Source organism: Narcine bancroftii, chromosome 2 (genome assembly GCF_036971445.1).
Source record: "Narcine bancroftii isolate sNarBan1 chromosome 2, sNarBan1.hap1, whole genome shotgun sequence".
In the NCBI taxonomy this organism is placed as follows: Eukaryota; Metazoa; Chordata; class Chondrichthyes; order Torpediniformes; family Narcinidae; genus Narcine; species Narcine bancroftii.
This window is the reverse complement of record NC_091470.1, coordinates 327,803,118-327,935,044: the sequence shown is the minus strand read 5'-3', so window position 1 is coordinate 327,935,044 and position 131,927 is coordinate 327,803,118. Positions and strand designations below refer to the sequence as shown.

The following is a 131,927-nucleotide window of genomic DNA, read 5'->3' as shown; positions in this document are numbered from 1 at the left end:
ACAAGAGTGAGCTATTCCCTTTTAATCCTTCCGTGCCTATTTACAATAATATCCTGTTTAAGGTAGTTAATAATTTTTTTAATGAATTTAGGTGTTAAAGTTATGAAGAATCACAAGAATTTATATAAGGAAAGTTTTATCCCCTTGATTAGATGGGTAAAAGGACGCCTCTTGCTATGACATTAGTTGGTTGAATTAATGCCATTAAAATGAATGTTCTTCCCAAGTTACTTTATTTTTTTCAGGCATTCCTGACTTTTACCCCTAAATCCTTTTTTGACACTTTGGATTCCATTATTTCATCTTGTATCAGGTAAAATAAGATTCCAGGATTGAATAAAATCTTACAAAAAAACACCAAAAGGGATGGAGAGTCGGCTTTGCATAATTTTAGATTTTATTATTGGACTATTAATCTTTGCCATGTTACTTTTTAGATTCAATATTTTGATATGTTAGATTCCCCCTTCAGAGTAACTTTGGAATTTAAATCAATTAAGAAATTTTCTTTAGCATCATTGCTTGGAGCTGAACTTCCTTTTTCTTTAACCATGGTTAATGGTATCAATTTCACAGATTTTTTTGAACTGAAGAATTTCTCTTTGTCCAGTTTTATACCATTTAATTTTTTTTCTTCTTCTTCTTGGATTGATCAGGCTTTTTCTAACTGGAAAGAGAAAGATATTGGTTGCTTTCGAGATCTGTTTGATGACAGTTGTCTCATGTCTTTTGAGCAACTATCTACTAAATTTAATCTTCCAAATTTACAATTTTTTAGATATTTGCAGATTAGGAATTTTTTTAATAACTTTTCCTTATGCTCAGTACATAGATGTGGTCATTGTACTTTTTATTTTACATCCTTCCAGGCTTAATTGCTCACCTTTATGAAATATATCGAAATTACAACAGGTTCCCCTGACTTTAGGAAGAACTTAGGGAAACACAATCCAGTCCTCACTGAGGCTCGGTAATGGAGAGGGTCAATATCTTCAAATTCCTGGGTGTTAACATCTCCAAAGATCTGTCCTGGAGTCTCTCCATTGATGCAATCACAAAGAAGACTTGCCATTGGCTATACTTTTTGAGGTGTCTGAGGTAGTTTGCTATGTCACTGAAGACTCCCGTAAACTTCTACAGGTGTATCAAGGAGAGCATTCTGGGTGGTTGTGTCACTGCCTGGCATGGAGGCACCAACTCTCAGGACAAGAATAAACTCCAGAGGGTTGTTAACTTGGCCTGCGACATCACAGGCACCAGATTTCACTCCATCAAGGACATGAGGCGGTGTCTTAAAAAAGCAGCCTCTATCCTCAAAGACAACCCACTACCCAGGCCATGCCCTCTTCACTCTGCTACCATCGGGAAAAAGAAATAGGAGTCTAAAGACAAGTACAAGGACAGCTTCTTCCCTGCTGCCATCAGATTCCTGAATAATCAATGAACCAAAGGCACTGTCTTACTTTTTGTGGACTATTATTATTATTATTTTATATTTTATATAGTAACATCATAAGATGGTTATAATATGTATGTTTGCTCTATGGCGTTGCTGCAAAGCACGGAATTTCATGACTTGTCATGACAATAAATTCTGATTCTGAGGTTCCAATTGATAAGATTAAAAGAGCATGGGAACAAGATTTACAATTATCGATTTCTGACGATTTGTGGGAAAGGATTTTTAAACTTGTTAATACATCCTCAAACTGCGCCCATCACTCACTCATCTGATTTAAGGTTGTATGCTGGGCACATATATTTTCAGATATCAATCCCCATTGTGACAGGTGTAGCAATGGGGTGGCATCATTAGTTCACTTATTTTGGTTTTGCTTGGCGTTGGAATCTTATTGGAAAAAAATTTTCAATGCTCTATCAACAATTTTAGCTGTTAACTTACAGCCAGGTCCAATTATGGAACTATTTGAAGTGCTAATGGAAGATGTCCATCTGTTGCCATCCAATCACCATGGCTAGAAGATCTATTTTGCTTAAGTGGAAAGATTCAATTCTGCCTACTCATGTCCAGTGGATGTGCCATCCTTCAGCTTGTTTAAATTTAGAGAAGATTAAATGTGCTATAATTGATACTGATATTAAGCTTGATAGAATGAGGCACCCACTTAGGAATTTTTTATGATTTGTTATGAGCCCAAAGGACCCCAAAACCCAATACCAATAGATATTCACCACGACAAATAGTTACTTAAACAAAAGTTGCTTTTAATGAACTTTAAACATGAAAACAGAATCAATCTTTAACTTAATTCTATTTTTAACTTAACCTAAAATAACACCCTTCTAATTCTAAGTGCATGTGTATGTAATGTGTGAGTAAATTTAGAAAAGTTCTTTGGTTCACAGTCAAAACTCACTTCTCATTCTTCCAAGTTCACTGGTTGCACGCAAAGAATTTAACATGTATAAAGTTCACCAGGCTTTGGTGCACGCAGAGAATTTAACATGTATAAAGTTCACCAGGCTTTGGTGCTCGAAAGGTAAATGGTTACTGCTCAGGAAGGTTCTTGTAGGTTTTGTAGAGGGAGATGTGTTGTTCCAGGATTTCCACAACTGAGGTGCCTCATTAGTCACCTCAGTGTCTTGCTGATGAAACTTGCCCCATCAGGGTCTCTAGATGATAACCTCTTTCTTTCAGGTTACCACAGAGTTCCTTTCTGTTCCCTTTATTCTAAGTGAAACATCAGACAGCCAGTACTTTCAGCCATCCTCCACTCTGGAGCTTCTGTTTCAGTTCCAACAGCTTCCTGCTTCATTTTTAGCAAGCTTCTCTGTCTCACCCTCACTGGCTGAGACAACTTTTTTCACTCCTCTCTTTCTCTCTCTCACTCACCCAGAGACTGTTTGCAGAAAAAAACACCTGACCTTCTCCATCAAACAATAGAAATCTTCTAGTTCATCTGTTGTTTTTAGGTAAACAAGAACCCAACAGTGACCTCTGTGTGAGCACTCTTCAAAAACTCTGCAAAGAGGTATCAGGAGACAGTATGTCTCTTGCTGTTGCTTTAAAGACAATAGCCCATTATTCAATTCAATTAACACCTACTTGTGAAGTCTCCATAGGCATTCTTCACAATTTCTGGAAAGGCACTGTGGATATGAATTCTCCAGTATTTCAAATAAGATCTGTTTTAAAGTGTATGTATGTAACCTACTTTAACTTTTCCCAGTTTATCTCCCAAAAATATTTCTATAAATTCTGTCACAGATTCTTAAACCTGCTTTAATACAATATGTTTTATTTTTGTTTTCCCCTTGATATTAACTATTTTCATTTGTATAACAGAATATTTTCTTGTTTATTATTGAATGCTATTGTTTTAAGGCATCTAATTTCTAATTTCAACTATTAGGTTAGGGGATCAGGCAGTTTTATTTAGAAATAGTTTGATAGATTAGATTGTAAACATTTCTACTGTTTTTATTATTTGAACAATAGTGCGGCGAGGAATCAATTACTGTTTGTTTATAATGTATATTCATTTGATTTATAATCTGTAACCTCACTTACTATATATTATGATTTTCTGTGTGTGTTAAACTTAATAAAAAGATTGGAAAAGAGAGAAAGAAAAGATACTAACCATTTACCATATTATGCCCTGACAATTTTATATACCTCAGTGACTAGTGGATAAGGACCCCTGCTCTTTCTGATTTTTTTATAAATTCCTAGATGAAGAAGCGGAAGAATGAGTCAGTAAGTTTGAAGATGATACGAAGATTGGAGGAGCTGTGGATGGTACTGAAGGTTGTCATAAGTTACAAAAGGATATAGACGGGATCCAGAGTTGGGCAGAAAAGTGGCAGATGGAGTTCAATCCGGATAAGTGTGAGGAGATGCAGTTTGGAAGGTCAAACCTGAAGGCTGAGTACAGGGTTAATGCTTGGATACTTAACAGTGTGGAGGAACAGAGGGACTTTGGGGTCTAAATCCATATTGTCTGATACTTAACAGTGTGGAGGAACAAAGTCGCCTTGGACTCCAAATCCATACATCTCTTATGGTCTCTGTGGATGTTGATATAATAGTTAAGAAGACCTATGGAATGTTGGGCTTCATTAGTTGGGAGTTTGAGTTCAAGAGTTGAGAGATCATATTGCAACTCTACAAGTCTCTGGTGAGGACACACAGAGTATTGTGTTCAGTTCTGGTCTCCTCATTATAAGAAGGATGTGTAATCTTAAGAGAGGATGCTGAAGAGATTTACCAGGATGTTGCCTGGATTGGAATATAAGTCCTATGAAGCAAAATTAGCAGAACTAGGACTTTTCTCTTTGGAGCAAAAAAGGATGAAAGGTGACTTGATAGAAGTCTGTAAGATTTTGAGGCATAGATAAGGTTGACAGCCAGCACCTTTTTCCCAGGACAGGAAAAGCAAACACCAGAGATCGTGTGTACAAAGTGAAGGGAGGAAAATTTAGGGGAGACATCAGGGGTACGTTTTTTTTACTCAGGGAATCGTGGGTGCCTGGAATGCCTTGCCAGTGGTGGTGGTGGAGACTGAAACATTTCGGACTGGAGCCCTTCATCAAGACATGGACAAAATGTGGGAATGTGCCCGAACAAAATGATGGGGGAGAGGAGCACAGTCTTAGAGCCAGAAGGTGATAGATGGATATGGGAGGGAGAGTATTTTTTTTTGGTATGAATATGTAGGTCATCACAACATTGAGGGTTCAGGGGCCTAACTGTACTGTAATGTTCTTTCAGCTTCCTTCTCTCCAGGGCAAAAATTCCCAGCCTCTCCATGTTTTTCCTCCAGCATTTTGTGAATCTATTCTCCAGCTTTTTCAGCTTAATTACATCCTATAGTTGGGGAACCACACCTGCATACTGAAGTGCCAGTTGATGAAGTAGACAAAGATGATGTGGTCAAACAATAATCATGGCTTTTAGTAGCAGAAACTCAAGGTACAATAATGAAAGACAATAGGGGAGTGTCCTTAACAGTAGAGATAATGCAGAGCCAATGTTAGTACAGCAAGGCTCGCCAGAGGGGAGACAGACAGCTTGACAGACATTCACCACATTCTTCCCCCCCCCCACCCCCACCCCAGCAGAAGAAGGATTAAATTCAAAAGGACAGCTGCTAGGAAAGACTGAAGCAAGCGATACATGGATACCATGTTTGGCCTTGAGAATACTCTAACCGCCAAAATACGCCAGTATCTAGCAAGCAATTGAAATATAATGAGATGCTTTATGAATATGTCAGCCTATCAGGTTGTTTACAAATTCTGGTGCTTCTTCTTAAAACAGGTGGCTCCTTTGCAACCTTGGGAACTGGTACAGTCCCTGGGTCTGTGGTGTGGGAAGGACTGACTTCTGGACCCACTCCAGAATTGCCAGCTTGAGGCAGTGGAGCCTCAGCATGGCCACCTGAAAGCTGACTAGGGGTCACAGGCTGGGGGGAGTGAGCCTGAGAGATTTCTTCTTCATTCTACTTTGGATTCCTTAATTTTTTCAAATGTTAGTACACTACTAACTGTTACTGTCTTAAGATTATTCTACATTAATTAAAAACTTCTACTCATGCCCAAAATGCATCTAAAATGGGCAAAATGGCCACTGCGTCCATCTGATGACATTAGTGAAACACAAACTAATTTTGGGCCAGTTATCAGCATTACTCATGAACTACCTTCCATTAGGAAGCAATTTCTGGTGTTATGTTAAGGAAGTAATTTTTGGCCATTCTGCAAATACACTGAGTTGTTTTGGGCAGCAAAATGGAAGTTACTTTACCGGAGGTCATCAGTAGGACATGGGACAATACGTATCGATAGCATTCAGAGAGTTAGGAAGAGCTGAGTACATGCCGCATAGGACCTTGCAATATTGTCAAAACAATATTCAAAGATCAGGTTAGAGCTGCTAAGTCACTCCTCTACTGCTTATTCTTGAACTCCACTGCTATTTCTGAACCAATTAACTGACACGTAATGATTATCTCCTTTCTCTCTTCGCAGATCCTCTGTGACCTGCTTATTTATAGCATTTATCTATTTTTATTTCAGATTCCCAGCATTTGCTAGGTTTTTTTTTGCTTTTTGAGGATGCCATTATTGCTATGGCCAGGTCAAAAGCATCACAATCTGTGAGGCTGTGGAATATACTTGCCAAAGTTTATATCTTCCCACATTTCTCCATGGATAACGACCTGATGTTGTTTTGAGCCATCATTCATCTCATTCAAATTTACCGTCAGAGTATATACATGACATCATATGCAATACTAAGATTTTTTTTCCCTGCGGGCCAGGCAGAATTTCTAAATTACTGTAAACTGTACTCAAGAAGGAAGAAATGTATACAAAAACCATGTGAACAAAAGAAAGAAATTTAAAAAAAATTGACTGTGCAAATACAGAAATATAAATACAGTATTCAGTAATACATAATGGGCAAAGTAAGAGTCCTTAAATGAGTCTCTTAATGAGTGTTGTTGTCTGATGGTTGAGGGATAGCAACAGTTCCTGAAGATGGAGATACGAGTCTTGTGGCACCTATACCTCTTGTGGCATGTCCTGAGTTGTGTGGATCTGTGATGATTGCTGCTGCTCTCTTTCTGCAGCATTCCATATCAACTTTATTGATAGTAGACAGAGTTTTGGCTGTGATGTACTGGGCTGTGTCCACTACCTTTTGCAGGGCTTTACGCTTGAGGGTACTGGTGCCCCCTTACCAGCTGGTTAGCACACTATTGCATATCTGTAGAAGTTTGCAAAGGTTTCCGATGACATGGCAAACCTCTGCAAACTTCTGAGGAAGTAGAGGCACTGAGGTGCTTTCTTCATGATGGCATTAATACGATTGGTCCAGGAAAAGTACTCAAGATGGTGATTCCCAGGAATTTAATGTTGCTCACCTTCTCCACCTCTGATCCCCAATGATCACTGAATCATACACCTCTAGGTTTCCTCTCCTAAGTTCTACAATCAACTCATTGGTCTTAGTGACATTGAGTGAGGAGGAGCAGTTGTTAGTACTCCATTCAGTCAAGTTTTCAATTTCCCTTCTGTAAGCTGAATCATCACCCCATTTTATATACACCATTATCCAACCACACAGATGTTGGTGTAAAGCAAGTAGAGAAGAGGACTAAGTACGTACTCCAGTCCTGATAGAGATTGTGGGGGAGATGTTCTTGCTAATCCTCACTAACTGGGGTCTGGTGGTGAGGAAATCAAGGATCCGATTGAAGCCCAGGCTGTTTGCAGATCAGTTTTGAAGGGATGATCGTGTTGAATGCCAAAAATGTAGTTAATAAAAAGCCAGTGAGATGGCATCTGCCATAGACCAGTTGCTGTAGTAGGCAAATTGGAACAGATCCATGTCACCACTCAGACAGGAGCTGATATGCTTCAACACCAGCCTCTCAAAACACCTCATCACTGTGGAGGTGAGGGCCACAGGCCGATAGTCATTTAGGGATATGCTCTTCCTGGTCACCAGTAAAATTGAAGTCTGAAACAGTTTGGTACTGTGCCCTGTCTGAGTGAGATATTGAAGATATCCATGAATACACTAGCCAGTTGGTCAGCACAGGTTTTTAGTACTCAGCTGGGTACTCTGTCTGGACCAGATGCTTTCCTTGGATTCATTCTCCTGAAGGCAGCCTGCATGTCATCTTAGGATCCTGACATTATCTATTTCTGCTGAATAAATTTCATGGTTCTAAATGTCATAATGAGGCAATTCTATACCATTTAATTCATCCCATTCCCCTACTTATGTCCATGCCACATCTATCTATTTAATCTTTCTGATTCTCCTACAAATGTTAAAGGTAACTTATAGTGGCCTCTCATTGTCATATAGTGATACATCAATGGAAATAAGCCCATCAGCCAACTAAGTGTGTACGAAACATCTAACTTTAACCTATTTCCCCATGCATTCTCATCATCATCATCCCAGCAGCTCGCCTCCCCCCACCACCCCCTCCCATGATCTACCACTCACTTCAACTAGGTGCAACCTGAATTGGTCAACATGCACATCTTTGCAATGTGGGAGGAAACTGCATCCCCCGGGGAAAACCCATGCAGTCACAGAGAGAAAATGTAAATTCCACATAGACAGCACTGGAAATCAGGATTGAATCCTGGTCCCATAGCGAGGTCAAGTAATGATTCTACCTTCTGTGCCACCCTTGTCGCTAACTCTAAAACCTGTCAGAGCCAACTCAAGTTTAATATAGAGGAAAAGTGGTCAATTTGTAGATCAGTTCAATTTATCCTTGTAAACATTATTTCATAAACTGAATTAAAATTTAGAAGATCATTAAGGAATTAGTACTCAGATATTCACAGTGCATTAGAGGCCAGGAGCTAAACCATCAAGGTCATATATCGTCCTGGTATGAAGGGCAATGAAGAAATCTCCAGGGTTCACTAATGAAAGATGGCCTTGCATCGTAACTTCAGTATAATAGAATACTGAATGTAACATTAATAAATTACTAATATATGGCACCTTACACTACAACCTTTCTTTGAAGATTGTAGCCTTGTTTCTGTTTGTGTGAGTTATGCACAAGTCAGCAAGTTGGCCTGATCTCAGCAGGGTATTGCCAGGGAGAATTTGGATAACTGTGAATCCAGAAACAACTAACCAGCATCAGATTCAAAAGGAAGTGTTCCCAGCTGGTAGCTGACTCCTTCTTCCACTAGTTTCACTTGATAAATAACAACAATTATTACCATTCTATGATTAGAGTACCACATTCATTGAAAGAAGGAACTGTTGGGTGTACTAAAGTTAAGGAGGGCAGGTAAAAATATAAGCTCATGGGAGAAAGGCAGGATATTGATTGTTATCTCCCACATTTACTGAATACCTATCTGGATTTTACAATTAGTGTACGTTGAAATGATCTATTGTGCAACATTTTAATGCTTGACTTGCAAACTTTTACAATTGCATGGCATGCAATCCACACGTCAGGCATGTGTATAAAATCGCATGGAATTCTAGATGAGGTGTAATACAATGTTTGTCTACTTTAGAAAACTAATAAAGCTCATGGATTTACTTCGGTAATCACTCATTTTATTCTGCCAATTTTTAAGATTGCACAAATATGGAACACTTATGCATTTATTGCCCGCATCTTGTTTTGCTCGATGTTTCAGAATCATCAGCTGTTACAAATTAATAAATGAAAAAGAAATATTGGAGTACTTTCCAGGTTAGAGAGCCACTTGAAAGTTAATGCTTCTTTGATCTTAAAAGATTGAAAATCGTGAATAATTTACATTATAGGCCATTTATCAGGTATTGTTTGATGCAAAGCTTTCCAACCTAATTTAACCTACCAGCATCTGATTGATAATATGACAAATCAAGGTTTATTTATTATCAGAGTACATATAACCCTGAGATTCTTTATCCGGTGGGCCAGGCAGAATTTCTACTTATCGGTAGTGCAAAATAAAGTTCTCAAGACGGTGGGACTGGGGAAAGTGTAGACGGTGGGACTGGGGAAAGTGTAGACGGTGGGAATAAAAGAAAATAAAATAAAATTAGTGTTTAAGATTTTAAAAGGGACAGACAGAGTCAATGTGGATATGGAATTAAGAAAGGGGGAGATTCAAACTAGAGGACATGGTTTAAGATTGAAGGGGGAAAATTATAAGGGGAACATGAGGGGAAATTTCTTTACGCAGAGGGTGGTGGGGATGTGGAATGAGCTTCCGGCAGACGTGGTCGAGGCGGGATCATTGGTTACATTTAAGGAAAGACTGGATCGTTACATGGATAGGAGGGGACTAGAGGGGTATGGACCAGGTGCTGGTCAGTGGGACTAGGAGGGTGGGGATTTGCTACGGCATGGACTAGTAGGGCCGAACTGGCCTGTTCTGTGCTGTAAGTGGTTATATGGTTAAAAGATATGCATGCAAAATAGGTAAATGTAAACAAAGAAAGACGTAAATAAACATACTGCAATACATTAAAAAATAAATATTTAGTAATAAATACTGCACAAAGTAAGAGTCCTTAAATGCGACTCTGATTGAGTTTGTTGTTTAGGAGGCTGATGATGGAGGGGTAACAACAGTCCCTGAACCTGGTGGTGCACGTCCTGTGGTACCTATACCTCTTTCTTGACAGCAGCTGAGAGAACATAGCATGTCCTGGGTGGTGTGGTTCCTTGTTGATTGCTCCTGCTCTCCAACAGCAGTGTTGGTGTAGATTTTCTCGATGGTGGGGGAAGTTTTGCCAGTATCTTTTGGGCTGTGTCCACTTCCTTTAGTAGGGCTTTATGCTCAGTGGTATTGGTGTCCAAATACCAGGCCGTGGTATAACCGGTCAGTACACTTTCCAAATCATGGGTCCTCTACCGGCACCACCTACGGCTCCTAGAACGCTTCTACCAGCGTTGTCTCCGCTCCATCCTCAACATCCATTGGAGCGCTTACACCCCTAACGTCGAAGTACTCGAGATGGCAGAGGTCGACAGCACCGAGTCCACGCTGCTGAAGATCCAGCTGCGCTGGATGGGTCACGTCTCCAGAATGGAGGACCATCGCCTTCCCAAGATCGTGTTATATGGCGAGCTCTCCACTGGCCACCGTGACAGAGGTGCACCAAAGAAAAGGTACAAGGACTGCCTAAAGAAATCTCTTGGTGCCTGCCACATTGACCACCGCCAGTGGGCTGATAACGCCTCAAACCGTGCATCTTGGCGCCTCACAGTTTGGCGGGCAGCAACCTCCTTTGAAGAAGACCGCAGAGCCCACCTCACTGACAAAAGGCAAAGGAGGAAAAACCCAACAACCATCCCCAACCAACCAATTTTCCCTTGCAACCGCTGCAGTCGTGTCTGCCTGTCCCGCATCGGACTTGTCAGCCACAAACGAGCCTGCAGCTGACGTGGACTTTTTACCCCCTCCATAAATCTTCGTCCGCGAAGCCAAGCCAAAGAAAGAGAAAAAGAAGACACTTTCCATTACACATCTTTAGAAGTTTGCCATGGTTTTCAATGTCATACCAAACCTCCACAAACTCCTGACAAAGTAAAGGTGCTGACAAGTTTTCTTCATGATGACATTAGTTTGTTGGGTCCAGGAAAGATTGCTGAGTTTCTCCAGCATTGAGTTTTTATTTTTTCTCTGAGATAGTGACTCCCAGGAATTTAAAGTTATTCCCCCTCTTCACCTTTAATCCCCCAATAATCGCTGGATTGTACACCTCTGGTTTTCCTTCCTAATGTCCACAATCAGTTCCTTGATTCTGATGACATTTAGTGCGAGGTTTTTGTTAGTACACCATTCAACCAAGTTTTCTATCTCCCTCCTCAATCCCGACTCAACATGGTGGTGTTGTCATTGTGAGCCACACCATCATAGATAAAAAGTGAGTAGAACAAGAGCCTAAGAACACAGTCTTGTGGTGCCCCAGTACTGATGGAGATTGTGGAGCAGATGTTCTTACCAATCCTTATTGATTGGATTGGGCTCCTCCTCCAGAGAAGGTGAGGGAATCCAGGATCCAATTACACCGTGGGGTATTGAGTCCCAGGCAATTTTTAAACATGATGAATCTAAATTCAAAGTTGGAGTTTGATGATCAGTTTTGAGGAAATGATGGTGTTGGATGCCAAACAGGAGTCAATAAAAAAGCATCCTGATGTATGCATCTTTGCTGTCCAGGTGTTCAAGGGCTTTGTGTAGAGCAAGTGAGATGGCATCTGTTGCTGTGGTAGGAAAATTGGAATGGATCCATGTTGCAGCTCAGACAGGAGCTGATATGCTTCAACACCAGCCTTTCAAAACACATTATCACTATGAATGTGAGTGCAACTGGTCAATATTCATTTAGGCAGGTTACCACGCTCTTCTTGGGCACCTGTACAATTGACACCTCTTGGAAACAGGTGGATACCATGCCTTGCCAAAGTGAGATGTTCAAGATATCCCTGAATACATTGTCAACGAGGCTTTGTACAGTTTAGGTCATGGTTAACCAATTTTATGGAGTTTTTCACGGAGGTTACCAGGAAAGTTGATGAAGGAAAGGCTGTGAATGTTGTCTACATGGAGTTTAGAAAGGCTTTTGACAAGGTTCAAGGTGGGAGGATAGTCAGGAAGGTTCATGACACTTGGTATTCAAGGTAAGATATTCAACATTGGCTGTACAGGAGAAGCCAGAGGGTGGTAAAGAATGATTGCTTCTTTGACTCAAAGCCTGTGACGGGTGATGTGCCTCTCAGGGATCGATGCTGGGACTATTGCAGTTATCATCTATATAAATGATCTGGATTATAATGTAGTAAATTGGATCAGCAAGTTTGCAGATGGCACTATGTGTTGCGCTGTTAGCCAGAATCAGATACACACAAGGTAAAAGACTTTACAACAGGCTTTAATCCACAAAGTCTTCCACCTGTAGCTGCAGTAACTCTGAGTGAGGCTTCGGGAGGCTGGCGCAGGCTTATATCCCAGAGGGTGATTGACACCCAACTGGGTGGGGCTTGATCCATTCAGGCCGACTGATTGACAGCTGGCCAGGTGTTGTCCTGTCCCCTTACACTCCTGCAGGTACAGATGTTGCCTCCTGCAGTAGGCCGGTGGTGTACCACCTCATTCACCCCCTTCTTTAAAATTGTCCCGGGGGGGCAGTAACAAGGAATCGTACCCACTATAAAACATAAAATATTTACAGATTGAGATGATCTGGCAGCCGCCGGGGTCTCTGTGACCGTCATAGGACTGGCTCTTGATCACTGGTTGGAGGGGAAGTGGGGGGGCTGGCGGCAGGGGTCTGTGTGACTGGTGTGGTGCCGCGTAGAGGGGTGGCCAAGGGAGCCAGGGTCGAAGTATGAGAGTCGTATTGGATGGGTGGGGGAGGCAGGTTCGTCCCCCAGGGCTGAAGCGGGCCCCTAGTGGTCAAGGAGGTCCTGCGTGCCCCATGGCTGCCTGGGGACGGGGATGTATGCCCGGTCAGCATCGTCCTGGGCTGAAGGATGCCGTGGGATGGTGGATGCTCCTGCTGGTGCCAGGTTGCTGGTTGAGACAGTGTCCTCCCTGCCACTGCCAAACCTAACGTAGGCATAGTTGTGGTTTGTATGTAGGAGGAAGACCTTGTGTGTCCATACGAGCTTACGCAGGATCACTGGTCCCAGGGACGTGAGCCATGCTAGGAGGAACGTTCCAGTCGCCGACTTCCTGGAGAATGAGAACAGACGTTCATGAGGGGTCTTGTTGGTAGCCGTACACAGCAGCGACCGAACGGCATGGAGAGCCTTGGGCAGGGTGTCCTGCCAATACTCAACGGATCACCCTTTTGACTTGAAAGCCAGGAGGACTGCCTTCCAGACCACCCCGTTTTCGTGTTCCACTTGCCCATTGCCTCTCGGGTTATAACTTGTCATGCGACTGGTCGCGATGCCCCTCGCTGTCAGGTACTGCCGCAACTCGTCACTCATGAAACTAGACCCACGGACACTGTGGATGAAAGCGCGGTACCCAAACATGGTGAAGATCTGCCCCAGGGCCCTGATGATGGTGGCTGTCAAGGGATAGCGAAAGGGAAGCGTGAGTACTCGTCTTCTACCGTGAGGAAGTAGACGTTTCGGTTCATGGAAGGCAGGGGCCCTTTAAAGTCCTTGCCAAGATGCTTGAAGGGCCAAGTGGCCTTTACAACATGGGCCTGGGGCGGGCAGAAGAAATGGGGTTTACACTCCGTGCAGACCCGGCAGGCCTCGGTCATGTCCCTGGTGTCCCTGATGGTATACGGCAGGTTCCAGGACTTAATGAAGTGGTACAACCTGTTGACACCCGGATGGCAAAGGGACTCATGCAATGCCTGCACCCTGTCGTCGTGTATAGACGTGCAGGTCTGAGAGACAGCATCAGGAAAGTCATTAAATTTTCCGGGGCGGTACTGGATGTCGTAGCTGTAGGTTGCCAGCTCGACTATCCAGTGCTTGATCTTGCTCTTGTGGGTAGTGTTAAACGTGAACGCCACGGCCCACTGGTCCGTGAGGAGGGTGAATCTCCTGCCAGCCAGGTAGTGGCGCCAGTGCTGGACCGCTTCCACAATCACCTGGGCCTCCTTTTCAATGCCGGAATGTCCGAGCTCAGAGCCATGGAGTGTCCAAGAGAAGAAAGCGACGGGGTGTCCCCCTTGGTTGAGGGTTGCATCAATGGCTACCTCGGAGGCATTGCTCTCCACCTGGAAGGGGGAGTCCTCATCCACAGCCTCCATCGTGTTGTCCGTGATGTCCTGCCTGATGCAGATGAAGGCTGCCTGCGCCTCAGGTGGGAGGGGAAAAGTTGTAGCTTGGGCCAGTGGGCGGACCTTGTCCGAGAAGCGAGGGACCCACTGCGAGTAATAGGAGAATAGGCCAAGGCACCTGCGGAGGGTCTTTAGCGTGTGGGGGAGAGATAGCTCCATTAATGGGTCCTTTCTGGATCTGGACCGACGACCCCATGGGCCACGATGTACCCCAGAATGGCAAGGCGGGTGGTGCTAAACACACACTTCTCCTTGTTGTAAGTGAGGTTCAGCTCCCCGGCAGTCTGGAGGAATTTTTCCAGGTTAGCATCGTGGTCCTGACGTTATCCAGATATGGGAACGTCGCCTTTAGCTTGTGCCAGTCTTCCATGCGATCCATCTCCTGCTAGAAGACAGAGACCCCGTTCGTGACCCCAAAGGGAACTCGGCGGAACTGGTACAGGCACCCGTCTGCCTTGAAGGCAGTGTAGAGCTTGTCCGTCGGGTGGATGGGGATTTGGTGATACGCCGACTTCAGGTCAATCGTGGAGAAAACCTGGTAGCGGGCTATTTCATTGACCATGTTGGTGATCCTCGGCAGGGGGTAGATGTCCAGTTGGGTGTACCGGTTAATGGTCTGGCTGTAATCCATGACTATCCTCGGCTTACTTCCCCCTTTGACCACCAGGACTTGGGCTCTCCGAGGGCTGTTTCTGGGTTCTATGACACCTTACGCCAGGAGTCACTGCACCTCCGCCTTGATGAAGTCTCTGTCTGAGATGCAATAGGACCTACTTCTGGTGGCGATCAGCTTGCAGCCTAGCGTAAGATGTGGGAAGAGCGCTGGTGGGGTGATGCATAGTGTGGAGAGGCTGCAGGTTTTCCGGGGCTGGTAGGTTGGCATACTGTGTAACGTGAGTAGAGGTTGGGCCCCCCGAAGGCAAGGGTGACACTCTGCATGTGGCACTGGAAATCTAGGCCCAGGAGGCTTGGGGTACAGAGTTTGGGCATGACCAAGAGCCTGAACCCTGTGTATTTCTCCCCTCCCACAGTTATATCGGCTGAGCAGCGCCCAAGGGAGCCAACAGTCTTATCCTGGATCGAGCAGGTGGTGGAGTGGACTATTAATCTTAGGGAGTGGGCCACGATCAGATGAATGAAGCTCTCGGTGCTGCCACTGTCGAACAGGCACTTTGTTACCTGCCTATTTACTTGCACGTCCATCATAGAGCGCCCAAAGTCGTGAGGAATGTCCCTGGTCAGTGTGGTGGCAGACTCCGTCTCGGGGTCGGAGTCATCGCTCTCAGGTTGTGCGCAGCGATTTATGGCGTCCGGAGGCATGGGGAGTGTTGGTAGGGCAGCCTGGTCATCGCCCGTGTTGACCACGTCGACGTCTGTCGTGGGGTGCCTGTTGTAAAGTCTTTTACCTTGTGTATGTCTGATTCTGGCTAACAGTGCATCACAATTTAATCTACAAAGACTTCCACAGAGAGAGGCTGGCTGTAGCTACAGTAACTCTGAGTGAGGCTTTGGGAGGCTGGCGCAGGCTTATATCCCGGAGAGTAATTGACACCTGACCGGGTGGGGCTTGATCCCTTCAGGCTGATTGATTGACAGTTGGCCAGGTGTTGTCCTGTCCCCTTACACTCCTGCAGGTACAGAGGTTGCCCCCTGCAGTAGGCCAGCGGTACACTCCTGCAGGTACAGTCTTGCCCCCTGCAGTAGGCCGGTGGTGTACCACCACACACTAAGATTGGAGGCATTGTGGACAGCAAAGAAAGTTTTCAAAGCTTTCAGAGGGATCTGGAATAATGAGCTGAAAAATAGCAGATAGAATTTAATTCAGACGAGTGTGAGGTGCTGCATTTTGGAAGGACAAACCAAGATAGGACATGCATGGTAAATGATAGGGCACTGAGGAGAGGGGTAAATTTGAAGGATCTGGGAATACAGATACACAGTTCCCTGAAACTTGCATCACAGGTGGATAGGGTGCTAAAGAGAGCTTTTAACATTTTGGCCTTCATAAATCAAAATATTGAATATAGGAGTTGGGATGTAAAATTGTATTAGACATTAGTAAGGCTAAATTTGGAGTATTGTGTGCAGTTTTGGTCACCTAACTACAGGAAAGTTATCAATAAGATTGAAGGAGTGCAGAGTAGATTTACAAAGGTGTTGGCTGGCTTCAAGAACTCAGTTACAGGGAAAGGTTGATCAGGTTAGGACTTTATTCCTTGTAGCATAGAAGAATGAGTTGAGATTTGATAGAGGCATTTAAAATTATGAGGGGTATAGACAGTAAATGTAGGTAGACTTTTTCCACTGAGGGTAGGTGTGATACAAAACAGAGAACATGGTTAAAAGTGAAAGGGGAAAAGTTCAAGGGGAACATTAGAAGCAACTTCTTCGCACAGAGAATAGTGGGAGTATGGAACAAGCCGCCAGCTGAAGTTGTGAATGTGGACTCAATTTTAACTTTTAAGAAGAATTTGCACAGGTACATGGATAGGAGGGGTATGGAGGTGCAGGTCAGTGGGACTAAGCAGAAAAATAGTTTGTCAGACTAGAAAGGCCAAAGGGCCTTTCTAAGTTCGTCAGCACAGGTTTTCACTTTTTGGCCATGTTTTCTGTCCTGAATGGATGGACTCCTTTGATACATACTCCTTTGATATACTCTCTTGAAGGCAGTCCACACATCATCCTCTGGTCTTATCAGTAGATAATCATCAGGGGAGATAGGATACAGTGGCTCTTCCTTGTCCTGGTGGTCAAATCAGACACATTGTGTCCATCTGGGAATTACGCTTTGTTGCCTCTGACGGCAATGGATTTGATTTTGTAGCAGATTATGTCATTTAGGCCCTCCCACAGGTGTCAATCCTTTATTGTTTCCATTTTCGTCCAGAATCTCCCGGGAGATAGCTTTTCACAGATCATACTTGCTCCTTCTGTATGGATCTGAATCTCTGGACTAAAATGTCTGTGATCTTGCTCTCAGCAGGTTCCAGATTTCATTGTTCATCCAGGGCTACTGGTTGGGGAAAACCCTGAATGATTTGACGGGGACACACTCATTCACAGCTGCTGTAATAAAGTCTATAACCACCCTGGTGCAATTATTCAGAGCCTCAGCTGGGTTCTTGAACTTCTCCCAATCCACTGACTGTCCGATAACAGGAGGGAGATTGAAAACTTATATACTCTGACAATAAATCTGAATCTAACTATTCTTCAGCCTCCTATGACCACCTTCTGGCAATCCTGATCTCTGGACCCATTTCATCTTTCATCAGAATCAAGGAGGGTCATTAATGCTACGTGGGAGGGTTTAAACTACATTGTCAGGATGATGGGAGTAGGAACAACATTTCAACAACTAAAGCATCATCAAAAGTGTAGAGTATATCATTACAGTGAAAGTTCAGTTACAAATATGCAGGCAGGATTCAAGAGATTGGGAGATCATCTTTTACTAATGAGAGTTCCATTTCAGGTAAGAAACTGTCCTTGAATCTGGTGAAGTGTGTTTTAAAACTGTGTATCCTTTAGGAAAGAAGTGGTTAGGCCAAGAAAGTATATTAGGAATGGCAGTCAAGGCCATGTTAATGTACACAGTGAAAATGTTGGGCTAAAGTGTTTATATTTAATTGCAAGGTTTATGACCAAGGAGGATAGACTTGGATCTGGATTTGTTCATGGAACTATGATGTTCTGACCATCACAAAAACCTGGTTGAGAGAGGAGCATGACCAGCAGCTCAATGTTCCTGGGTTTAAATGTTTCCGATGTAATAGAGAAGGATTTAAAAGAGGTGGTGGAGTTATAATGATGAGGGAGAATATCACAGCTGCACTAATGGAAGACATACTGTAGGGCTCATCCACTGACGCAATATGGGTACAGTTCAAATGTAAGTAAGTTGCTATTACCAGTATGGGGTTTGTTACAGAATAACAATAAAATTATGATAAAATATATCTTAAAAGGGTAAGATTGTGAGGTTTAGTTATCAGGTCACATTTCACAAACAAACATCTCATTTGCCATGCAAAAGCTATACAAGGGTAGACTTCGTGTCTGCATTTGGCTTTGCAGAAACAATGGGACGTGCTTCTGAGAGTTTCACAAGTAGGTGTTAATGGACCAGCATGTTTGAACAGTGTCCAGGCCCAAGAACTAAGTCTTTTGCTGTTAAACTGGTGCCAGAGTTTTAAATTTTTGGTTGAAATTTGTTATCCTAAGAGGGGTCACAAGGTTTTGCAAATGGAGGGAAAACATCCATTGTTTGGGAGAGAAAGAGACTGAGGAGTATTCTGTAGCAATTTGTGGTGAAGTCTGCAGGTTGGCAGACCTACTGCACGATCCCATTTCAAGACGGGTTTTGCGTTCTGAGTTCAGCCTATTTTAAATCTCTGTAGTCAATTACAGAGGTTGTGGCTGGTTATTGTGTTTCTCCTGGAATAGGGTGAGAAGAAGAACTCCTTGTGGTAACCTGTAATAAGGTTATTTTTTGGAAAAACTCAAGAGGGGTCAAGTTTCTTCAGCGAGACACTTTAGTTTCTGATTGAAGGGGATCACTTGTGTGTCCAAAGAACAAGGAATATCTCTCTGAATCCAACAAAGACCTTCCTGAGCAGTAACAACTTAAAGCACTAATATATGTTAATAATATATGTTAATTTCTGCGCCCAGTATGGAAGATTTCCTGATACCAGTGAACTTGGAGAAGTGAAAAGTGAATGAATGGACAGTGAAAAAGAACTTTCCTGAACATATACACATTACATACATGTGCACTTAGAATTAGAAGGGAATTAAGTTAAGTTAATAGTAATAAGTTAAGCAGTGATATTATTATGTATTAGGAAAATAAAACCAGTTTTTAAAAAATTGACATTGCCTTGGTGAATTTCTTTTGCTGCTGGCTTTTGAGTTCTTGGGCTCATAATAGTTTACACTATTCTTCTTTGGCTTGGCTTTGCGGATGAAGATTAATGGAGGGGTAATGTCCACGTCAGCTGCAGGCTCGTTTGTGGCTGACAAGTCCGATGCAGGACAGGCAGACACAGTTGCAGTGGTTGCAAGGGAAATTTGGTTGGTTGGGGTTGGGTGTTGGATTTTTCCTCCTTTGTCTTTTGTCAGTGAGGTGGGCTTACACTAAACCCTGCATTATAACCTACAAGAATCAGTGGAACAAATATGTAGGCAAATTATGGAAAAATATAAATGCAATAGATTATCGACTTTAAAATTTCCCATTTATTCTCTGTGACCTTTTTCGTGCAAGAGGCTTAGAAGGGGTAGAATTTTTTAGGTGTATCCAAGCGGGTTTCCTGAAACAGTATGTGGACGATCCAATCACGGACGGGACCATACCAGATCTTGTATTTAGGAAATGAGCTTGGCTGGGTGATTGTGGCTTCAGTGTAAGTATTTTGGGGACTGTGATCACAACTCTTTAAATGCTAAGATAGCTATGGAAAAGGTTAAGTTCAAATCTTGAGGAAAGGACTAAATTTGGAGAAGGCAAATTATAACATTATTAAGTAGGACCCAGTGAATGTTGATTATGAGCAGCTGTTATTTGGTAAGTCTGTATATGACATGTGGGAGTCACTTAAAAACCAGCTGGTTAAAATATAACGTTGACCTATTCCAATGAGGAATGAAGACAAGGATTGGGGGTGGGGGGGGGGGGGGTGGGGGGAGAACTTGAATGATAAGAGATGTTGTAAATTTACTCAAGAAGAGATAAAAAGTTTTATTTACACCAAACAATTCATTAATAATCTCAATTGGGCAGCCTTATAATAATTCTTAATGTAGGGAAGTTGTAAACCTCCCATTTCGAACTTCCAAGTCCATTTTTCCATAGAACCCCTTGCCATTTTCCCTTTCAGTAAAAACTTTCTCACACTCATTCAAATCCTTGAAAAACTTTTGAGGAATTGAGATGGGGATCGACTAAAAAATATATTGAACTCTAGCAAAAATATAATTTGCTCCACCTATGAAAGTTATAGGTAAGTTATTCCTCTTATTCAAATCCTCAATAATTTTATTAAGTAATGGTAAATAATTTATATAAATTATTCAAATCATTATCAATCCGAACACCTAAATATTTAATTCCAGCATCTGGCCACCTAAATTGAGTGGCCTTTCTACATTGAGTATAGTCACCCTTGACTAAAGGCAAACTTTCACTTTTGTCCTAATTAATTTTATACCATATTCTTCTTCTTCTTTGGCTTGGCTTCGTGGATGAAGGTTAATGGAGGGGTAATGTCCACGTCAGCTGCAGGCTCGTTTGTGGCTGACAAGTCCGATGCGGGACAGGCAGACACGGTTGCAGCGGTTGCAAGGGAAAATTGGTTGGTTGGGGTTGGGTGTTGGGTTTTTCCTCCTTTGTCTTTTGTCAGAGGTGGGCTCTGGGGTCTTCTTCAAAGGAGGTTGCTGCCCACCGAACTGTGAGGCGCCAAGATGCACGGTTTGAGGCGATATCAGCCCACTGGGGCTTGTATGTAATTGACACAAGGAATTCATAGGGTCTGTCAGACAAACCAAAACATCATAACCAAACAGATCTATTTTGTATGCTTCTTGATTGACCTTTATACCGCTAATCTTAGAATCTTGTCTTATTATCGCCACTAAAGGCTCTATTACCAAAATAAATAAAGATGGTGATAAAGGACAACCCTGTCTACTCAATCCAATTAATTGGAAAGAACTAGAAATTTGTCCGTTGTCACCACTTTTGCAGACGGATTTTTATATAAGGTCTTAACTCAGTTTATAAATGTTGGTCCAAAGCCAAACCTTTCTAATACTTTAAATAAAAAATCTAATCCTAGCCTATCAAAGGCCTTCTCTGCATCTAAAGCTACTGCCACACTTAAGTCACCCTTCTTCTAAGCTAAATGAATTAAGCTAATCAATCTAGCAACATTATCAGCAGATTGTCTCTTTCAATAAACACTGTTCGATCCTTATGAATTAAATTTGGTAAATATTTGCTAAAATTTTAGCTATAATTTTTTAATCTGCATTCAATAATAATATTGGTCTATAAGATGCTGGCTTTAATGGATCTCTATCTTTCTTTGATATAACCACAATAATTGTAGTTGAAAAAGATTTTAATTGTGTTTTGGATCCTTTATTGGATAGATCTCCGAAAAGTATAAGGAAATCAAAGGCAGTAATACAAATAGGGGCTTTGATGAAAGATTTCAATTTGGTTGATATTTGGAATCCTACCAAGAAAGATTTTTCTTTTTATTCATCTCGACATGATTCATTTTCTAGAATATTTTTTTTTATTTCGGCACATTTGGTGGGTAAAGTAGAGCAGGCTGAATATAAAAAACAGGTTATATCGGACTATTCAATGTTATATTTCTCTTGTGTGAGTTCAGAGGTGGTACAGTCATCTTATAGATGGACATTTAATACAATGCTATTGAAGAAAGTGGAATTTATTACTTTTGTTAAGGAGCAAATTGCATTATTTTTGGCTGAGAATGTTAACTCAGTGTGTCGTAATTTTGTATTGTGGGATGCTTTGAAACCATATTTACAAAGGCAAATTATTAGTTATACTACAAAAGTTAAAAAACAATATGTTGTGGAAAGCTCAATGTTAGAGAAACAAATTACTGAATTGGAAAAGGAATTTCAGAAAGATGTTACAGAGGATAAAAAAGCTGCTTTAATAAAGTTGAAGTTGCGTTATAATACATTACAAACTTATCAATATGAGTGTTTACTTAATCGATCTAAGCAACATTATTATGAATTAGGTGAGAGAGCTCATAAAGTATTAGCATGGCAATTAAAAACAGAACAGGCATCGCAAACTATTAATGCTGTGAAAAAGAATTCAATAGTTACCTATAAACCTCAGGAAATTAATGACCAATTTTATTTATTTTACCAAAAGTTATATACTTCTGAGGGAAAACAGGACGTTGGTTCTATCGTATCTTATTTATCGAAATTAAATTTACCTGTTTTAGGGGAGGAGCAGATGAGAGAATTAGAAGTTTCATTTACGGATTTTGAGATTAAAGAAGCTATACAGGAGATGCCAAATGGAAAGTCACCAGGAGATGATGGTCTTTCAGTTGAATTTTATAAAGTATTTTATGAAGATTTATCTTCTGTATTTGGAGATGTTTTACAGCAAGTAACTGAAGAACAGTCGTTACCTGAATCTTGTTCGAGTGCTATAATTACAGTGATTCCTAAGAAAGATAGAGATCCATTTAAAGTATCCTCAGTTGATACATATAGACCAAACAGGTTTTGTTAAAAATAGAAACGCATCTGACAATATTCTTAGATTGATAACTCTGGTCAATGCATTTAGACAGCAACCCAACCACTTTTTGCGCTGGATGCGGAAAATTGGGACGAGTGGAATTTTTTATTTAAGGTATTAGAGAAGTTTAATTTCAGCCCTCATTTTATTGGCTGCGTTAAGGCTTTATATACAAATCCAGTTGCTAGGATGGTGACAAATGGCCAAATTTCCCTATCATTTAAATTAATGCAATCGACCCGACAAGGTTGTCCATTGTCACCAGCCTTATTTGCATTGGCTATTGAACTGTTAGCTCAGACAATACAACAGAATGATAAGATTAAAGAAATGAAAATTGCGGATGATGAATATAAGATAAATTTATTTGCAGATGATGTGTTGGTATATTTGACAGATCCTGAACAGTCTTTGAAACACTGATTGTTTGTTAAAGTTTAGAGAATTGTCTGGATAAAAAGTAAATTGGGATAAAAATGAAATATTGCCAGTTGGGGATGCGGAATATTCAGAGTATAAAAGTATTATAAAATTAAAATGGTCCAATAAGATTAAATACTTAGGAGTGGTAGTGTGCAGATTATCAGTCCCTATATAAATTAAATTATGTTCCTTTATTAAAAAAGATTAAAATGGATTTGGTTAAGTAGAAAGATTTACCATTGACATTAATTGGTCGAGTAAATTGTATTAAAATGAATATCTTTCCTCAAATTCATTATTTGTTTCAGTCCATATCGTGTTCACTTTCAAAGGGTTTTTTTCCAAGACTTGAAGAGAGCAGTGCGGGAGTTTTTGTGGAAAGGGAAATTAGTTCATGTAGCTTTATTTAAACTTACATGGAAATATGCCCTAGGTGGACTGCAGTTAACTCATTTTTAAAATTATTATGATGCAGCTCAGTTGAAATTTATTAGCAGATTGATGGATATGGATCAACCTCCAAGTTGGGCAAAGGTGGAGATGGCTTGTATATTTGAAGCTGAGATACATTCATTTATGTTTAAGTGGGATTTGAATTTGTTGTGAGGATGTAATATGCCAGTATTAAAACATTTGTTAAAGATATGGGTTAAAAGAAATAGGGTTTTAGGATCTAAGGGTGAACTGTCAATTCAAACTCCGTTATATCATAATCGGCTTATTCCTTTTTCAATATTTAATAAAATCATTTGAAGAGATGGAATTCTAAGGGTATAAAGATAATTCAGGATTGTTTTGAAGATGGTCAATTCCTTTCTTTTAATCAATTGCGGGAGAAATTTGATATCTCAGTAAATTCCTTATTTGTGTATTATCCAGTTAGAGCTTTGATAAAAGAGAATTATGGTACAGAGATGTATTTACCTATGTTGATGAAATTTGAGTCTGATTTCTTCTGTACCTAAAAAGGTTATATTTCGGATATGTATCAACTATTACAAGAAGCTAAGCCGGGCTAGGTGATATCTAGGCTTAAATGGGAAAGTGATTTAACTTATATTTTTCCGGAAGATAATTGGGAGGCTATGTGTCATGATAGTGTAACTAAAGTGATCAATGTATGAATGGTCAGTTATCATATTTGACTCCAGAGAAATTGAAAAAAGTATGGGTTTAGTAATTTGGATTCTTGTTTTAGATGTGGATTATGTACTGGAACTTTCTGACATGCAGTCTGGTCTTGTGTTAAAGTACAGCCATTTTGGGAAGGAATTAGGTTGATTTTGGAAAAATTATTTAATATTAAATTGCAATTAGATCCATCAATATTTTTGTTGGGATATATGGTTTCTTTGAAAGGATTAAGGTTAGATAAATTTCACATTGCTTTTGTACGATTGGTGCTATCTGTAGCACAGAAGTGTGTAGCTAGTACCTGGAAAGATAATGTGGAGGTTAATATTTCACATTGGCAAAATAAATTGAGAATTTGTATTATTCTGGAAAAATTTACATGTAATTTGCACGATAATTATCCGTTTTTTGTTCAAATGTGGTCTCCTTATTGGGAGTATATGAATCTAGACATACTTTGAAATATTTTTTATTACTGTATTTTTTTTAATATTTGGTTCCCCTTAAGAGAGTGGTTGGAGGGTGGGTGAGATTTTTTAAAATATATTATGCAAAAAAAAATTTTTTTCTTTATTTTTCTTTGTTATCACTGTAAGTTGATTGTTATATTTAAATAAAGTTTTCAAAAAAAAGAAAAAAAAAGATTTTGCATGCCTTCATTAGACAACGATCCCGATGGCTGGGGAAAGAGACTCCAGGGTTCCCCTCTGCCACTCTTATGATCCTGTGCATTGACCTCTGATCCATTTCAATATTCAAAGCTATCAATATGCTTTGTCTGCTTTGAGCAATACTCTGAAGCATTTTGGGTGCCATACAATAATAGGCATGAAACTTAAAAGGCATGTGAAATTGTGCTTTCATGTTTTCAATAAATGGTTGCTTTCCTCATGAATGCTATATTAAGTCAATGATTTTTTTTTCTGAAATGGAAGTTTGTGCGAGAGTGGTTCACTTTTAGTAGGTGAGATGTATAAACAGAGGAGCCATCATGGAAGCGGCCATTGTGTCAGTGAGCCAGAATTAGAATAGGGAGTTGAGGTTTGGTTCAAGGGGCTTTGGTAAGAAGAGGCTGAGGTGGTAGAACAGCAGTTTAGGTAAGACAACCCTATCGAGAAACAAAAGGATTTGATAAGATGGCACAGGTAAGGGCCGGTGGTCTTATTTTCCTTTTTGCATTTCATAGACAGAGAAAATTGCAGCTAGGGCAGGGATATGCTCCTCTTGCATTATGTGGATAGTTAGAGAAGCCAGTGGTATCCCTGGCAACTTCATTGTGAAAAGTGCATCCAGCTACAGCTCCTTACAAACCATGTTAGGGAGCTGGAGCTGAATGAACTCTGGATTATTTGGGAGAGAGGGGGTGATAGATATACACCTAGGAGGCAAGAGAAAGGTAGCTGGGTGACAGGAGAGGGAAAGGGAACAGGCAGTCAGAGCAGGGCATCCCTGAGGAATTTCCCCACAATAATACGTATACCATTTTGGATACTATTGAGGGCGATGGCCTACCAGGGATAAACCACTGTGGTCACGTGTCTAGCCTTTTGGCTATGATGGGATGGGAGGAGAAGAGATGAGCTGTAATGATAGGGGATTCAATAATGAGGGGAACAGGTAAGTGATTTTGTGGAAGAGGTAGAAAATCCCAGATGGTACGTTGTCTCCCAGGTGCCAGGGTCTGGGATGTCATTTTTAAGAGGAAGGATTAGCAGCCAGATGTTGTGGTCCATAAAGGGACCAAAGATGTGGGTAGGAAGGTCCTGCAAAAAGAGTTCAGGAACTTAGGTGGAAAGTTGAAGGACAGGGTGTGATTTCATGATTGCGAGGTTAGAAATAGGAGGATAATGCAGCTTAACATGTAACTAAAGACATGGTGCAGGAGGTAGGGCTTCTGATTTCTGATTATTGAGCTCTCCTCCAGGGAAGGTGGGACATGCACCAATGGGATAGTTTGCATCTGAACTGGAGGGGGACTAATATCCTTGCGGGAAGGTTTGCCAGTCCTGCGCTGGGTGGTTTAAACTAGATTTGCAGGGGGATGGGAACCAGAGTGCCAAAACTGATAGTGGAGTGGGGGTGGAAAATATTCTGTTAAGAATGCACTCAAATTATGGATAAGGAAAGGTCGACTCCTCAGGCTGAGATTTTAAATTGGAGAAAGGCCAATTTTGGAGTAATGAGAAAGGATCTAGAAAGTGTGAATTTGGGACAGGTTGTTTTCTGGCAAGGATGTGCCTGGTAAGTGGGAGGCCTTCAAAGGTGAAATTTAAGAGTACAGATTTTATATGTTCCTTCAAGGATCAAAAGTGTTTTTTTTTATTTAAATGTAGACATACAGCACAGCAGGCCATTCAACCCATGAACCCATGCTACCCAATTGTCCCCAATTAATCTACAATCCCCACAATGTTTTGAACTGTGGGAGGAAACCAGAGCTTCTGGAGGAAACCCACGCAGACACGGAGAGAACAGACAGCGCAGGATTCCAATCCCTGTCCTATTCGCTGGCACTGTTATAGTGCGTGCTAACCGCTATGCTAACTGTACTACCCAAATAAAGTTAACAGACATAGGGACCCTTGGTCTTCGAAGGATATAGGCAACAAGGAGTAAATGAGGGTCTTGAGGAGGATATAAAATGGAAAAATGAAACTTAATAAAGAAATCAGGAGGTTTACAAGAATACATGAGATTGCTTTGGCAGACAAGGTAAGGGAAAATCCTAAGGTCTTCTACAGAAATATTAAGAGGCAAAGAATAGTAAGGGACAGAATTGATCCACTTGAAGATCAGCTGTCTGTGGAGCAAAAAGAGATGGGGAGCCCTTCAATTTTTCTTTTGCATTTGTATTTACTCAGGAAACAAGCACAATTACTATGGAACTGAGTTAAGCAGCAATGAGGTTGTGCAGCCTTTACAGATGAAAGAGGAGGAAGTGCTTGCTGTCTTAAGGCAAAGAAGTTTGGATAAATCCCTAAGGCCGCACAAGGTATTCCTTCAGCATTGAGGGAGGCTATTTTGAGATAACTTTTCTGGCCTGGTTTGAGGAAGGATGTTGTAAATTGCTGCTGGACATGACATTTTTGTCAGGTCGTGGGGAAGCCTAAACAGGGTCCTCTAGTGGCTCCATTACAACCTATTCCTGTTGTTGGGGAACCTTTCACTAGGGTTATTGTGGATTGTGTGGGTCCCTTGCTGAAAACTAAGTCTGGGAATCAGTACTTATTAACAATTATGTGTACAGCATCAATATTTCCAGAAGCTATACCATTAAGGAATATTAAATCCAAACAGTGGTAAAGGCTCTGGAAAGATTTTTCACAGTTTTTGGATTACCTAAAGAGATCCAGAGTGATCAAGGATCTAACTTTATGTCTGGGTTGTTTCAACAGTTGATTTATGAGTTGGGAATAAAACAGATCACTTCATCTGTGTAGCATCCTGAAACTCAAGGAGCTTTGGAAAGATTTTATTCTACTCTTAAAAATATGATGAGAATTTATTTGCTGGACAATGGAAAAGATTAGGACGAAGTTATTTATTTATTGTTATTTGTAGCAAGGGAGGCTGTGCAGGAGTCATTAGGTTTCAGCCCTTTTGAAATTGTGTTTGGACATCAGGTTAAAGGACCTTTGATGTTGATAAATGAACAGGTGGTTAATGAGGGTGTGCAGTTGAATTTGCTGGTTTATGTTTCTAAATTTAAGAATAGGCCACAAAAAGTGTGGACTTTGGCTCAAGAGCATTTAGAAATGGTTCAGGGTAAAAATAAAGTGTTTATTTGACAGGAAAGCTCAAGTGAGGAATTTTAAGACAGGAAGTAAAGTTTTGATTTTGTTTCCAACACATGACAATCCTTTGAGAGCTAGATTTTCTGGACCGTACATAGTTAAATCAAAACCGAATGATTTTAATTATGTTGTTAACACTCCAGATAGAACTCAGGTTTGCCACATAAATATGTTGAAATCTTATGAGCATAAGGGTAGTGGAGATCAATCTGTATCAGAGGTGTTAGCTTTTGACAGGGTTGAGGAAGCAATGGATCACAAGATTATAGAAACAGAATCTTGTGAGGGTAACCTTAAAGAAACCATGGTTCCTGTGCGCCTCTCTAACTCAGCAATTTTGGAAAATTTGGGGGAAAAGTTAGGCCATCTTAAGTCACAGGAAAAGATGCAGTTGAAAGAATTAATTTTGAAATATACAAATTTGTTCCGTGATGTGCCGAAAAGGACATCAGTGATTTACCATGATGTGGATGTGGAAGAAGCAAGTCCCATTAAACAACACCCATACAGAATAAACATTCAGTAAAGTAAAATCATGGATCAGGAGGTGGAATATATGTTGAGAAATGATATTATTAGACCTTCAAACTCAGATTGGAGTTCTCCTTGTATTCTGGTATCGAAACCAGATGGAACTGTTAGGTTCTGTACAGATTACAGGAAGGTTAATTCAGTAACTAAAACAGATGCTTATCCTATTCCAAGAATAGATGACTGTATTGATAAAATTGGGAGAGCTAAATTTCTTACAAAGTCAGATTTGTTGAAGGGTAACTGGTGTGTGCCTTTAACTGAGAGAGGAAGGAATATTTCAGCTTTTGTAACTCCATCCAGTTTATATGAGTATAATGTGTTACCTTTTGACATGAAAAATGTCCTTGCAACATTTCAAAGGATGATTAATTTAGTAATCCAAGAGTTAACACATACAGATGCTTATATTGATGACTTGGTCTCAAAAAGTGACACATGGGAAGAACATTTAAGGGAATTGGACAAATTGTTTGCAAGATTATCCAAAGCAAACTTAACTGTTAATTTACCATAGAGTGAATTTGCAAATGCCACTGTAACATACTTGGGTCATGTAGTTGGTCATGGCAAAGTTGCATCTATTCAAGCTAAGGTGAATGCAATTTCTGAGTTTCCAATTCCCAATGGCAAGAAAGCTGTGAGAAGGTTTTTAAGAATGGCAGGATATTATAGGAAGTTTTACAGAAATTTTGCTGAGGTTGCTCTTCCTTTAACCAACTTTTTGAAGAAAGGGGAAAAATTTATGTGGACTAAAGTTTGTCCGACAGCTTTTGAAAATTTAAAGGAGATACTATCCATTATCCTGTGTTAAAATCTCCTGATTTTGATAAACCTTTTTATCTAGCAGTGGATGCTAATGAGGGAGCAGCAGGTTCCATTTTATTGCAAAAACATAATGGAATTGACCATCCAGTTGCCTACTTTTTAAACAAATTCAATGTTCATCAAAGGAACTATTCCGCTATTGAAAAAGAACTTTTGTCTGTCATATTTGCTCTGCAGAATTTTGATGTATATTTCGATACCTCTCAGGAACCAATTGTGATATTTACTGACCACAATGCTTTGGTATTTTTGAATAAAATGAAGAACAAAAACAGAAGATTGTTAAACTGGAGGTTAATATTACAAGAATATAATCTGCAGATTATTCATATCAGGTGTTCGAATCATGTTATGGCAGATTTTCAAGATCATGTTTAAAAATGCTCTCAACATTGTTACTTTATTATATATATTATATTTATTGTAAATCATTACCTCTTTAGTGATTTTAAAGACAGTTTAGTTATAACTGAATTTTAACTCAAGAGTTAAAATTCCTTTAAAGAGGGGGAGGTGTGATAGAAGCTTGCTGAAACTGAACGTCAAGCAGAAGCTGTTGGAACTGAAACAGAAGCTCCAGAGTGGTGGATGGGTGAAAGTACTGGGTGTCTATTATTTATCTTGGAATAAGAGAAACAGAAAGGAACTCTGTGGTAACCTGAAAGAAAGGGTTTATCATCTGGAGAACCCTGATGGGGCAAGTTTCATCAGCAAGACAGTGGAGCCTCAGATGTGGAAATCCTGGAACAACACATCTCTCTCTACAAGAACCTTCCTAAGTGGTAACCATTCACCTTTCGAGAACCAAAGCCTGGTGAACTTTATACATGTTAAATTCTCTGCACAATATAAGAATTGCATGCAACCAGTGAAGTTGGAAGAATGAGAAGTGAGATTGGACTGTGAACCAAAGAACTTTCCTAAATTTACACACATATTGCATACACATGCATTTAGAATTAGAAGGGTGTTAAGTTGGGTTGTTAAGTTAGTTAAAAATAGAGATAAGTTAAAGTTTGATTCTGTTTTCATGTTTAAAGATAATTAAAAGCAAATTTTGTGTAAGTAACCATTTGTCGTGGTGAATATCTATTGCTGCTTGATTTTGAAGTCCTTTGGGCTCGTAACAACTTACAGCCGAATCCAAATATGGCACTATTTGGAGTATTGATGGAAGATGTGCATCTGTCACCATCCAATCACCATATTATTATATTTCCAATGCTTATGGCTAGAAGATATATTTTGCTTAAGTGTAAAGATTCCTATCTGCCTATCCTTGTCCAGTGAATGTGCCACCCTTCAACTTGTTTAAATTTAGAGAAGATTAAATGTGCTATAACTGATACCGATATTAAATTTGATTGAATGTGGCACCCGCTTATATATATTTTATGATTCTTAAACCTGCTTTAATATGATATGTTTTGTTTTTCCCTTGATGTTAACTGTTTTCATTTATGTAATGGAATATTTTCTTCTTTGAATTGTATTTCTTTTTTGAATGTTATTATTTTAAGGCATCCCAACTTCTGATTCCAACTATTAGGTTAGGGGGTCAGGCAGCTGATTTTAGTTTAGGAATGGTTTGATAGATTAGATTATAAATCTTTCTACTGTTTTTATTATTTGAACAATAGTGTGTGGGGAATCAATTACTGTTTCTTTATGATCTATATTCTTTTGATTTATAATCTGTAGCTTCACTTAGTATATATTATGTTTTTTGTGTGTGTTAAACTTAATAAAAAGATTGGAAAGAGAAAAAAAGAATCCAGGAAATTATAGGCTTGTGAGCCTGATGTCAGAGTGGGTAAGTTATTGGACTGTGTCCTAAAGGATCGGATATATAACTATTTGGATTGATAGGGACCGATGAGGGATGGTCAACATGATTTTGTATGTGGTAGGTCATGTTTAACCAATCTTATAGAGTTTTCTGAGGAAATTTGATGAAAGAAAGGCTGTTGATGTTATCAATAACTTTTGTAAGTCTTTTGACAAGGTCCTACATAGAAGTTTAGTCAGAAAGGTTCAGTCACTCAGTGTTCATTGTATGGTGTTAATTGGATTAAATATTGGCTTTACAGGAGAAGTGAGAGTGTGGTAGTGGATGATTGCCTGTCCGACTGGTGATATGCCTCAAGGATTGGTTCACAGTTGTTTGTCATCTATATCAATGACCTGGATGATAATGTGGTAAATTGGATTGGCAAATTTGCAGTTGACACAAAAATTAGGGGTGTAATGGACAGTGAGGAAGGTTTTCAAGCTTGCAGAGGGATCTGGACCAGCTGGAAAAATGGGCTGCAAAATGGCCATTGGAACTTAATGCAGTCAGTTTCATTTTAAAAGGACAAACCAAGGTAGGATGTACACTGTAAATGGAAAGGCCCTCAGGAGTGTGGTAGAACAAAGGAATCTGGGAATACAGATATATAATTTCCTGAAAGTGGTGTCATAGTTAGACAGGGTCATAAAGAGAGCTTTTGGCATGTCTTTCATAAATCAAAGTAATGAGTATAAAGGTTGGGAGGTTATAGTGAAATTGTACAAGACATTGGTGAGGCCAACTTTGGAGTATTGTGTGCAGTTTTGGACACCTAACTACAGGAAGGATATTAATATGACTGAAAGCGTGCAGAGGAGAATTACAAGGGTGTGGCTGGGACTTGAGTTACAGTTAAAGGTTAGACAGGATAGGACTTTATTCATTGGAGTGTGGAAGAATGAGGGGAGACTTGATAGAGGTGCACAAAATTATGATAGGTATAGATAAAGAAAATGTAAATAGTTTTTTTTCCACTGAGGTTAGGTGAGATAAAAACTAGAGTACATGGGTTTAATGTGAAAGGGGAAAAAAAATTAAGGGAATATTAGAGGGATCATCTTCACACAGAGAGTGGTGGGAGTGTGGGACAGCCTGCCAGCCGAATTGGTAAACGCGTTCAGTTTTGACATTTAAGAAACATTAGGACAGGTACATGGACAGGAGGGGTATGGAGGAATATAGTGCGGGTGCCAGTTAGTGGGATCAGGCAGAAAAATATTTCAGCACAGACAAGAAAGCTGAAGGGCCTGTTTATGTGCTGTAGATGGAACCTTTTTTTTCATCTGCAATGTAAAGATAATTGTAATATGTTGGCTGTGGATCTATTGTACGATCCAACTACCTTGATTATGGTTACCTAATGATGATCATAAATATGATTAAGTTGAAAGTAATGATTAAAAGAGCCAGTAACTTTCTAGATTTAGTTAAAGGAATTACTTACATTCATTGGTTTAGATATTGTCCATTAAAAACTGGGTAAATCTGTGAATGCAAAATTGAAAAGGGGTAGAGATTCTATCAAAAGCAAAAGCTATGAATAACTGTAGAAATAAGGAATGTAAAACTAAAAAGTATATAACAAGGCAAAATTAGTGCAGATTCTAATGACTGAGTTGATAACAAAGAAAATAAGGAGCATGAAATTAAACATAATATGACATCATTCTGAGTTAAAAAATACTGATCAAGAGCAATAAGGGCCCTTTGAAAACTAATAATAGTGATATTGCAAATTAAAGTATAATTGAATAAATATTTAATGTCAGGCATCTCAAAAAAACTAAATTTGTGACTTCATCAAAATCATTCAAGTGAAATAAAGGTAATGAAAAGAATATTGACACTAAATAACAGACCCACGGCTTGAAGAATCAGTTCAGAAAAAAATATATTTATACTACATATGGCATTCTACTGTATGAAAAATGCAACCAAGGAACTAAGGACATGTTGGTCTAACATCTTATGGTGGAAAATTAATAGTGAGTGATACATGCTTACTTAAAGTGGCACAGGAAGTGATCATACAGGCCATCAGGACTGTGCCAGCTCCAAGTATTGTAATCACTCCATTCTCAGTTTTCCTGTTCTCTTACTGTCCTGCAACTTATTCTCACTCACATTCCCATCAGCTCTCTTTTGATTAATTTGCCACTTACCTACACTAGGAATAACTTCAACCAATTGATTAAACTGATTTGATATGACATCGGAAAGCAAATTTGTATAGATGTGTGGTGAAAAGTGTGCTGCGTCATGGTCTGGCATGGGAACAGCGATACGCCTGAGCATAAGCCAAAACCCTCTCCAGCATCAAGATTATCTACAGGGAATGCTACTGTCATAGAGCAGCAGCATCCATCAATGATCCACACGTTCTGTTCTCACTGTTGCCATCAGGAAAGATGTATAAGTGCCACAAGACCTACACCACCTGGTTCAGGAATAGGTGCCATTACTCCATCATCCGACTCCTCAACAACAAACTCAATCAGGGACTCGTTTAAGGACTCTTGCATTTTATTGATTTCTAAAAAATTATCTCTGTATTGCACAGTTTGTTTATATTTCTTTACTTATTTACATCTGTATGCTGAGTACAGTTTTTTTGGCACTTCCCAATAAGTGGTAATTCTGCCTGACCCACAGGAAAAAGAATCTCAGGGTTGTATGTGATGATGTTGTGTATGTATTTTGACAATAAATCTGAAATCTGAATCTGAAGCTACCAACTCACCTCTGGAATCTTGAGGGATATTTGAACATCAATGAAATGCCATGCAGTCAGAGAGAGAATGTGCCAACTCCACACAGACAGGACCTGTGGGCAGGATCGAACCCATGTCGCTGGAGTGGTGTGGCTATGCCACCATGCTGAATAACATGAAAACTTGCTGCTGATCTGAGAGAGAGGGGTAAATCATGCCTGACAAATGTCCAAGAGACATTTCATAGAGAAAACTCTGAGGTGCTGGGGGAACTTTGTGCCTAACAAATTTTGAGGCTTATATGACAATAAAATCTGATTCTGATTCTGAACTCAGCCTGTTAGCACTACCTATTTCTATCTCGATAAGATTGTAATTCTCAGCCCCTGCATTATTCACACACAATGTTTATTTCCGCTTTTGTCATTTTCATCTTTCATCCCCTCACATTATCCTAGAATAAGGTCCACTTGCCCAACCGACATTGAGAATTGAGTCTTTGCTTCTCGTCAGATCAAATTTAAAAAGGTCTTCATCTGTGAATCTTTCAAAGATCTTAGCGCACTTTTTATTGGAAATCTTCTCCAACCATATGTTGTTTCCATCACTGTATAATTATCTGACTCTGTCACCCAGCATTTGTTTACTGTGTTCCAACTTAGATCAGCAATCTCCCAGTCATCTAAATTCTTCTCATTTAGAACATCAGTATATCATTCTGCCTCTCTATATTTGCCTTTGGCCCCATTTTAAAAGTCTTCTTGATCTCCTAAAACACGCCTCAGTTCTCTTCTCAATGATGCCTTGAGATATTTTGTTCCGCAAGAGGGGCTAAATGAATACAAGTACCCACTGAAATGGACACTTAAATGTTCAGATATCTGCCGGTCAGAGATACACAACACATGTTTTCTGTGATACCTTCTTTGTAACTTTGGGCCTTACTGAATGTAACTGTGCTTCAAATAGATGGCAAAAGCACAGCCTCACCCATGTACGTGCGTCTTATCAGGCTATTTCCAGCTTAGTCTCCAGTATTGCAATTTACACTTTCAAGACGAATAAACACAGGAGATCAGGATTTTTGTTTTGCTGGTTCATCCCACATTGCTTTTTACATATTTAAACCATTAACATTTGCTCATTTACTTCTCTGTAGCATTAGTATCTTAAATAAATGTAACACGTAGCTTTAATCTAAACAGTATGGTGTTACAGTGAATGCACCTAAAACAACAAACTACTGTAGTTTCATTCATTTAAGTTAATCGACTCTATTAAAATTACGTGACTAACTTCCTTTATGTTTTATCAAGAAACTAACTAAAACTAAAATAGAATGATATGATTTTATTGCTATCTTGATCTATTCTGTCCGGAATTTACGGCATGGTCCTCAAAATATGCCATTAAAACATTAACACACTACTGCAAAATTTCTCTCTCACTGCTTATTTTAGTGGAAGAGTTAACTTTGCTCTCAAACAAAAAGAAGAATCTTAGGCCCAAAATAAGCTATTCACATTGTATAATTTCAGCCTATATATCTTTCGATCATGATCTTTTCTTCTTTTTGAATTTATCTACCAATATATAAACCATTCATATTTTTGAGCTGAGACTGTAGTTGATTTGAAAGAAAATAGCAATTGACTTCTGACTTAAAACTCTCAGCTGCTACATTCTTCCTATATTGATGTATGTCTGCAAGTGATGAACCAACACAAATGCAATGGAAAAAGAATCAATGAAGCAGAGATGTGGTTTCTCAGAAGAATGCCAAGCATATCATATATGGACAGGATAATAAATGAAGAAGTTCTACAAAAATAAACAAACAAAACGTACATTATTTAAAAGAATCAGAAAACAGCTATCAAAATTCATTGAACACATCATGCAAAGAAATACATTGGAACATTTAGTTACAGTTGGAAAGTGGAAGGAAATAGAAGCAGAGGCAGACAAAGAATGAAAATGATTGATGGATGAATATCATGGTTAGAAACGGGGGAGGCAACAACTACAATTCGGAGGGTCAGAGACCATGATTGATGGAGGTGTGATCGCCTATGCTGAACAGTAAGGCACCTGAACAATATAAACCATGTGGTCAATCACCACTTGGGTGCCTGTGCAATTTTTCAAACTAATAAGTGATGGTCAAAGCATTATAATTGGAGAAATTTAACATTGGTATTTTGTTTCATGCTCACTCGAACTTTTAAACTGCTGCATAAGTGATCAATATAGTTTCCCACAATTATAGTATGACAAAACCAAATATCTGTGGACTTGACTGTTCACTGATGCCACTTAATTTTCTTCCAGCACAATTTGCATATACTGTATTGTCCTATTCACATGTCCAGTTGCAGTTCAATATTAATAGTAAGTACAAACCTGGTTTAAAATCTGTGGTGCATTCTTTTTGTTTTAAGTAAATTTTATTAATCTCAATGTTTAATTGAATTGTGAAATTCACCTTTCTAGTCTTTTCCCAGAGTACAGTGTTCCATAATTTCTTTAAAAAATATTAGGTGGTACATGGAGTAAGTAAAGGCCATTTAATTCCCAACAATTCTGACATTTCTGTTCCACTTGATCTTCAACATGCATGTTCTCATTAAATCTATCCTCTTTCCCCTCATACAGTTGCCTGGCCTCCTCTTAACTACATCTATACTATTCAGCTATTCCCTGTTGTAGCAAATTCAGCATTACTCCTTGGGTAGGCAATCTTTTGAATTCTCTACTGCCTATTTATTTACATTCACAGTCTCTATTAATTCTCCTTCCATAAGTGGAAAAATTTTTTCTTCATCAAAGTCCTTCATTATTTTTTAAGAGGAAATAATTGGTTTATCCTTTTCTGATATATGTATCAGTATACTTATAATATCGCATTTGAAATCTTCCTTGGAACCTTTCCAATGCTCTATATTACAAAAACGCTAAGTATACACAGTACGACAAATATGGTTTGACCAAAGATTATTACAAATTCTGTATACACCATATCTACTCCCCTACTTCATCAATTTCTTCATTAAAAAATTGAATTAGGCTCGTGAGGCATAACCTACCCCTCACAAATCCATGTAAACATAATTAATGTTTTTCAGACAAAGTCTATCACTTTAAATGAGCTTGGGACACCTCTGATGTCACAAACTGCACTCTAGTGCAGAATCCAGGTACAGAGGTCACAGGATTTAACATTCTTTAGAGAACCTGATCATCTCAAACCTATTAAAGCAACTGCTTTTCATTTTTATCCAATTAGAAATAAACCCAAAAGTTTGGGTTTTTTTTTGATTGTCACTGGCTGTGCAACCTTTGCTAATTGTGCATTTGACTCAAAGGTCTCTTTGACCTCAACTAGAATCACATCTTCCAAGTAATGTAATCCACCTGTTCTTACCAAAATATACTTTATTTATCTGTGTTAAGCTTCATTTTCAGTAATCTGTCCATTCTCCAGTTTATTGATGCAAAATGTCTATAATAGCTGCAGTCTTCTTCATTATTAAATATCAGTCCCAATTTGGTACTATCCACAAATTTTAAAACTGTACTTTTGATTCAAAAATCATTAGTGTTAACCAAAGACAACAGTGGATCAAGCAAAATGACTCTTGTGGTTCACCATTACCCACCTTTTTCCAGAGTCATGAAGTCAAACAGTGTGGAAACCAAGCCTTTGGCTTAACCTGCCCACGCTGATCAAAAATATCCCACATGTGCTAGTCCCACCATTTGCCCTAAATCTATCCTCTCCATGTATGTCTAAATGTTTCATAAATGTTGCAACAGTACCTGCCTCAACTACTTTCTCTGGCAACTGGTTCCATACACCTACCACCTTTGTGAACAGCCACCTTTTACTCTTGCTCTGTGCTTTCTAACTTGAAGTCATCGAGATGTTCCTGGTCACATTCAATGGCCTTAATCAATCATGATGGAGTTTCTCATCAAAAATCTTCTATAAAAGTAAATAAATTACATCTACTGCATTTCATGATAAAGTCTAAAAAATCTGGTAGATCTTGTCATGGTAAGAATGAAAGGCTAACATTAATCTTAACCTTTTATTCCATATTTTGTTTCTAATTTATTGGCTGGGAACAATTACCAATTTTAAGGCTTTTTGATTGCCTGATTAGCAAAGCAAATCACAACTAAGGTGCAAATAAGGGTGAACTGAATCTCTTTTCTGAAGGTAATGCATCATTTATAGCCCAGAGAGTTCACAGAGGCTCTGCTTCCCTCTCTCAGCCTCTGTATTAGGTGCTACAAAAAGTGACAAGACTGATTCATGCTTGTCAAGGCTCAACCTAATGCCTCCTCACATCGAGATGGCTGATTCAGTGCTGTGGAGGAGTGAATTTATTTTTTTACTGCTGCTGTGTTTTGCTCCCTGATACTGCACAGCTATCTAAAAAAATTAATTTAATTCCCAGTAAATGGCATAGCACATGGCCACCTCAGCTGCAGGTCGAAGTGACATGTTAAGATCAGGAATTGAGATGAGGCCATATGAATGGATAATCAGTTGCAGTTTATGAAATAGTAACACTACCAGTGATTTTGTTTTTAATTTTTCACATCGTCACATCTTTCCTGCTTGTTCTTTAATAGTTTGAGATGACCAGGTTCTCTAAAGAATGTTAAATCCTGTGACCTCTGTACCTGGATTCTGTACTAGAGTGCAGTTTGTGACATCAGAGGTGTCCGAAGCTCATTTAAAGTGATAAACATTGTCTGAAAAACATTAATTATGTTTACATGGCTTTGTGAGGGGTAGGTTATGCCTCATGAGCCTAATTCAATTTTTTAAAGAAGAAATTGATGAAGTAGGGGAGTAGATATGGTATATACAGATTTTAGATAACCATTTGAATAGGCCCCCATGGTAGACTCATTCAGAAAGTCATGAGGCATGTGATCCATGGAACCTTAGATGGATGGACTCAGAATTGGCTTCCCTCATCATAACAGAAAACAGATAGTTTTGTTCCTAGGCATTCAGATGGAATGTATACTGGCTGGAGGTCAGTGATTAATGGAGTTTTTCAGGGATCTGTTCTGTGAACACTGCTCTTTGTGATTTTATTAAGTGATCTAGAAGAAAACCAACAAGGTCGGGTCAGATACAGCAATGAGCTCTCTGAACCCTTCTCCATTAACAATGGCGTGAAGGAAGGCTGTGTTCTCGCACCAACCCTCTTTTCAATCTTCTTCAGCATGATGCTGAACCAAGCCATGAAAGACCCAACAATGAAGACGCTGTTTACATCCGGTACCGCACGGATGGCAGTCTCTTCAATCTGAGGCGCCTGCAAGCTCACACCAAGACACAAGAGAAACTTGTCCGTGAACTACTCTTTGCAGATGATGCTGCTTTAGTTGCCCATTCAGAGCCAGCTCTTCAGCGCTTGACGTCCTGCTTTGCGGAAACTGCCAAAATGTTTGGCCTGGAAGTCAGCCTGAAGAAAACTGAGGTCCTCCATCAGCCAGCTCCCCACCATGACTACCAGCCCCCCCACATCTCCATCGGGCACACAAAACTCAAAACGGTCAACCAGTTTACCTATCTCGGCTGCACCATTTCATCAGATGCAAGAATCGACAATGAGATAGACAACAGACTCGCCAAGGCAAATAGCGCCTTTGGAAGACTACACAAAAGAGTCTGGAAAAACAACCAACTGAAAAACCTCACAAAGATAAGCGTATACAGAGCCGTTGTCATACCCACACTCCTGTTCGGCTCCGAATCATGGGTCCTCTACCGGCACCACCTACGGCTCCTAGAACGCTTCCACCAGCGTTGTCTCCGCTCCATCCTCAACATCCATTGGAGCGCTTACACCCCTAACGTCGAAGTACTCGAGATGGCAGAGGTCGACAGCATCGAGTCCACGCTGCTGAAGATCCAGCTGCGCTGGATGGGTCACGTCTCCAGAATGGAGGACCATCGCCTTCCCAAGATCGTGTTATATGGCGAGCTCTCCACTGGCCACCGTGACAGAGGTGCACCAAAGAAAAGGTACAAGGACTGCCTAAAGAAATCTCTTGGTGCCTGCCACATTGACCACCGCCAGTGGGCTGATAACGCCTCAAACCGTGCATCTTGGCGCCTCACAGTTTGGCGGGCAGCAACCTCCTTTGAAGAAGACTGCAGAGCCCACCTCACTGACAAAAGGCAAAGGAGGAAAAACCCAACACCTAACCCCAACCAACCAATTTTCCCTTGCAACCGCTGCAATCGTGTCTGCCTGTCCCGCTTCGGACTTGTCAGCCACAAACAAGCCTGCAGCTGACGTGGACTTTTTACCCCCTCCATAAATCTTTGTCCGCGAAGCCAAGCCAAAGAAAGAAGAAAAAGAAGAAGTAGAGGGATGGATCAGTAGGTTTGCAGATGACACAAAGATTAGTGGTATTGTGGAGGGTGTAGAAGATTGTGGTAGGTTACAACAGGATATAGACAGGATGCAGAGTTGGCCAGATGGAGTTACGTCCAGATAAGTGTGAGGTTATGCATTTTGGAACATCAAACTTAAAGGCAGAGTCCATGGTTAATGGCAAGATTGTTAACAGTGTGGAAGAACAGAGGAAATGAGGTCTAAATTCAGAGATCTCTCAAGGCTGCTGTATAGGTTGATAGGATAGTTGAGAAGCCTTATGGTTTAATGACCTTCATTAATCAGGGTATTGAGTTCAAGAGTCTATAAAACTCTGGTTATTCCACTCAGAAGATTGTGTTCAGTTCTGGTCACTTCATTATAGGTTGAATGTGGAAGCTATGGAGAGGGTGCAAAGGAGATTTACCAGGATGTTGTCTGGATTAGAAAATATGTCTTATGAGGCAAGGTTAGAAGAGATAGGACTTTTCTCTTTGGAGCAAAGAAGGATGAGAAATGGCTTAATAAAGGTCTACAAAATTAGGAGACATAAGTAGGGTGGTCAGCCAGTACCTTATTCTCAGGTGGAGAGTAGCAAACACCAGAGGGAATTTGTCCATTATGAGGGGAGGAAAGTTTATGGGAGAAGTCATGGTAAGTTTTATACACAGAGAGTGGTGGGTGTCTGAAATGCATTGCGAGGGGGGCGTGGCAAGATGGCACAGAGTCTAGACATGTAATCTCGACCTCTCTGGCCAGACTTTTAACTCTTTGTTTTTTAACTCTTTGTTTTCAAGTTTAACCTTTTTAAATTTTAGTTTAAAGTATCAAGAAATTATTATGGCCATTAATGGTAAAAAGATTAAACCTCAAGTGCAGAAGAAGTTACATTTTTGAAGTGCTGAAGATTTGGGGCCTAGATGACTTGATACAGCCCCAGGCTTAATCTCTTCATTGTCTAAACCTCAAAGACTGCTCGTGGGAGCTGGAAAAAATTGTCTATTACTCACCAAGTGAAGGATGGCTCTGGAATTATCCGTTCTCTGGAAAAAGGTGCGTGTTCCCAAGAAGTGGATCCCGATTTGGAAAGCCTTTCGATTTCAATGGAGGGAGCACGCAGGAAGACAACTCCATTGTTGGAAATGCATCAGGAAGCACTTCAATCTGACGAAATCACTTATCTTCGTGATTTCATGAAAAAACAATGAGATGCGGGGGGAGACCAGCGGCGACCCCCTGAGGAAGTCGGGGTGCCATGGCTGGGAGTCCAGACCCGCAGTAAAACTTTTAAAATGCCTTCTGTTGAGTTGCAGCAGGAGCTGCAGTTACCTTGTTCTGCCACTACGTCAGAGAGAGCAGGGCTGAGTTTTTCTGACCTACAGAATATGCAATTAAATGCAGTTATTCAACCTTTAATGAATGAGATGGTTCAAATGAATGCTGGTATAAGTTCAGAATTAAATACAGTTAAAGCACATGTGGGCGCATCTGATTAAGAATTTAAAAAATTTCAGATTGCTTTTTTGGACTGTAAACAACAAGTGACTTCTAACACAGAAAAAATGTTGAAGGTTGAAAAATCAGTCATAGAATTGGAAGAATGTGAGCAGGAGCTAGAGAGGAAAATACTTGGAGAATCAAAGCAGAAGGAATAATGTGAAAATTGTTGGTTTGCCAGAAGGTATAAAAGGACAAGATCCTTTTCGTTTCTTTAAAGACTGGATCCTCCAAGTATTAGGGCAAGAATTTTTTTCTGGGGTATTGGTACTGGAAAGAGCCCATAGAGCTTTAAGGAGAACACCCTCAGCTGGTCAACCACCAAGACCGGTAATAATTCGATGTTTGAGTTATTTGGACAGAGAAGCAATACTTCAACTCGCAGTGCAAAATGTGAGACGACAAACTCCATTATTGATTCAGAATAGCAGAGTTTTTTTTATCCTGATTTGAGTCAAGAGGTAATTCAACATCAACATCGATTTAATCCAGTTAAAGAAGTTTTGTGGCGTAAAGGTTATAAGTCTACTTTTCGCTACCCTGCAGTCTTGAAGATGTTTTATGGAGACTATCAATTTCGGTTTTTTGAAAATGATCGTGAAGGAATGATTTTTGCTGATTCATTGCCAGATATGAGAGGACAAAGACGTAGTCCACCATTATCTCCTAAAGAAAAATCTGATTGTTCTGGAAACAGAAGAAATGGCAGAAATGGGAAAAACGGGAATGGAAAGATTCCTACTCCTTCTGAAATGGGATCTTCGAGATTGGAATCTTCTGGGTGAAAAGAAGAATTTTCTTTTTCTTACTCTATTTTTTTTGTTATTATGATATTTTGATGTTATTGATTGTTTGGCTGGGGAGGGAGAGATTTGCTCTAAGTTCTTTACTAGTCATCAGCCACTGGTGGGTGACCCACACCCAATTTTTGCTTAGGGGATTGGTAGTTTTTTTGGAGGGGGAATTTTCTTTTTTTTTCTTTATTATTTTTTTATTTTCATTTTAGTTAATTTTTAATTTGTGATTTGTTTTTCTATTGGAGGGCCTTTATACATTGATTTGAGTTTTTATATAAAGATATTATTGGTATTTAGTAATAATAGTAAGTATGTCAAAGTTTAGGTTTGCTACTTTTAATGTTCGAGGATTAAACAGTCCGATTAAGCGTAAGCGAGTCTTGGTGAATATTAAGAAAATGAAAATTGATATTGCTTTTTTACAAGAAACACTTTTGAATGTGAAGGAAAGCATGAAATTAAAGAGGGACTGGGTTGGGCATGTACATTTAATTCTAGGGCTAAAGGTGTAGCAATTTTGATACATAAAAACTTATCTTTTGAATTACAATCAATGGAGGAAAAGGCAGGATGTATTCTTAAATTGAATTGTAAGATTTTTAGTGAATTTTGGACTTTACTTAATATTTATGCTCCAAATGCAGATGATGAAATATTTATTTCAGATGCATTTTTATGTTTGGGTCAGGCTAATGATAATATTTTAGTTGGTGGTGATTTTAATTGTGTTTTGGAACCTTTATTAGATAAACCTCTGAAGAAAGTCAAGAAATCCAAGATGGCAGTTCAGGTTCAAGCACTGATGAAAGATCTTAATTTAGTAGATATTTGGAGACATCTTAATCTGACAGAGAAAGATTTCTCCTTTTATTCATCTAGACATGAATCGTTTTCAAGGATTGACTTCTTTTTAGTATCGGCACACTTACAAGGGAAAATACAACAAGCGGAATATAAAAGTAGGGTGATTTCAGATCACTGTTTGTTATATTTTACATATACAACTTCTGAGAAAATTCAAATGGCCTATTGTTGGAGGTTTAATACAATGTTGTTAAAAAATATGGAATTTATTGATTTTTTGAAAAAACAAATTAATTTTTTTGAAAGAAAATTCTAATTCTTTTCAAAGTAAGTTTGTATTATGGGATGCTATGAAAGCCTATTTGAGAGGACAAATAATTAGTTATACTTCTAAAATAAAAAAGAATTGATTAAACCAGAGTCTTGAATTAGAGAAACAGATTGATGAGTTAGAAAAGGAATTTCAGAAAGATGCTACAGAAGATGAGAAAATAGAATTATCTAGGTTGAAATTGGAATATAATACTTTGCAATCTTATCAATTTTAATATGTGATTAATAGGACTAAACAACAGTATTATGAATGGGGAGAGAAAGCACATAAGATACTGTCATGGCAATTAAAGAAAGAACAGATTTCAAGGACTATTAATGCTGTTAGATGGAATTCTCTTATTACTTATAAACCTCATGAGATTAATGATGATTTTTTTTCATTTTATAAAAAGTTATATACATCTGAAGGAAAACAAGAAACTGGATCGATTGATCTTTTATTTATCACAGTTAAATTTACTGATACTAGATATTGCAGATATACAGGAGTTAGAAGAGCCATTTACTGATTCAGAAATTAAAATGGCTATGTTGGAAATGCCGAACAGTAAATCACCTGGTGATGATGGATTTTCGGTTGAATTTTATAAATTTTTTAATGATGATTTATCTACAGTGTTTGGGGATGTATTACATCAAGTTGGAAAACATTATGAATTACCTGAGTCTTGCTCTAGTGCTTTAATTACAGTAATTCCAAAAAAAGATGGAGATCCTTTGGAAGTATCTTCATATAGACCAATTTCATTGTTAAATTTAGATTATAAAATAATAGCTAAAATATTAGTGAATAGAGTGGCTAAATTTTTACCTAAGTTAATTCATATTGATCAAACAGGTTTTATAAAGAATAGATATGCTTCAGATAACATTTTGTGTTTGATTAGTTTGATTAATAGATTTCGACAATCTTCAGATCACCTGATGGTGATATCCCTAGATGCAGAAAAAGCATTTGATAGAGTTGAATGGAATTTTTTGTTTAAAGTTTTGGAGAAATTTAAGTTTGGTCCTTTCAGCTCTAAACCGGTAGCTAGATTATTGATGAATGGTTTGATTTCGGAATCCTTTAAATTAACTCGATCAACTCGTCAAGATTGTCCTTTATCACCAGCTTTGTTTGCATTAGTGATTGAACCTTTAGCACAGTTGATAAAGATACAAGGTATGAAAGTTTTAGATGAGGAGTATAAAATTAATTTATTTGCTGATGATGTATTGGTGTATTTAATAAACCCAGCTCAGTCACTTTTGCACTTGAAGGACTGTTTAATACAATATGGATGTCTTTCTGGATATAAAGTTAATTGGGGAAAAAAGTGAAATATTACCGGTAAGTGAAGATTATTCAGTTCATAAGAATATTATTAATTTGAAATGGACTGATTGAATTAAATATCTGGGTATAATTTTGAATGTTAATTATCAATCTTTATATAAATTAAATTATGCTCCGTTAATGAAAAAAATTAAAACTGATTTGATTAAATGGAAAGATTTACCTATTAATTTAATGAGAAAGATAAATACAATTAAGATTAATATCTTTCAATCTATTTCGTATTTACTTGATAATTTTTTTTCGAGATTTGAATAAAATGGTTAGGGAGTTTTTATGGAGGGGTAAATTTTCAAGAGTAGTTTTGAATAAAATTAACTTGGAAATATGAGTTAGGGGGATTACGTTTACTACATTTTAAAAATTATTATGAAGCAACCCAACTTAAATTTATTAGTTCATTAATGGATTTGGTACGGCCTCAAAGTTGGGCTAAAATGGAGATGGCAAGTATTACAGAATTTGAAATACATCAATTTTTGTTTAGATGGAATATAAATTTGTTACAACAATATAATGTGCCTACACTAAAACATTTAATGAAGTTATGGATAAAGAAAAATAAAATGACAGGCTCTAGGGGTAAATTATTGGCTTTGACTCCGTTGTATAATAATCAACTTATTTCTTTTTCAATGCATAATCGAAGTTTATTGCATTGGAGATTTAAATGTCTTTTGTCTTCAGCAATGGGCCAACACAATCCATAATTAGAAAAAGGCTCACCAGAGCGGGAGGATTGAGCTAGTGGAGTTGTTCTAGTAAACCGGTGCGGACTCGAATTTCTGCTCTGAAAATGGTTATATGGTTATATGGTGTGAAAAATTTGGGAGATTGTTTTAAAGAGGGTAAATTTTTATCTTTTAATCAGATGAGGGAAGGTTTTGGTAATTTCTTTATTATCAAATTCGATCTTGGGAGAGATATGATTTTACCTGAAATGACTAAATTTGAGACTTTTCTTATGAAGGTACCAGAGAAGGGTTATATTTTATCTGTATCAAATATTACAGGATGGTATGGATAAAAAGGGTTGGGATAGATCTAAAAGTAAATGGGAAGCGGATGCTGGTTTTATTTTTTCCAAAGATGATTGGTTAGATATCTGTTATGATAGTGTAACTAGATTGATAAATGCATGTTATGCAATGATTAATTACAATTTTTTACATCAATTATATTTAACACCTGAAAAATTTAAAAAGTATGGTTTTCATGAATCAGATTTGTGTTTTAGATGTGGTGATACGGTTGGAACTTTTTTTCATGCTGTTTGGTTATGTATACATATACAATCTTTTTGGAAGAAAATTCAATCTTTTTTGAATACCTGTATAAGATTAAAATAGCTTTAGATCCAACATTATTTTTATTGGGTAGTTTGCAACCTCTGAAAGGATTGGGATTAGTTAAGTTTCAGCTTGCTTTTGTATTTTTAGCTTTATCCGTAGCGAAAAAATGTATTTCTAGTACGTGGAAAGATACAAATATGATTGATATTAATAGATGGCATAATGAGATGAAATATTGTTTAATAATGGAAAAAATTATGTATGTTTCACGGGATAATTTAAAAAAAATTATTAATGAGTGGTTGTTATATTCAGAATATTTACATTTCAATTTATATTGATTAGATCTTAATATGTATATTTAATTTTTCTTTAATATTCTTTCTTTTTTGCTCTCCTTATGAGAGTTGGCTGAAGGGGGGGTCTTCTCTTTTCCTTTTTTTCTTTTTTTTTCTATATATTAAAAAAACATTCATGTTTATGGATAATTGTTGCATATGTCATATATTATTTGTTGTTTGAACGAATAAATAAAGTTTTAAAAAATGCATTGCCAGGCCTGACACAATAGAAACATCTAGAAGATACCCAGAAAGGTTCATTGGTGTGAGAAAAATAGAGTGTTTTGGTTTAGTTTGTGGAGTATGTTTATATAGGTCAGCACACTATTGTGGGCTGAAAGGCCTGAACTCTGCTACAATATTCTGTTCTATGTTCTAATAAGGCCTTTGTTTCAGATTGATGACATACTCTCATGAATAGTTTTTGACCAAAAATGTTAATACTTTTTTTCACAGCTGCTACCAGAGTATTTCCAGCATTTTTTTTTTGTTTGTTTTTAGTAAAGGATTACTTTACTTTTTATAAAATAATCCACAAAAGAGTAAGGAATCTGTTTATGCAAATTTATATCAATATAGGATCTGCTATCTGCATTAGTGTCGTACTTTTCCATGAAGTAACATTTTGCCAGGTAGTTGCAGATTGATGATCAGTGGATTTTATGTTATTATATGCAATGTTAAAAATGGATTTTGCATATATTTTGGGTCAAATAAATAAATGGCATCTTCCCAAGTTTATGCCAGTATTTTTTGAATTAAATTATTTAAGTTCAATAAGAAATTGAGATATTTACTTTTTGTGCATTGATAACCAATATTGTTTAAGACAAGCTTTATATTTACCTTGTTAAGGCAGTTATTCCCAAATATTGCCAATGGGCTCTTTGGAGAAAACAATGCAATGTTGTCCTTCAACAGATGGTTTTTCTCCCTAGCATTCAGCTGCCAGTAATAATTCTGAGATTACCTAAGGAGTAATGAAGCAGCCTACTCTATCATAATAATAACATTTCACAGACTTTCTGGAAGATTGCAGAGGCCCAGTTTTTAAAAAAACTTTATTTAAGATTTTCAAATTACATAGAAATAATACATAAAAATAAAAACAAAATAAACTAAAACACTCCCTCAGCAAGCCCCGCAAGGGGAGCAAAAAAAAATAATCAAATAATTACAAACTTAAACTTAAATTTCAGTGTTTACACCAAGATGACAAATGTCTGAATTTAATTTAATGAGAGACTATCTCCTCTAGAAAATATTAGTCAACTACAAGGAGCTTCCATTGTCTCGTATAATGTTGGACTGTCCCATGTAACTCTTACTTACTAATGTATCTCAAGTGCTGTCAAGACAAGCTTTGTTATTAAGACAGCTGTTGTACCATACACAGCATCTTTCCTGTTTATTGGGATGAGAATACCCAAGCAAATGCAGACTTTATCCTTAACTATCTGCAAGGGAGTGAAGTTGCACTGTGATTTCAAAGTACTCTGATAGTTTGCTCAAAAGAAGGTTCTAGGACTTTGATCCAGTGATCATGAAGCACAAATGATAATTTCCAAGTCAGATCTGTGTTTGAACAGAATTCAGCCACAGATGGTTTATTTTGGTCCATAATTGGAAGACTATTATGATAAAGTCTGGAATTGTATGTTCCTGACAGTAAAGGTCAAAGTTCCATTAGTGTCATGTAGTACTGCATTTAGAATGTAACATACATTGAAATTCTGGAACGGTGCTGTCCTAACACTAAAGCCAAACTAAACATTATGAGTAAATAATTTGGTGGATAATTATTACTTAGCATGATTACTAACAGCTTCCAATGCTTTATTGACAGATTTGGAATAGTTTGTGGGTTATTCCTCATCCATAGCTAAAGACATAGAAACTGAAAAGCACAAAAGCTGCAGATGCTAGAATCTTGAGACCACAGTGGAGGAACAAGGTAGGGCAGGCAGCCTCCATGGGTTGAAACAGTCAGTCAAATGTTTTGGTTGGTATCCTTTTTCCACCTTAACAAAACACAATAAAAAGTCCGACTTGAAATATGGACTGATCGTTTCTACCTGCTTGGCCCACTGAGTTCCTTCAGCAGCTTAATGTTTGACCTATACATTGAAGATGGATTGATTTTGGAAAGGCCATCTGCCGTCACCTCCACAAAATAATCAATTAAATCACTGCCATGTGAAAGAAATCAACATTTACACAATCTGTAACACAATCTGTTACTATATCAACTTCAAACTTCGGTGCTTTTGCCACTTTGAACTAAAATTTAGGATTTTTACTGGCTTGGAAATTGGACATATGGTAATTTTCACTTGGAATCACCTCAAATTCCTAAGAATCATTTGATTTTCCAAAGCATGGAATGCCATAAGTAGAGCATTTGATTTGTGAGTTCCTCTCCTTTAGTTGAACAGAAAGCTTTTAAGTCCAAATTGAATGTGACACTCTTCAAATATTCTTCCTTTACTGAGAGTAGCCAGACATTATTTATTCTTCTCAATTTTGATTCTTCAGTGCCTTTTGATGAAGAGTAATCACCTGAGATCATTGACACACTTCAATAAAAGCAGAATATTACTTGATTAATCCCCGTCTATGAAATAGTCCCAATTTCAAGTAGATATTGTTCCCAATTTCTCCTACTCCAACACTGAGAAAATCAGATGAAAACTTAATTTTAGAACAACTGGCAGAAGACACTACACATCTGTGAGATGCCAGGAAAAGTGGCCAAATGCTAAGAAATTTCATTTTCAAATAATTTCTATTCGGGGACAGAGCAAAAAAATACTAATATAATTATTGCTTCAGAACCAAAGTACCCTGTGCAACTAGTAATTGTAGATTATGATCAGTTTTCAAGGTAGAAAAAGAGTCAAAGGACCAGTCCATTATCTAAATTTCCTTGAAATCTTTTTCTTTCATAACTCTATACTTTTGAGGAAGAAAAAATTAGCACAGTGTGATTTCTACGTTCGATCAAGTTTTATGTGGTGCCTTAGATATATTTAGATATATACCTCCAATGTCTGTCCTCTCTTTCTCACTCAATCATTGCTAAATATGGTTAATCAGGGATAGTCAGCATGGCTTTGTGAGGGGAAGGTCATGCTTCTCAAGCCTAACTAAGTTTTTTGAGGAAGTAACTAAAGAAATTGATGAAGGTAGGGTTGGACATCTGGTGTATATAGATTTGGCACTTGACAAGGTCCCTTGTGGGAGACTCATTCAGAAAGCCATGAGGCAAGAGATCCATTGAACCATGGCTATATGGATTAAAAATTGGCTTGCCTGTAGTAAGCAGAGAGCAGTAGTGGATGGAAATTATTCTGGCTGGAGGTCAGTGACTAGTGGATTTCGACAGGGATCTGTTCTAACTAAAAGAAGGATTGGTGGGGTAGAATTTGTCAGGTATGTCCAAGTAGGATTCCTGACACAGTATGTGGACCAGCCAATGAGAGGAGAGGATATACTGGATCTAGTTCTGTCAGATGACAGAACTCTCGGAGGGGGAGCATTTTGGTGATAGTGATCACAACTCCCAAGGTTGGGAAAGGGCTAATTATGATGGGATGAGGCAGGAACTAGGTGGAGTGAATTGGGAAGAGATGTTCACAGAAGAAATGTGGAGGATGTTTAGGGACCACTTGCACTGGGTTCGAGATAGGTTTCTTCCACTGAAACACGGAAAAGATGATAGGAAAAGGGAACAGTGGTTGAAGAAAGAGGTGAGGCAGATAGAGGAAATAAACATTAGATTTAGGAAGCATAAAAGCGGAAGGGCTTATGAGAATTATATGGTAGCCAGGATGGAACTTGGGAGAGGAATTAGGAGAGTTCAAAGAGGACATGAGAAGGCTTTTGCAAGTAGGATTAAGGAGATCCCTAAGACATTCTATGCTTATGTGAAGAACAGAAGTATGACAAGAATGACAGAGTCTCTGCTTCAGGATAAAGGAAGTAACGTGTGTGTGGAGGCGGTGGAGGTTGGAGAGGCCCTAAATTGAATACTTTGCTTCAGTATTCACCAGAGAAAAAGACCTTGATCAGGGTGAGGTCAGAATAGAACACGCGTGTGTGCTGGACAATGTTGATGTCCTGGGGCTAGACATGATATACCCCAGATTGCTGTGGGAAAGGAGGGAAGAGATAGGTGGGGCATTGACTGTGATGCTTGAGTCCTCCTTGGCTACGGGGAAGGTGCCGTAAAGTTGGAGAATGGCAAATGTAGTCCACTTGTTATTAAAAAAAGGTAATAGGGAGAACCCTGAGAATTGTAGACCACTGAGCCATGCATCAATGGTGTGGAAGCTACACACATTCTATGTTTTATAATTTACAAGGGGCTTTAAAGCTTGACTGCCTCTTTTCTCTTCTTCTGGTTCACAACACTCCTTAAGAATGGCAATAAATTATATCTAAGCTCCCCTGCCGAAGAGTGTAAATGTTTTTCTCTAAAATGTTCCCTAAAATAGGAAACTTGTGGAGTTTCCGTTAGGCATGCCATGTCTCCTCCCTACTGAGTTCTTGTTCTTCAGCTTGTTGCTGTAATTAGAAAAAGACATTCTACAATTTTCCCGATTTTTTTCCTCACTTAGCACAATACTACTCCTTCACCCTATGTCTGCGTAGACTCCAAATGACATTTAAATGAGTTCTCTTTGTTAATTATGACAAGGTCAGCACTGAAGGAATTGTTATGTAATCGCAGTTCAGTGGTGAAGAATAAACTAATTGCCCCTGTGGAATTCTAGCATCAGCTAGAGTAAAACAAAACACACAATCCAACAATAAGATCATTGTTATTGTTTGAAAATATACTTCATTGAAAGAATGTGTGGCTGAAAACTCCAATAGTGAATTCTTAGTGATGTTCCTTCATTCTTCTAACAATTAGAGATGTCGGTGATAAAAAAACTTTAAAAACAATGGACCACAAAATGTAGACTAAATAGAGAAAAAACTATAAGCATCTTGTGACCTCACAGAATATTGTTCACTGAGATAGATTTTTAGATTTCAGTAGTAATCAGGAGATATGGCCACCAGGTGGGGAAGTGGAGGTGATGCTCAAGAAAATTGCCATGATCTTGAAGAACCACAAGGTCTATCCTTATGGAATGGCAGAATGGACTTGAAGAACGACAAGGTCTATCCTTATGGAATGGCAGAGCAGACTTAAAGAACTACAAGGTCTATCCTTATGGAATGGCAGAATGGAATTGAAGAACCCCCACAAGGTCTATCCTTATGGAATGGCAGAGCGGACTTGAAGAACTACAAGGTCTACCCTTGCTCCTAATTTTTAAGTTCTAAACATCTCTCTCCACAACGTGGAAGCATACTCTGTGAATGGGCCTACATGGTTTTAACCTTTACATTCCGGCCCCTAATTATTGTAATAGACATTAATGGCTAATATATTGTAAATACTATTACAGATACACAAGTAAATATAGTAAGTATGAGATAAGAAATCAAAACTTTCTGCTTCCTGTAAAAGACAGATTTTTGTAATAGGACTATTTAAGTAACCAGTCTTGGTTTTAATCCACCCTTGGTGAATGAATCTTTCTTGTCTGGAACGGTATCTATAATTTTCCCCAGCAACCAAGAATTTCTTGGTGAAGAATGATCCATGATAATTTACAATATCTCCACATACAAAATTGCATTTAGAGTTAGACTATTTTTGTCATTTTTGTAATAATGAAAGATATTCTTTAATCCATCTTTTCCAAAATAAATCTGCAAAAAATTGCACTTGTTTCCATCTAGGTCGTGCATAAATATCTTCTTTTTGAAAGTGACCTGTTCTCATGAATATGTCGAACAATCAAATCAAAATGTGAAATTCCTTAGCTAATATAATTGGATGTTTAATTTCTTCTGGCATTATTGCTTTTTCCAATCTTCCTCCTACTCTCAATACATCTGTGAGCAAGTCCTCAGATGCCCTGTCATGAGGGACATGTGCCAACACATAGGTAGATCACCTCAAAGCCCTCCACAATGACCTTTGCCACCCTAGTGTCACGAGATTTTTTTTCACTTCATCAAATCTCAGAATCTTCCATACTCCGTTGAGGATGTCAGAGATATGACCAGAGACTGCAGGATCTGTGGGGAGTGCAAGCCGCATTTCTACCACCAGACAGGGTGCACCTGATAAAAGCCATGTGTCCCTTTGAGTGCTTGAGCATGGACTTCAAGTGCCCCCTTGTCTCCGCCAAATGCAATACATACTTCCTCATGGTTATTGACGAGTATTCACAGTTCTTCGCTATCTCCTGCCCTGACATGACCACCATCACAGTCATTAGGGCCCTGAGCAACCTGTTCACCCTGTTCGGGTACCCGTCGTACATCCACAGCAACTGGGGGCCCTCGTTTATGAGCGACGAGCTGTGCCAATTCCTGCTGGCCAGGGGTATTGCAACCAGCAGGACCATGAGTTATAGCCCCCAGGGGAATGGTCAGGTCAAAAGAGAGAGAGAACAACACAGTTTGGAAGGCCATCCTCCTTGGCCTAAAGTTCAGTGAACTGCCTGCCTCTCATTGGCAGGAGATCCTTCTAGAGATGCTCCAAGCCACTCAATCACTGTTATGTACTGCCACAAACACTACCCCTCATGAAAGAATTTTCTTCCCCAAGATGTCCACGTCGGGGACCACACTACCCTCCTGGCTAACATCTCCAGGGCCAGTCTGCTATGAAAACATTTGAGGGGCCATAAAACTGACTCCTGGTCAAAAGGATTCAGCTCCTCCACATGAACCCCCAATACTCAAACATGGCCTACCTGGATAGTTGTAAGGAAATGGTCTCCATCCTGGACCTCGTGCGCACGGGCCCCCCCCCCCCCCCCGAGGAGCATACCTACCAAGCAGCAGCACCCCCTCCTTCCACGAACACATAATATGTACTGTTGCACCATCACCCCCACCCCAGTCTCTACGGCCAGGCCATCACATCCCCAGCAGGTCAACACAGGTCTGGAAGTCCAGGACAAGGCAGCGGCTCAGGCCTCACCCCAACAACCGGCGATCCACCCGTCAGTATGGAAGATCAAGCCACCAGACCAGCTTCACGAGAAAGTCTTTGTGCACCATGTTATTCCACTGGACAATAAAAAATTAATGAAGGGTGAATGTAATGAACTGGTGAACTGCTGTATTCCTGATTACCTGGTTCTGCCCCGTTCTATGACTGTATCTGTAGCCCCTCCTCTTTTGACCTTAAATAAAGCCTCTAATACCCTGACCCTTCCCCAGAAAGCCCAGGTCATGGCACAGGATGAGGTCCCTGTCCATTGTGAATAAAAGCCTGTGAATCAGTGATTCAGTTTTGGCCTCTCGAGTTATTAAGTATGTGTCACTAAGATTTTTGATATGCTTTTTAAAATAATTTTATTTTCATGGTGGATTAACAGCATGTATTTATAATAATTTACTGGTCTTAAATTCAGTCCCAATGGCTGGGTTCAAAAGAGACTTGAATATAACATTTTCAGATGAAGATTGGTACTTTACTCTCAGCTTGATTAATGATTCCTCATTTTGTGTAAGACATTGCTTATTACAATTTACGTGGTGCATAGAACACATATTGAAACCTCTCAGATTCATATGTTCTGAGAATGTGCAAATTTGGAGAGATTCTGGAAAGAGATTTTTCAAATTCTATCAACAATTTTCAAGATTAACTTGGAACCCTGTCCATTAATTGCTCAGTTGTTCTTTTTTTACAACTCAAATGAACCTCTATTGGCATTTCAGGAAAAAGCCTTAGCTTTTACTACATTGATAGCCAGACAAGCTATTTTATTGAAATGGACAGTAGATGCATCCCCTACTCATACCCAGTGGCTTTATGATGTAATGTCCTATTTAAGTTTAGAAAAAATAAGATATAATATTAAAGATAGAAAGTTTCAATTTATGAAATTATGGGGCCCATTCTTAGAATTTTTTTATAATTGGAAGAATCAATAATTATTGTATCATAGCGGCCCGTGCATGGAGACATGCAGTGACCGTGCAGACCTGAGCGTGACACGGGCCATCGTCCCAGGTGACCTCCACATGATGGGAATATGGGGAATTTTGGCGGGAACTCCGGCCAATCCCAGGCCGGCGCTCTTGATGACACAGGGCCTTGACATCAGCACCTGGGGCCATGAGATGCGCAAAGGCCAGAGCAATAAACTGGTCTCATTTTCCAAGGCTTTGGTGTGCATTCTTCTCCATGCACATGTAGCCCAAATGCTATAATGTGATCTGGTAATTCTTTGTCTATACTCCAGGGGTCGCACCCATGATTCCACATCATTATTGATTTATTTTTCTTCTCCAAAAAAGGCAGTGTGGAATTTTAAATCACAATGTTTAGTTGATGGGAATGTTACTTAATAAGAAGAACTAGCATTGGATTAAAGGAAGAAATATGATGTAATGTATAAAATACCAAACCATTTAATTTTCAATATATAAAGTGAAGGGGGGAAACATAATATCATGAACTTCTACTAAAAACACAATTTTGGAGAAACTCAGAAGGCAAAACAGTGTACCTTGATGAAGGGATCAACCCCAAAATGTTGGTTATGCATCTTTATCTTTGCTATATGAAGTGCACTGTTTGACTTGCTGAGTTTCTCCAGCATCACTATGTTTTTATTTCAGTCACGGTATCTGCAGAGTTTCATGTTTTAACCCTGAGTTGTATGACAGATGAAAGGATAAAACTAAATATTCAGGACAGAGACGGCAATCAGTTTGAAAAGAAAAAGCATCCCAAGCACTTCACAGGATCGATAACCTATTTTAGGGTGGATGCGAAAAGCTTGATTATTAATTGACTTGAAGGATATTTTTAAAAATGAAATAGAGGTAGAAATTTTTAAGAGAGGGAATCACAATCTTGGAGGTTGGCTGAAAGGAGGCATAGAGGTCAGTGGCAGCGGTGTTTTGTTTTGTGCTTGTTACGAGCTGTTTTGATGCTCATACTTAGTGAATGGAATGGAGGGCTGCAGTGTTCCAAAAGTCCACTGAAGTAGTTAAGTCAACTGTTAATAAAGTAGATGTGCTGATGGACAGATGGAGTAAACCAATATGTCAATTAGCGTGACTTCAGAAGATGGAGTTGTCTATACAAGACAGAAATCAAGAGAAATTTTGTGGTAAAGCCTCGGAATTCTCGACCAAGAGATTGTGAAGACTCAGTTGCAGAGAATATTGAAGACTGAGCAGATTGAATTTTACGTATGGGAATTACTGAATGGTGGAGCAGGAGGGAAAGAATGGCTTCATACCCCTTCTATTTATTTTGCAGCATCATGGATGTGCTACTAGACAGACAGCATTGATACATGAGGTCAGACTAAGAAATGTGACTCAATTTAAGAAAGTGTGCAGGGAGTGGGGGGGGGGGGGGTGGTGAGCCTGCAGGAATGTAACAGGAAGCAGAGACTTTGCTTCTTTTTTTTTTATTTTTTATTTTTCACACCATAAATCACAATAGCCATGATATACACTTTTTATTTTGATATAGTAAAACCCCTGGAATCTGGAGTCCAAGCAACTGGCAACCTCAAGCAACTGGCAAAAAAAAATCAAGGAAAATAAATAAGAATAAAATAACAGGCAAAAAATATCTAAAGTTTAAAATTGCAAAAGTAAATGTTCTCTGAAGTAACACATAATCTTTAATGAAGATGGGAGCAAATATTCAGCCAGTGGAGTATCTTGGTCGTGCTTTGCTCTTGCATCTCTTTGAAAAAAGTTTGAATAAAGTTGTACTTGAATAAAATGGCTTCACCCAAGATGAAGAACTAGTTGATGCCTCTTGCCGTTGGGGTGACTCTCTTTTGTTAATATTTTTATTGAGTTTAACATATAAGCATGAATACAAAATTGACAATTATAAAATTCATTTTTATTCTAGTAAGCAGGCATTAAAAAAGCCAATGAGAAAAAAAGATAAAACTACATCAATAATTTCTTGCAATATACCAAAAACATTTAATTGAAATGATCTCTGCAATCTTGTTAAATCATTTTTGAAAATAACTTGAATAAAATAAAGGAAAAAATGAAAAACTAAATCTAATCTAACCCCCTCCCTCTAATTAAGGTTACCTGTAAATTACTTTAAAAAAAATCAGTAATGTAAAATCACTGCTGACTCCTGGAGAACAGGCAGTGAACCACTGGAACATACAATAATTGTTAATTCTTCCAATTATAAAAAAATTCTAAGAATGGGCCCCATAATTTCATAAATTGAAACTTTCTATCTTTAATATTATATCTAATTTTCTTTAAACTTAGATAGGACATTATGTCATGTGTATGAATAGGAGATGAGTCATCTTTCCATTGTAATAAAATTGCTCATCTGGCTATCAACATTGTAAAGACTAAGACTTTTTCCTGAGATGCTGATATAAGTTTACCTGGATCTTGAGAAAAAACGAGCAAAACAATTAATGGGAAAGGTTCCAAGTTAATCTTAAGAATCATTAATAAAGTTTGGAAAATGTCTTTCCAGAATATCTCTAAATTTGAACACTCCCAAAACATATAGATCAGGGAGGCTTCAAAAATGTTTACATTTCTCACATAATGGGTCAATATCTGCATAAAAATGAGATAATTTGTTAGGACATATGAGTTCCATTACCACCTTAAATTGTAATAAGCAGTGACCTGCACAGAATGAGGGATCATTAATCAAGCTGAGAGTAGAGTACCAATCTTCATCTGAAAATGCTAAATTCAAAGCTCGTTTCCAATTGTTCTTAATCCCAGCCATGGGAACTGAATTTAAATTCAATAAATTATTATAAATACATGATGTTAATCCACCATGAAAATAAAACCATAATTTTTTTAAAAATCAAGAATATTAGTGTTAGAAATTGACAGAAAATCCAAAATCTTAGACTGAACAAAATGTCTAATTTGCAAATATCTAAAAGAATGTCTATTGGAAAGATTAGGGTGAATCTCAGTGTATAATGAGTTTCAAAGTTAATTAAAGATCCAAGTTACATGGCACTCAGAAATTTCCTCTGAATGATGATGTTAGTATATTATATGCACATGTAAGAAATTTTTGAATGTTTGTACATCAATTGACTTTTCGTCATTTTGTTTTATCATTTTATTTCAATGTGATTTACATAAAGTGAACTCTTCACGCTATTTCTAGCCCATTACAATTTTCATCAGGATTTTATTTGTCAGAGAATTATAAAGCATGGTGACAGTCCATCAAGTTCGTGCCCACCATACAATGTTATACCTCAGAGTTCAAAGTTTAGATTTATTGTCAGAGTATATGCACACAACCCTGAGAAAGTGGTGTCACAGGTGGATAGGGTTGTAAAGAGATATTTTGGCATAAGAGCCTTCATAAATCAAAGTATCAAGAATAGTATATAAAACATTGGTGAGGCCAAATTTGATGTATTGTGTGCAGTTTTGGTCACCTAACTACAGGAAAGATATCAATAAGATAGAAAGAGGCCAGAGAAGGTTTACTAGGATGCTGCCCAGATTACAGGAACTGAGTTACAGAGAAAGGTTAAACAAGTTAGGACTTTAATCCCTGGAGCATAGAAGAATGAGGGGAGATTTGATAGAGGTATTAAAATTATGAGGGGGATAGACAAAGGGTAGGTGAGATACAAACCAGAGGACATGGGTTAAGAGTGAAAGGGGAAAAGTTTAGGGGGAATATTAGGGGGAACCTTTTCACACAGAGTGTTGGGAGCATGCAATGACCTGCCATCTGAAGTGGTGAATTTTAACATTTAAGATGTATTTGGGCCAGCTACGTAGATGGAGGGCTATGGACTGGGTACATGTCAGTGGGACTATGCAAAAAAAAGGTTTGGCACATACTAGAAGGGATGAAGGGGCCTGTTTCTGTGCTGTAATGTTCTATGGTTCTAAATATAAACAAGAAGGAAATGTAATCAAACTGACTGTACAATACCAAAAAAAAATTCAATAATAAATAATGTGCAAAGTAATACTCCTTAAATATGTAATTGATTGTTTACTCTTGAGTCTTATGGTGGAGGGGTAGCAATTGATCCTAAGCCTGGTGGTACATACCTTGACGTACCTATACCTCTTTCCTGATGGCAGCAGTGAGAATAGAGCATGTCCTGGGTTTTGTGGATCCTGTTGCTCTCTGATGGGAGCATTCCATGTAGATTTTCTTGATGGTGGGGTGAATTTTGCCTGCAATGTCCTCTACCTTCTGCAGGGTTTTCCACTCAAAGGTTTTGGTGCCTTCATACCAGGCCATGATGCAGCCGGTCAGCACACTTTCCATTGCACAACTGCAGAAGATTGTCAAGATTTCCGATGTCATACCAAACTCCACAAACTCCTGAGGAAGTAGAGGCGCTGACATGCTTTCTTCACGATGACATTAGTGTATTGGGTCCAGGAAACGTGTCCCGGGATAGTGACTCCCAGGAATTTAAATTTGCTCACCTTTCAACTTCCGATGCTCCAATGGTCACTGGTTTTCCCTTCCTGAAGTACACAATCAGCTCTTGGATGTAGTGACATTAAGTAAAACACATAGTCACAGACAGGAGCATGGATCAGGGCTGAAATAAAATGCTGTGAGCAGTTTGACGAATTGCATGTCTGTGCCTGACTCTTTAGACAACAAAATAATAAACAAAATCCTCAAAGACCAATCACCTGCATAAAGGTGACTTGCTGCAGAAATCTCTTGTAAAAGTTACAAAATTAGATAAGACTATGTACTTAATACAGAACTCAATGTGAGTATTATACACCTCAAAATCATTAATTGATTTTCATTTAGATTTATTGTAAGCCGAACTTTACCAGGCGGCAACAAATTTATTGGGCGGCATAGATAGAGTAGTGGTTTGCACAATGTTGTTACACTGCTTACGGCCTGGAGTTTGTATGTTCTGCCTGTGACAGCGTGGGTGCTCCCGCTTCCTTCCATGTTATAAAAGACCTACAGGTTCATAGGTTATCTGGTCACATGGGTATAAATGGGGGACGTGGGCTCGTTGGCCAGAAGGACCTGTTACTGTGCTATATCTCTATCTCAAATTATTTTTAATTCTACTTTATTGGAGTGATTCATCTCTGACTGAGAGCTGGCTATGCAACTAGATGCTTGTGATGTGCTTTGTTGGGAGATGAAGGGCTATTACTTTTCAGGAACAGAATGTTATTTTCTGGCTAGGACTTCCAGGCTCAATAATGAATTCAAAGATCTCAGACAATTGGTTATTCCACCCTTCCAGCTCACATTCCCAACTTTTCATTTTTTTTTTCTCTCTCTCCTCATCTACTTCTTATGACACTCACCTCTGCATTTGCACATTACCATAAATGGAATATGGTCATCTCCAACCAGTGACTAACTCTACCCAGAGCATTTTCACAGCTGGATCATCCTAACTAAAATCTCTTCTTTCTACTGTGGAAACTTAGTTATAATCGTAGAGTAACTCAACATCTTTCCTATCCCTGAACCAGCCCAAATGACCTTTAAACATTGTGATTGTACCTGCTTCTACCACCTCCTTTGCAGCTCGTTCCATGTATCCCACCACCTTCCGTGTTAAAAAAAATGACCTCAGATCCCTTTTGAAATGCCCCTTTCATCTTAAACTCACCTTCTAGTTTTAGACCTGTACAGGAAAAAAAGGCTGTGATTTTATTATCAGGTCAATCCTCAGCCTCCTTCAGAGTCCTAGCCTATCCAGTCTCAACTTGTCATTTAAGCCTACCAGCCTCAGCAACATCCTTGTGAGACTTTTCTGCACTCTCCCTAGGTGACTTTGTCACAAGGACTGCACACAATATTCTTCCAGGTATGATCCCACCCATGTCTTTTGTGGCTTCCTTCATTTACTCATATCGCTGCTGCCATTCCTTTTCAAAATTTATTTTCTAATCATCCCACAACATGAAATATTTAGCTGACAATCATATTCAGCTGGACCACACTAATGGCGACTACATCGTAGCTATGAAGCTAAATTTGCTCATCAAACTCTCTTGTTTTATCTGTTGTGCACATACATTTATGTACAGATTCCCATCTGGATGAATGTCCCCACCCTCTATATGTGCTGCCAGGCCTTTGCTCTCTCTTTCTGTTTTGCTAATTGAAATCTTTCACTCTTTTGAATTATCACTTGGAATACTAATTGTGCAAATTATTGAATACTTTAAAACCACCACTCAATTTTTCTTACCGTCTCCTAAATCTCCAGTCCCAACATGTGGGTTCAGGCATCCCATAGCTTGGGCAACCAAAGTTAAAATAGATCTGTAAGATTTGAATAATACTGTGGGTGATTTTGTTAGGAAGCTCACAAATTAAGTTCAGAAATATATATATATATAGCATATTAACTGCCTGTGGTCAGTGAGTGAGCTGAACCAACACTGATTTTAATGGAACTCTCAGAGAGCTTATCAACACGACGCTCCATGATCCTTTGCCTCCCCCCCTGCCCCTGCCCCCACCAGGACCATTAAGATGTCAGCAAGTATGAACCTGCACCTCTATGACCCGGTTCGCCAGCGGATCAGTGCAGCCCACCTCATGCCCATGTATTTAAATGGCATCTGGTAAACAAATCTGCAGATGCTATCTTTTCTACCTTTATTTGTGCTGGCTATGTAGGCTGCTGTTTTTCATACAGTGTCCTTCATTAGCTTAGTTACCACAAGGACTCTGCAAATTCTCTGGAACATATGCTCAAGCAAAACCTCCAATACATGCTATTCGCCACAGACCTCCCAAGCAGCACAATTTTACATTAATCTTGCAATGTAAATATACAGTAAAAGTCCAAAAATCTGGATGCCAGAAATCCGGACCACCCGAAAATCTGGACTTCTCAAAAACACTCAGCTTTTGTGTGCAGGCGTGCATCCATCACAGATGCAAAGCAGCAACAAGCGATCAGGTAGAAGTCATGGAAATGTAAGAAAAAAAATATTTCTTTGTACTTTGTATTTTATATGAACAAATATTTTATTAAAAACTATCAACATTACCTGTTAATTCTCCTTGCATTTGAATTTTAAAAATACTGCCCGAGAATCGGAAAATCTGAATATCCATACTGACCCAATCCCCATGCAATCTGGATTTCAGGATTTTACTGTAGTTTATTTATATGAATTATAATCAAATAATTGATTGGCCACATCCATTCCACCATGCACATCCACTCTAAACAAATGAAAACAATATGCAACTCATAAGAATCAAAACAACTCTTTCTAAAAATGAAAAACTGGTTCTGCTTTTTATCAAAAGATGTCATCACAAGAAGTGAAAAACCACTGATTAAAAAAAGAGCCTTTCCCTCTAAAACTGGTTGATTTATATCAAATGAATAAAAAAACTGTTACACGTGGTGCACTCTGTTCCTTGCTGTTACAAGATAATTTACCAAGTTAGCAGTTTTAGCAAAGCTTCACCCAGTTGTCAATCCCACCTAATTATAAGATGTATTGGAGGCTGTCCTTTAACAACAGCCAGTTTGAGTTTATTTTAACTTACTTTTTTCATTCCCATGCAGATCACTCTGTACTTGATCTTCTCCAATGCTATAGAGAGGCCAAATGCAAAATGGAAAGGCATTTTATATTCTACTTGGGTAGCTCATAATTCATAATGGTATGAATTTTATATTTTCCGGCAACCCAAAGCCCTGGGGTTCTCCTCCTACACACATACCCATAGAAAAATGGGAACAGTTGTAACAGCAGCAACGTCGCTGGTGCGAATCTGAGAGTGTGGAGACCGGAGACACAGCAAGGCTCTGAAGGGTTTAACTGCCCGGACCTAAACCTGGCAGCTCTATACAGGTTGTAAATGGCCTGTTAAAGGAGCAGATGGTGTTTTTATTTAAAATCCTGCAACTGTGGGATCTGTGCTTAAGTTGGCAGTGCCTGAGCTAGGCAGTGGCCATGAGGGGTTGCTGACTCCGGGGGAACATCTGTCTGGCACAGGGCTCCAGAAATGGGGTGAACATCCTCCGTTGAGAAGGAGAAGCAGAGGAGAAGACCCTACAGGACGGTAACCACGGCAATGGACCAGCGAGGGGCTTAGTGGCTGAGGAACCTACACAGGCCGATAAATACTAGATCATGAGAAGAAGATATTGGAGCCAGGATTTGAGTGGACACTGAGAGCAAGAAGGGTTCCTGAGTGGATTCAGGTGCAGAAGGCTTCCTGATGGTTTTGGAGGTTTGGATCTTGAACTCGGGTTGTCGATGGAATGAACAAGGGTCTGTGTGGCTGCAGAAGTGCTGAGACCAATTCTTGGATACTTTGTGTCTCTGAAGGGAATCTCATTTGATTTTCTTTCTCTCTTACTGTAAAGGACACCGGGCAACACTAATGCAACTCTTTGTCTGTCTTATGGCAGGCAGAAGGCAATTTTGTGTAATATTACATGTTCTGTGCTATAACATGACAATAAAGGAATTTTGAATCTTTTGATTTGTCTTTCACCTGTTCACCTTCCCCTTCTTCTCCCCTTACGAGATTCCACTTCACCATTATCTCCTCCCAACTGGTTCCACCAATCACCTCCAAACCTCTATTCCCCTCCTCCCCTCATACTGCTACATACTAGCAACCTTGGCTCACCCTCCCAGTCCTACTGCAGGGTTTTGATCCAAAATATTCATTTACACCCTTTGTCTCTATAAATGCTAATTGAGTTCTGACAATATTTTGTTTTCCTTTTGTTTTGAAACAGACATTCCATTCTGAGGTCTGGGGAGTGTTAAGATCAGAGAGTCCTTTGGGCACAGGTGCATAGAATCTTGAAAGTGGCGACAGGGTGGCAAACTAGGCGTTTGGCATGTTTGTCTTCATAATCAGAGCATCATGTTCTAGCTGTCTGAGGGTGATCTTATAGAGATGTACAAAAACATGAAGGGCATGGATAAGGTGAATAGTTACAGTCTTTTCTCCAGGTAGGAGAGTGTAAAATTAGAGTGCATACATTTGGAGGGGGGGGGGGTGGGTGGTGATATTAAAAAGTGACAAGTTTTTGACACAGAGCAGATAGAAGTTGACAGAGTGAATGGCAGAGGCAAGTACAATTATAGTATTTAAAAGAAAGCTTGATGGCTATATGGATAATGAAAGTTTAGTGGGATATGAGCAAAATACAAATTAATGGGACTAGCTGAGCTAACCGGACTAACTGGCTGAGTTCCTCCAGTATTTCAGTGTGTTTTATAATAGTCATAGTGTCTACAGACTTTCATGTTTCATCTAACTTAGATGGGCAACTGGTAGAAATAGAAAGTTGGGCTAAAGGTCCTGTTTCCACACTATACAACTCTGTTATGAATTGAGAATACGTAACAGAGAGGGAAAGATTCAACGATGTCTCAAAGAATCCCTGAAGAAATAAAATATCCCTACTGACTTCTGAAAGTATCAAACCCATGTCCAAGTAATGTGGAGAAGAACATTCAGGAAGGCCATTGGGAGCACACAGAAGCCATGTGGAAGCAGAAGAGTGGGTATATTATCTCCAAAGTTAACTTCTGCCCATCCTGTCATGCACCTCGTCCATCGAAGAGTTTGTGGGTTCCCTCAATGATCTCATGAGTCATCTTGATTCTCACAAATATGGAGTCAAATAAAATCATCCTTGATCCCAAGGGACTGCCTGCCTAGGAATAATATTCTGGGAAAAGACACCTCAGCCTGGTATACTCTTTCAGTTCATCATTTTGTTTGACACCAGTAGCACTTTTAAAATAGAGCAGCACCTTTACTCTGTCCAAATGTTAACTGTTTTGGTTTTTGAAAGCAAACCAATTTCTAAATTTGCACAAGAGTCAATGAAATCAATGCCTCTCATCTCAGATGAAGACTCAAAAACAAGCACTGGGCGATCATTTTCATTTTTTGCAGTGTATCACTGGTGTGTGTGGGCTTTACTGGGAAAATGCAGTGAAAAAAGAATACATCCTTAAGAAGCTGAAATTCATGGTTTCAGTGTCCTCCTTTTTATTATATTATGCCAGCAACATTGGGAATACACGATGCTGAAAACAGAAAATGATTCTGCCTTCACAGGTGAAGAGAGAAACAACTACATTTTAAGTTCTCGAAGGGGAGCAAAACCCAACACATTGACTGTTTCATTTTTACACATGTGATGTTTCAGCATGTTCTCATATTATTTCATATTTCCAGTATCTGTAGATTTTTTTGGTTTTTGTTGGGAATACACTTAACTGTTCCTTTCCATAACAGCAATGCCTAAATCACTTTACTTCAATCAAATGTATTTACACTGAATGCATATCATGTTGCTTGGATCTGAATGACACACATGTGTATATTAATGAATTATCTGTTGATGTGATCAAACGATTTACCAATACAAAACTATCATTTTTCACGTGGATAAAACAAAATATCTACAATATTATCCATGGTATTCCATATTGCAAATCATTAAATAAAGATTTTGCTTTGAATCATGGAACCTCTATCTGTCTGATAATGACCGAACTTTTAATTAATTATATTTTCTCACCATCTTCATATCCTTTTATTCATTGTCCAATAATCTATAAATCCCAGACATGAGAATACTCTGCAATTTAATATTAACAATCCTCATGGTAAAAAAAATACATCTTTGAAGAAATTTCTCCTTGACTAAGTACTATTGGATTGTTCCCCAATCTTTTAGTCCAGATACACTGCATCTGCTCAATCAAGCTACCTAAATGTGCTATGTATTTCAATAAATACATATTCAAAAACTATCATTCCTTGAAAGCCAAGAGCTGTAGTTTTCAAACTTTTTCAGGTTACCTACTTTAACCAACTTCATGCACACAATAATAATAACTAGTTAGCCATAAATCTAACAGTAGGTACAATTATACCAAAATACTTCCATTGAATATATTGATCTACAGAAGTAGTAATCCTTTGAGATGGCTGCCTGCAATGCAACAAGTTACATAGCAGGCCGCCATTTAATCTCTTCTGGGGGTGGGTGGGGTGGAGGTTGCATCATTAGAAAAATTAATTTTCACTATCTATTTTTAATATCCCAATGTTCCACCCAATCACCACATTCTGAACCACAGTTTGAGAGGATAAATGTGTCCCTACCAAATTGTTCAGGGTTTTCCCCAACCAGAAGCCCTGGATGAAAAATGACATCCAGATTAATACAGAAGGAGGAGGGTTGACTTGTTAAAAGCTACCTCCCAGATGAAGTGGACACCCAACAACTGTGGTGGGACCTAAATACCATAATCTGCTACAAAACCAAATCTGGTAAAGTAGCAGATGGCAAAGCTTCGCTCCCAGACAAACTCAACTCTTTTTATGCATGATCTGACAACAGTAACAGCAAAGAACCACCCCTCCACACCCCCTGATGAACCCATCCTGTCTGCATCTGAGGGGGCTGACTTCAAGAGAGTGAATGAGGAAACTATCCAGCCCGGATGTAATTAATACTGGTCAAGTATTAAAAATCTGTGCTGATCAACTTACTAATACATTCACAGATATCTTCAGCGTCTCATTCCAGAAAAGCGTGGTACCCACCTATTTCAAACAGACATCAATCATACTGGTGTCCGAGAAGGGTGTAGTAACCTACCTTATTGACTATCGATTTGAAAGGCTGGTGATGAAGCAGATCAGCTCCTGTCTGAGCAGTGACATGGATCCATTCCAGTTTGCCCATTGTAGCCACAGGTCTACGATGGATGCCATCTCACTGGCTATACACAAAGCCCTGGAACACCTAGACCAGGGGTGTCAAACTCAAATTCACGGAGGGCCAAAATTAAAAACTTGGACTAAGTCGAGGGCCAAACTAAATATTTATTGAAAATTTTCAACAACATTTGCATGTTTTCTCTTCTTTCAACATATGTAATGTTAAACTTTTTCTTATTAAAATAAATGTTTAATAATAATTTTGGATAAACTCTTTCATTGTCATTGTCATTGGCCCATTTCCTTTAGCGTCTGAAACCATGCACATGACGAGTCAATGAGGGATGATTAAAGCAGTGGTCTTCAAACTTTTTCTTCCCACCCCCAGACCACCTTAAGCAATCCCTTACTAATCACAGAGCACCAATGGCACAGGGATGCGAGTGGAAAGAAAAAGGTTGAGAACTGTTGTATTGTGGTAACTCCACATCTGATTAGGTTAATTGTTAGGCAAGTGGTCAGAGAAGGACCACCCCCCCCACCCCAAATAAGGCTTAAATCACAGGAACAAAATAAGCTTCCGTCTCACTGCTCCCAATCTTACACACAGTCCTGATGTGGAATGTGGGGTCGCAGCTCCACGTTCACCCGAGTTCAGGTACTGTCTGTGTGGAGTTTGTACACTCTCCCCTTGTCTTGGACCAACAGGTCGGTCGCCTGACGAAGGCACCCGAACCCCCCGTTGAAACGCCGGCGTCCGGGGCGGTGGAGGAATTGGCTGAGAAGAGCGCGTTGCTCCCACCCCCCTCCCATGGTTAGAGAGGGATTAAACTGCGATCTCACAGCGCCGGGCTCATCTCCAACAAAAGGAGCGGGAGGCAGGGTCTGCCGCGCACAGAGCGAGGGGGAAGGCATCGCCAACAAGACGTTCGGTCTGGCGTCGCCGCTGAAGCGCAGACCCAGCGAGGATGGTCCCCAACTCCAGCCGCGTCTGTGCGTCCGGGAGCCGGGCGGGCTGAGTGCGGCGCTCCGATCCCTGGGATTCAGGACTCTGAGATCCCTCCACACCTCCGGCATCTTCATTTTCACCTTCAGTGTGCATGCGCTATACTGGCGCGGCGGCCAGCGGGCCAACTCTAATATATACTTAATATGATCTTGCGGGCCAAATATAATTATATCGCGGGCCAAATTTGGCCCGCAGGCCAGAGTTTGACATGTGTGACCTAGACAGTAAATGTACATTCATCAGGATGCTCTTTATCGTCCTTAGTTCAGCATTTAACACCATCATCCCCTCAATACTGATCAGCAATCTTAAACCCTAGGTCTCAACTCCCCACTGTGTAATTGGATCATAGATTTCCTTATCTCCAGACCACAATCAGTGAAGATTGGTCTCCTCCACAATCTCCATTAGTACCGGAGCACCACAGGGCTGTGTTCTTAGCCCCCTGCTCTACTCACTTTACACCTACTGTGTGGCTTGGTATGATAATAACACCATCTACAAATTTGCCGATGATACCACAGTAGTGGGTTGTATAAAGGAAGGGGATGAGTCAACATACAAGAGGGAGATTGAAAACTTGGACGAATGGTGCACCAACATCAACCTTGCATTCAATGTCACCAAAATTAAGGAGCTGATTGTTCTTTTTAACATTTTATTTAAATCAATACATATATGATAACTATAAAAGTTAATATCAAATCACAATGTTACAGTGTTTACAAATATATGTTGTTGATATATAGTAAAGAGCTGAATGTTGACTTCAGGAAACAAAAGCCAGAGGTATACAATCCAGTGATTATTGGGGGATCAGGTGGAGAGCAAGAGCAAATTTAAGTTCTTGGGAGTCACTATATTGGAGGATCTTTCCTAGACCCAACACACCAATGGCATCATGAATAAAGCAAGTCAGTGCCTCTACTTCCTCAGGAATTTGAGGAGGTTTGGTATGACACCAGAAAGCCTGGAAAATTTCTACAAATATATGGCGGAAAGTGTGCTGACTGGCTGCATCACAGTCTGGTATGGGCTCACAATATCCCTGAGTGTAAAGCACTCTAATGGGTAGTAGACACAGCCCAGGACATCACAGACAAAACCCTCCCCATAATTGAGAACATCTACAGGGAACACTGTTGTCAGAGAGCAGCAGCAATCATCAAGAATCTATACCACCCAGCACACGCTCTGTTCTCGCTGCTGCCATCAGGAAAGAGGTATAGGTGCCATAAGGCTTGCACCACCAAGTTCAGGAACAGCTGCTATCCCTCCACCATCAGACTCCTCAACAACAAACTCAATCAGTGACTTATTTAAGGATCTTAGTTGTTGCATTGTATTGATTTTGTAAATTATCTCTGTATTGCACAGTCAGTTTGTTTACATTGATTATATGTTACAGTTCTTTCTTTGTTTACATGCATACGCTGTGTGTCTTTTTTTTTGCACTACCAATAAATGGTAATTCTGCCTCACCCGCAGAAAAAAGGATCTCAGATTTGTATATGATGTCATGTATGTTCTCTGATAAAAAATTGAAATTCCATTCAATCTCAACTTATAAATCAGCTCATCCTAAGAATTAAACTAGTGAATCTTTATGAACTCTTTCTGAGACACAAGGACCAGTCTAACATTTGCTACTTCATACTTGGTCCCATCAAAGGCATTCAGAATTGCTGCAAGTTTTCCAGAGCACAAATTCATCCTCTGCCACCTGCACTAAATATGCAGAAGTGGACAATAACCTTAAGCTGATACTAGAAATGTATGTTTACCACAAATGTTGAAGAGAATGTTTAGGAAGTATAACTTAAAGAATAAATATGTATAAATAAATAATTGTATATTCAAGAAAACAATTTTTTTTGGATGATGTAATTGCTCAATTACAGATCGCATTAATGCAAAACATATTTGCAATAAATTTGTCAACATGATTTAAATTCTGCATTCTGAATTGTGAAGTAATTTGACTAATCCAGATGAATTAGTAGAAGTGCCTTATTGATTATGAATATTGCAGACTGATAGAGTGAAGCTGTCTGAATGTTATAAAACATAAAAGATTCATTAATTAAACTGGACTTGACTGAAAATTCTAAATATTCTGGGATATTCTTCCTATGAAAACAACACCTGAAAAGTAAAATGTAATAATTTTAACATTAAATTTGCTCTAAGTACATTCAATTATACATTCCAAAGAATGATTAAAGGTGAGGATAATTAATCAATTAATTTAAAATCAGCCATCAATAACTTTATTACTATTTCCACTTCAACATCTTGTTTTACCTTAAGTGATTTTAGATTTTTAATTTCCAATTTTCATTAGTCAGAATACTCTACATATCCCTATGCAGGATTTCTTGCTGTTAATTATACATGTCTCCACTAAGATGTAATTTACAAAAATATAAGGCCCACTGCTCTGCCTGTTGAGCATTCAGATTTTCTGCTCTTATTTGACATTTCCTGCATCTTGTTATTTTGCTTTTGTAACATTGTGACTGACTTTGTCTTTCCACATTGATTGAAAATGTTAAGCTGTGAATTTATCACTTAGATCCCTTTCAACAACTTACCACAGCATTTCAGGCCAATGCTTTCATTATGTCTCGTAGCCTGAGTTTGGGAAAGCACTGAATATTTGCCAGCAAACACGAATATAAAATGTCAAATCTAATCCTTATTTACAAAGCTCTCTCTCCGCTCCCAACCTTCCCAATATGAGAGTAAAAAGTGAGTTTGGTATAAATGGATCTTTGGGGCGGACTGATAGGCTGAAGGGTTTTATCTATGCTGCACACCTGACTCTATAGCCTTCCAGTGCAGCATCTTCAGACACATTGCCAAGCAGTTAGTGTGATTGCCAAGCAGTTAGTATGGTTGCCAATTATCATCCTGTAAAGGACTTTAGATGGAGCCTCAACCCATTTTGCTTTGCCACATCCCTCTAGATGGCAGCAAAGTAATGCTTGATTATGGACTGCACTTTTAGCTTCGGAGATCAGGCATTTTCAGGCTAGAATGGCCATAGGCTATGGACTGCATTAAAAAAAAACATTCATATTATAGATAAACCTTTATTCGCCATATATCCAAACAGATGATGGGTGCCTGCAAGAAAAAGCACTTAACCAATTTATATGTTGAGGTTTTAAGATACAGACTGACTGAATGTTTGTCCATTCCAATAGGCTTCGATGTGGACAATACCCATGCATAAAGAAAAAAAAATTGAGTCCACAGGTTTAAACATTCCAGCTGGCATGATCAATAAATGGTTTACTAGCAGAACTAAGAAAACCAATACAGAAAGTCAATTAAAGATCAATTACTTTAATGTTTTAAATTCTTAGAACCCACATATTCAAATGTGCTCCACCATTTGAACCATAATGGATGTTATTTTTCCTTTCAACCCTATTTTCCTGTCTTCTCCCAGTGGCCTTTGACACCCTTACTCAACAAGAGCCCATCAACTGCCACGTTAAATATACCCAATGACTTGGCCTCCACGCCTTTCGGTGGCGACGAGTTCCACAGATACACCACCTTCTGGCTGAAGAAATTTCTCCTCCTCTCTGTTCCAAAGGGACATGCTTTTATTCTGATACTGTTCCCTCTCTCAGTACTGGAAACATCTCCACTACCACTCTCTCCAAGCCTTTCAAAAGGTGGTCGGTTTCAATGAGATCTCCCACCCTTCTAAACTCCAGCAAAGGGCTCCTCATTCTCAGGATCTTTCTTGAAAATCACCCTCTCTAATTGTCAGCACACATCCTTCCTCAGATATGGGGCCAAAAACTGCTCATAATAATTCAAATGAAGCCCGACCAACACCTTACATTCTTGCTTTTCTATTCTAGTTCTCTCAAAATGAATGCTAGAATTCCATTTTGCCTTCCTTACCACCGACTCAACCTGCAAGTTAATCTCTGGGACCCTTGCTTTCTGAATTCTCTCCCCGTGGAGAAAACGGTCCACGCTGGACTTCAGCCTCCAGTGTGCCTATTCTCCCAGCCTCTCCAAGTCCCTCTGCAGATGCCCTGCTTCCTCGGCAGTCCTCGCCTCTCCACCTAATGTCCTATCATCTGCAAACCTGGCCACAAAGCCCTCCATCGCGTCCTCTAATTTATGTACATATAAGGTGTGAAATAGTGGACCCGACTTCCGCACCCGGTGCAGAAGGTCCCCTTTCCGTTAATACCATGGTCTTGTAAAATAGACTCATGCGCGACCAGTCTTCCAAACACGCTGATTGTGTGAGAGACGCCAGTGGCAATATTGTGGCAGAGCTCCGTTGAAGCACCCAGTCCGAGAGCTCCATTCGTGTGCCAAATGGCGAAATGTAATGGTGCATGTCGGATTCTGCACTGGTCGATCAGCTCATGTATCGTGAAATAGAGGCACACCCCCCTTTTACCTGACGACTGACAACGCCAACCCTGTTGAAACCGGAGCAAGCATACAGAGGCGACTTGACCCGTTGAGTACTTCCAACAATGGGTTTTTTTCCTCTCCAAATTCCGCATCTGCTGCCTCGTGTGTCTCCCGTTATAACCGATCTAATTGTTTGTGAATTCCAAATTCTAGGATATGCATTGGCGATTGTACATGGAAACGTGGGCTCTATTGTACGCGATATTCAGCACTTTTCTCTCTCTCTCCTGGCGCACCTTTGCCCACCAATATTAGGTCTCTATAAAGATAATGATTGTTGCAGAAGGTCGGCGTCTGAACAGTGCAGGGGCAGAGTTTGTCAAGGAACTCGCCTGGAATGCGCCCCCGGTGCCCCCATCCTACACACCTTTCATCGCCCTGACCGTGCCTCGGATCTGTTCGGTCAAGAGCCTTCCACCCACCGGAATGGGTGCAATCAATGGCCAGGATTCACTGGGATCCATTACTTTTCCAGTGCCACTCCGCTCACAGAGCAGGGATAAAAACGTCACGTTAAACCAGTGGACGCTTCACAGTTTTCGTCCCGTCAAGCCTTCTGCTTCTCCATCTGATTACTGTATTTCCTAATAACATTGGTGACACCACGCACATCCAACATCCAATGATGTGCAACCGTGCAGCCTATAAAAGCTGGTCCAGAGCCAAAGCTGCCCCCAGATCTCACCGCGTGTCCTCCGAGCAGAGCACACGCACTCGGCGGAGTTCACGATGTCGGGAACCTGGGGCTACGGAGCAGACAACGGTGAGATTTGCCCCCCTCCCCCCAACAGCGCACCGTCTGGACGGGACAAGGGTGGCGTGGCAGCTTCTGGAGCCTGACCAGTGAGCCAGTCCCCTGGCTCTGTCCTCGGGTCGAGGAGGGGTTCAGCAAGCGCTCCACCAAGCTGGCGTCTCAGATGGACTTCCCAGCCCTTTTACGAGCCCGTTCCAAGGCAATGATAATCGGCCTGAAAGGTTCCCTGGTTTAAGATTAACTAAGCTTGGAGGAACGTGCACTTTGATATTGGCTGCCACGTTCAACGGCCTGATCAGAATAATGGTTTGCAGCGATCTGCTCCCAGCTGCAGGCATTTGGTGTCAGATGTTGCTGTCCTATTTGGTGTCAGATTTGGTCACAAGAAAGTAAATGTATCAGCTTTCCGGTTACAGAGTCGGAACTTCCCTGTTCCCTCCTTCCCCCGCCTCCTCTCTCTCTCTCTCTCTCCCTTCCCAATCCTGCTGCATTCTCTCAAGGAGCAGCGTGTGACCTTGGTTTTGATTTCACGGTACAGGTCCATCCTACTGGGCTCAGCTTTACCCCGTGGCGAAGGATGGCAGCCGGCAGTCGCCCATCGAGATCAAGAATGCGGAAACCAAGTTCGACCCGAGCCTGAAGCCTCTGAACCCCAGTTACGACCCATCCAGCGCAAAAAGCCTCACCAACACCAGCAAATCGGTCCAGGTGGATTTCGACGACAGCGGAGAACTGTCCGGTTAGTAAAGGGCGAGAATGCTGCCTGAACCTTGTCGTGAAGGACACGACAGATTCTCGGCTGCTGCTTTAGGAAGTAAGAGACTCCTTCAGGTCTGCAACGTAACCAGCTGCTTGGGTGGTGCAGGGATTCACACGGAGGAAGGAGCGCGTTAGCGGATAGTTGCAGCTCTCGATACAGGCAGGCAGCTGGAAAATAACACCAGTCCATCGAATTGAGATGTTTTGTTGTTGTTGTCACCTTCAGAATGAATTGCAGACGGAAAGGTGGTTAGAGGGGGAAGGGGCGCATATTAACCCTGTTCACACCGCAAAGAATACAAAGCTCAGCTTGAGTTTTTCCTTCAGCCACGGTGTCTGCAAACGTTTTACTAGAATACGAAAGGTGGCGATTACAAAGTTGGCTTGGGTCAGGGGGAAAACACTCGGAATGTTAGACTTGTTGCAGAAATGAGAGGGGCTTCATTTAACGTTGGAATGTGCAGTTTGATTTCACCCATGCACAACTGAACCCCCTTTGAAGCCAATAAAAAGGAACTTGCAATGAACATTTTCCACCCATGGACGCTGTCTGACCTGCTGGATGTCTCCAGCAATGTTTCTGTCTGCACAAGATTTCGGCACCTGAGGCTTTTTCGTTTCCCAATGAACGAAGTTTGCTTGCACTGCCAAATCATAGCATTCCCCCTCTCGTGCATATTTATTCTCAACCCACCAATGTTGGGACTGAGGCAGATTTGATTACGGTCTCAGTAAGCCATTAGCAGTGTGTTGACAAATCGAAGTTCAAGGAAAGTGGGGAGACCCGTCACCCGAATCAATAAAAGAGGAGCAAAGATAAAGAAAGGGTGGTTATTTTCCGGTGATTCCACGTGAAATTTTTCGAAGGCACGGATACAGTGTTCTGTCACCTGCTGTTCTTGACATTTTCAATATTTTGTTTCCTAATCTTCAGTTTAATCTACAACCGAATGCTTGGAAGGTCATGTTGATGATATCAGGCTGTTGATATTTACTTCTAGTGAACTTGAAGGTCAAGATGGTCCAACCCTGCCCATTATTTTACAGGTCTGGAAATTTCAACAATCTTGCAATCCCATCTTCAACTTTCCCTTCTTATCCACCAGATATTTCTTCCATCTGACAATGAATTCTACTTCTAAAACCTACCATTGAGAAACCCCTCAATTCAGCTTCTATGCCTGCCACAACACTGAAAAGACTCCTTACATTATAACCTACAGAAATACAATTTCTTCATCTTTATAATCCATCTACAGCCTTTATGTTGACCACATGGATGTGTCAGCTCCTCTTCTGCCACCCTTCTGGTAAGGCCTTTTTGTTTGCAAGCTTCTCCCAGTTACAGCCAGAGAATTTCTCCCTGTTACCTATTGTCCTACAAGCATCTACCAAGCCTTCTTCCCTTGCCCTATCTATAACCTGTCACTCAGCAGTGTAATCCAAAAGCTATCTAAAGTTATCCAAAAGTGAAACTTAACTCCATCTTATCACTTCAGAACATAGAACAGGACCACAAAGGAACAGAAGTAAAACACGAAAATCTGTAGACACCATGGTTGAAATAAAAACACAATGCTGGAGAAATCAGCAGGTCAAACAATGTTCTTCAGGTTTGAGCCTCAAGGTATGGAAGAATATCAGCAGATGACCAAATAAGAGTAGGGAGAGGGTATGGTTGCAAAAGCAAGAGGTAATAGGTGGAGAGGAAGGGCACAGCAGAAAGTAAGGGGAGGAGGGATGGCTGGGTGAATAGAGAGGGAGAGGAGAGATGAGATGAAGGAAAGGAAAAGGGCAGGGGTGGTGGGAGAGGAGAGCAGGTTAGCAGAAACCGGAAAAATCGGTTAATGTCATCTGGCTGGAAAGTGCCCAGATGGAAAATCAGGTGTTGTTCCTCCAATTTGAGGGTGGTCTTGGTGGGATGGTACATATAACCATGGACAGACATGGGAGTGTGTTATAGAACTGAAATGGTTGGCTACTGGGAGGTCCCACAGAACTGAAATGGTTGGCTTAAAGCAGGGCTTCCCAAACTTTTTACCTCACAGAACCCTTTTAGGGAGCACTTGGAAATTGTGGAACTCCGATCATCAATTACAGTTTAAAAGATCTGGTAATATACACAAGCATAGTAAGAAAGTAAATCCACGTTGAAATCATTTGTTTCCTCTAATTTAATGGGATCAATTTCTTTCTTTTTCAATGTTTTTCATTGGATTTTAGAGGAAATACAATACAATGAAGAAGAAGGAACAAAAAAATATAGTATCACATATGTGTGTATGCATATATGTATATATATTATAAAATATAAAACTGCAAACAGTGTAAACTCAATTCTCTCCTCCACTGCACTGGTGAAGATGCAAAAAAAATCAAAATGTTGTAACCTGCTCTAATTAAAAAAAAACTAACAAAGAACATCTGAGCAACTTATACTGAAGGTTATGTATATTTCATGGTTTTTGGTTCCTACCGTAAATCAAAAAAACAAAGCCAAGACTAAAATCTCATCTGGAGGAGTAAATATATCTAATCGCCAGCTTCAGGCCAAAATAAATTGTATTCTCATTGGTTGAAAGTTATGTACAAGCCTGACGTCAGGCCTCGTGACACCATTTTGTACAAGCCTGACGTCAGGCCTCGTGACACCATTTTGTACAAGCCTGACGTCAGGCCTCGTGACACCATTTTGTACAAGCCTGACGTCAGGCCTCGTGACACCATTTTGTACAAGCCTGACGTCAGGCCTCGTGACACCATTTTGTACTCTTTGCTGCTGTCGCAGAAATAAATTGAATTAAAGACAGAGGTAATAAGCCATTGAATAGAAAACAGGTAGGTCGCTATTACTCCCTGTCATTTCTTCCACTGAACCCCTACGCCTTTCCATGGAACCCCAGTGTTCTACGGAACCCAGTTTGGGAAACCCTGGCTTAAAGTAAAAACACAGTGCCGGAGCAACTCAGCAGATCAAACAGTGTTCTTTATATAGTGTTACGAGTCCAGAGGACCCCAAAACCCAGCAGCAATAGATATGCACCATGACAAAGGGTTACTTAAACAAAAGTTGCTTTTATTTATCTTTGAACATTAAAATACAGATAAGTTAAAGTTTGATTCTATTGACTCACTTAACCTACTTAATTAACTCCCTTCTAATGTTAAGTGCAATGTGTGTGTAAGTTCAGCAAAGCTCTTTGGTTCACACTCCAATCTCACTGGTTGCAGGCAATTCTTGTACTGTGCACAGAAGTTAACATTAATTAAGTTCACCAGAAAGAATTCTGTTAATCCTGGGTGAAGTCTGGAGAACATGGCCTGAGAGGTGCTGGAGGCAGGTACTCTCTCGTAATTGAGAAGCAGCTGGACAAGAACTCGAATCATCAAGGCATTGTAGACTATGGACTAAACAGGATTAGATAGATAGGTATGCATGGATCTGTTGGGCCAAAGGGCCTTTTTCTGTGCATGACTTTGATGCTAGCTCATCCAAAACTCTGCTACTGAGTTTCTAACGTGTGCCATGTTCTACATATCTTCCAACTTGTGCTGGACTTGCATTGGTTTCCAATTAAGTGTAATATTAAATTATCCATTTCAGACACTTCCATTGAACTGTTCCCTCTTATCTTTAATGTGGCTTTAGGATAGCTGCATGTACCCAGTTTTACCAATTCTGGCGTTGTAAATAGCCCTGAATCTAATCCTTCTCCTTTGGAGGTGATCATTGGATGCCAAAGATATTGTTTGTGAAATTCCTCTCCTTAACTTGTGCTGCGACTCCATTTCTCTTATTTTGGCCTCCTTTAAAATCTATTTTTTTGTCAGTGATTTGTTATTTGCCTGATCACCTTGTGAACCTTGGTGCCAATCTTAATCTTTCCATGAAACAGCTGGAAACATTGACTCATGTTACAAATGCTATATAATTTGTTGTTATGGACTGCAACTTCCTGGTGAACATCACTTTTAATATGATATGGTCCTTTCATTTGTTAATGTTTCTAAACATGAACTGCTATTGTTTTTAATAAACATATTTTATTCAGAAAATTAATCCTTTACTACGATGTGACTACAGATTTATTACAATTAACATTTTTATTCTGTTACTTTGAAATACCAGGTTAATGTTAATGCTGTTTCCTTTGCTATCTCAGTTCTGTCAGGTGGCCCCATTCAAGGCAAATATAGGCTACGCCAGTTCCACTTGCATTGGGGAGCCTGTGATGGGAAAGGCAGTGAACATATAATAGTTGGAAAACACTATTCTGCAGAGGTAAAGTGCAAATCAATTAAATTTTGTAGCAAAGCACAGTATAACCCCTGGTATCTGGCACTTGTGGGATTGGTAGATGCCAGATAAGTAATTTTTCGAGTTGCTTGAGACTCACTCTTACAATGCCTAATGTACTTGCTTTAAAAGACAAAATTATTATAGTGTACTTACACTGAACAAACTTCACTTGCATGAATATATAACTCTTAAAGCATTTTACTTTATTTTCAGTCACATTTTTTGAAAACACTTAAATGTCGCTGTATCTGCAGGTTCCTTCCCCCTCCAAGGAGCCGCTCGAATGTCAAACAATAACATTATAGATAATTAACTCCCGCCCTCCCCCAAGTTTACAATAGAGCCTCTGACTGGGGCAACTTTGATTAAGTAGGGATAGAGAGACATTTTTAGAGTCATTCCAACAGTGACCACATCAACCAACTCTTAATCCTGGGTGAAGCCATTTTATTTAAACACAACTTTATTCAAACAGTTGCTATGAGCAAAGAACGACCAAGGCATATAATTTTTCATCTATTTATATTTATTTTAATGTCTATTTATTTATTCTTCTTGAATTTTTTTTTGGCCAGTTGCTTGAGACTGCTGGTAGCTTGAGTTCTGGATAACAAGGATTTTACTGTAGTTGCATTTTGTTACAGATCCTAGTTGTAAATTCAAATGTTAAAGGAAAAGGTTGTACTAACAAATCAACTTCTGAATAAAAATGGATCTATGGCAGAAAATTAATAGCAAGAGTCCTTCAGGAATAATTTTTACTTTTGGCAAGACTATTTCTGGATATTCTAAGTTGCATGAGCACTATTTTTTCACTTGAGTTTTGCTGTTAGACCACATGAGACTATTGACCTCCAAAAAAAAATCCATTCTTTATATTTTGTATTAATTGTTTAACACAAAATAGAAATAGCAGGTAAGGAAGTGCCTTTGAAGAGAAGATTCTGTTCTCAGTCTCTTACAACAAGTAGTTTTTGTAGTCTTTACTACTCTTCAGTTTTTCTATTCCCCTCCCGACAATTTACTCAGTATGTCTGAAGCAATTGGAAAGGTTTAGAGGCATATGTGCATATGCAGTCAAATGGGATTTGCGTGGTCAGCATAGACAAGTTGGGCCGAAGAACCTATTTGGGTGCTTTTAACCATGACTCTTAACTTTTCAAATAAAATTGACCATGTTGAGTATTTCTCTGTTCCACACAGTTAACCTAAAGTGGGTTAACCCAAAGTGGTTGTCCACAATCTGGGTTAACTGTGAGGAAGAGATTTTAGTTAAGATAAGATGATCTTCTAAAGCAGCAATTCTAATCCTTTTTTTGGCCATGACCACCCTTAGAACTCCGGTCAAAGTTTATTGCTCCCCTTCCCAATGAAGCAGTCAAGTTTTTGTTTCTTTCCTACTTCTCTCCTACTGACATTAAAAAAAAACATTAAAAATATTTACCATATATATTTGTATAATAGTCAAATTTTGTTGACCAAGAGGGGTCGATTTTTACATATCTATGTAGAAAATACCAATTTTTTTGGCCAAAAATAGAGGAGTCAATTTTTTATGTTACATAAAGTGAAAAGAAGAATTTTACGTAAATGCACTGTGGTCCATGGGAGGGGGGGGGGGTGGAGTGGGGGGCATAAGATCCCTGTTGAAGATGGTTGTTCTAAAGGATGAAGGTTTCATAGGAAGATCAGAAAACCAAGTCAATCCTAGAGTTGATTATGTCTGACAAATTGTGGAGTTATAGCATGAATTGAGTAAATCCCTCCTGCGTTTGCTGCTAATTTATGACAAGCTCAGGTTGGATTCTGCCATGAGCCTGTTGCAGCGACACGTAAATTAGAGTGGGCTGAGGGTGGCTGGTAGGCTGGAGTTAACGCGAGCCATGACCAACCTCTCGAAGCACTTCATGATCGTCGATGTCAGAGTCACCAGCCAGTAGTCATTCAGGCCCATCTGTGGGAAATCTTTTGGAAAAGCTACAGAGCCATGGGAAGAGAACAAAATGGTAGGATGGGGGTGCAAATCGAGATTAAATGGTGATATAATAAAATATGGTAACTTTTGCATATAATTGGTCTTTAAGGCCAAGGACAATGGCAGAAGGAAATCAAGTTGCTTCCTTTCTCTTATATTCAGCGGTAACCATTTCTTCTGGAGTCACTTTTGAACGACATGGATATAAATCATTAATTTTGTAGCAATGCAAAGTTTGATAAGGGGCCAGAATGAAAGTAAAAATGAACAGTGTTTATCTGATTTAAATAAATCTTTGTGATTTGGCCCTGATGAAGAATTTTCAGCCTTTCTGAATCTGAGTAAGGATTTAGTCATTCAACCTGCCAACAGCTCAGCCCTGCCAGCTACGATCATCAGTCATGTTGGAGCTAAAGCAAACACGTTATGATGGAAAGGTGTGATTTCTTGCTTATCTCCTATGTAATTGCCACAGGCAAGTTTTAACTAAGTTCATTGCTCCATTTTCAGCTTCACCTGGTACACTGGAATGCAGAAAAGTACGCTAGCTTTGAAGTGGCTGCTAAAGAACCCGATGGCTTGGCTGTAATTGGTGTTTTCCTCAAGGTACAAATGAATAGTTAATGTGCTGCCTTTTTTTATTAAGTACAACAATGGCCAAACTCAAAATAGAGTTCCTGCCAGCATACTCTGCAGAACCCCACATTGATAAAATTGTATTTATGGATGTTACAGTTTGGCAGTTCTATAGACGAATACTGAGGCTAATTTTGTAGATTATGCATTTCTATAGACTTGAATACTGAGGTTAGTTTAATGATTGGTGCATTCACTCTGTAAGTATTGTCCATTTGTTGCTCTACTTAGTGTGAACTGGTGACTTCGCCATTAAATGTACAAATAGGAAATGGGTGGCTTTTTGCAAATACATCAGGAAAACTGTACGTTCTGCTCAAGCAATAAGCATGTGTTCCACGACCAGCAGGACCAGGATGCCAACCTGGAGAGATTTCTCCGGATGGCAGAGGCACTGAACTTCACGTACAGGTACACAATCCTTTATCCGGACATCCAAAATCCGGCAAGTGGTGACCAGCGGTCGGGGGAGGCAACCGAGGGACCAGCGGTCGGGGAGGTGGCCGGGGGCGACTGCTGGGGAAACGTGGTTGGGGGAGGAGGATGACAGACCGGAGGTCAGGGAAGACCTCCGGGCAGCCGAGGAACTGCGGTCAGGGGAGACTGCAGGGCAGCTGATGGACCGGCGGCTGGGGGAACATAGTTGGGGGAGACGTCCGGGCGGCCGAGGGACCCCAGTCGGGGGAGGTGGCCAAGGGACCACGGTTGGGGGAGGCAGCCAGGCGGCCAAGAGACCGCGGTCAGGGGAGACGCCCGGGTGGCTGAGGGACCGCGGTCAGGGGAGGCGACCGGGCAATCAGCGATTGGGGGAGACTGCTGGGCTACCAAGGGACCGGTGGTTAGAGGAGACGTCTGGGCGGCAGAGAGACCGCAGTTGGGGGAGACAACCGAGGGACCACGGTTGGGGGAGGCGGCTGTGCGACTGAAGGACCAGCGGTTGGGGGAGACATCTGGGCGGCCGAGGGACCGTGGTCAGAGGAGGCGGCGGGCGGCTGAGGGACTGGGATCTGGGGAAGTGGCTGGGCGGCCAAGGGACTGCGGTTGGGGGAGACTGCTGAGGGACTGGCGGTTGGGGGAAGCGGCCAAGGGACCGCGGTTGGGGGAGAAGGAAGGGGTTGGGAGTGGATACGACAGTACAATTTGAGTGCACTTTCCGAAATCCGGAAAAATCTAAAATTGGGAACACACTGTCCCCCAAGGGTTCCGGATAAAGGATCGTGAACCTGTACAACAAGGAGAAGTGCGTGTTCAGTTTCATCTTGTATGTGTGAGTTCTTAAACAAGACATGGATGAAGGTAAAGGTTCTTTACTTTAAACCATGATCACTATCATTACATTCAGCACTGCCCCCCTCGCCATCCTGGGGTACCTCATGGAATAAGGTCTCGTTGGTCCCGACCCGAAATGCATGTGCCCCCTAATGGAACTGCCCCTCCCCCACATGCTCAATGCCCCCACACGTGCCTAGGGCTCTTCTTTTACTGCTCCTAGTGGGTCCCCTGCTTCTCAGACAAGGCCCGCCCACTGGCCCAATCCACCACTTTTCCCCTCCCTGCCAAGGTGCAAGCAGCCTTTTTCTACATCAGACAGGACATTGACAATGCCACGATGCATGTCGTGGACAAGACCACCCCATTCCAGGTGGACTGCGATGCCTCTGACTTTCCCTCGCTGCCACCCTCAATCAAGGGGGCAGATCTGTGGCCTTTTTCTCCAGGACCCTCCACCTTTCAGAGCTCGGATACTCCTCCATCGAAAAGGAGGCCCAGGCGATCGTGGAAGCAGTCCGCCACTGGTGCCACTACCAGGTAGGCAGGAGATTCACCCTTCTGACTGACCAGCACGCAGAGGCATTCATGTTCAGCACCACCCACAGAGGCAAGATCAAAAATGACAAGATCTTGCGCTGAAGAATTGAGCTGGCCACTTTTAGCTATGATATCCAGTCTAGGCCCGGGAAGCTCAATGACTCCCCTGATGCCCTGTCGCAGACCTGCACCAGTGCACAGTCAAAACAGGCGCTGCACACAGGTATCACGTGCCTGTGCCACTTCATTAAGTCCTAGAATCTCCCTTTCACTGCCCAAGAAGTTCGGACCATGACTGAGTCCTGCAGGGTCTGGGCGGAGTGGAAACCGTGCGTCTTCCACCCGCCACAGGCCCATATCATCAAGGCCACTCGGCCCTTCGAGCGACTCAGTGTCGACTTCAAGGGACCACTGCCTTCCACGAATTAGAACATCTATTTCCTCTTGGTCATAGATGAATACTCCCATTTTCCCTTCGCCATCCCTTGCCCTGACATCTACACCACCTCTGCTGTCAAGGCACTGGCAAAGACCTACACCACCTTCGGATATCCGTTATTCATCCACAGTGACCGGGGATCCAGCTTCATGAATGAGGAGCTGCACCAGTACCTGACAGTGCGAGGCATCGCGTCTAGTCATACAACTAGTTACAACCCCAGGAGCAACAGGCAGGTGGAACGTGAAAACGGGGTCCTCTGGAAGGCAGACCTCCTGGCCCTGAGGTTAAAAGGCTGGTCCATCAACTATTGGGAAGAGGCCTTCCCCACAGCATTCCACACCATATGGTCACTCTTGTACACGGCTGCCAATCAGACCCCTCATAAACGCCTTTCTCCTTTCCTAAGAAATCCATGACTGGCATCTCCCCGCCAGCTTGGCTGATGTCTCCAGGACCAGTACTCCTCTGTAAACATGCGAGGACCCATAAATCCAACCTCCTGGTCAAGCAGGTGCACCTTCTCCATTCAAACCCAAATTACGCCTCCGTCAGGTACCCCAATGGATGTGAGGACACCGTCTCGACCAGGAACTGACAACAGCGGAGACCGGCCTCTCACCCAGGCACCCCTGGCCCTTCCAAGATCCCCCCCGAGAATCGAAACCCTCTCTCTGCCTCTCCAGAGGGCCCCCACCCCCTTTCTTCCAGACACCATCCTGCCCAAACCACCAGTCCCCCAGGCTACCCCTGACCCAGCCGACCTACACGCACCCCTCTCCTACTGACCATTGACCAGGAGCTTGTCCTGCCACAGTCCCAGAGCTACAGATGTCTGCCAGACTGTCTGAACCTGCAGATACTATCCGGTCCCAAGGAATGACCCCCCAGTACTCATCTTAAGAAGGGGGTGAAGGTGGTGATACAACCACTATAAGGGCCCCAGTCCTACTGGCCTACTGCAGGGGGCAACCACTGTACTTGCAGGTAGGCAACCTAGCAGGCTGGCCCCACCTAACCACCGTCAATCACCGGTCCATATAAAGATTAGAGCCTGCCCCTTTTGGGAACAGTCAGATACATGGAGCCAGCAAAGGAAAGTCAGACACAAATAGAGCCAGCAAAGATATTAAGACTGGTGTACAAGTTTAAGCTAGTTAAAGCCTATTGTAGAGTCTGTGGACTTTGCGTCAGAATCATTTGGACAGCAGCGTTCACAGATCCATCTCATGCACATTAGAAAACCATTGCATTAATTGGGAAAATTCCACCTGTTACCTGGCAGTCACAGATTTTGTTGTTGTTAAAAATCCCTGTAGTCCCTGATACAGGGATTTAATATAATGTACTTAATGTTTTTCTGGCTTTATTTTTGAAGTGAAGTTATACACCACTAGAAGGCTGAGCCATATTTACAAACTCAACATCTGAAGTCACTGAACATCACCAAATACCTGAAACAGGCTGAACAATGGCAAATAAAGACCTGTATTTGTATATCAGATCATCCTTTCATTGTTAGGATAAACATGGGTCTTTGTCAGAAAAAATGAGATAGTTAATCAGTTTAGTATTTAGTATTGGTTGGATTCATTGACTGCCAGAGCACAGGAGGCCATTTAGAAAATAGTTTGTGCCCATTCATTGGGAGAGCTACACCTCAAGCCCAATAATTTCTCGTGTGTTTACCTAGTTCTTGCAAACGCAACTGTTGAATCCACTTCAACCCTTTTTGTAGTATGTAACTTCCTTTGTTTATTTTTTTTAAAATCCTTCACCTGTAGTTCTTTGACATTTTCCTATAAAACTGCTTCAAATTATTGCTTTTAGTGGCATTAGAATCTGATTCATTCCAAAGATGATGTGTAATTTAGAACATCCCTTGCCTCTTGGCCTCTGTCAGAGGATAGCAGCTATAAAACGAAGAGCTCTGGCTGCCCTTCCTATGGATCTCGTGTCATATTCTGCATTTCTATAACACTTTTGTAGTATTGCCTTTGACCTCTGTAGATTTTCTCACTTGTTGAGTCTCTACAGTGAACTGAAACTCTTGCATGGCACCATTCAAATAAATTCCTTATGCTCCCTCGCTATGGCCTTGACATGCTTCCTAAAGTATTCTGCTCCAGCTGGAGATTTTTAAACATTTAAAAGTAAGAGGAAGAAAATTCAGCTAGAATACCTGCAAAGTATAGCTGCTTTTAAAATACAGTTTTCAGAATTTGTTTCAATGGCCAAATGCTTTGGCACAACAGTAATCATGTTTCCAGAGTACTTTCACTGTGAAACAGCTTGAAGTGTCCTGTAAAGTTCACCGTACCAACATGAATTCTTCATCCCTACACAAAACCTGAACAACCTTTCTTTTGCCCAGTAGTTCCATTATGAAAATTAATTGGCTAAAAAGAACTGGACAAAACAAAAATGCTATAGTCGCCAATAGATAGTTTTGTTTAGTGCACAGTAAATACACAATGCTATCCAGGATAGTTATCAAAATTGTCTCAAATTTACCAAGTATCTAAAGTTACACAGCATAAAACTTTCTCTCGTTCTTTTTCATTCAATTGGTGAGCATAGTCTTGTGAGCTGCCTTCAACTCATTAGGGGAGCAACAGTTGTTCATAGTTGTTATATATGAAAATTTAAAAGGATATATGCTGTAATCAAAAGTAAATTAAATTATTGGTGGAGTTGAGAACCACGATCCTACAAGTGGTGGTTTTCTAATCTTTGGAGATGCATTCTCGTATACTGAGAAAGAACTGAATAACCATGATGGAAACTTGCCTGATAAAATATCTTTTGTAAATTTTAGGTATCTGATGAAAATCCAGCATTGACAAGAATTATTAGTTCTCTGGAGAGTGTCAAAACAAAGGTACATTGAATCCTATTCAATACAACCTTGAAATAAATGTAAATATAAATTGGCATCTATTTAACTTGCACTTTTTGTGTAGAATTGTTTGTCCATTTGAAGAACTTGCCATGTTCTATGCCAGTCGTTCTCAACCTTGTTTTCCCCATTCACATATTGAAGTGCCAGTTGATGGGATCAAACAATAATCATGGCTTTTATTAGCAGAAACTCATGGTTCAATAATGAAAGACAATAGATGCATATACAGTTATATCCAAGGGGAGTGTTCTTAACAGTAGAGATAATGCACAGCCAATGTTAGTACAGCAAGGCTCGCCAGAGGGGAGATAGGCAGCTTGGCAGACATTCACCACACATACCACCTTAAATAATTCCCTATGAACCACAGAGCACATATGGCATGTACAAACGCCTTTTTGGAAATCCAGTCATTCACCTACATGTGCTCAGCCCTTGCAGATGTCTATTTGGCCACGGGCAGTGGTTGTTACCTTTAAACCTTAAGTAACTAAGCCCTTTCATAGTGGGGGAAAAAAAAGCAATTGTAAAGACAAATGTTCGCTGTCTTTAAATCACTTCACTTACTTCCATAAAAGGTCCAAAGGAGGACTGACTGGTCGAACTTGCTCCATCTTCCATCTGCTTAGGGCAGGTCGATTCAGAGGTGGACTGAAGTCATCCACCTCCTTTGCAAAGGGAATGCTGCTAAATGTGGCTCCAAAGGGGAGGGCTGATGACGTTGCAATGATGCCGTCAGCCCGCGACCCATGAGTGCAAATTTTAAAAAAACCCATATGATTAATAGAGGCTATAATGTTGCACAGGAGATCTCCCTAAGACTCCTTGCACTGTTCTCCACTAGCGCTCTTACCTGTTCTTCGGTTGCCATTTTCCTTCTCGGAGCGTATGTTTGATGTCACAGTGGCGCCATCTCCTTTAGCTCTGGAAGCCAGCTCCCAATTCAGCTTTGCATAAAGGCACCGCGGGATCCGCATTATAGGTTGTCACCATAAAAGTTAAATTTGCCTTTATATGTAACTTGGCCAGTTATAATGTGGTGTTTCAGCATAAAAAGGGGTACTGATACCTTTTAATAATCCAAAATATTGTTGAACACTGCAATTTTGACTTGTCTAAACTTGTTGATTTATTATTTTTGATAGACATCTACATTTAATTGTTACTTTTTTAATATCTTTTTAGTGTTCAAAAATTGAGTTTAAAGACTTCAACCCCAGCACCTTGCTGCCACCTTGTCTCAATTATTGGACTTATCTGGGATCCCTGACGACCCCTCCTCTATATGAGAGCGTCATCTGGATTGTACTTGAAGACCCTATTCCGATAAGCAAAGAACAGGTCAATATAATGGAAATAAATGTATAATTTCTGAAAATAATATAGTAATATTAAATGGATCTAAATGCAAGCTTTAATCACCCAGGAATGTAAATCAATGTAATTTTAGTATGCCACCACTTCAAAGATTTGTTTCAAATACTAAAAAGCACCAGAAAAGCTCACTAGCTCAGTCAGCATCTATGGGAAGAAATGGGATGCAAATTGACCTAAGGTTCATCAGTATTTTAGGATTTTATTTCAGCTTTCCAGAATCTGCAGTTTAAAAAAAATCATATTTATTTCAGTATTGTTAATTTTACAGGATAATCTTGTGTAGCAAGGGATTTTGTTTTCACGGTCAGGGAGCTAAAAGCTAAAAGTTCTGCTAGGTCTCAGAGCTTGTTGCCCTGTGATATTTGAAGAGGAAATGAATCAGGAAATTGTAGACGTAGTTACATTTGAGACTGGGTGGCTTCCTCAGAGTTAGACACTAATCCTTATAATGTGAAAAGGTGAAAATTCCAGTGAGGGGATAACCATACATCAGCCTGGATTTGGACTGTATTCTCATTTTTTTCTTGATGTTTGAAACCTGAAAATGCACTTTCATAGCAATGAGAACATTGATGCTGCTAGATTTTTTAAAAAAAATTTGATTATCTGTCAGTGTACTGATACCACAGTACAGCAAAAAAGATTATCACCTATACATTTGCTTGAGTTCTCATGTGTTTGTATTTCAAACTTTTTAGTTGAAGAGAAAGTAAATTTGAGCTCAGGCTTTGACATTATCAACTATTGAAGACCAAATTTGGTTTTCTATTTTCTTCCTCAAAATAGCAATGGAAGTGGATTGGGTTGGGATAGTATGGTGGCAGAGTATGTTGCTTTATCATCTTTGTGTTTTCCAGATGGCAAAGTTCCGCACCCTGCAGTTCACAGGGCCAGATCATCTAATGCAGGACAACTTCCGCCCTCCTCAGCCTCTGAAGAATAGGGATGTCCGAAGAAATTTCAAATAAGAAGAGATTTGCACAATCAACTGCTTGTCTTCTTGACTCATCTGAGCAATAGTCTGTAATTTCCTTCTGTTTCCTTCTCCATACAGATAGTGCAATGGGCAGCAATCCTCAAGCACAAATCAATAAATATAGTAACCTGAGAGACAATGGCTGCCATTAGTTCACTGTCAAGTTCCTGTAATTCCATGAGCAATATTTAAAGCAATCAGTTTATTCAAAATAAGACTTGAATGCAGTCTAATTGAGTGAAGGATCCATAAGCACTGAATATGTTGTTCAAATGAAGATTTTGTAATGTTAACTGCAAGATAATTTACAAAGCTAATTATATTAAATGTTTATAAAGATCTCATTCATAAAATTTGTCTTTTAACCAATGCAATAAGAGTTATAAGCCATAGGAATAAATAAATAAACATGTTTCACTGACTTGCTGTACTGTTCTCTCTCTGAAACAAATATATTGCCACACGGTAAGAGTAGATTCTTTAACTCTTGCTTTCTTGACTTGTCACTAAGTAGTTTTGTATTTTCTTCACCAGTTGATGGGGGGGGGGGGGGAAATCTCTTGTCGTACTGTGATAAAGCTTCTCTTTGCACAAATAGTCTACTCAAAAGTCTTTTAAATGCATTGCAAATCACACAGCTTACACTAATTTCACCATTTTATTATTCTTAATTCTGATTTAACTCTGGTATTTAACTAAATATTAAACATGGTTTAATGACATTACACTAACCTTTCTGGACAACAATTAAAGAATATATTGGAAGGTATGGAGTAAATTGGACAGATGCCATCAATGAAGTCCAAATTATCCTTAAATCTTTTCTTACATTATCCACAACAATTTCTTGGAATCTCAATTTAAGAGATTTGGTCTCAGCCACATTCCAGAGTGAACTTCAGTCCTGCTCTCAATAATGTCACTGTACTAGTCCATTTTAAATTTCTTTCTCAGATGCATTTGAGACTGACAACGCCATCCTATATGTTTCATTCGAGATGCAAAAGTATTCTTGATAAACCCTTATCAGCCCGACCTGAACTCTGCCTTTGGAGTCAACAAAAATCCATATTCGACACCTATTTAATGATTGTAAGGCCTCATTCACCAGTTCCATGGCTTACTGTCAACTGCATCTTTCCTCTCAAGCTGAGTTGCTGATTCCCCCATCTTCTCTATTACAAATTACTACATTTAGCTCCTGATTACACTGGACAACATTTTTTTTCCCCAAAAGGTTTGCTTCCTGAAAATAAATTGGGGACTATGATAGACCACTTCAAGCTGAACACAAAAATTATTTCAGACTTATTGTAACATGTAGGAAGTCGGTGAAATATTAAATTAAATCTTATTGAATTATTAATCGCATAATGATGCTCTCAGGATGTCTGCACATGTACAACAAATATGAGGAGCCCAGGTTTATGTTAGTCACCATTTTTACAACCAAGATAGGGTTCATAGGCTTTCTTAATAAGTACAGTCATTCTGCCCTCAGACAGCTCCAAGAAAAGTGCAGAGAACAAAACAAAGGACTCTACATCACCTTTGTTGACCTCACCAAAGCCTTTGACACCATGAGCAGGAAAGGGCTTTGGCAAATACTAGAGCGCCTCGGATGCCCCCCAAAGTTCCTCAACATGGTTATCCAACTGCACGAAAACCAACAAGGTCGGGTCAGATACAGCAATGAGCTCTCTGAACCCTTCTCCATTGACAAAGGCATGAAGCAAGGCTGCATCCTCGCACCAACCCTCTTTACTATCTTCTTCAGCATGATGCTGAAACAAGCCACGAAAGGCCTCAACAATGAAGACGCTGTTTACATCCGGTACCGCACGGATGGCAGTCTCTTCAATCTGAGGCGCCTGCAAGCTCACACCAAGACACAAGAGCAACTTGTCCGTGAACTACTCTTTGCAGACGATGCCGCTTTAGTTGCCCATTCAGAGCCAGATCTCCAGCGTATGACATCCTGTTTTGCGGAAACTGCCAAAATGTTTGGCCTGGAAGTCAGCCTGAAGAAAACTGAGGTCCTCCATCAGCCAGCTCCCCACCATGACTACCAGCCCCCTACATCTCCATTGGGCACACAGAACTCAAAACGGTCAACCAGTTTACCTACCTCGGCTGCACCATTTCATCTGATGCAAGGATCGACAAAGAGACAACAGACTCGCCAAGGCAAATAGTGCCTTTGGAAGACTACACAAAAGAGTCTGGAAAAACAACCACCTGAAGAAACACACAAAGATCAACGTGTACAGAGCCGTTGTCATACCCATGCTCCTGTTCGGCTCCGAATCATGGGTCCTCTACCGACATCACCTACGGCTCCTAGAACGCTTCCATCAGCGGTGTCTCCGCTCCATCCTCAACATTCATGGGAATTACTTCACCAACATTGAAGTACTCGAGCTGGCAGAGTCTGCAAGCATCGAATCCATGCTGCTGAAGACCCAACTGCGCTGGGTGGATCACGTCTCCAGAATGGAGGACCATCGCCTTCCCAAGATCGTGTTATATGGCGAGCTCTCCACTGGCCATCGAGACAGAGATGCACCAAAGAAGAGGTACAAGGACTGCTTAAAGAAATCTCTTGGTGCCTGCCACATTGACCACCACCAGTGAGCTGATATCGCCTCCAACCGTGCATCTTGGCGTCTCACAGTTTGGCGGGCAGCAACCTCCTTTGAAGAAGACCGCAGAGCCCATCTCACTGACAAAATACAAAGGAGGAAAAACCCAACACCCAACCTCAACCAACCAATTTTCCTTTGCAACCACTGCAACCGTGTCTGCCTGTCCTGCATTGGACTTGTCAGTCACCAACGAGCCTGCAGCAGACGTGGACGTACCCCTCCATAAATTTCGTCCGCAAAGCCAAGCCAAAGAAGACACTGGACAACATTTTTTTTCCCCCAAAAGGTTTGCTTCCTGAAAATAAATTAGGGACTATGATAGACCACTTCAAGCTGAACACAAAAATTATTTCAGACTTATTGTAACATGTAGGAAGTCGATGAAACATTAAATTAAATCTTATTGAATTTAGCATGGTTAATCGCATAATGATGTTCTCAGGATGTCTGCTCATGTACAACAAATATGAGGAGCCCAGGTTTATGTTAGTCACCAATTTTACAACCAAGATACAGTTCATGGGCTTTCTTAATAAGTACAGTCATTCTGCACCTTTGAGCCTTAAGTGTACACTTGCCACAAATGGAACAGCATGTATCGCAGCTGTTGCGACATTGATGAGACATTTCTGCTGTATTGAATTCTTTCTGAAGACAATAAGTGCTATTGTTGTGTACACTCACTGTGCTATTGCTTAAAGAACATGTGCATCAACATGCATTCAGTCTATTTCAACATAATGCAAAACATCTGTCTATGTAGAGCTGCTTTTATAGCCAGACTGCACCTGTCCTGATGAAGCCTGCCCAGGCCTATGACAATACTTGCATAGCACCTGCACGGAGTGCACGACCAGGCCTGCTTGGACTGACTAAAACTGCTTGCTTTATGGGAAATTTGCAAGTAGACTTAAAATCATGAGAGGTAATCACAAAAATAGGCTATATCTAAAAAAAGTTACACGACAGGAAAATTTTAGATGATTTTCAAGATCAGCACAAAATAGACCCAAAAGTGTTCAAGAAGAAAACTTCTTCATTGTCCAGTGTTATTGTTTGTTACCACTCTGCCTCTATTCACCTGTTGCTGAAACCATTCCCTAAACTTGTCTGGAATTCCACTCTTGTAACTCGCATCACTTTCTTTCCTTCCTATTACTTTCATTTTAATGGAAATGTTGGTTGTTTTTTCCAAGCTCACTTGTCCATAGTGACCTTGTTTTGATGTTCTTGCATTGTAATGGCAGGAGTGCACTTGTAAATGGATCATCTTAAGTCTGGTGTAAATTGAGCAAATTTATCCATAAAAACAAACTGAAGTGATCCTTATTTTAATGTTTGTACGGGAATCTCATAAAACAGTGGAGTAATACCTTTGAAGTTGTCAGCAAAGATTCCACAAACCTAGTTGCTTAATCTCATATGGTTGAAAATTTTGTACATGCCATCTTACAGGATAAAGCCAATTAAGACCCAATCATCCATCTGATTTACCACTAACCTTTCTTCCGTCCTAAGGTCAAGAGTAGATATTTTCAGTAATGATTGCACAATGCTCAATTCCATCTGCAACGTAATAAATCTAGGAGCCTGTGCCTTCATGCTGAAAGACCTAGGCAGCATTATGGGAAAGGCTGGTATGTAGCAAGTATTCAAAGGGCCAATGTGACAATCTAGCCAAGAAAATCAAAGGCATTCTCCTCACTGAGTTCCTCCACCATCCAGTGGTCAATGAGGATGGGTTACATGAGTGCTGTGGCTTCAAAAATAGGGGGAGGCAAAGAATCCTATGCCATGTGCCTCAATCCTGACTTGCCACCATGTCCAAGGTACATCAAAAGCATGATGGAGAACAAAATCAGAATTTGCTGGAAACATTCAGCAGACCAGGCAGTCCCCATGACCTGTGGAAAGAAGAAGAGTTAAAATATTAACTTGTTTGGGAGCACCACCCGAACCCCCAACCGCTACAACCAAAAAGAATTGCAGCCAGTGTGTGGGAACACCATCATCCACATCTTGTGTTTCAGAAGTCCAGTGTTTGCAGGCTTATTGTAAATTATATTGGAATACTCTCCATGTTCAATTAATGCAGTTCCAGCAACACATAAAGCTTGACGTATTCACTGTCAACAATGTCATTGATTTTAACTAGCGATAATGTATTTCAATAAGCCCCTATACCATTGCTGATCAAGCAACGTAGATAGTCACACTCCAGAGCAGACATTTACTTACCATTTCTCACAGTAACAAAAATGAGATACACCTTAACCTTGACATTCAAAAGTGACAAGGTTTCTTCAATATAATGTTTTTGTTTTCATTATTCACAATGTGGGCGTTGGGGAAAGGTCTGTATGTATTGTCTATCCTTGCAAAAATGGCACTGATTCACCTTGAATCATTATTCTTTCAGGTGAAGCTGCTTCCATAATTATGTTGGATGGCCTGCTACTGGATTTGAATCCTGCAGCAGGAAAGGTATGGTACTATATTTCAAAATGATAAAAAGCTTCATAAAGAGGATTGTCAATCAAGCGTGAAACCTTATCTTGAGCATGTCAACTTGACTGCGTGGAACAATGGTTTAGAAAATCCAAAACTAACAAGTCCACTGATTTTTCCTTATCTGCTGAACAAGATGCATCCTCAAAGAACTCAAGATTTTTTTTGCGTGTTACAGCACAATAACAGGCCCTTTCAGCCCACAAGTCTGTGCCGCCAAATGGACCTATATGACTAATTAGCCTTCCAACTTCGTACATCTTTGGAAGGTGGGAGGAAATGTGAGCACCCTGATGAAAACTACAAGGACATGTGGAGAACGTTCCAACTCCTTACAGAATACACCATATTTGAACCTGGGTCGCTGGCACTAAAATAGCATTGTGCTGACCACTATGCTAACCGTAACTCCCCAATTTCCATTTCATAAATCTATGTTGACTCTTTTCAATCATATTATTTTCTAAGAGTCTTAATTCATATTGATATAAGTTTTATGAGACCATCTCAGAATCACTGCTGCCTTTTGTCATGGGGTCTTCCCCATTTGCCTTCTGAAATTCAGTCCCCCTGCCCCTTGAAGGCAACCCCTCTATTAGGGAGAAGGGGTGTGCTCGTTTTTTTCATAATTTTCCAGGATGCAAAGCTACGCTATCTATATTTCCGTCCAGAAATTTGAGTTGGAAAATGGAATTTGTGTTCAAAAAATAAATAAATCACGAGTGAATTTTATTCATCACCTCAAATATTTTGGATTGTGGTTTATGAATTGCCAAGCAGTAAAGGATCAAAGTACAAAGCACTGGTCAACATAGTGGCACAGCAAATAGATCAGCTGCCTCGCAGCTTCAGCTATCAGTTTTCAGTTGTCCGTATGGATTTTCCATGTTCTCTGTGTGACTGGATATTTTTTTCTAGACTTTCACCCACATCCCCGAAACCTATGGATTTGTTGGTTACTTGGTCGCTAGAAGTGATCTCTAGCCTGATAGATTATGTGGGTAGTTGATGGAAAAGTGGGCAGAAAGTAATTGGTAGACAAGAAGATCGCAGATGCTGGCAAACTGGAGCAACATACAAAATGTTGGAGGAAATCATCAGGACATGTAGCATCCCCAAAAAGCAATAGATAATTAGCATTTGAGGACAAACCCCTTGATCAGAAATAGCAAGACTTCTATTCCTGATGAAGGGTTTTGGCTTTCAGGTGTTGTCTGCCTATGGTTTCCTGCTTGTCCCTTCAATATTTTGTGTTGACTGGAATAAGTGTAGGATTGGTGTTAGAGGTTGGTGAGGATTTGATGGGATGAAGACCCAATTTTAGTCTGTATGATCTATGACTGAGAGTTCTTATGGCAAATAGTGAGAAATAGGCTTTTTTATAAAAAATGCAGCCTTGTAACAACCTTTCCAGCCCACATGCCCATGCCACCCAACTGCCCTAATTAACCTAGAAACCCTATACATTTTTGGAGCTGGGGAGGAAATCGAGGCACACAGAGGAAACCCATGTGGATAGAGGCAGGAGGTACAAATTTTTTTTCATACAGTCCTAGATTCGAACCCAGGTCACTATAGTTACAAAATATTGTTAACAAAGAACAGATTGCTAGACCAGTAATTAATGTATTTGGTACTTGTTCTGATTTTTGCAGCCTTGACACTTTTCCACTTTGGAGGGAAGAACACTATACTGACAATGTTCTGGAACAGGTTGAGAGTGCAGATGTTTCACAGATATTATTAAACAACATTGCAAAAGGTATCCTGTATCCAAAGGTTCAAATATCTAAATAATGCAATCAGTGTGGATTACTATAGGAAAAAGATACAGTGGTTGTTTCCATTGTGCTGGCAGCTTTTTTGTGATCATTGATACAAAGCTACTCATATAACATGTGCCAATGGCTATCTGGAAACTCTTTGTTGAGGAAATCATTTCCCTTATAATTTCTATATGCTTAGAATCAAAGTAGGTTTTAACTAAGACTTCTGTATGTAAAAACCCTGCTTCTGCCTCCACATAGGGGTCTCCATATGAAGCTTTGATTGATAATCCTTCTTCGTGATATGCCTCACCTGCTGAGTATCTCCAGATTTTAGTTTCCCTCATAGAAAATCTGCCATCTTTGCACTTAAGCCTAACTCTAAGCAGCCAGGAACCTCCTACCAACATCAGTGAACCACAAAAATGACTTTAACATCTATGTTTATGGGAGTTGACTGTGGATAGACAATGGAAAGCATTCACAGATCTAATGGAAAAATTGCAAAAATCGTTTATACCGGTTTGGCATAAAAATAAACCGAAAAAGGTGACTCAACCATGGATAACAAGAGAAATTAGAGACAGCATTAGGTCCAAAGAGAGAGCATATCAATTGGCCAAAAAAAGTACCACAACCGAAGACTGGGAGCAGTTCAAGATGCACTAAAGGAGGACAAAGGGATTAATCAAGAGAGCAAAAATAAATTACGAAAGTAAGCTTGCGGCAAATATAAAAACCGACTGCAAAAGCTTTTATAAATATGTAAAGAGGAAAAGATTGGTGAAATCCAGAGTAGGTCCTTTGCGGTCGGAATCAGGGGAATATATAATGGGGAATAAGGAAATGGCAGACCAATTAAATTCTTACTTTAGTTCTGTTATTACAAGAGAGGATACAAATAACCTCCCAAGGATGTTGGGAAACATAGAGACTAATGCAAGGGAGGAACTGAAAGAAATCAGTATCTCTAAGGACATGGTCTTGGGGAAATTGATGGGATTGAAGGCAGATAAATCCCAAGGGCCTGATAATCTACATCCTAGGGTACTTAAGGAAGTGGCCATTCAGATAGCAGATACTTTAAGAATTATTTTCCAGAACTCGATAGACTCAGAATCAGTACCCATGGATTGGAGGGTAGCTAATGTTACCCCACTATTTAAAAAGGGGGTAGAGAAAAAGCAGGGAATTATAGGCCGGTGAGCCTTACATCAGTAGTGGGGAAAATAATGGAATCCATTATTAAGGATGTAATAGCAGAGCATATGACTAGCAGAGAAGGGATCAGACGGAGTCTACATGGATTTACCAAAGGTAAATCATGCTTGACAAATCTATTGGAATTCTTTGAGATGATGACAGGTAAAATAGATGAGGGAGAGCCAGTGGATGAGGTGTACCTGGACTTCCAAAAGTCCCGCATAAACGACTGGCTTCCAAAATCAAGGCTCAAGGGATTGGGGGCAAAGTATTGATGTGGATTGAGAACTGGCTGGCAGGTAGAAGACAGAGAGTTGGGATAGATGGCTCATTTTCTGAGTGGCAGGCGGTGACCAGTGGGGTGCCACGGGAATCTGTACTGGGACCCCAGCTGTTCACAATTTACATTAATGATCTGGATGAGGGGATTGGATGTAATATCTCCAAATATGCAGATGACACTAAGCTAGGAGGGGTTGTGTGCACGGAAGAGGGGGTCAGGAAGCTCCAGTGTAATTTGGATAAATTAAGGGACTGGGCAGATACATGGCAAATGCACTACAATGTGGATAAATGTAAGGTTATCCACTTTGGTAATAGAAACCGGAGCGCAGATTACTCTTTGAATGGCAATAGATTAAGAGATGGGAAGTGCAGAGAGACCTAGGGGTACTTGTACATCAGTCTCTGAAGGCGAGCATGCAGGTACAGCAGGTGGTTAAGAAGGCAAATGGTATGTTGGCCTTCATATCAAGAGGGTTTGAGTATAGGAACAAGGATACCTCACCATCATGGTGAGACCCCACCTGGAGTATTGTGTGCAGTTTTGGTCACCTTATCTAAGGAAGGATGTTCTTGCAATGGAGGGAGTGCAGAGGCGATTCACCAGGCTGATACCTGGAATGGCAGGAATGACTTGTGAGGAAAGATTGCGCAAATTGGGATTGTACTCGCTGGAGTTTAGAAGATTGAGAGGGGATCTCATAGAGACATATAAAATTCTGGCAGGACTGGATGCAAATGGGATGTTTCCAATGATGGGAAAATCCAGAACCCGGGGCCATTGTTTGAGGATAATAGGCAAACCATTTAGGACCGAGATGAGGAGGAATTTCTTTACCCAGAGGGTGGTGAATCTGTGGAATTCATTGCACAGAGGGCAGTAGAGGCAGGTTCATTAAATATATTTAAGAGGGAATTAGATCTATTTCTTCAGTATAAGGGTATTAAAGGTTATGGAGAGAAGGCGGGGACGGGGTACTGAACTTTAAGATCAGCCATGATCTCGTTGAATGGCGGAGCAGGCTCAAAGGGCCGAATGACCTACTCCTGCTCCTATCTTCTATGTTTCTATGTTTCTATGTTTCATTATGAAAAGTGCTTTTGAAAGGCTGGTCATGGCTCATATAAACTCTTGCCTCACAGCCAGCCTTGACCTACTTGACCAAACAGATCCACGGCAGATACCACTTGGCCCTAGAACACCAAGGACATGCATATTATACTACTGTTCATAGATTACAACTCTACCATGGCTGTAAGGGTTAAAAATGGTGATGCTGCAAGAAGTCTGTGAAAACATTGTTGACATTCTTTGAGTGTCTCCATAGAAACATATTCTTAGTCAAGTCCGCCCTCTAAATGTTTTAAGTTCAGTTTTGATTTTATTTTGTTCTGAAAAGATGGAGGGTCTTGGAATAGATAAAAAAATTGTAATGACCATTTTAAATATTGATTTAACTATTTTTAAAGCATTATTTAATCATATATCAAAGTTGTAATGCAGTAGTAACCCATATAAGGTTTAATAAACCTTGGAAAAACTCAATTCAACTTTTGTACAGATATTTTTTGAATGAGTTGTAAACAATGGCATTCAAGTCTCTCCAGGCATCTATAAAGGAAGGTAGTCATGACAATGGCCAAGACAAAACTCATTCCCAATCCTCTGGGTCCCCTCTGCAACTGGATCCTTGAATTCCTGTCTAACAGTCTGCAATGAGTGAAGATGGGTAACAACATCTCCTCCATGATCACACTCAGCACTGGTACTCCTCAAGGCTATGTACTCCATCCCCTAACATGCTCCCTATGCACCTACAAATGTACATCTAAACACTAGTCCAACTCCATCCTCAAATTTCTCAGCGACTCCATAGTAGCTGGTTGGGTATCAAATAACAATCAGATGTGATACAAGAAAGAAATTCAAGTGGGGAGTTACACGTTGCTAAGATCGCAATCTCTATCTCAACATCGATAAGATGAAAGAGATGATCATTGACTTCAGGAGAGGGGGCATAATCCATACTCCTGTCAACCTTAATGGCACTGAGGTCAAAAGTGTAGATAGTTTCAAGTTCTGTGGAATAAATATCTCCAATAGCCTGACTTGGCACATTATATGATGACCAAGAAAGCGTACCAAAACCTCTACTTTTGTCAAAGAAAGTTCATCATGTCTCCCATGTCCTTCAATAATTCTGGCAGGTGTCCCATACTTGCTGAGTGCATCACGGTGTTGTATGGGAGCAGCTCTGTTTTAGATTGGAAAAAGCTACAGAAGGCAGTGATTTGTGCAGATCTTTTATCTTTACTAAATGGAATTTTTTTTGTGATAGGGAATCTATAGATGTTACAACAGCAGAGCTAGTGCATTTAAATAAAAGGTAATTAAACAGTCTACATCAGTGGTTCTCAACATTTTTAAAGCTGTCACACTGGTGGTGTGGTTATTGTCAGTACAAAAATGTTTCAGTAAAAATTGGGTTTAGACCAGTGATTCTCAACCTTCCATTCCCACCCACATACCACCTTAGGTCATCCCTTACTAATCACAGAGCACCTATGGCATAGGGATGACTTAAAGTGGTATGTGAGTGGAAAGAAAAAGGTGGAGAACCCTTGATTTACATCTTACTTCAAAGCAAAATTGGGTATATTCTCAGTGTTTCATTTTATTGTGGTGAAATAATTGAAAGTATATTACATAAAATGGGTTAACAATCCACTATCACTCAAATTTTATTTCCAGCAGAGCTCATTTTCTCCTCATAGGATTTTAATTTGGAGATATAGGACAGTAACATTCTCTTCCGGCCCATGAGCTTATGCTGCCATGTGACCAAATAACCTATCAACCCTGCTCACTTTGGAAACTGGAATAACCAGAGGAAACCCACGCAGACATGGGGAGAGCGTACAAACTCCTTACAGACAGCGCCAGATTCAAATCACTGGCATTGTAATAATGCTAGGCTAACCATGGCCCTAACCATGCCCTCCTTAAATACAAGGCCAACTTTGCTGATATTTTAAATGGGCAATGCAAACTAAGTCAGAAAGTTATTGCTCCTGGTTTTAAATACAAATTTGATTTCTTGTAAATAATCATTCATCAACACATATCCCAAGGGGAAAGCACTCTAATAATTATCTATCAAAAAATATTATCTTATATTAATCTCAGCAACAATGCTAAGTCTCCACATGTTTATTATGGCCACTTCAATTGGAGGAAATGCCTTGTCCTTAACAAATATTTTCTAATGCTAAAATCCCTTTTAAAGGTTGGCTTGGAGACTCAAAGGATAGGAGATACTGGAATCTGGAAGAAGAAAACAAGTTGCTGGAGGAACTTTGTTGGTGGATTATAAACCTCTGCATCAGAACTAAGAGGGGAAGGGAAGATAGCTCACATAAAGAGCAGACAGGGATGGGTGAGACAGGGTCAATAAGTGAATGGTGGACAAAGGAGGGGTGAAGAAAATGATGGGCAGATCCAGCACACCTCAGGGCTGTGTGTTCAGCCTGCTCCTTTTCACTCTACTTACACACAGTTGCCAGATCCAGCTCCAACAGTGTTGTCACGTTTGCAGATGACACGACAGTCGTTGGCTTCATCAGCAACAATAAGTCGCACTACAGAGGTGGAAAATCTTGTGATTTAGTGCGAGCGTAACAACATGAACAAGACAAAGGAGATGATCGTGGATCTGATGTGGTCCAGGTCCAGGAACAACTACGCTCCACTACCTATCAACAACTCTGCAGTAGAGAGAGTGGAGAGCACGGAGTTCCTTGGAGTTCACTCAACTATTGACCTATCGTGAACACTCAATATCTCCTCACTTGTCAGGAAGGTGCAACAGTGACTGGACAAGACTGAAGTGGGCAAAGCTACCGGCCACCATTATGTCAACCTTCTATAGGAGCTCTCTTGAGAGGGTTCTGGCCAGCTGCATCAGAGTGTGGTTTGGTGGCTGCAGAGAAATGGATTGCAAGACAATCCAAGGATCATAAGTGTGGCAGATAGGGTCATTGGTCCCTCTCCCCCATCAATCAGGATCGTTGTCTGAAGAGGGCACACAAAATCAGTGAGGACACCTTCCACCCTGCACACAGCAAATTTCAGCTGTTCCCTTCAGGAAAGTGATGCAGGAGGATCAGAGCCAGCAGGCTGAGAAACAGCTTCTTCCCACGGCAGTGAGAATGCTGAATGACCAAAGGAACTGCTCACACTAACCATCTAAGCAGTGCTGGATTAAGGTATTTCAGGGCCTGTAGCATTAATATTAAAGGGGCCCTCAATTGTGCCAGCTGGGGCATGTGCAGTCCTAAATAGAGCCAGCTGATGTATATGTATTGAGGGGGTTGGGGGAGCACTTATATTGAAATTCCTCCCCTCCACTCTCCTGTTAAAACTTACTTACGGTGACAGCTGGCAGTTGGCTTAGAGTGGGAGCAATGGTTGCCTTTGTTACCCATAATTCTTCACGCAGCTGGAACCACTCTACGTTTTCCTGGTGCTGTCACTGGCAGACCGGTTCCAGCTGCGTAGGGGGATTAAGGGCAACAAAGATAACCATTGCTCCCGCATTGAGCCATCTTTGCGAGACCTGGGGCAGCCCCAAAGCAGCCAGATCAGATGCCGGTGAACTCTGGCAGCACTGCACCCCAGCTGTTGCGTCAGGAGTTAAATGGGCGGTTGGGGGGGGGGGATGGGGGGGCTTGCAATGGACAGCTGGGTCTCGGAGCGAGGCAATAGGCCAAGGCAAGGACAGTGGTGCCTCCTTCAAGTGACAAGTTACATCCTTGATAAAAGGTTATCATAATTTTTCCTACCACCCTTTTAAGCTTTCACATTTTATTTCCCAACAAATGTGCAGACTACAGCAGTTATGAGATACTGTAGCCGACCACTACAAAGAAACACACACAGTGTGGCAGGTTAAGCTCACTCATTTATTAGGGCTGGAAAGGCTGCTTTTATACTGTTCGAGTTCCCACGGTTTTTTGCTGATTGACTGAGTCAGCCATATGAATAACAATCACCTGATTCTGCTGAGTTAGCCGGGCAGCTTGACCAATGCCATTTTAGGGCTGTTGGTCTGATGCTGCCCCAGCTTCTACCCCCACTGTTTCGTTGTCCTGGGAGTCGCTTTAGTGATCTCTGTCCGCGTCTGCTGCCGTACAATGTGCCAGCCCGATCTCCATAATTGTGGGCAGCCACAATACAACACATCCTTAGTCTGTGTTAATAACCCCGATGAAAGGTGATAATTTTTAGCCTATTGTCACCTTTAATCAGGGTATTAACACAGACTATCAGTGTGGTATCTCATAGCTGTAATAAATAAATGGAAACATTCAATTTTCTTTCTTGTATCCCCATTTATCAACCTCGCACTCGTCTCCGACTTCACCTTCTCTCCACCTGCCTCCATCTTTACTTCCTCTTGTCCGCTTTCACCTATCACCCACATGCTTGTCTCCCAACTCCACCCCTTTCCCTTCCCCATCCTTCTCCCTTCCTTGGTCCACCTATCAACTACTGGCCCATCTCACCCCTCCCCATCTCCTCTTTATACTAGCTACCTTCTCTCTTCTCTTTCAGCCCAGATGCAGGGTTTCAAGATAAAACATCGATAATTCCTTTCCCCTACAAATGGTGCTCAATCTGCCGAGTTCCTCCAACAATGTTTTTTTTTGGGTTCACTTAATCTTCTTTGATCTAGATTCTAGGACAATAAATTACTTCATATTCCTCCCCATAACCATAATCTGTTCCATCTACTCATTTATTTTGCACAATGCCCTTTGTACAATACAATTCCAAGACATACAGGTTTTAAACCCTTATACTCTTTACTAGCCCCTAGCATATATTATCTAATAAACCTTTTTCTTTCTTATGCCTTTATATACCTCCACTCAAATTGTCAAAATAATAAGTTTGTTTCACACTCTTCTGCATAAATCAATGGGTAGTGTGGTATTCCTGTCTTGGAACTTCTATTTTCTTTTTTCCTAACTCAACCTTGCCCATGCAAAGTTTGGGCTGCAGAATTGGTCACATTATTTGTCTACTGCATGACTTGCTGTGAAGCTTCTGCTCAGCTTACAAATTTGAAAGATGAGGGAATTGGGCCTAGAAGTAGCACTTCTCGTAGCACTTTTCTCCTCTAGTGGTATCTTTCTGAAAACCACTTATTTCTGCAGTTCAATTTAATTGCATCCCTTTTTAGGCTGAATTTATGTCCCCATGGATGGTTGACTGGAAAGTTCTGGTCGCTAACTACCTTTGCGCCAATAATGTCATTTCTGCATCACTTACACATAAAATTCGGTAATTTCCAAGCACTACTCAGGATATTCTGGAAAGAGCTTGCTATTTGTCAATTATGGAACAACCATATTTCAACAGTCAACAGCCGTAATTTGATTTTCAAAAAATGGGCTCCCAATCCTTCAATTTAATTATAATGGCACCTCTTGGCTAAATATCCCCAAGACTTCCTGCTAATTCAACCCCTTGTCACTGAAACTCCAATTTCACTCCTTCTAAAATTCTGATGTCGAGACGTGCATCTGCCTAATTATCCTGATTCACCTCTCCCTCCCTAGAATGGGCTTCTGATGATTCAGACTATCCTTACTGAAGCTTCAGGACTATTAAAATACTCACCACACATTCACTCCAAGGTATCCAAGAAGAGGTGTGCTGTAGCCAAAGTGCAGCACCAGAAATCTTGGGCCTTGCAACTATTAAATGATGCTGCAATGGGATCACATCTGAAATGATTGCTGGTGCAAAGCACTGTGATATTTCTTTTATTGTAATAAATAAACTTGGGTTATTTTAAAACAACTCTACTTTATTAGCTAAAGAACTCACTCATAACCGTGTTGAGGCATCCATCTTGAATCCAAATGAGCTCCAACAAACTAGTCTACAACTCTATTTAGTGCTCTGGAGGATGACTAGCCCTCTGTCATTACACTGTAGCATGAAATTTATCTTACCTTCAATGGTGCACCCTTTTCTTTAAAAAGTATACATAAAAGGAATTGCAGCAATCAATGGCAACTACTGAAAAGAAGTTTAAATACAGGGATCCAAACTTCATGTACTGGTATTTGCTGATATTATTGTCAGTACTTAAGTAAAACTCAATTTGAGAGAGAAAAATTTGGGCTTGTGGGTTTCAACTTTAGCATTTGCCAACCTGCACATTTATTGGGCTTCACTCATGAATGATGTATCCTGGTTGCTGTGGATAAAGTCAGGGTACCCAAAGAGCATGAAGATACTATAGAGAACCTTGATAAGAGTGGCTGTGATAATGCCAGGGCATGGGATGGCAAAGGGGAAAAATGGGAATATTGATCAATAACAGTAAGGAAATAGACATTCCGGTTGGAGGAGACCCTTGAAATTGTTGCTGAGGTGCTTAAAGGGACATGTAGCCTTGATGAGATGCACCTTGTCTGGCTGGTAGAACTGTGGTTTGCATTCGGTACAGTCCTGGCAGTCTCTGAATCCTTGACAGAGTAAGGTAGATTCCTAGATTGACAAAATGGAAAAACCTGGTAACTCCAGGATGACAGAGGTTATTGTGAAGAGTTTGTAGTTTGTCCATTTGAAGACTAGCACAGGTTCCATGGGATAGGGTGTCCAGAGGCTTGTTAAATTTACAAGGTCTGTAGAGGATATCATAGTTCAATCTTCCACCTGAGGATTTCATCATTTTTGATTTTACCCCTTTGTTTATTATTAAATATGAATGCGACCACTCGCTGGTCTGTGAGAAGAGTGAACCATTTCCCTATGAGGTAGTGCTTTCAATGGTGTACTGCCTCCACGATAGCCTGAGCCACCTCCCTTATGGAAGAGTGGCAAATCTCAGGGCCTTGGAGGGCAAGTGAGAAAAAGGCAACCAGCTTGCCCACCTGGTTGAAAGTGGCCACCAGGGTGAAGTCAGATGCATCACTCTCCACTTGGAATAGTGTCGACTTGTCTATGGCATGCATGGTTGCCTTGGTAATGTCATCTTTGATCTGCTCAAATGCCTTTTAAGGGGAAACATTGTGGCCTTCACCAGTGGCCAAATCTTGTCTGCATAGTTGGGGACCCATTGAGCATAGTAATAGAAGAACCTGGTTTAGGTTATATGGGAGGACAATCCATCAGTGGATCCACGCAGTTAAGGTCAGGGCCAATGATGTTGTTCTTTACAACACAGCCAAGGATGGACAGTCATGCTGTCCGGAAGACATTTGTCCTTGTTATAAGTCAGGTTCATTCATTTTTCTGCTTGAGTGAACGTAGCTTCATGGCCCTGCATATCATGGCTGCAACTGGCAACATTATCTAGCTAGGAGAAAGTGGCCTATAGATTGTAGAGGTCCACCATGCAGCCAATTTTCCATTGGAAAATGGAGACCCCATTTGTGGCGCTGTAAGAGACCCGAAGGAAATGATAGAGGAGCCATCCACCTCAAATGCCGTATACTGGCAGTCCTCTGAGCAGATCGGGAGCTGGTGGTAGGCCGAATTCAGGTCAATCGTGGAAAACACCCGATACTGTGCAATCTGTTTGACCATATCAGATATGCGGGGAAGGGGGGTACGCATAGAGCTGTGTATACCGTTTAATAGTCTGGCTGTCATCAGTGACCATCCTATTCTTTTCCCCATTCTTGACCACAACAACCTGGGCCCTCTATGATGCCCTCACCCAATAAGTGCTGGACCTCCGATTTGATAAATGCTCTGTCAGCAGCACAGAGCAGTCTACTCCTGGTGGCTATTGGCTTGCAATTGGGAGTGAGATTGGTGAATAATGGTGGGGGGAGGAAATTGACCTTAAGGATTGAGAGGCCATTTGTTGCCTGGAGGGGGGGTCGTTCGAGAACTGTTCATCATAGACAGCAAGCGGTGGGGGCGTAAGGGCCTGTTCCATTGTAAAGTGACCTTCTGCAGTTGGGATTGAAAGTCCAGCCCCAGTTATAAGGGGGCACAGAGCCAAGGCATAATGAGGCATCTGAAATGTTTGTACTCTACGCCTCCAAAGTCAAGGACACTATGCAGGACCCAAATTCCATCATTATGTGGACTTTGATATGAGAGGGGAAAATGTGTTGCACTTGTGTTTATGAACATTTCCGATGCGTATTGGGCAGAGCCACCCCCCCCACCTCAAATACTCAGACCACATCTCTGTAATGCTAACCCCAGCATACAGACCACTCGTCAAGATGATCCAGACAAGTTCTAAGCAGGTTAAACCTGGCCAGCAGGAGCCATCATGCACTTCATACTGACTGGCACATGTTCAAGGAAGCAGCAACCAGTGGTGACTGCATCAACCTGGAGTATACGGCATCAGTGACTGGCAACATGAGTAAGTGACCTGATGGCATCACTGTGCCCAAGACCATCATTACTCGCTCTAATCAGAAGATATGGATGACTGCGGAGGTGCGTGTGCTGCTGAGGAGCTGAGACTCTGCCTTCAGAGCGGGCAACAAGACAGCCCTGGTTTTTGCAAGAACCAAGCTATCCAAGGACATCAGGGAGGCAAAGCGTGCACATGCCTTGAGAATTCAGTCACTTTCAGGACAGTAAGTACATGTGATGCATATGGAAGGGCATTCAAAATATCACCAACCACAAGACAACACCATCTGCCTGTGCTGGTGATGCCTCCCTCCCAGATGCACTGAACAACTTTATGCACCTTTTGAAGTGAAAAATGATTTGGCAGTAAAGAAGACCTCCTCTCCTCCAAATGATCACGTGCTGTGTATTACAGTGGCTGATGTGAGGAGAGTGTTAGGCAAGGTAATGCACAGAAAGCTGCTGGTCCGGATAATATTCCCGGCAGAGTGCTCAAGTAATGTGTGGCTCAGCTGGCAGATGTTCTCACCGACATCTTTAACATCTCTCTGAGAAGCACCATGTGCTTCAAAGCCACCACCACTGTCCCCGTGCCAAAGTAGTAGTCAGTGGCCTGCCTCAATGACTACCACCCTGTCACACTCAGGTCTACCATCATGAAGTGCTTCGAGAGTCTCATCAAGCTCTTGCTGCCCCCCTCATTGGACTCCCTGCAGTTCGCATACAGATTCAACTGCTCTACGAATGATGCCGTCCCTACAACCCTCCATCTAGCCCTCACCCACCTGGAAAATAAGGACATGTACATTTGAATGCTGTTTATTGACCATTTCAGCATTCAACATGATTATACCTCAGTACCTGATTGGGAAGTTGAGCCTGCTGGGCTAAGCACCTCCCTCTGCAAATGGATTTTTGACTACCTGATGGGGAGACCTTAGGCAGTGCAGATTGGAAACTGCACTTTAAAGGCCATCACACAGACCACAGGGATTCCCCAGGGCTGAGTTCTTAGTCCTTTGCTGTTCACTCTGCTGACCCACGACTGTACAGCAAGACACAACTTGAACCACTTCATCAAGTTTGCTGTCAATACAACTGAACAAGAATGAGGAGTCACTAATGGACTGGTGCAGAGCCAACAACCTGCATCTGAATGTTAATAAAACAAAAGAGATGGTTGTTGACCAGGAGGGCCTGGGAGATCACTCTTCACTGGCCATTGATGGATCTATCAAAAGTACCAAGTTTCTTGGTGTGCACCCAGTGGAGAATCTCACCTGGTCTCTCAACACCATCTCCATAGCCAAGAAAGCCCAGCAGCACCCACATTTCCAGTGAAGGCTGAGGAAAGTTCATCTCCCATCCTACATTCTACAGAGAATAATTTGAGAGCATTCTGAGCAACTGCATCACCGCCTAGTTTGGAAGCTGTATCACCTCAAACTGTAAGACCCTGAAGAGGATAGTGGACTCAAGGAAGAAGATTATTGGGGTCTCTCTTTCTACCATGATGGATATCTACAATACTCAATGCATGTGGAAGGCAAATAACATTGTGAAAGACTTTTCACATCCCTCTTGAAAACTTTTCTGCCTTCTGTCATCTGGAAGGAGGTACTGTAGCATTCAAGCCCACAGGTCCACATGTTCTTCCCTCAAGACATCAGGCCCCTCAATTCCTAGAACTTGTGTACTAGTGTATCATGGATTTTTATTGTATTATGACTAATATTTAACTCCTATTTCTGTAAATCTGCTCCGTGGTCCTGGAGAAACGCCATCTCATCTTTACTCTGCATTGCATTAGTAGTTATGGTATGAACGACAAATGAAGGCGACTTGACTTGAGCTGGAGATACAGCAAAAGTATCATGGGGAATAAATATCCTCATCAGGGTAAGTGTCCTTTCTGATTCCTTGTGGCATTTTGACACAGCAAGCTCCCTAAACAGTATGGAGGCACAACCAAATATGTTGGTAGCATTGATCAATGAATGGGCTTTGCGTAAATTGAAGCTTTTCTTTGGAATATATTGGGAAATCCTGAAAGAGCAGTTTAAAATTTCATCCAAAAGATGTCACCTCCTGCGATACAATCCACTGTTGGCAGTAAACAAACAAACAAAAGTCATCATAGATTGTTGTGTTTCAGTCTCTGAAAGGGGGAGAAAGGATGAAACCCCATGTCACATCCTCAGCTTGTTTCAGTAATTTAATTGGCATAAATTATCAACCTTGCCCTTTTATACCTCCACTCCACATACTCATCCTCCACTTGATTTCTGCTAATGTTATTACTTCAGTTTTCTGACTCCCACCCCCTCCCTCCCACCCCCTCCCATAACACTTGGTTAATACAAGTCTGTAAAATTTTAAAAAAAAAGACAGCCTGTGTCATAAAGGACCCTCCTCACTCTGGTCACAGCCTCTTCTCATTGGTCCCTTCGGGCACAAGGTTCAGAAACCTGAAGTCCAGCACCTCTAGAATCTGATGGCTATCAGGCTCTTGAACCTCCTTTGTTAGAACCACATTTCCTCTGAAATCACAAAAAGAATGTCCGCTCTAATGCCTCTTTTTTTCTCTTGCTCTGGTGGTAATTGTGATTTATTAACTACCTATCTTTTGTATTTATTATCTATTTTTAATTGTAATATACACTATTGTAGCTTTTCATGAAGTCCCTGTTCAGCTGCAGTAAATGAGTACTTCGGTGCATACTGTATGTACATGTATATGATAATAAACTCTTATCAATATTATCACAAAATGTGCATCTATTTTCAGTAAGCATGTCCAAATGTATTGGCTTGAGAACTGGTCAACGGATATGAGAGGTGCTCAGCTTGGCTTAAGACTTAGCATTTAGAGATTTAAAAATAGAAAAATTACAGATTAACCCATATTCAATGATGGTTAAGTTTGCTTATTTTGTTCTCAATAGTTGTAAACACAGTTATGTTTTTTTGTCCATGGACAGTGCTGGAACATTTGAAGTGCTACCAGAGGATGCTCTCCTGCATACCTAGACAAAATTAAAGCAACAATAAAAACATTTTTAAAAAAAGTACCAGGGGTATAGGTTGATGGGGCATAAATTGGACGGCATGGACTCATGGGCCGAAATGGTCCGTTACCATGCTGTATGTCTAAATTTTTTTTTTTTTTTTTTTAATATATAAAAAGGTGTCTTCTGACCACTCTAGGCTGCAAGCAAATAGCTTGCTCTGTAATGATTGCAAAATCAAAGTTGATGCAACATTTAAGAATGGGAGCAGGAGTGGGCCAATCTTCACTTCCCTGTCCCTATCATCAACCATAGTTTCCAGACAATTAGTAGTCAGATTCTGTTGCTGTCAAGCTAAATCTGCAAGAAAGTATCTAGGAGTTTAAAAAAAAAATCAAAGCTTTCGACTCCAGTTTGATCATTTTGGATGTTATAACAGGATGGATTCTGGAAGTCCTGGTGCATGAAATGGAAAAGGTTCATATGTAATTCAAGCAGGAAATTAAGAAGGAATATGAAGTGCAAAAGAAGGGAAGTTTCAATGCAGCTTTACAGGGCATTGGAGAAACTCCACATGGAATATGGAATTCAGTTTGGTCTCCAAATTAAAAAAAACTTACATTGGGGACAATGCAGAAAAGGTACACTAGGTTGATTCCTGGGATTCTTGGCTTTCAAGTATGGAGAGATTAATCAAATTGGGCCTTTACTTATTGATTGAGAAGAATAAAAGATAACATATGTTAAATTTTTAAGGATATTGACAGAGTGGGCGCAGAGACCTACTGAGGGTATCTAGAACCCAAGACACTGTTTTAAAAATCACTGGCTGTGGGGAGACAATGAAAAGACAATGTGGGGGTCTAATGGTCAATATTGGATGAATCATGATCATATTGAATGGCAGAGCAGGCTTAAAGGACTATAAAAACAATGCTAGAGAAACGCAGCTGGTCAAACAGTGTACTTTATACAGCAAAGATACATAGCCAATGTTTCAGGCTTAAGCACCTCTATTCCTTTTTCTTATGCTCATAGGTGGTATCTTCCTGAAAATGCAATAGTCTTCAAAAAAAAACTAATGAACAATGACCTCTTAATAGACTACCTCTTAGATAGGACACCTTCCAGAAGTCAACCAAGTCTGTAGGTGGTTGTCCAGTTCCAGAATGCCCAATTACTGGAATGTCCATTTGGGAATTCAATGGAGGTTAATTCCTGAGAAGCGAGAATTGTTATTGGAAGAAAGATTAGGCAAACTGGCCTATGCTCACTTGTATTTAGAAAACTGAGAGTCTCTCACATTGAAATGAACATATGGTTTTTACACAGTAGATACAGAGTAAATGTTTCCCTGACTGATGTGTCTATAATCTGAAAATAAGATGCCTGTGCTCAGGACAGAGACGAGGAGGAATTTCTAAACACAAAGGGTCATCAATTTCTGGAATTCTACACCAAGGTTGTGGAGGCTCAGTCACAGAATACATTCAAGACAGTGAATGACACACATTGGCTATGAAAGGAATTAAAGTGTCTAGGTCAGTGGTTCTCAACCTTTTTCTTTCCATTCACATACCACTTTAAGTAATCCCTATGCCATCAGTGCTCTGTGATTAGTAAGGGATTGCTTAAGGTGGTATGTGAGTGGGAAGGGAAGGTTGAGATCATTGTTCTAGACCCAATTGCTACTGAAATATTTTGCTTGAGAAAAATTGTCAATGGCCCATTTCCTTTGGAGTTATGAAATCGTGCACATAACGAGTCAATTGGGTACAATTAAAACATTGTTTTCAAACCTTTTCTTTCCACCCCCCATGCCACCTTAAGCAATCCCTTACTAATCACAGAGCACCTGTAGCATAGGAAATACTTAAAGTGGTATTTGAGTGGATAAAAAAGGTTGAGAACCACTGGTCTAGGTTTAGCACAGAAAGTGGCACAATAATATCAGACATGATCTTATTCAGTTAATGAACTGGTATGTAAACAACACCAACCACAATAAATTAAATTACCACAAGATACCAAGACAGAATAGGAGATGATTTAAAAGGATGAAAATACATAGATAAATAAATAGAATAATAAAATAAATAAATATTCACTGTTGCAGTTAGTGCAAGAAAGTGATGTTTCAGAAATGCAGGCAGATCTTTTGGTGGTAATCAGGATAAGTTTGCTTTGTTGGTGTTGACCTCATTCAAGGTCAGGCCTGCTGATGTGGCCATAGACCATCCTGGAATTTGAAATGGGAAATCAGGGGATTGGCTAAAAGGTACAAAGTCTAAGACCACCTTCCACACAGTGGGACACGTCCAGTGTAGGCAGACACTTGCATTTGCCAACTCCCTTAAAAATGTTCTTGAGAAGGCTGACACGTGGTTACCATTCACCTGGATCTGTCAGAGTAATTTCAAAGACTATGGGTACTTTGTCATAACCAGTTATGCCATATCCCATCAACAACATTCACTACAAGCAAAACTATACCAATGTGCCTGCCACAAGATTATTCACTCTGCTCCATAAACTACTGTATTTGCTGGAGGGAAACATAGCATCACACAGAGCCGTTTCATTACTCAGTCTGATTTATCACTGTTTCTCTGGTGCCAGGGTAACACATGGGCAGTGAATATTCCATAAAAAGAATATGATCAATAGCTTCTCAGATATTTAGACCACAATTTGTGTTCTATTCTAAAACAGGGTTTGATTCCAGATTCAGACATGAGATTCCTGGGCAATGTCATGGGAAACATGATTTGATCTATTGTAATTTTCTCTTGTTTTTTCCCATGGATTTTAATGGCCTGAAAACCAACTCTCAACCCTCTCAGATTTCCTTTCATTTTTTAAAATCTTCCTTCTATCTGCCACTGTTACTAATCTCATGTTCATTTTTCTTGTGCCCTTTGTGAACATGCCTTGGGTGGTTTATGATAAAATACTGCAGAAGTAAAAGTTTTCTTATTGTTAATTTCCAGCTGTCATTTGGAAGTACTGGGATAAAAATTATTATTTTTTGTTTGCAGACATTAAATGTGTATATGCTATCTGGCTGTTCTGCCATAATAAAGCTGAATCCATAGCCCACTGTTATTTTAGATTGCTTTACATCTAGAAATGTGTAGCCTCCTTGTGGTTGTATAGCATGTTTAATTTACTTCTAAAGTGCCTGCTGTTCTTTTACCTAGAAGAAATACTACAAAAAAAAAAATCAGGATTGGATTATTATACCATTATAGAATCCACTACTTGATGGGCAAAGTACCTCATTAAGGCCACAAAATCTAATTAATTAAAATATCCCCATGTTGATAGGAATGCATTTGAGTGCGAATTTAATTAATGTCAGATTACAGGATAAAATGGTTACAGCATATTTTTTTTATAATGAAGGAATATATAGGTTGGCAAAACATTTGAGGGCTGAAGGGCCTATTGTTCTATGTGATTTCACTTCTTACAGAAAGTCCCTGGCAGCTTCCTGCCAGGATCACTTGTCTGTCTTCCCTTGATAAAGTATCTGCCTTCTTTTGAGTATTATTCTTTACCAACCTGTCCAATGCACTCTGAACTCCCTTGGATCATTTTCCAAAACTCCTCCAGAGCATTCATTCCTTGAATACCAACAGCCGCTAGTGCCTGTGAGAATACATTTTGTAATGTGGAGCAAATAATTGCTGGAGGGATTCAGCAGGTCAAACAACATTCATGGGTAGAAATGGTTAGTCAGCATTTTGGGTCTGAACATCTTATTCAGCAATTTTTTTGTCTGCTCCAATTTCCACCATTGGAAGCTTTTGGATACATCTTTTGTAATGTGGAAGCATCAGTTTGGAGGTCACAACTTTTTAACTAAATGTTAGCAGTTGCAAGAACATGTAGAGATATTTCTGGGCTGAAACTGATGCAGCTGCAGCTCTGCACAAGAAGCCTTAACCATTTTATTTCTGAGAACCTTGAAAACTACAGGACTTTAATAAATAGTGCAATTAAAATTAGATTAAAATGCAATAAAATAACTTCTAGGTCAGAGGCTTTCATGGAGGCCAAAATACCAAACTGCTGTCAGAAATCCCAGACTGTGGTCACATGGTATTTAATCATTCTTTAATGACGGTATTCTGCTGATTGGAATATACCTGTTGGGTTCGTTTTCCACTTCAATAGCACCAGTTTGTTGCACATTGCCATGAGTGCACAACAACGTTGACATGTGGAGCAGGATATTACTAATTTCTGATTTGGTTTCAGCATATATTACAGTATCTCATGGCACTGCATATAGAGTTACATTAACAACCATGTTGCAAAGCTACTCAGAATGGAAAGCAGGTAGGAGCCATTGTCATAATAATTGTCAATAATTCAGTTGATGCTCCATTCAATCCTCTTTGCCTCATTCCTCATCAACTCGCTGTCAATCACATCACCCCCAAAAGATTCTGAAACACAGATAACTCATCTACTGCCTTTTCCAGCAACTGCCTCATTCTCAACTCTAAGGTACCAGGTTTTGAATTCCCTATTTAATTTCCATCCTCGCTTTAATATCCATCATATCAATTGTAGAAGGAGAACTGGGCACACTTGAAAGAATGGAATGATTCATTTCATTATTTTGTTTCTGTTGCTAAGCTACTGAAATTTATTTTCACAAATTCTAATACAGTAAACTCACAAAAAAGTGGATTAATCTTTAAGGTGAATCTTTTTAACTAAGATAGGGTAGATTTTAGAAATTTTGGATTGGTAGAAACTACGGTAGAGGTGCACATACCCAAAGGATATACAGGATATTCGCATTCTTCAGAATAGAATACGAGAGCAGGAAGGTAATGACACTACTTTTAAAACCTTGGATAAGCCATAGTTAGACCATAATGCATGCTTCTGGTCACCTCTCTAGAGGAAAGGCATAATTACTCTGAAGAGGGTGCAAAGGCAATTCAACAAGGATGGACTGTTGCAGTTATGAGTAGAGACAGACACAATTTGTTTGGTTTCTTTAGAATGGAGGAGGCTGAATAAAGGATTTATTCTTCATTTTATAGAAAAAAGCACTGTTACAGGCCTGTCCCTTCCGATGAGACCGCACTGCTCAATTACACCCATGTCATCAATTAATGGACTAGCTCATACATCTTTGGAACATGGGAGGAAACCAGAGCACCCAAAGGAAACCAAAGAGGTCATGGGAAGAATGTACAAAATCCTTACAGAGTGCTGGATGTGAACTTGAGTGTCCTGGAAGGGGCCATTTTGAGTCTTTATACAGGCCGATGATTGATAGCCAGCAGGTGGGGCCAGGTTGTCCCTTGCAGTAGGCTGGTAGGAGTGCAGCGAATGTAGTGGCTGTATCACCACAGGTATAAGACTGTCCAAAGGAGTAAAAAAAGGAATAGACTCCCAAAACATTTAAGTATCTGGATTAGGCAATCTCAACAGAGGACCTACAACCCCCCCCCCACCACCCAGGAACTCTCGTACATTTAAATAAAAGTCCTGTTTTCTTTTTACCTTATTTAACATAAATATTTTTAATTTTTTTTAATGAAGTTGATAAGAGAAGTATGGACGAAACCAAAATCTATCTGCCACAGGGAAGGGGGCCCATAACTTTGAGCAGTTTGTGGGGTGGGGGGAGGACACAGTTGAAAAAAGATTGATCTAGGTGAGCATTGAATCACCAAGGCTATCAGACAAGTGCTGGAAAATGGGACTAGTGCACATTAGCATTTGATGGTCAGTATACATATGGTAGGTCAAAGGGCCTGTTTCTGGGCAGCGTCACTGACTCAATGACCGCATTGCTTATATTTAGAGTAATGGGAAGGAGACAGAAGGAATTTGAGGATTTTTAAAATTGCAACACACATGGCAGTAACATCTGGAAAACACTGCTTGATGGGGCATGTGACAGATTATTTTGTATTGCATATAGATAGGTTTTAAAGGAGATAAATTGTGGCAGGGTTTTTAGTGTAGATCACAAACATTTTAAAACAGATCTCATTTAAAATACTGGAGCTCCGTTCAAGCTAGACAGGGCAGCTCCAAGTGCCTTTGCAAAAACTTTGAGGAGTCCCCAAGGGTCTTCACTAATGCATTGTTGTTTTGAAAAGTAACACATGAAAGAACTTGGAGGAGTAGGTTCAGAGCTGCAGGCTGTCTGACTGCAGTTTGATGTTCTAAGAGGGTCATATAATTTTGCAAGCAGTGAGTCAAACAGATTTTTTTTCTGTGAGAAAGAAAGAATTCTGTTCAGCAGTAACAGCTGGGACTGGAACAGGACAAGCTTGTGGAAAAAAAATCATTTTGAAGACAGGTTGTGAGTGCTTAGTTCAACCTGGTCCAAACCCTTGTGGTCTATACAAGAGGAGAGGACTGGCTGCCTAATGTTTCACTTGAAATAAGAGAAACTATAAGGAACAATGTGGTGACCTGAAAGGAAGAGGTTATCATCTGGAAAACCCTGATGGGGCAAGTTTCTTTGGCAAGACACTGACGTGGCTGACTAAAAGGAATCAGTTGTGGATGTCCAGTGAACAACAAATCTCTCTCTGAAAACTGAGAAGAACTTTCCTGAGTGGTAACCATTTACCTTAAGCACTAAAGCCTGGTGAACTTTATAAATATCAAATTCTGTGCACAGTATAAGAATTGCCTGCAACCCGTGAATCTGGAGGAATGATAAGTGAGATTGGACTGTGAATCAAAGAACTTTTCTAAACTTGCACACATGTGTGCTTAGCATTAAAAGGGAGTTAAGTTAGGTAAGTTAAGTTAATAGTAATAAGTTAGAGTTTAATCCTGTTTTCATGTTTAAAGATAATTAAAAACAACTTTGTTTAAGTAACCATTTATCTTGGTGAATATCTATTGCTACTGGGTTTTGGGGTCCTCTGGATGCAGGTACATTGAGAGCATTTCAGAAATATTTAGATAAGCACCAGAAATGCCATGGGACATAGATTTCACATTTATTGTCACAGTAAGTACATAACATCACCGAGATTCCTTTTTCTAGCATGCCATCATCGGCAGATTTTTGTCAAGTTACATACAATTATGGTTTGTAAGTGTAACTCCATAACTTCATGGTTAAAAGATCTAAATCCTAGAACCCTCACCAACAGCAATGTGGGAGTACATTCACCAAAAGAACTAAATGGTGGTGCAAGTGGCTAACCCCTATATTTCCCTGCAGATCTCAGGATGGGAAATAAATGTAATGTCAAAATGACATCACATACCACCCTGAGATTCTTTGTCCTGCAGGCAAGGCAGAATTACCACTTATTGGTAGTGCAAAAAAAATGTACACAAGTAAACAAATTAATGTCAACAAACTGACAGTGCAATAGAGGAAAAAAAAACAAAGTGCAAGAGTTCTTAAAGGATTCCCTGATTGAGTTTATTATTGAGGATTCTGATGGTGGAGGGGTGGCAGCTGTTCCTGAACCTGATGATGTGAGTCTTGTGGTACTTGTATCTCTTTCCTAATGGTAGCAGTGAGAACAGAGTGTGCGCTGGGAGATGTGGATACTTGAAGGCTACTGCAGCTCTCCGATGGCAGCATTCCTTGTACATTTATAATGGGGAGGGTTTTGCCTGTGATGTCCTGGATTGTGTCCACTACTTTTTTTTTTAAACCCCAGCGTTTTACACTTAGGGATATCAGTGTTCCCATACCAGACTGTGATGCATCCAATCAGCATATTTTCCACCACACTTCTGTTGAAATTTGCCAGGGTTTCTGATGCCATACCTGACCTCCACAATCTCCTGAGGAAGTAGAAGTGTTGACATGCTTTCTTCACGATGCCATTAGTATGTTGGGTCCAGAAAAGATTCTCTGGGAGAGAGTGAGTCCTGGAGTTTAAATTTCCTCATCCTCTCTGATCCCCCAATGATCATTGGATCGTACTCCTCTGGTTGAACAGAACATTGGGCTGATTGCTGAAAAATGGAATGAGTGTAGAGGTACTTGATGGTCAGAATAGACACTATGGACAAAAGGGCCTTTATCTCCTCTCCATGATTCTGTGAATGTCATGAATGTTCTACTTTGCAGCAAGAATCAACTATGGTGGACTGTGTGCGCTTTTATCTCCAAGTAGAAAGAATATGGTGACTCTGCAAGGACTTGACTTCTCCTGTGCTGTACTGAAACAATGTTGCATTACTGGAAATACAGATTTTGAGTGATCCTTTAAATCTAAAATCCCTTCAGTTTTACAAAGGCTAGTGGGCTTGGCAGTCGGTTTCTATAGCATTTATTCCTTCTTGTAAAATGATTATGATGTCACTCATGCTCCATGTCTTAAACCATGTTGCAGTTCTTATTTCACCTGATATATTCTGCTTTCCAGTCCACTCATGAATTATTCATAGACAATATGATTGAATATTTCTCATTATTTATTTTCCCTTGGCTGTACCACATCCTTCTTTACATTGTTATGTGCCCAGAGGACCCCAAAACCTAGCAGCAATAGAAATTCACTCCTTTTAAAACATATCTATATACAAAACATAATCCATCACAACATTGAATGTATTTCTAACTCCACAAAATTATTTCTCCCCCCCCACCCCCACATACCCATACCTTGAAGAAAGGCTCAGGCCTGAAACACTGGTTGAACAGTGAAGCAACATCAATTTCCACAAAAGACTGAGGTTGTGAAACCAAAAGGCTTTTATTGACTGTAGAGTGGAGCAGCAGCCAACTTCATTGACTGCATGGCAGGAAGAGTGGGGAGCATGCCAGGAGTAATTGGTAGATATGTCCAGCCAGCAGTAGCCAATCACAAAATAACAGTGGTTTACCACATTCACCCCTCCTTTTTAGAGAAAAATAAAATGAAGCAAATATGTACACATGTCCATATTTTACAGGTCAAGTCTGTTGGGGGTCTCCTCTGTCACAGGGAATGATGTGGTAACAGTTGGGGCACCACCGTGGCACCTTGGGCAGCTTTTGTGGTTGGTCTGTCATCAGTTACAATTCTCCAACAGGAAGGGACAGGTGAAGGGAGGAGGGAGGGTAGTTCTGGTGCATCATGCGTGACAACAGTTACCAGAACTGGAGTGTGGTCAACAGCAGGTTCAGGGACTTGAACCCCCCCCCCCAAGATGGCTGGGGGGGGGGGGAAAGCACAGTGGGGTGTGTCTGTTGGTGATTAATCAACAGCCAACCTCATTGATCATGGCCTGAAGACTGGGGAGCATGCAAAGGGGTTAATGGGAAGGATCAGTCTCAGGAGCCATGCCTAGCCAGCAGTAGCCAACCACAGTAGTTACCACATACAGTAAATCTTTATCTTGCATGGATGCTGTGAGACCTGCTGAATTCTTACAGCATTTTGTATTGTAACTGCAATCACATCATCTGCAGACTCATGTTTTATTTCTCCTTTTTCTTGAAAATTTTAGTCAGATATCCACCCAACTCTTTTGTAAATGCATTGTTCTGTTTTCAAACACTAGCCTTCAGCTAACATTTGCAACAATCTTAATTTCTTGCATGTTAAAAGAACCACAATGGATTACTCTTGTAAATGCAAAGTTTTATTTTATTGTTCAATCTGAGAAATGAGACAAGATTTCAAAATAGCAAAGTTGGGTAAAGCAGTAATAGACCTGAATTGATCTCACCAAAAATGACAAATAAATTGGTAAATTACCAGTGTGATGTATTGAGAGAAGTATTTAACACATCTGATAACTATTTCCTCTATTGGGAACTAGGTCTACTTATAAATTTTTTTTGTTTCTTATTTTTAACCCTTGGGGCTCAGGACAACTTACTTTCACTCCAGCCTTGAGTTTTGAAGCAGATGATTGGACTAATGCAGGACAAACAGACTTTGCTATCAATGAAATTTCAAGTGCTTGAAAAGCCGTGTGGGTCAAAATATGGGGCAAAGACAGGAGAATGTGGTTGAGAGGAACAATACATCAGCCATGATTTAAATGGTGGAGCAGATTTGATGGGCTGAATGGCCCAACTCTGCCCCTATTTCTGGTTGGCCCTGCCTTTCTTTGGCATTCTCATAAATGGATTTGATGAGTTCGTGCTATCCCATGGTGTGGTGGTTGTCAGTAGTGTGTTCAAGGGGACTTTGAGAACATTCTTGCATCTTATTCCTCCAATACTCTTGCCCTGACAGAGCACAAAACAGTGCCTGCTTCAAGAGTCCGAGGTCATTATAAAGACCTGAGAGATAGTTTAAAGTGTAAAGATAGAGTTTGTACAAATGAAAGAATGATGGAACTTGCAGACAACACCTCTCTTCTTCACAGCAATGGTCTTAAAATGGAATCACTCAAGGAGGCAGATTTCTGGTTATAGTAATGGGACTATAATGAAATGAATCTTTTATCTACTTTTCTACTTATTTTACTTTAAAATGTTCCAATTGATAATATTTCTTTTTAAATCCTTTTATCCATTTTAAATTAAAGATGTTATTCTTCCTCCCCCATACAAATCAAAATTAAATGCCAAACTGATTGTCTTTTTTATAGTTGGAGCCTCTTCATTTTCTTCAATGTAAATTTCCCTCTTAGTTAGCTGGGATTAATTATCCATTAACACTTTTATTTAAACTTTCAACATAGAAATTTGTGCATTCTTAAAATCTGGTTAAAAATAAATTACTTGTGTCTGACTATTAACTTTTAATTTTACATTATGTACACTTAAAGATTTATATGAAGAATTGTTATCAGCTGTTATATGTTGTAATACACTAAACTCGTTGAAGGATGATTGAATCAGGAAGGTGGAGGAGCATGTAGTGTGGAAGAAACAGGGTGGCTGCAGAAGGACTTAAATTAAGAGAATGGACAGAGAAGTGACAAATGAAATATAATATTGGAAAGTGAACAGTTATGTAATTTCATCAAAAAAATAAATGGGCAGACTACTTTCTAAAACTGAAAATATCCAGATGCAAAGGGACCTCTGAGTCTTCGTACAGGAGAGACTGAAGGTAAACTTGCATTTTGAGTCAGTGGTGAAGAAGGCAAATGCACTGCTGGCATTCATTTCAAGAGAAATGGTATAGAAGAATAGGGATGTGATGTTGAGGGTTTATAAGACACTGGTGAGGCCGTTGGAGTATTATGAGCAGTTTTGAGTTCCTCATTTAAGAAAGAATGTACTGACATTGGAGTGGGTTCACAAGCACGATTCCGTGAATGAAAGGGTTATTATGAGAGGAACGTTTGACAGCTCTTGGCCTGTATTAAAATTTAGGAGAATGAGGGGAGATCTCATTGAAACATTGCAAATGTTGAAAACTTGGACAGAGTCGATGTAGAAAGGTTGTTTCCCATGGTGGGAGAGTCTAGGACAAGAAGGAATAACTTCAGGATTGAAGGGTACCCGATTAGAACAGAGAAATTTATTTAGCCAGATGGGGTGGTGAAGGTATGGAATTTGTTACACAGGCAGTTGTTGAGCCCAAGTCATTGGGTGTATTTAAAGGAGAGATTAATCAATTTATGATCAGCCAGGGCATCAAAGGTTATGGGGAAAAGGCTGGGTGGGAAAATGGATCAGTTGATGATCAAATGTCAGGGCAGGCCTATTTATGCTCTTATGACTTATTAACACAAGACTCAAAAGTAACATTGTAAAAGATTGTATTGGATTTAGCCCTCTCCAGGATTTTCCCCAACCTCACTAACATATTAGATCACACTCCCCTGCCACTCCCTCTCTACAGCATGGTAACAGGGCCTTCCATTCCACAAGCCATTGTCACCCAAATACCCTGATTAATCCGTGACCCCTGTATGTTTTGAAATGTGGGAGGAAACCAGAATGCCCAGAGGAAACCCAGGCAGACACTAGGAAAATGTTCAAACTACTTATGGTATTTCTTTTCCCCCCAGCATTAGCACATATTCAATTGGAAGATTTCAATCTTGTCACAATCCTATTGCTTGTTACCAATACCTCAAGTTTATTCATTAAACCAACTGGTTAATCGAACAAAAGCAAAATTTACCTTCAGCTGAGTACAACTAAATTTGGAGAGTAAAAATGACAGTTCAGCCTCTGACATTTATAAAACAATTGACTCTCTAGTATGAAGGCTCCAATATTGACATCTTAATTGGCTTTATTGGAGTTTCAACAAAATTTCCATTTCTATGATCCTAAATTGTTAGGCCTTCCTACTTTCAAACTTCTTCAATAAGAGCCCAACAAGCCTACCTCTTAAGTTTTCCAAAAGTTACAGCTATGTTCTCCAACACAGATTATACTGAATGCTGTAGTAGTGATAATATCCTTCACTGACATTCTGGTAACCCTCTTCTGTACCCTTTTCAAAGCCTCGACATTCTTCCTTCAACAAGTGACTAGAATTGCATACAATATTCCAAGTGTGGCCTTAGCAAGGTTTAACATAGCTATAGTATGACTTTACTCTTTAACTCAATGCACCACCCATTGAAGCCAAGCTTATCATACACCTTTATTAAGCAAAGAAGTAATTAGTTCCTGGAATGCTACAAATGGAATACATGATTGAACAAGGGGTGTAGTTCCATTTGTTGATTTTAGAAAAATAGATTGATTATTTGAAATGAGAAGGAATGGTGGCAAGGGAACTGACTAGATTGTTCAACCAAGGACCGACATAGATTTAATGAGTGAATGGACGAACAGTGCAACAGTTCCGAGTCCATGAAGTGCTGGTAGACCAGACCAAGCTCAAGAAATAGAAAGAATGCACAAAGCAGGTTGATAAGCAGAAATCTGATAAAGAATGCAGATTTTACATTCAGCACATGTATATTTCAAATTATACATTTTGGGTGGAAGTTTTGCTTTGCACTGAAGTTCTGGACCCTTTGATTTTGCATTAATTTTCTTTTTAAATTTATATACTTGAAGTTAAAACAATTAAAAATCTGCCTAGTATAAAAGTAATGATTGTGACAGAACTTTTCAAACAAGTGTAATTGGAAAACTTTTGTTATTTTAACCTTCAGACATGGTCAGTTTTAAGGGTGTAAACAGATTTGGCTGAATTAATCATGAAGGAAGAACTTTCTGGCTACAACTTACATTGGTTTGACATTCATGGATTTTTTTTTGCATTGATTCATTTGATGCCACTATTCTAAAATGAGAAATCCATATCCAATAATAAACCTGTACCATAGCGGCAAAAACTTCCATTTGTAAACACACTTTGGCACCAGTTTATACATGCAAAATAAATCACACCTGTTACTAATTTTCCTTTAATTCAAAGCAAAATTTGTGTTTTCAAAATTTCAGGACAATGACCTGAGGGCCTTCTTGTACTGGTAATTTCGAATTAATAACTCTTTGTGGCCTGCATTGCGCACATTTCCCATCCTGGTTAATAGGGGTATCACATGATTTAAATGTGATCTAATAGCAAAACCAAGCACATTTTACAAATTAAATAATGAGACATTTTAAATAAGTAGAATGTGAGATGAATTCATTAACTGCTGAATCTATAGTTAACTCAAGAGACCAAGAGATATCCAGTGGTAGTTACATTTTTTTAATTTTGTAGATAGAGCACAGTAAAAGGCCCTTCCAGCCCACAAGCCTGTGCCTCCCAAATACAGCCTCATGACCAATCTACCAACTCCACACTTTGGAATTAATTTACTTAACTTCATAACTATTTCCATTGAAAGGCAAAAAATTGGAATCTATGAATTTACCTTTGTCAATGTGAATAATAATCACATGCAAACCTTGAGGTGAGGTTATCCTATCTATATGTTCTCGGCTGAAATTAAACCTCTTTATTGGTTATTATCTATAACCAAATATTGATTTTACTTCAAAAGAATGTTCCTACCCAACCTAACATGCATACCATTTTTTCCCCATGTCCTCGTGGAACAAACCTGTCCTAGACCCAGCTTAATTGGTCCCTTAACTTCTCCACATTACTTCTGTGCTCTCCCCTTTGAACATCTCTTTCCAATTAATATTCCCTCGTTCCTGCCTAATCCTTTAATAATTAGCTCTTCCCCAGTTAATCACTCTCCTAGTTAGCCCGAGTTCATCTTTTTCTATAACTGTACTGAAGCTAAGGGAGTTGTGATCACTTTCACCCAAGTGCTCCCCCACCAAATTCAACCTCAACTATCCCCTTTGCAGTCAGACAGTCCCAGTCAATATTAGTGAAGGTTAAAATCTCCCATGACTACAATCCTGTACTTCCTGCATCATTCTAAAATCTGCCTATTGTCTGCTCCTCAGTGTCTGAGAGACTATTTGGGAGCCTATAGACTACTCCCAGCACAGCGATTGCTCCCTTCCCATTTCAGATTTTCACCCACAGTAGACTCACCTTCCTCAGTGTCTTCCTTCTGTACAGCTGTGATACTATCCTTAAGCCACAATGCCACTCCACCCCCCCCCCCACCTACTTCTTCCTCCCAACCCATTTATTTTTAAAACAGCTGTACCCTGGTACCTGCATCATCCAATCTTGTCCTTCCTCTAGCCAGGTTTCAGTAATGCTACAACATCATAGTTCCATGTACTGATCAAAGCTCATCCCCTTTATTCCTTATATTTGTAGGATTGAAATCAACACATTTCAACCTTTCTGGTTGCATTTATGATTTGCTCCCTTCCAGTCTTTCCTTAGCACAAGGCTCGTCAATACCTGCTTTTGTCCTACTACCCTAGTTTTTGCATTCACAATCTGATTACCAATCCTGCCAAACTACTTTAAACCTCAACAGTTCAGGCAAATCCTCCTGCCAGGAATATTTGTCCTCTTCCTGTTCAGGTTCAACTCATCCTTTTTATAGAGGTCTGACTTCCACCAGAAGCAATTCCAATGATCTAGAAATCTGAAGCCCTGCCCCCTGCACCAGCTCTTCAGCCACACATTCATCATCTATAACTTTATATTAATACCCTGCCTAGCACATAGCACAGGCAGCAATCCTGAGATTACTACTCTTGAGATCCTGTCTTTTAACTTCCTACCTAAATTCTCTTTTGAGGACCTCATTTTTACTCCTATCCACATCATTTGTTCCCACATGGATCACAACATCTGGCTGCTGCCCTTCCAGAATGTCATGGAGTCAGTCCAATACATCTCTGCCCCTGGCATCTGGGAGGCAACAAACCAACCGGGAGTCTCAATAGATTCCAACAAACTTCCTATCTGTCCTCCTAACCAATGAGTCCCTTATTATTAAGGCTCTCCTTTTCTCAGCCCTCCCTTCTGAGCCAAGGTGCCAGATTCTGTGCCAGAGACTTAATTGCCTCAACTTGTCCCTAGTAGATCCTCCCCACCAATAATATCCAAAAGAGCATGCCTATTGTTGGTGGAAACATTCTTTTTCCTCTCCTGGCAGTCAACCAGCTATCTATGATCTATTTATTTGGGGTGACCACCTCCCTTAGCCTCCTTAATAACCCATAGTTCATCCAGCTCAAGCTCCTATTTCTGAACTCAGTCAGCAAGTAGCTCGAGCTGAATGCACTTTCTGCAGGTGTGGTTGTCTGGGACAAGTATACCGTCCCAGATTTCCCACAGTTGGAACAATCTACAGCCCTAGCTTAGACAATTAACTTCATATGAAAAAGTCTCTTGATTAGACTTACCTTCTTGGATTCAAGCAGCAGCTCTCCTCAGGTGCTGAGACACAAAGGCACAATTTTAATATCCCACTCTGTCACTAGCTGCTCCTGGATCTGTTCCTCCTTTTAGGTAAAGCAAAGTTTATGAACACAACTACTGTGTAGCTCTAGCCGATTTTCTCAATTCCTCACACCTGCAGCCAATCATTCAACACTTAACACAAATAAATCACTTAAATATTTAACCCTAAATGGTAAACCAATTGAAAAGCAAGGTAAGCTGTCCTGACCTTTTTAAATCTGCCACCTGACTAACATATACACTAGGCCCCCTCCCTATCCTTAGTCCCTACACATCTAAATAAATAAACTGACCTTTAAAACTTTACCAGTCTTAGCCCCTCCACATGCACAAATAAATAAATGCTTAGCCCTCTGCTATTCCTAGCCTCTACACGTCTAAATAAATAAATTGAAGTTTAATCCACTGCCTTCTCACCAAAGTTTTTCCAACAACTCTCCTGGTTCCTCATCATCTTAAATCCCTGAGCTGCAACAAACTAGTCTGCAACTCCCTCTAGGGGTTGGGAGGATCTCTAGCATTCTATCACAACAGAGACAAGTTTCAATGGGCAGCTGAATTTAAGGAGGATGTTCCATGGACCGTCTCATTTGATGGAGTTAATGGTCTTCTTGGTGAAGCAAAATAAAGACTATGGCCTCCAGTGTCATGTGTCCTAGTTAGATTTTCTTGGTTGCATTGAAAAGACCATGTCCTGTACTTGTGGGATATAGAAACAATTTTCAACTCTGCTATTTATATCCATAAGTACATCCATTAAAGTCCCAAAGGATATAGAATGAGTTGGAAACACTCAGAAGGTCAGGCAGCATCTGTGGGAAGGGCCAAGTCTGATGAATGGTTTTTGACAAAAATATTTTCTCTTTAACAAATCCTACCTGTTCTGCTGAGTGCTTCCAGTAATCTCTAATTTTATTTCAGACTTTGGTTCTGAGATAGTTGATAAGAAAGAAAATATTCCTTCTTGAATCTATCTTAAATGGGCAACCCTTCACTCCAAAAATACATGATTTAATTCTAGACATCTCTGGAGGGTGAAACATCTTCTCAGCATTGACTCTGTAAATCATTGTCTAATTCATTCATGCTTCAATAAGATCACCTCTTATCCACCACTTACCCAACACTTGCAATTTTTTTTGAATATTTTACTTTAGTTTTCACAGACTTACAAAATCCAATAAACAAACCCATTCATGTACTTATTCATACCTAAAGTCCATATTTGTCATAATTTAACTACCCCCCCACCCCCAGCACACCACATTCCAAAAGCATCTCAATTCCACTCATCTTGGGGCGCAAGACCCCAATCAAGACCTGTAATGAAAAGAAATCACAATGGCAACACCATTCAAAGAAAACACTAAAAAGAAAAGGAAACCCAAAAGAAAAAAGAAAACTAAGGAGCTGAAAAGAAAAGGGCAGGTCTGTTGTCTGCACCATTGTATTTTCATAATCACACCTCTGGCTGTACTGGGATCATTTAACTTATCCCTATTTAAAAGGGGGAAATCAATCTATCTGAGTAACAATGTACGGCAAGTAAGGTTGCCATATTCTGCCGAATATGTCATGTTTCCTCTGTAGATTATATGTGGGAATGCAACTCTGCATTTCCATATCCCATCGTGTGATATTTAGCTGGGAATCAGACTTCCACGAAACTGCTATACACTTCCTGGCTACTGCCAAAGCGACCTTCACAAACAAAACTTGGTATTTAGTCAGTCCAACGCTTTCAATATTGGTCTTTTTTGAGTTGAATACATTCTTGCTGCAGTCTGCTCTGCACTTCTCTCCAATGTTGTACCATATTGTTAGGTTGTAGGTTTTGATATTATTAAGAAGTATTTGTCCAGATTGAGAGGAAAGCTGAGATGGAATTAGAGGTAAAACCTGGAAGTCAAGTTGACACCTTGCTTTCTCTAATTTCAGTTTCAGTGAGACAATACATTTTGACCATTGTGTTTTACATTTCCAAAGTGTCCAATGATTCTGATGCACGGGACAAATACAGCTCTCTTTGCAGTAGATTTTTGAAGATCCAGGAGGTGCTTCCACTGAATGCATAAAAATCAGGAGGCCATCCAAACACTGTGTAGTCAGGAATAGCAGGCAAAACAAGAATTCAGTCCATGCCTCCTGTCAGCTAGACAACTTTAAGCTTACATTTATTTGTCACAAGATGACTTATACAGTGAGAAGGATTTCTCTGTGAGCAGAACACAGGTTTTCTCAGTCGTGTAAAGAGCACAAATACAAAGAATGGGAATGCAATGAAATGAAAGATCATCCAGCAAGGACAGAATGATAGCACTGTTATGGAGTTCATTCTGGAGTCTGATGACTGCAGGGAAGAAATTGCTGTTGTGTGCCTTCACATTCTTAAGCCTTCTCCCTGGTGGGGGGGGGCAGGGAGAAGTGAGTGTGTCCAGGGGGGCTGGGTAGGAAGGGAGCAGAGCAGAGACCACAGGGAGAGGGAAGGGGGGGAAAGCAAAGACCAGGGAGGGGAGAACAGAGCAGAGGCCATAGGGAGGGGGAAGAAACAAAGACTGGGGAAAGGGGAGAGAGAGAGAGGGATGCACTGGGCTCCAGCGACCCAGCACTGGGCCATTGTAGACAGACCTGAGCGAGGGCATTTTCAACCCCTTTCCTCTACCTAGGGGAGCCTTTATCCCATTGCCCTCCCCAAGCCACTCACTCACCGGACAGTGCCACCCCCCAAAAAATTAAACCCTCACCTGATCGCCATGTGTTGGTTGGGGCACTTAAGTAGAACTTGTTTGATCCTGACAGCGCCTCCCCCCACCCCACCCCACCTCCATGGACTGAGCTCTAAGTGCTGCCTAGTTCACCTATTGGTAGTACTGGCCCTGGCTATTGTAAGGGAAAGAGGGAAGGTGAGATCGGGAAAAGCTGGGGAGACAGAGACCTGAATCATTAAAGTTCTCTGTCTCCCCAGATTTGCCTGAAATTTCCCCACGGATTTACCTGAATTTGTGGAGGCAGTTCCCCCCACCCCTCCCTCCCGGCTTGTATACCTATACAAGAACTCATCCTCAGACTTAAATAAATATGGGACACTGATTTCAACAAGACCTGCGTGGATAAGTGGTGCCCATGCACAAATAACCAGGAGTTCCCCAACAAGAAGCCCGGGATGAATCAAAACATTTGCAACCTGCTGAGGGAGGGATTGAGGGTGTTTAAGGCCATGATCTAGATCTCTACAGGAAGTCCAGGTACAACCTATGTAAGGCTATCTCAGCAACAAAGAGGCAGTTCCAAGGGAATAACATGCAACAGAACTGCAGATAGAATTGACCACGCACGATGAGAGAGCAGGGTGTATGTAAATTAGCATTGTGGAGTATAGAATACTGAAGTTGTATTAGAACACCAGTTTTATAGTAGTTTGCATCAACACTCTTTGAATCCCTTGTCAACTTAAAGTTCTTGTTATTGCTCTTTAAAATCTTGCAACGAAAGAATAACATACTTCGTCATTTGACCAAGGCTTTGAAGTCCCCTGTGTCATGATTTCTTGGTGTCAGGTGAGTCTGATTGTGACTTGTAATTATGTGCCTCAGTTATTGAGCCAACTGTTCACATTAGGCAGTTCCTTACGATGAAATCAAAGTTGCAATTAAGAAAATAATTAAAAATCAGATGTCACTTTCACATTGCCTATCTGTCTAAATGAACCAACCAAATGGTAAACATTCAGTGTTTAAGTTGTCCTGTTAATAGATCTGAGTCAGGCAATAGTTGTATGCGATAGTTAATTTTAATAGTTGGAGTAGAACAATGTCTAGAATTATCATTCCGAATTTTTTTCAGTAACCACTGCCCAACAAATGCATGCTGATTCCCCTTGACCATAAGGTCCTGCAATTGGGACAAAGAATACGACTGAAAGTCACTTACATGATTAATAATCTCAACCAGGATTTAATTTGGCTCTTGATGTCCAGGTAATCCACAATAAATTGTCCAACCCTTTCAAGAAAGAAAGGAGGAGGAAACTATCAATGGTTAAGAAATAAAAGAGTGACGTCTGAATAAAGAGGATCCAAAATTACAGCTGAAACTGAGTGTGGAGAACAGAGGATGTCCCTGATATGGGGGCTCACTCAGTAAATATTCTTGAATCCCAGCAATTCAATCAATTGCCATAGTAATAGCATGTATTATAATATTGGCTTAATCCAATGGGACAACCCAGAGATCATTGGAGGACCAGAGGTGGAGAAGGTTCTTGGGAGTCACTTTCATGGAGGAGGATCTTTCCTGGACCCAACACACCAATGTCATCATGAAACATAGAAATGTGCAAAATAGGTGCAGGAGTAGGGCATTTGGCCCTTCAAGCCTACACTGCCATTCAATATGATCATGGTTGATCAGTACCTGGTTCCTGCCTTCTCTCCATACCCCGTGATCCCCTTAGCCACAAGGTCCAAATCTAACATACTCTTAAATATTGACAAGGAACGGGCCTCAACTACTTCCTGTGGCAAAGAATTCCACAGATCCACCACTCTCTGAGAGGAGAAATTTTTCCTCATCTCAGTCCTAAAAAATTTCCTCCTCATCCTTAAACTGTGACCCCTGTTTTTTACCCAGCAGTGGAAACAACCTTCCTGCATCTAGTCTGTCTAAACCCTTAAGAATTTTATATGTTTCTATAAGATCACCCCCCCCCCTTCAATCTTCTAAATTCCAGAGTATACAAGCCTAGTCTATCCAACCTTTCTTCATATGCAAGTCCTTCCATCCCTGGTATCAGTCGAGTGAACCTTCTCTGCATCCCCTTCATGGCGTGAAGTAGAGGATATAGATTTAAGGTGAGAGGGAAGAGGTTTAGAGCGGAACTGAGGGATAATCACTTCTTTAACAGGAATGGTAACAACACAAGAGAAATCTCAACAGGTGTTTGAATGAGCAATTGTATTAAGGGATATCGCTCAATGCATTGCTTATTCAAGTATATGCACGGCCTCTTTCAGACCACAGCCTGGTGTGAAGGCTTCAGCCACCAAGCCCCTTCCTTGATGGCCAACTGTTTTTATCCTGTTAGGTCCTCTACCGGGCTTCTCCTTCTTGGCAGGAGGTGGAAAGGGGGCTGCTCCCCCACTCTGGTGCCTTATGCCACTCGCTGCACCCCCACATCTCTGCAATCTGATGCATTGACATTTTTACTTTAAAATGACATGTTACAGAGTTCTGTGTTGTGTATTGGCCTTTGTGTTGTGTGGTTTTATGTTAAAGTTTGCCTGAGAGAGCCAAGGTGAAGGTGAACTGCTGAGAGAGTGGGAGACGGACTGAGCACGTGCAGAAAATTTAAAAAAATTATTGGTGGTGCTGTGGAGTGGAAGAAGGCCCAGAATATGAGTCATGGTCTGGAGGACAGTTAAGAATGTTGGGATTTCAAAAAGGATGAATATTCCGAAGGCAGCCAGAAGGATCCGGACCAATCCAGTGGTTCCTCTCTCTGCAAGCAACACAAGACAACTTCGAATTTTGTGCTCTCTCTCACTCAAAGATCTTTTGGCTTCAGTTTACCAAACAAACTGAACTTTGTTTCTTATCTTTGCTTCGGTTGAGATCAAAGTTTTGTGAGTCTTGTGTGTTTTGTATCTAAGTTTTTCTGTGGGCTGGTTGGAAATATAACTTAGACTTTAATTAAATATGTTATATTTAGGCTGGGGAATTTATTAGTTTTACACCGTTATAGAAATTTGCATAGTAACCAGTGGGCATTGTTATAAAAGGGGGGGATTTTGAATTAAAGTTTGAAGGTGAAATTTTGTTAATAAAATAATTGTTCATCTTTACCCCTGTGTGATATGCCACCTTTGTGGTTGCCGGTTTGATCTTGTAACAGACAGAACTCTGATTTTTCACATCAGCTACTTTTTCAGTTATTTTTTTCATTTTCAAATCAGTCAGTTTTCACTTTCAACTTTTTTTTCATTCCGTCATAGTAAATGACCTGGAAATAGCAACCACAACATATGGTGCATGTCTCCCAGCTTATTGAGTTCCTATTCAAATGGCATGCAACTTAGTGCCGGGGCATATGCAAAAGAGAGTTGGCAGAACCAAATGCTCACCATGAAGAAAGTTAAGGGACTGTGCATATCTACAGTATATGTGTGATTAGTTCCATTTGCTGTGTGTGATTTGTTTGCCCTACCACCCCCTTGCCAAATACAATCACATTTAAATTCCTGCAAGTTGTCCTAGTTGGCATCTTTTCAACCAGTGTGAGACTCTGCTACCAACCAAGGTCTGAAGAAACTGACCAACATTGTGTTCCATTCACCATAAGGCAGCTGTGTGGCTAAAATATTACAGAGCAAGGGAAGGGGACTTTCAGCTCAGTTCTCTTTTATTTCTTAAATATTTGATTGACCAAAAGTTTAATTTTTGAGACTTCAATGTCTCAGCTAGCATTTTGTTGCAGGGGCCTTTCGGCTCAAGCTGACAACCCAATTTCAATTTCCAATGTGAGCTGAAAGAAAGAAAATATAAAAGTTCAATGTGACAGCCAGGAAATACTGCACGTTGAAAGAACAATCAAATTACATATAAACTTCATAAATTGTAAAGAAATTGCTAATAATGAATCTGAAAGAGAACAAAGAATTTTAATGGACACATTAATGAATATGGCTTAACCTATGCATTAAAATCAGTTAACAAAGTTGTACTGGCTATTGAACTATGCTGGTGACGTAATATAATGGCAATCACACTGAATATGAATGAACTACCATGAAATGGTCAAGGCCATAAAAAAGAAAGGGGACATTAAAGAATATGGGTGATGTAGAGAAGAGATATGAGAGAGCTGCTCAATATTAGAGGAAGACAGACAGGGCAACTAATCATCATTTGTTGTTCCATTGCTCGATGTGACCTGCAATATGTCTGAAGTCATCCATTTGTACATGTAGCAACTAGCCCCAACACCACCCACGGTCTAGATGGATTACGCTTGTGTTTTGTTCAGAATGGCCCAAAGTAATCCACAGTAATTAAAATCCATGCAAAAACATGCACAAAGTAGGTTAAGTAGCAAGAATGGCTTAGTTACCTGCTTGATGGAAGGCCAGTACTATGTAGACTTGAAAACAGTGAAACATAGCAGATGGAATTTTTCAGTAAAAGTATGAGAGATGAGAGCTTCTGTGTTTTGACAGATGGCAATTGTTTTTCTCAGCCATTTTCATATAGAAGCTACATTACGTTTGATGAAATGAATGAGAACTTTGTGATTAGATGTGTGATTTGGCAGACTGGCACCGAGATGTTTACACTTACCTAAATATAATTACATGCCCACTTGGTATATTTAGATACACACTTGAAAAGTTTTGTATATTATTTTGTCATCAAAGCTGCAGGCAATTTAGTAACAAACATGAGTGATCTGAGGTTCCCTACCTATTTTGTTGAGCTGGCTTTGGATAAGGTGGTAGAGAAGCAACAGCTGGTTCAATACTTTCAAGATGGAAAGAAGATTTCACTAGTTCTCCAGATGTGTGTATTGGTGGATGCCAGATCCAGCTGGGCTATGT

The 131,927-nt window shown here is 40.2% G+C and overlaps 1 protein-coding gene and 1 long non-coding RNA gene across 2 annotated transcripts; one reads left to right on the top strand and one right to left on the bottom strand.

Annotated features, from left to right (window-relative positions):
- Positions 1 to 72,542: 72,542 nt before the first annotated feature.
- On the top strand, positions 72,543 to 88,234 carry LOC138755648 (carbonic anhydrase 13-like). The gene is made up of 7 exons (XM_069922019.1): positions 72,543 to 72,649; positions 73,179 to 73,379; positions 77,563 to 77,681; positions 80,185 to 80,280; positions 85,377 to 85,439; positions 86,646 to 86,801; positions 87,695 to 88,234. The coding sequence occupies exons 1-7, from the start codon at positions 72,616 to 72,618 to the stop codon at positions 87,803 to 87,805; spliced, it is 780 nt and encodes a 259-aa protein (XP_069778120.1). The 5' UTR covers positions 72,543 to 72,615; the 3' UTR covers positions 87,806 to 88,234.
- Positions 88,235 to 91,773: 3,539 nt separating this feature from the next.
- LOC138752773 (uncharacterized) lies at positions 91,774 to 124,804 on the bottom strand. Its single transcript, XR_011350916.1, has 3 exons — positions 124,756 to 124,804; positions 124,281 to 124,379; positions 91,774 to 92,362 (listed from the first exon to the last, which is right to left on the bottom strand). It is a non-coding gene; the product is annotated as an uncharacterized lncRNA (long non-coding RNA).
- Positions 124,805 to 131,927: the final 7,123 nt, after the last annotated feature.

Coding starts and splice junctions, on each gene's coding strand:
- LOC138755648 (XM_069922019.1), top strand. CDS start 72,616: ATGTCGGGAACCTGGGGCTACGGAGCAGACAACG. Junction 72,650..73,178: donor GGGCTACGGAGCAGACAACG/GTGAGATTTGCC, acceptor TTCACGGTACAG/GTCCATCCTACTGGGCTCAG. Junction 73,380..77,562: donor CGACAGCGGAGAACTGTCCG/GTTAGTAAAGGG, acceptor TTGCTATCTCAG/TTCTGTCAGGTGGCCCCATT.